The sequence below is a fragment of the Macrotis lagotis genome, chromosome 5 (genome assembly GCF_037893015.1).
Source record: "Macrotis lagotis isolate mMagLag1 chromosome 5, bilby.v1.9.chrom.fasta, whole genome shotgun sequence".
In the NCBI taxonomy this organism is placed as follows: domain Eukaryota; kingdom Metazoa; phylum Chordata; class Mammalia; order Peramelemorphia; family Peramelidae; genus Macrotis; species Macrotis lagotis.
The window spans coordinates 86,709,021-86,853,199 of record NC_133662.1 but is presented as its reverse complement, the minus strand read 5'-3'; the positions used below and the strand labels follow the sequence as shown (position 1 = coordinate 86,853,199).

Here is a 144,179-nt window from a genome sequence, read left to right as displayed (position 1 = left end):
TTTTCAAAAAGATTCTGAGACTGTCTTGGCAAATAGACTCCCAAGTATTTTATATTTTCTGAGGTTACTTTGAATGGGATTTCTCTTTCTAGCTCTTCCTGCTGTATGTTGGTGGATATATATAGAAAAATTGAGGGTTTATGAGGGTTTATTTTATAACCTGCAACTTTGCTAAAATTGCTAATTGTTTCCAGTAGTTTTTTGGATGATTTCTTGGGATTCTCTAGGTAGACCATCATGTATTCTGCAAAGAGTGAGAATTTTGTCTCTTCCTTCCCAATTCTAATACCTTCAATTTCTTTTTCTTCTCTAATTGCTGACACTAACATTTCTAATACAATATTGAATAGTAGTAGTGATAATGGGCACCCTTGTTTCACCCCTGATCTTATTGGGAATGCCTCTAGCCTCTCCCCATTGAATATAATGCATGTTGATGGTTTCAGATAGATACTGCTAATTATTTTAAGGAACAGCCCCTTTATTCCTACAGTCTCTAGTGTTTTTAATAGGAATGGATGTTGTATTTTGTCAAAAGCTTTTTCAGCATCTATTCATATGATCATATGGTTTCTGTTAGGTTTGTTGTTGATATAATTGAGTATACTGACAGTTGTCCTAATATTGAACCAAACCTACATTCCTGGAATAAATGCTACTTGATCATAATTTATTATCCTGGTGATAACGTGATGTAATCATTTTGTTAAGATTTTATTTAAGATTTTTGCATCTATATCCATCAGGGTAATAGGTCTATAAGTTTTCTATCTCTGTTTTAACTCTTCCTGGCTTAGGTAACAGCACCATATTGGTTTCATAGAAAGAGTTAAGCAGAGTTCCATATTTCCCTATTGTTCTTTAAATGTTTGGTAGAATTCACTTGTGAATCCATCAGGCACTGGAGATTTTTTTTACAGAGTTCAATGATGGCTTGTCGAATTTCTTTTTCTGAGATAGGGTTGTTTAAGTATTTAATTTCTTCTTCATTTAACCTGGGGTACTTATATTTTTGTAAATATTCATCCATTTTACTTAGATTATCAAATTTATTGGAATAGAATTGGGCAAAATAATTTCAAATTATTACTTTAATTTCCTCCTCATTGGTGGTGAGTTCACCTTTTTTCATTTATGATACTAGAAATTTGGTTTTCTTCTTTCTTTTTTTAATCAAACTGAACAAATATTTATCAACTATATTTGGTTTTTCATAATACCAACTTTTGGTTTTATTTATTAATTCAATAGTTTTTTTTGCTTTTGCTTTTATTAATTTCTCCTTTGATTTTTAGTATTTTTAATTTGGTATTTAATTGGGGATTTTTTATTTGTCCTTTCTCTATTTTTTAGTTGCATGTTTAGTTCATTTATTTCCTCTTTCTGCAATTTATTCATGTAAGCATTTAGAGCTATTATATATACCCTGAGAGTCACTTTGAATGAGTCCCATAGGTTTTGGTATGTTGTTTCATTGTTATCATTATCTAGGATAAAATGGATAATGCTTTCTATAATTTGTTTTTTGGTCCACTCATTTTTTAAAATGAGCTTATTCAGTTTCCAATTTGCTCTGGGTCTATATCTCCTTGGCCCAGTATTGCATATGACTTTCATTGCATTGTGATCTGAGAAAGATGTATTCACTATTTCTGCCTTTCTGCAGTTGAACATTAGGGTTTTATGTCCGATTACATGGTGAATTTTTGTGTAAGTTCCATGTACTGCAGAGAAAAGGGGATATTCCTTTCTATCCCCATTCAGTTTCCTCCATAAGTCTACCATAACTAATTTCTCTAACAATCTTTTTGCCTCCTTAACTTCTTTCTTGTTTATTTTATGATTCAATTTATCTAGATCTGAGAGCTGGAGGTTGAGGTCTCCCACTAGTAGAGTTTTGCTGTCTATGTTTTCCTGTAGTTCTTTCAGCTTCTCCTCTAAGAATTTGGGTACTGTCCCACTGGGTGCATATAGATATATATATATATATATATATATATATAGATATAGATATAGATATAGATATAGATATAGATATAGATATAGATATAGATATAGATATAGATAGATAGATAGATATAGATATATAGAGAGAGATATATATGTATGTATATATATATATATATATATATATATATATATATATATATATTCAGTATTGAAATGATTTTGTTGTCTACGGTACCTTTTAGGAGGATAAAGTTTCCTTCCTTATCTCTTTTAACACCATCTATTTTTGCTGCTGCTTTTTCTGAGATAAGTATTGCTATTCCTGCTTTTTTTACTTCAGCTGAAGCAAAATATATTTTGCTCTAACCTTTTACCTTTACTCTCTATGTATCTCTCTGCTTCAAATGAGATTCTTGTAAGCAGCATATTGTAAGATTCTGGTTTTTAGTCCAGTCTGGTATTTGCTTAGATTTTAAAGAAGAGTTCATCCCATTTACATTCAATGTTTACTAATTCTTTAATGCCCTCCATGCTATCTTCCCTCTGTTTGTATTTTCCCCCTTTCCCCCCCTTTATCCAAATTCCCCAGTATTTTGTTTCTGAATAACACCCCCTTCAGTGTGTTTGCCCACCTATATCACTGCTCCCCTTTCTTTCCCCTTTCCCTTTTTCCTTCCCTTTCTTTTATTTCCCCTTTTTCCCCCACTCCCCATCCCTTTCTCCATCTCCCACTCCATTTTTCCCCTTTTAATACTTGAAAGGTTAGATGTTTTATAAGTTAACTGAGTATGTATAGGTTGACTTTAAGCCAAGTCTGATGAGAAGAACATTGAGGTGTTTTCCATCTGCTGCCTTCTTCCCCTCTACTACCAGAGGATTTTTGTACCTCTTAGTGTAATGAGATTTTATCCCATTCAGTCCCCTCCCTCCTCCAGTCTCTTTCCTGTCCCCCCTTTTTAAGGAGGTAGTGTTTTTTAGATCATTCTATCTAAGTCATAGAACATTCTGAGTGTCTGTCCCTTCTAGTTCAGTATATTCTATCGAATACAGTCAAAATTCCTGAGAGTTACTGGAGTCTTTCTCCCAAGTGGGTTAAAGTCAGTTATATCTCTTTAGATAGCAGTCTCATGGATAGGTCCTGAATGCCCATCATTTCTGGCTAGATATATTCTCTCTGTTAGAGTTACAATTCTCAAGATTTATGAGAATCTTTTTGCCCCCCCCCCCCCATGCTGGGATATAGCTAGTTTCAAATTACTGGACAGCTTTTATTTCCTTTTACCGCCCCCCCCCCCCCTTTTTTACCTTTTCATCTCTCTCTTGAACCTGCTCTTTGCAGTCCAAATTTTCGGTTCAGCTCTTGTCTTTTCATCAGAAATTTTTGGAATTCTTCCATTTTGTTAAATATGCATGCTTTTCCCTGGAAGAGAAGGCTCAGCTTTGCAGGAAAGTAGATTCTTGGCTGCATTCCAAGCTCCCTTGCTCTTTGAAATATCTTGTTCCAGGCCCTTTGATCCCTTAATGTTGATGCAGCCAAGTCCTGCATGATCCTTGCTGTGGCTCCTTAATATTTAAATTGTTTCTTTCTGGCTGCTTGCAGGATTTTCTATTTTATCTGATAGTTCTGGAGTTTGGCCACAACATTCCTTGGTGTTTTCATTTTAGGGCATTTTTCCATCACTAGATCCTGTAATATTAAGTCCAGGCTTTTTTTCTCTTCAGTTTTTTCAGGAAGTCCTATAATTTCCTCTTTGCCCTTCCTTGATCTATTCTCAAAGTCAGTGGTTTTGTTAATGAAGCATTTTAAATTTTCTTCCGTTTTTTCTATTTTTTGATTTTGTTTAACCGACTCTTGCTGTCTCATGGAGTCATGAGTTTCTGTAGACTCCATTCTTTTTTTGGGGGGGGAGTTTTCTTCATTAACCTTTTGCAACTCCTTTTGCAATTTGTCAATTCTATTTTGAAAGAACTTACCATTTGACCAGTTGAAGTTTTGAGAGAATTAATTTCTTTTTGCATTTGCCCAACTGAGGATCTGAGAGATTTATTCTCATTTTTTATTGGTCCACTTGATCATTTGAAAGATTTATTCTCATATTGTAATTGTCCAGTAGATGATCTGAGAGATTTATTCTCCTTTAGTATTTGTCCATTTGTACTTTCTAACGTTTTGTTTACTTGTTGTAATGAATTAATTGTCTCTCCCAAATTTTTAAACTCCTTCCTTATTTCTTCAAGGAAGTCTTTCTGTGCTGAAGACCAGCCTTGGGTGAATACCAGCAAGTGAGTCTGGGCTCTGAGGGAGACACAGCCTGGGATCAGCCAGATTAACAGCTGAATTGGAACTGGGAGTCTGAGGGCACAAGAGGCAGAACTGCTGGATCAGAGGTAGGGCTGGAGGAAAGGGGCTTGGGTCCACAGGGAAGCAGAGGTGCTGGTGTTGGTGCTGTACCCCTGGAGCTTGGGGACCAGGCTGGGGGGAAGAGTTCTGGTGCAGGAGAACAGCTGACACCATCCCTAGGCTTCTGGGGTCTGAGAAGCTCTGAGGGCACACCTCCATTGCTCAGAGGCCTCTCCTCAAACAATGGCAAATTAGTTCTTCCTCAGGCCCAGGTGTGTGAGCAGAAGAACCAGCCTAGCTGAGGAATCACCTCAGGCCAGGGAAAAGAACACAATTGATTGAAGGCAAAATAATTCAATAGTTCCAATTCCTGCCTTCGGGCAAAGGGAGAAGGCCTCCCAACCAAGGTCACAGATACCACAGAAAGGGCAACCATCACCTCCTACTGGCCAGCCAGAGAAACTGCACTCAGTAAAGCCTTAAGAGATCTCAAGCCCAGGTGAACCAGCCTCCCCCCCACTCAAGGTCTTAGCATAATGAAGAAGGGTCAGTGGAAAGGTGGATCCATAGAAAAATTCCTGGAAGGGAAAGACCCCAACTCAGAGACACCTGGAACCTCTGAGGAGAAAACAATCAGGTCTCCAGCACAAAAAGACTTCCTTGAAGAAATAAACTAGGAGCTTAAAAATTTGGGAAAGACAATTAATACCTTAGAAAGTACAATTGGACAAACACAAAAGGAGAATAAATCTCTCAGATCATCAATTGGACAATTACAAAATGAGAATAATTCTCTCAGATGCTCAAATGTGCAAATGCAAAAAGAAATTAATTCTCTCAAAACCTCAATTGGTCAAATGGAAAGCTCTTTCAAAAGTAGAATTGACCAATTGGAAAAGGAGTTGCAAAAGGTTAATGAAGAAAACTCCTCCCCACAAAAAAGAATGGAGTCTACAGAAACTAATGACTCCATGAGCCAGCAAGAGTCAGTTAAATAAAATCAAAAAATAGAAAAAAAATAGAAGCAAATATAAAATACCTCATCAACAAAACCACTGACCACGAGAATAGATCGAGAAGGGGCAACCTGAAAATCATAGGACTTCCTGAAAACATTGAAGAGAAAAAAAAAGCCTGGACTTAATATTACAGGATCTACTGATGGAAAACTGCCCTGATATCATGGAATTGGAGGGCAAATTAGTTATTGAAAGAGTACACCAATCCCCACCAGAAAAAGATCCTAAAATGAAAACACCAAGGAAAGTTGTGGCCAAACTCCAGAACTATCAGATAAAAGAGAAAATCCTGAAAACAGCCAGAAAGAAACAATTTAAATATCAAGGAGCCACAGTAAGGAACATGCAGGACCTGGATGCATCAACTTTAAGGGATCGAAGGGCCTGGAACGAGATATTTTGAAGAGAACAGGAGCTTGGAATGCAGCCAAGAATCTACTTTCCTGCAAAGCTAAGCCTCCTCTTCTAGGGAAAAAGATGGACATTTAACGAAATGGAAGAATTCCAAAAATTTCTGATGAAAAGACCAGAGCTCAACAGAAAATTAAGACATCAAACAGGAGGTTTAAGAGACACATGAAAAGGTTAAAAAAAAGGGGGAGTGTTAAAATGAAAAAAAAAATGCAATCAGTAAGTTGAAACTGACTATACCCCAGCATGGGGGCAGGGGGAAGAGACTCTCATAAATCCTGAGAAATATATCTCTAACAGAGAGAATATACCTAGCCAGAAATGATGGACATCCATGACCTACCCATGAGACTGCTATCTAATGGGATGTAACTGGCTTTAACCCTACTTGGGAGAAAGACTCTAACAACCCTCAGGAATCTTGACTCTATTCAATAGAATATACTGAACTAGAAGGGACCTAGATAGAATGATCTAAAAAAAATACACTACATCCCCAAAAAGGGGGACAAGAAAGAGACGGAAGGAGGGAGGGGATTGAATGGGACAAATCTCATTACACTAAGAGGTACAAAAAACCTATAGTAATAGAGGGGAAGAAGGGAGCAGAGGAGAAACACCTGAATTTTGTTCTCATCAGACTTGGCTAAAAGTCAACCTACAAATACTCAGTTAAGTTATAAAACATCTAACCTTTCAAGTATTAAAAGGGGAAAAGGGGAGTGGGGAAGGAGAAAGGGAAGGGGAGGGGTGGAAATAAGGGGAAATAACAATAGGAAGGAAAGGGAAAAGGGAAAAAGGGAAAGGGGAAAGAAAGGGGAGGATGTGATATAGGAGGGCAAACACAGTGAAGGGGTGGAATTCAAAAACAAAATACTAGGGAATATGGATAAATGGGGGTAAAGGGGGAAAAATACAAACAGAGGGAAGATAGCACAGAGGGCAATAAAGAATTAGTAATCATAACCTTGAATGTGAAAGGGATGAACTCTCCCTTAAAATGTAAGCAAATAGCAGAGTGGATTAAAAAACAGAATCCTACAATATGCTGCTTGCCAGAAACTCATTTGAAGCAGAGAGATACATATAGAGTAAAGGCAAAAGGTTGGAGCAAAATACATTTTGCCTCAGCTGAAGTAAAAAAAGCAGGGGTAGTAATCCTTATCTCAGACAAAGCAGCAGCAAAAATAAATAGCATTAAAAGTGATAAGGAAGGAAACTTTATCCTCCTAAAAGGTACCATAGACAATAAAATCATTTCAATACTGACTATATATATATATATATATGTACCAAGTGGGACAGCACCCAAATTCTTAGAAGAGAAGCTGAAAGAATTACAGGAAGACATAGACAGCAAATCTCTACTAGTGGGAGACCTCAACCTCCAGCTCTCAGATCTAGATATATCAAATCATAAAACAAACAAGAAAGAAATTAGGGAGGTAAATAGATTGTTAGAAAAATTACATACAGTAGACTTATGGATGAAACTGAATGTGGATAGAAAGGAATGTCCCTTTTTCTCTGCAGTACATGGAACTCATACAAAAACTTGACCATGTACTAGGACCTAAAAACCTAATGATCAACTGCAGAAAGGCAAAAATAGTGAACACATCTTTCTCAGATCACAGTGCAATAAAAGTCATATGCAATACTGGGCCAAGGAGATATAGACCCATAACAAATTGGAAACTGAATAACCTCATTTTAATAAATGAGTGGACCAAAAACCAAATTATAGAAGGAATTAACTATTTTATCCTAGATAATGATAATAATGAAACAACATACCAAAACCAATGGGATTCATTCAAAGCAACTCTCAGGGGATATATTATAGCTCTAAATGCTTATATGAATAAATTGGAGAAAGAGGAAATCAATGAACTAAACATGCAACTAAAAAAATTAGAGAAAGAACAAATCAAAAATCTCCAATCAAATACCAAATTAGAAATTCTAAAAATTAAAGGAGAAATTAATAAAATCAAAAGCAAAAAAAACTATTGAATTAATAAATAAAATAAAAAGTGGGTATTATGAAAAAACCAATAAAATTGATAAATCTCTGGTCAATTTGATTAAAAAAAAGAAAGAAGAAAGCCAAATTGCTAGTATTATAATGAAAAAGGTGAACTCACCACCAATGAGGAGGAAATTAAAGTAATAATTCAAAATTATTTTTCCCAAATTTATGCCAATAAATTTGTTAATCTAAGTGAAATGGATGAATATTTACAAAAATATAACTTGCCCAGGTTAAATGAAGAAGAGATTAAATACCTAAACAACCCTATCTCAGAAAAAGAAATTCAACAAGCTATTATTGAATTCCCTAAAAAAAATCTCTAGGGCCAGATGGATTCACAAGTGAATTCTACCAAACGTTTAAGGAACAATTGGTTCCAATCCTATATAAACTCTTTGGGAAAATAGGGAAAGATGGAACTCTGCCTAACTCTTTCTATGAGACCAACATGGTACTGTTACCTAAACCAGGAAGAGTTAAAACAGAGAAAGAAAGTTATAGACCTATTTCCCTGATGAATATAGAAGCAAAAATCCTAAATAAAATCTTAGCAAAACGACTACAATAAGTTATCACTAGGATAATATGTTATAATCAAGTAGGATTTATTCCAGGAACGCAGGGATGGTTCAATATTAGGAAAACTGTTAGTATACTCAATTATATCAACAGCAAACCTATCAGAAATCATATGATCATATCAATAGATGCTGAAAAAGCTTTTGACAAAATACAGCATCCATTCCTATTAAAAACACTATAGAGTGTAGGAATAAATGGACTGTTCCTTAAAATAATTAGCAGTATCTATCTGAAACCATCAACAAGCATTATATTCAATGGGGAGAGGCTAGAGGCATTTCCAATATGACCAGGTGTGAAACAAGGGTGCCCATTATCATCACTACTATTCAATATTGTATTGGAAATGTTAGCATCAGCAATTAGAGAAGAAAAAGAAATTGAAGGAATTAGAATTGGGAAGGAAGAGACAAAAGTCTCACTCTTCGCAGATGACATGATAGTCTACCGAGAGAATCCCAAGAAATCATCTAAAAAACTACTGGAAACAATTAGCAATTTTAGCAAAGTTGCAGGTTATAAAATAAACCATCATAAATCCTCAACTTTTCTATATATGTCTAGCAAGAAACAGCAGGAAGAGCTAGAAAGAGAAATCCCATTCAAAGTAACCTCAGACAGTGTAAAATATTTGGGAGTCTATTTGCCAAGACAGACTCTGAATCTTTTTGAAAACAATTATAAAATACTTCTCACACAAATTAAATCAGATTTAAATAACTGGGCAAATATCTACTGCTGATGGACAGGGAGAGCTAATATAATAAAAATGACAATTCTTCCAAAACTAAACTATCTGTTTAGTGCCCTATCAATCAAAATTCCAAAATATTACTTTAATGACTTAGAAAAAATTGTAAGTAAATTCATGTGGAGAAATAAAAAGTCAAGAATTCCCAGGAGCTTAATGAAAAAAATGCAAAAGAAGGTGGCTTAGCCCTACCCGATCTAAAATTATATTATAAAGCATCAGTCATCAAAACTGTTTGGTATTGGCTAAGAAATAGAGTGGTAGACCAGTGGAATAGACTAAGTGTAAAAGCAGGAGAGGATTATAGTAATTTGATGTTTGATAAACCCAAAAAGTCAGGCCATTGGGATAAAAACTCCCTCTTTGTTTAAAAACTGCTGGGAAAATTGGAAGTTAGCATGGAAGAAACTTAGATTAGACCAATACCACACACCCTTTACCAAGATAAGATCCAAATGGTTACAGGACATAGACATAAAAAAATAATACTATAAGCAAATTAGAAGTTCAATGACTAGTCTATCTGTCAGATCTATGGAAAGGGGTACAGTTTATGGCGAGGGAAGAGTTGGAGAACATCACTAAAAACCAATTAGATGGTTTCAATTAAATTAAATTAAAAAGCTTTTGCACAGATAAAACCAACGTAATCAAGATCAAAAGAAAAGTAGTAAATTGGGAAACAATCTTTACAACTAATGATTCTGACAAAGGACTCCTTTCTAAAATATATAGAGAACTGACTCATATTTTTAAAATAAAAAGAGATTCCCCAATTGACAAATGGTCAAAGGCTATGCAAAGGCAATTTACAGATGAGGAGATCAAAGTAATTCATAGCCATATGAAAAAATGCTCTAAATAATTAATTTTTATTGAAATGCAAATTAAAGCTTCTCCAGGGTACCACCTCCTACCTCTCAGATTGGCCAGTAAGACCAGGAAGGATAATGATCATTGTTGGAAGGGATGTGGGAAATCTGGGACACTATTGCACTGTTGGTGGAGCTGTGAACTCATCCAACCCTTCTGGAGAGCTATTTGGAACTATGCCCAATGGGCAACAAAAATGTGCATACCCTTTGACCCAGCAATACCACTACTGGGTCTATACCCTGAAGAGATGAGGAAACAGGGTAAAAACATTACTTGTACAAAAAATATTTATAGCAGCCCTGTTTGTGGTGGCAAAGAATTGGAAATCCAGTAAATGTCCTTCAGTTGGGGAATGGCTTAGCAAACCGTGGTTTATGTATGTCATGAACACTACTGTTCTATTAGAAAACAGGAGGGACGTGATTTCAGGGAAACCTGGAGGGATTTGCATGAACTGATGCTGAGTGAGATGAGCAGAACTAGAAAAACACTATACACCCAAACAACAACATGGGAGTGATGTTCAACCTTGAAGGACTCACTCATTCCATCAGTGCAACAATTGGGAACAATTTTGGGCTGTCTGCAAAGGAGAGTACCATCTGTATCCAAATAAGGAGCTGTAGAGTTTGAACAAAGTACAAGGACTATTCCCTTTAATTTGGAAAAAAAAACAGATATCTTATTGTCTGATCTTGTTAGCTCTGAGAATTCTTTTCTCTTTAAGGATATGATTTCTCTCTCATCATGCCTAAATTGGATCAAGGTAAAACATGGAAACAAAGTAAGGACTGATGGAGTGCTATCTGTTGGGTGGGGGTGGGGGAGGGAAGCAAGATTGGGGGAAAATTGTAAAACTCAAATAATATCTTTAATGAAAAAAATATAAATCAAAATAAATAAATCAAAAAACGACAGCAATCTTTTACCTTCTGTGTGATTGAGAAGGTTCTCAGAAGGCATGTTGCTTTTTAAATTTAATACAGTGAGATAGGGATGAATTATAGCACAAATTTAAAAAAAAATCATTGCCACAAGTAACTTTTCTAAATTGTAGTTTTGATAAACAACTTAGAAAGACACACGAATTTGATCGATGTGATGGCCATCCATGTATCCAGAGGACATGCTAGCCATCTCCTGACAGAGAAGGGAACATTCAATGTGAAGAATGAGAAATATATTTCTAGACACGATCGTGTGGGGATTGATTTTGCTTAATGATGCATGTTTGTTACAAGGGTTTAGATTTCTTTCTTTTTCATATTTGCACCAAAAACTGAGTTTTCCACAGGCCTATTGGAAATTATAGGAAGAGCTCATTTAGTTTGTTGAGTCTGTAGACTTTCATTTTCAGTTTTTAGAACTGGGGATGGGGGAAATGGGGGAAGAGAGAATTTCAATCCTTATCGATTTTTTAAAGTGTTGTTCTGATCACGTCATTTCCCTTCAAATATAAACTCTTCTACTGACATCGAATGTCCTTCACAAACGTACTGATCTTCTTAGCCTTGACTCCTTTCCACATGACCACCATCCAACACAACTAGCCCTCCTGTTGTTCCTCAAACATAAAACTCCATACTCCCATTACCCAAAACAGTCTCCTTTCTCAGTTCTATTTCTTAGTTCCTCTGGCTTCCGGAAAGACTCAGTTCAACCATTTAATTAATGTTGAATGAGTGAGTGTTGATGGAATCTCATCTGCAGACCGACTTCCTGGTTCTCCCAGCTAATAATGCTTCCCTGCTCAGATTCCCTTATTTCTACTCTGTATGTAGTTAACACACACACACACACACACACACACACACACACACACACACACACATATATATATATATCTGCATGCTTATGATGTCTCCTCCAATAAAGTGAATCAAGTGTGAACTTCTTGAGGGAAGGAATTGTTTCTGTATTTCTTTGTATCACCAATGCTTATCCCAGGGCCTGGGACATAGTAAAAACTTAATAAACACCTATAAGTTTTTTGGACATGAAAAAAAAAGAATAGCCATCTCCTACTCCTTCATTGAGTAGTTTGAATTGAGAGCTCATCTTACAATTTTTCTAACAGGAAGCAGATTTTTTCCCTTCCCTTTCACTGGGAAGTCAGTTTATAATGACTTTATGGAGGGTATGTTGGAGGTTCAGAGAAATTGTCTTACTCTGGGAATTATGAACCTTTCTGCAAGACCACTATCCTCTTAAAATCTCCAAAATACATCAAGACTTGAACTGCCAATTGGTCATTTTGTAGAAGGGGGTAATAGACTGAATGTAAATAAAAAAGTCTAACAATAGCTTCAAGAAACTGCTTGTAGAAGGCAGAGGATTTCAATCTCAAAGTCACATTTAGATGAAGTAGAGAAATCAGCTGATCAATTTATTCAATAATGATTATCCTTTTTGCAACAAATGTAATTTTATTTCTTAGTTCATCTTCCAAAAATTTAAAGGTGATGGCTAAGCATTACTGTCTTTTCATCTTACATGTTCAACAGGTTTCTAAGAGGGTGAAGATGAAATAGAGACTGTGTACAATTTCTCAGGAAACCCTTTTTGATGGAGTTAGAAAAGAGATTTTTTTTCTCCCTTTAGCTGTTAGTATACAAGTACCATCAAATCTATATGTCACTAAGAATCTTCTTATATTACAGCCCCACTGCCTCCTTCTATGATTATTTGCTGCTTTTATTGATTTTTTTGCTTCTGAAGTTATAGCCAGTTCTAAACTCAACAATGTGGGTCTTTTATTTTTTTCATGAGTATAACAGTTTAAAAATATCTGTGATAATATTATCCTTTGGGTCTATAAATTCTCCTGTGTTCCTTGGTAATAATGAGAACATTCTACTTTCAAATTATTATCTTAACTTTAATCTCACTTTCTAAGCTTTCTTTTAAGCCTTTGTTCCACCATTCCTATTGTTTTGAACTATTGATTTAAAAAATTCAAAACAGATATAAAAATGTAATTACTCCTGTCATATACTTCAACTTTTTTCCAATCATAAAATAAACAGAAACAGAATTGTCCCTTTCTTTTACTTGTCAATGTTACAGGATAGTCAAGATACAATTTACTAATATTTCAGATACATACACAGTGTTTGCATTTTTTGCATTTTAGTGTAAAAATTGGTCAAATTACCTAGCTTTTTGTTCCAAGTCAAGGATTCTCTGGAATTTCTTTTTTTGTCAGCAAATGCACAGAATCTTCTTTCCAGTTAAGGTACTAATAACCATTTTGTCAGAACACTGGATTTGTTTATTCCCATACATTTCCCAGTTGCTGAAGTTTAGACAAAATACTTTATCAGATGTCAGAACTGGCACTTATGGTCATTATCGTTGTGTTCCTTATAATTCCGTAAAGTGCTCACTAAATCTGAGGTTAGGCCTATTTCCTTTTGAATGTTTTCTCTCTATTATCATATACAGTGTATTTCCACAGGATTGTATGACTATAAGTGTCAGACATCATCCATACTTGATAGACATTTATTTTCTTCATGAGATTTTTGTCCTTAAAACTAAATGCATTTTTTTTCTTTTGGAAGTGATTTTGATTAATACAATAGGTTAATGTGTAATAGAAGATCAGTTAATAAGGGTCAGACCTTAGAAAATATTTAAAAGTTGCTCTTTTTTATAGAGTATACCCAAATATTTCTTTCTTGCCTGGACCCAATCAAACAAGTGGATAAACTTTTAATTTTTGTCTTTTGTATTTGTTTTTTCTGTTATGTTTTGTTTTTTTACTTTATCTTAGGTGAACGGACATGTGGAAATGGAATTAGAAAAGTGAGAATTTTGTGATCTCCAAAAGGTCAGAATAGCTATCTTTCTTATTCCTAGAAAACAGTTTAAGTGGAAGAGTACCCTGAAACTTTAGCTACTCCAAAGGAAGTATCTGTGAAGAGTATGGAATACTGGTAACTTAGGGATATTACTGGCTTCAAGTAAATAGTGAAAGGTTGGCTATGTTCACTGGCATAGCACTTATCCTTGTAGCTGAACAATGAGCTTTATCCAAAAGGAAATTCATGAAACTCCATGAAGAAGAAAATTACTCCTAGACCCAGGAGTCTTGAGAAATTATTTGATTACATGGTTCTCAAAATGTTATTGATTTTAGGCATGAGATTTTTCTTTATTGGAATACTGTATGCACAAAAAGACAGTGCCACAAATTTGTGGGGTTGTCTTATAATCATTATGTTGTTATATTTACTCAGTAAATCAATTTTGGAAAGAAAATATAATGCTATTTTATCAATAATTAGAAATATATCAGATGAAGCTTGAGGACTAAACCCTTATGAATTTTCATACAACCCTGACAATACTTAGACTCAGGTGGTTAAAGACCAATTCACCTAAGAGTGGAGAGAAGGAAACCAGAGTTAGACTACGTATAAACCTAATAATATAACAATGAACCTTTGTTTTAATTTTGGGCATCATGGTTATGGTAAACCTGTGGTTATTATTTACTGCTTGTCCTTTTAAAATTCAATGTTAACTCCAGCAGTAGAAAAAGGAACGCATTCAATTATCCCATTTTTAGTTATTTTATCATTGGCATTGTATTTTATTTTTCAGTTAATAAAACTTACTTTAGCTTCTTCCCTTCTCCCCCACCCTATCTTTTATGGTTAACAAAATAAAAAAGAAAAACTTTTATATACAAGTATGTGTTATTATATAGTCAAACAAAATAATTTTTTTTTTAGTTTTGGCAAGGCAATGGGGTTAAGTGGTTTGCCCAAGGCCACACAGCTGGGTAATTATTAAGTTTCTGAGGCCAGATTTGAACCCAGGTACTGCTGACTCCAGGGCCAGTGCTCTATCTTCTGTGCCACCTAGATGCCCCTCAAAATAAATTCTTTCATTAGCGATATCCAAAAAAAATCTGTCAATCTACACTCTGAGTCTCTTTCTCTTATGGGATGTTAGATGATAGATGGTATATTTTCTCATAGGTCATCTAGAAGCATAGTTGATCATTGCATTATCAGGAAATATTAAACGTTTTAAAACTATTTGTACTCACAGTTGTGCTGTCTTTATTGTCTAAATTATTCTAGTTATATTTAGTTTATGCTACATCCTTTCATGGAAGTATTCTAATGATTCTCTGAAACTCTCCATTTCATCACTTTATACAATGTAAAGAATATGAAATTACATGTATACATGTTAATTTATTTACTTTTTTTCTTAATTGATGGGCAGTCCCTTGATTTCTGATTCTTCACCACTGCAATAAATTATTAAAAGCATGTTTATTTTTATTGAAAAGTTTTGGTTGAACCTCTTTTCCCATTTTTTGAAATAACTTATGTATTTTACATGCTCTGATTCACTGATAGAATTTACTTGAAAATTCTGGTGCTGTTGCATACACGTGATCTTTGGAAATTCAATTAAGCTTTATTAATTTATATATTACTTTATTGAAGTTCTTTCCTTTTAATCCATATATTTTACATTTCATATATATATATTCACTCATTTCCTTTAGATTATCAATTGTACTATCTAATAATGAGATGAATAGTTTATAATAAGTTTTTCATTAATTTATTATAAATCTGTCTTTCCAATTTTGTCATTGGAAATTTGAATTTCTTCTTTGTTCTAAAAATCAAAGTAGTCAATTGTGTGCTTAGAACAATCATATATATGTGTGTGTGTGTGTGTGTGTGTGTGTGTATAGATAGATATAAATTTATTTTTTCTTACAAATTTGATCTACTTTTTTCAGGATGTATAGTTCAGTTTTTAACTCAGGTTTAAAAATGTATTTTTTCTAAGTTTCTTTTTTAATTTACTGCCCAGTTACTTAAATTATTGTACTTTTTGTTTTTTCCTTTAATTGAATGTGTTTACCTATTAATTGCATGCTTCTTCCCTTCCAATGCTTTTATTATCTTCAAAAATTTGCCTTTTAATGCTTTATTTTTTTGAAATACAAAGTATTTAGGATTGCTAATTAGTTTCCAATAATTTTTAATCATTTCTTAAGTGATCCTTTATTGAATAATTTTTATTTCTAATTCTAATAATTTTTTGAGATTTTATGATCAATTTTTGCAAATGGGAATACCAAGTTGAAAAATATTATTTCTCTTACCATACAAAATTCAACAGAGAAATATGATATCTATTCTTTCTTAATTTATTTTTATGCCCTTACCTTCTTTCTGATTAGTTTTTATTTAACTTTGTCTAGGTCTAAAAGTTGTCAAGGAATTTCCTCCAATATAATTGCACTGTTTCATTGTCTCTAAAACTCACTTAAAATTTCAGTACTATATGCAAATTCTATGACAGTCACTGTGTATTGTTATTATTTAGCTTTAATATCAATTTATTTGTATAGTTTCCTTATTTCTTTCAATTAAATCTATTTTTTGCTATTACTTTGTCTGAGATTCTGATTATTACCTCTGCTGTTTTGATATCAGCTGCAGTGAAGTATTTTTATCCAACCCCTTATTTTGACTTTGTTAAACTTTTCTCACATAAGTTTTTTGTAAACACATTGTTAGCTTCTTTCTATCTCATTCTTTTATCATCTTATATTTTTGTTATTTCAATTAAATATCTTAATTTATATGTCATATAAATCTTTATGTTATATCTTTAATTATATATTACTTACAGTAGATTTAGGAATAAATTGTATAGGATCTTTAATTATTATATCCTCACATAAAATTCTCACATCTGATTTCTTCTCTTTCATTATAAAATAAAGTTACATTAGTGAGAAGTATCCTCAGTGCCACTGCTCTAGATTTAATTCACTTTTCGTCTAATCCATGACCTTTCTATTTCCCTTGCCCTCTACTCAATTACATGTTGTTAGCTGTCTATGTCTTCCTGTAACTCATTTAATTTCTCTCTAACAATTTGGATGCTAAACCACTTGACACATATCTGTTGAGTATTGAGATTACTTAAATGTCTATGTTACTAGTTTTTTTGTTGATTATATGTCAACTACATCAACTGATATGTAGTTGATGTAGAATAAACTAAAAAACTAGTTGAAACAATAACTAACAAAAATGAAGGGTATAAAATAAATCCACATACATCATTAGCATTTCTATATACTATAAACAGAACCTAAAAGGAAAAGTCAGAAAGAAAAATGTCATTTAAAATAACAACAGATTGAGAGAGGTAGTATTCAGAAGCAAAACACTGGTGAGGAAGGATGGGGGAAAGGAAGGGGGAAATGTACAAACAGAAAAGAGATGGCATGGGGGGTAGTAAAGAATTTAGTCATTTTAACTGTCAAAGTGAATAGGATGAACTCTCTCATTAAACAGAAGCAGATAGTAGAGTGGATTAAAAATAGAATCCTACAATATGCTGCTTACAAGAAACACATTTGAGCAGAGAGTAAAGGTAAAAGACTAGAGCAGAATATATTTTGCTTCAGCTGAAGTGAAAAAAGAAGGGGTGGCAATCCTTATTGCAGATAAAACAATTGAAAAAATCGATCTCATTAAAAGAGATAAGGAAGAAAACTACATCCTTCTAAAAGGTAGCATATACAATACAGTAATCTCAATATTTAACAGATATGTGCCAAATGGTTTAGCATCCAAATTGTTAGAGAGAAATTAAATGAGTTACAGGAAGACATAGATAGCAAAACTCTACATTGGGGGACCATGACCTCCATCTCTCAGAATTAGATAAATCTAACATAAAATAAACAAGAAAGAAGTTAAGGAGGTAAAAAAAAAATACAAAGTTAGATATGATATACCTCTGGAGAAAACTGATTGGGCCTAGAAAGGAATATGTATTCCATGACACCTACACAAAAAATGACCATGTATTAAAGCATCAAAACCTTATAATCAAATGCAGAAAGGCATGATACAATAAAAATCATGTGCCATAAAGGTCCACGGAGAGACAAACCTAAAATTAATTGGGTCAAACAATATCATAGGAATGGTTAATAATTTCATACAAGTGAGTAACAATACAGAGGTAATATGGAGAAAGAAGAGATCCATGAAATGGGCATGCTACTAAAAACATCCAGAGAAAGAACAAACAACAAAATAGATAACCCTTTAGTTAATTTGGTTTAAGAAGAAAAAGAAAGAAGAAAACCATGTTACCAATATCAAAAAAGGAAAAGAATATTTAATTCAACATCAGTGAGGAGGAAATTAAAGTAATAATTTGGAATTATTTTGCCAAACTGTATGTCAGATGAATATTTAATAATATATAAATTTCCCAGGTTAAAAGAAGAGGAAAATAAATATTTAAATAATTCCATCTCAGAAAAAGAAATTGAACAAAATATCAATGAAATTCTTCAGAAAAAAATTTCTAGGGCCAGATGAATTCAAAAGTGAATTCTACCAAACATTCAAGGAACAATTATTTACAATTCTATGTAAACAAATTTGAAAAACTAGGTGAAGGAATTCTGCCAAATTCATTCTACTACAAAATCATGGTACTGAAACTTAAGCCAAGGAAGAGTCAAAATGGAGAAAGAAAGTTATAGATCAATTTCTCTAATAAATATATATGAAAAATTTTAAATACAATATTTACAAAGTTATTACAGCTTGTTATAACTAGTATAATACACTATGATCAATGAGAATTTATACCAAGAATACAGGGTTGGTCCAATATTAGCAAAATTATCAGAATAATTGACCTTATGAATAACAAACCTAACAGAAATCATATGATTATCTCAATAGATGCTGAAAAATCATTTGACAAAATACAGCATTCATTCCTATTAAAAACACTTTAGAACATAGGAATAAATGAATTGTTACTTAAAACTATAAGCAGTATCTATCTGACATCATCAACAGGCATTATATGTAATGGATAAAAGCCAAAAACATTCCCAGTAAGATCAGTGGTAGAACAAGGATGTCCATTATCACCACCACCACTATTCAATTTTGTTTTAGAATTCTTAACTTTAGCAATAAGAGAAGAAAAAGAAATTGAAGGAATTTGAATAGGCAATGAAAAAACAAAACTCTCTCTGTGCCAATAAGATGATGGAATACTTAGAGAACCCTAGAAAATTATCCCAAAATCTTCTTGAAACAATTGCAGGATATAAAATAAGCTCACATAAATCATCAGCAAATCTATCTATTACTAACAAGAAACAGTAGTAAGAGACAGAAAGAGAAATTCCACATAAAGGAATTGTAGATAACATAAAATGTTTGGGAATCTACCAATCAAGACAAATTTGGAAACTATATGAAAACAAACAAATCACATTTTTCAAACAAATAAAATCAGATCAAATAGCTTGAAAAATGTCAATTGTTCATGGATGTGCAGAGCTAAAATAATAAAAATGGCAATTCTATCTAAATGAAATTACTTATTCAAAGCCACACCAATCAAACTTCCAAAAATTACTGTATTAAGATAAAAAATGAGTAATTAAATTCATAAGGAGTAACAAAAGGTCAAGGTAATTTTAAAAAATGTAAAGGAAGGTGACCCAGCCATATTAGACCTAAAATTATATTATAAAGTTTCAGTCAGCAAAACTATCTGATACTGCCTAAGAAACAGAGTGGTGATCAGTGGAATAGATTAGATTAGAAATAATAGCAAATGATGTAGTGTTTGCTATTTGATAAAGACAAAGATTCTAACTCTTGGGATAAGAATTCACTCTTTGATTTAAAACTGCTAGGAAAACAGGAAACTAGTATGTATGGCAGAAACTAGGCATGGACCAACATTTCACATCCTCTACAAAGTCAAGATAGATATGGGTAATAGATTTAGACATAAAAGGTGATATCATTAGCCAGATAAGTGAAAAAGGAATAGCTTACATGTCAGATCTATGGAAAAGGCCATAGAAGAGATAGAAAATATTATAAAATGCAAAATGGATAATTTTGATTACATTAAATTGAAAAAAAAGTTTTGCACAAATAAAACCAATCCAATAATGATTAAAAGGAAGGCAAGAAATTGGGAACTACTTTTTACAATGAACATTTCTAACAAAGCACTCATTTCTAAAATACATGGAGAACTGAGTCAAATTAATAAGAATGCAAGTCATGGGCAGCTAGGTGGTACAGTGGCTAGAGAACTGGCCCTTCAGTCAGAAGGACATGAGTTCAAATCTGACCTCAGAAACTTAATGATTGCCTAGCTGAGTGGCCTTGGGATAGTCACTTAACCCCATCACCTTAAATAAATTAAAGAAAAAAACCAAAAATATACAAGTCATTCCTCAATTGATAAATGGTTGGTTCTCAGATGAAGAAATTATAACTAAATAAAATCATATGAAAAAAATTGTGTAAATGTAAATCTTAATATTGATTAGAGAAATGCAAATTAAAACAAGTCTGTGGTACCACCTCACATCTGTCACATTGGCCAATGTGAATAAAAGGGTAAAAGATCAATGTTGGAAGGAATGTGGGAAAACAGCAATACTGGAGATGATCAATTATGATGGACTTGTTCATTTCAGCAGTACAATAATCAAATAATTTTAAAAGACTTGTGGTGGAAAAGACCATCGATACACAGAAAAAGAACTGTATAGCTTAAATGCAAATCAAAGATTACTATTTTCAATTTTAGAAGTTGTCTCATGTTTTATGTATTTTTATCTCAAATGTTTTTATTTGATTCTTCTTTCACAATATTATTAGTATGGATCTATGTTTAGCTTGGTTATATATGTATAGCCTATAATAGATTGCTTTTTTTCAGGGAGAAAATGAAGGGAAGGAAGAAGCAAACTATAAAACTCCAAACCTTACCAAAAATTATTGTTGAAAACTACAGTTGCATATAGCTGGAAAAACAAATAAATAGATTTTGAAATAAAAAAACCTATAGATTATTTACAATACTTGCGAGTCAACCTACCAAGTCAAATCCAGGGATTACACAAGTGTAATTACCAAATTATTTTCATATGAATTAAAACAGATGAGATTGACTTCCAGCCAAGATGGTGGAGAGAAGACAGGCACTGTATTAAGCATTTCCTGCATCCCCCCCAAAAAATAACATGAAAGAAACCTCTTAACAGAAACTCAATCAGCAAAACCCAGAAAAAGAAGCTAGAAGAAAAACACCTAGTAAAAAGATCAGTTTCAGGGGACCATGGGTGAACCAGAAGGGGAGACCAGAGGATGGGGGGGGGGGAAGCCAAGGAATAACATTATCCTCAGAGACCTTGGTGAGAGGCGTTAGCCTCAGAGACTGAGAGGTGGATCAAGAACCAACTTTATAATCTTTGGCCAGGGGGATGGGAGGTCTGCAGCCTGGAAATCATCCAGCTTGGTTCAGAACCTGAGCTCCATATTTTTGGAGCATTCTTCCAGGAACAAAAGGTAGCCACCTGCTCTATCCCCTAAAGCACACGTGTGAACTCAGGAGCCCACTCAGTTAAAAGGGATATTGGCTTCCAGTCCATAGTTCAAGATCAACTCAGACCCTGCAGCCCCTCCTCCTTCCCTTCCTCCCTCCAGGATTGGGAGGAGGCTTCAATCATTACAGAGAAAGTAACCAGCAGCCCAAACTGGCTAGCCATGGGAATTACTAAACCAAGTGAACAAAGCCTCTAGGATCTTCAAAAGCAAACTTCTGAGGTACCACCTCACATGTCTTAGACTGGTCAATATGACCAGAAAGGATAATGATCATTGTTGGAAGGGCTGTGGGAAATCTGGGACACTATTACGTTGTTGGTGGAGCTGTGAACTCATCCAAACTTTCTGGGGAGAAATTTGGAACTACGCCGAAAGGGCAACAAAAATATGCATACCCTTTGATCCAGAAATACCACTACTGGGTCTATATCCTGAAGGGATGATGAAAAAGGGCATCACTTGTACAAAAATATTCATAGAAGCCCTGTTTATGGTGGCAAAGAATTGGAAATCAAGTAAATGTCTTTCAATTGGGGAATGGCTTAGCAAACTGTAGTTTATGTATGTCATGGAACAGTATTGTTCTATTAGAAACCAGGAGGGATGGGATTTCAGGGAAGCCTGGAGTGATTTGCATGAACTGATACTGAGTGAGATGAGCAGTACCAGAAAAACACTGTATACCTTAACAACATGGGGGAGATGATCAACCTTGATGGACTCCGCTCATTCCATCAGTGCAACAATCAGGGACAATTTTCGGCTGTCTGCAATGGAGAATACCATCTGTATCCAGAGAAAAAACTGTGAAGTTTGAACAAAAACTATTTCCTTAAATTTAGAAAAAAACTGATATTTCATTGTCTGATCTTGATATCTCTTATATTTTGTTTCTTTCTTAAGGATATGATTTCTCTCTCATCACACTCAATTTGGATCAATGTATACCATGGAAACAAAACAAAGCAGGTGTGCATACACACACACACACACACACACACACACACACCAACCCTTCAGAATCTGATGAACACTTTATAAAATTTATCTCCTATGTATCTCTTTCACTTAATCCTAATTCCTCATACCAAAAATTATTAATCTGTAAATAGGTTTATCAAAATGTATATGTACAATGTTGACCCAACTATTCACTGCTGAGGGGAGTGGGGAGGGAAAGGAGGCTGGAAGGAAATTTTGTAACTTAAAAAATATACAGGTGCATATGGATGAAAATAAATACATTTATGAAAAAAGTAAAAAAGAAAACTTCATGCCAGCATCTTCAATGATGAACATATATGGCAGGGAGTACTTGGGAAAATGAAGTTGAAAACAGCAACAGCAGTGGTCACCTTCTATTGATGACTTGTTTATATCATGATTTCTCATCACAAACACTGTCTTCTATTTACATAAATGCAATAAAACTTCCTGGCTGCACTCTTATGGCAAACACTGACATCTATTAGATTATGAGAACCTAATGAGAACAGACAGACAGGATGCAAGAGTGACAAAGGTGGTGCAGAGTGCTGGACTGAAAACAGACATATCTTCTCTAAGCTAAATCTTCCCATTCAACCAAAGTGTTGGCCCCAAGGAAAAATGACTAACTTGGAGGGAAAACTAAGACTATTCACATTTGACAATAGTGCAGCAGAAAGAGAATGAGCAGCTTTCAGAGATCTCACATATAGTAGTGCATTTGCTTAGCTGGGCCAGAACACTCACAAATGTCAAGGCTGGTTTAATGAAAATGATAGGAAAATACAGAAGCTGGTAAATGAAAAATGAAAATTTCACAGGGTTTACTAGCAGGATAGTTGATCCATTTCTAAAAAGGCAGAATTTAATTCAATTAAAAATAAAGTACAACTGAAACTTTGATACAGGATTATTGGCTCAGTAAGAAGGCAGATAAAATTCAGTTTTATGCTGACAGTAGTAACAAACCAAAATGCTTGCCAAACCAAAATGATGCCCTGAAGACTATTTATGAGCCAAAGAACTACTCAATGATGGTGGATCCACATTGATTAACAATAGCTACATGATCCCAGGGAGATGGGCTGAGCTTTTCCATAGAGTTCTTAAAAGACCTTCATCAATCAATGCAGAAGCCATTGACCATTTAATTCAAGTTGAAGTCAATAAGTCCTTAGTTGAAGATCAAACTGAAGAATAGATTTTGAATGATTTTAGACTCTTTTCAAATGGCAAAGCACCTGGTACTGATCTATTCCAACTGAGATCTCAAAGGGGTTCATTCCTCATTCAAAAATTGAATGAAAATTTCCAGGTTCTATGGCATGAAGAGATTATGTCCCAAGAGTTCAAGGATGTTTCCATCATCCAATTATATAAAGGTAAAGGGAATAAATTGTCCTGTGATGTTCACAGGGATATTTCTCTTTTAGTTATTGTTGGTAAGATTCTTGTCAGAGTCCTTCTAAATAGGTTGATCCTTCACCTGGAAGATGGTCACCTCCCTGAGAGCCAGTGTGGCTTCAGAAAAGGGTCAAGGACCAGTTGACATGGTGTTTGCTGCATGACAACTCCAGAAAAATGCCAGGAAGAGAAGAGAGATCTGTATAAAACATTTGTAGATCCGAACAAGGCCACTGGTAATGCTAATCTTAAGTATTTATCAGAAATCATGTCAAAATTTGATTGCTCAGAGAAGTTCATCAGTATTGTACAACAATTTCATGACAGCATGCTTGCTCAGGTTCTGAATAGTGGCAGATACTCTTGAGATTTCCCAGTCACCAATGGCATAAAACAAGGATGTATACTTGCTCCCATGCTTTTTTCCCCCAAATAATAATCAACAGGTTTATTGTCCTAGAACTGAAATTGTCTACCAGTTCTTAGAGCTAAACTTCCAAAGCTACAGTCGGCAACTTTTCATCAGAGCCCAGGGAGAGGGGAAGAGGAGGCTGTGGGGAAGGGGAGAAGATGTAAAAGAGAAAGAAAGAGAAAGAGAAAGAGAGAGAGAGAGAGAGAGAGAGAGAGAGAGAGAGAGAGAGAGAGAGAGAGATGATTATTAAGGAAGGGTAGGGAACTTCCCCCCCCTCTTTTTATTCTCTCTGTAGATTACAAATTGAATCTGGTGATAATAGCAAGGTGAATGGGTTTATTTCTTGGGGTGGGTGGGGAGACACCAGGAAAGAGGAAGAAACACAAGAGAGACACAGGAGGAAAAAAACCAAAGCCTAGCTACAAAAAAAAGAAAGTCATTAAATCCCAAATAAGACATCTACATTTCCAGCAAATCAGAAATTCCAGGTGGAGCAGTAGGGGGTGGGGGGATAAGATGGAGATGGGGAAGTAAGGGTCAGGAAAGACAAGAGAATGGGGAAGAGGAACTGGACAGATAGGGAAAGGGGAGAGGGGAAAAGAGGAGTATGGAGGAATAGGGAATCTTTTAAAACTTTTTTTTGTAATTTTTTTTTTATTAAAAATGTTTCCTAAAAAATGCCACTTTACTTTTCTTTGCCTTGGTCATAAATATTCCTGTATGGAGGACCTGGAGCACCAGGGGGTAGAGATTAGGAGTGAAGGAGAGGGGTCTAATTCCAAGTTTCTCCACATCATCTCACTGGGGCAAATTCTTCCCAGGTGTTGGGCTCTGGGAGGGAGACTTATGATACCAAGGGAAGGAGAATAATAGATAGCAATGTGAAGGGCAATTTCTCATCCCTCACAGGAGATGATCTTTCAAATACAGTTAAACCTCTCCCAGGCCATCTTCTCCAAGAACCTACTAAAGGACTGCCCTTATCCCTTACTAAACCTTCAGTGCCCCAAGGTAGGAACCCTAGAAACAATAAAAGGTATAACTGTCACTCCCAGAGTGGCTCTAGGGTACCAGAGGCAGAAATGGAGACCAATCACCAATTATTTATTTCCCTACCTAAGCCCACTCCAGTTGTCAGACTTTCCCTGAATCAGCAGATCATCCCAGGGCATGGAGATGATAGATTAGGGGTGGAGGGCAGAGATTATTCTCTCAAGAAGCCCCTTTCCTCACATAATGTGCCCTCTTCCAAGACTTTGGGTAGCTTCCTTTCTATAACCCACCTTCCATCCTTTCCATTCCAAAACTCACATCCTAACTCACCAATCTTTCTAGGGATGGGGGTAGAGGTAGGGAAAGGCTGAGAAGGTCAGGAAGTTAACCAGTCCAGGAAAGCCCCAACTGACAGGAAAGCCCCAACCAACTCCCCACCGAAATAACAACCTTCAGAAACTAGCATCCTACCCAAAACTGGGTCGTCCCAAAATCAGAGCTGGGGGGCAATGAGAATAGCAGGGAAGGAGTTGAGACTCAGGAGAGGGGAACGGCACTCCACTGCCAAGTAGAAAAGGGTCAGAGAGAGTGGTGGGAGACAGTAGTGCCAGGCCCTGATCCCTTCCTTCCTTACCCAATGTGGGCTGGGCCCAAGGGAGAATGGGGAGGGGGTACTCAAAGAGAGAGAAAGAAAGAGCTGCCTATGTCAGGGTATCAGGGACAAGGGGCAGGAGAAGTGGGGGGGTTCCCAGTTTGCAGGCAATGACCAGTTTCCCCGATAGCACCCAGACAGCAGCAGGAACAGGGTAGGGGCTCCTCTGGAAACATTGTTGGCTACAGGCTCTCTTTGCGATCTCTAACACCCTGGGTAGGGCCTTCCTCCTTGGCAGCCTCTTCTTCTTCTTCCTCTTCCTCTTCTTCCTCCTCCTCCTCATCTTCCACTTCAGTCAAACCCTGGCCAGGGCCTGGCTCTGAGGGGGCACTGTTCTTCTCCCCCTTGGTGGGAAGGGCTCTTTCTCCCTCTAAGGCCAGCTCTTCTTTCTTATCCCTCTCCCCCTCGGGGTCCTGGGTTTCCTTAAGTCGTTTGGGGGAATCCTCCAGTGAGTCCCCTGGTCGCCTCTTCAGTGCTCCCTTCTCATTCTTTTCCTTTGAAGGTTCATCAATCACCAGCTTTCCCTCCTCATCACTGCTGCCGTCTGTGTTCCCCTTCTTCTCCCCAATCTCCCTCTGACACCTCTTGCTCGGCTCAGCATCTTCTGGACCGCCTTTTTTCTGGGATGGCTGGTAGCCAGAGGCCTTCACGGTAGGATTGTTCTCTATCTCCCACAGAGCCTCCCTGAAACCTTTCCTCTTGTTGGGTTTGCCAAACTTCGCCTTGGATACCTCATATGGGAAGAGGTCTTTGGGACCTAAGAATGTGGTCTCATGGGGCCCGAAAAACAAACAAACAAACAAACTTGGTACTTGTTGGCTGTTGACTTCACTGCAGCCTCTAGCATTTCGTGGATCTGGGCCAGCCAGTGAGGGTATCCTTTCATTTTGGCGAACACCAGGTCTCCGCATTTGTATTCCTTCTGTCTGTCGGAGCGGGACATCTTGGGGGTTCCAGTGGCTCCCCCAAACTCAATTCTGGAGCAGGAGGGGGGGCCTGGGGAAGAAGAGAGCTGAAGTTTGACTCCACTACTGTGAAGGGGGGACAGGGGGAGGTGCCGTGCGGGCCCCCTCCTCTTCCTTGTGTAATTCCCCCTGTCCTGAAACAGGTGCCCACCCCCCCAGCCCTGGCTCTCAAGGCTCAGCTCCCCATGCCTTCTCCTCCTTCTCCGCCTCCAACAAGGGGGTTCGGGCTGCTGAATGGGGGTCCTTAGCTCCCAGGAGGTGGGTGAGCGCTCATGCAGTTGTTTGTGTTTGAAATTCAGTTGCTCCCTCCTAGGAGGGAGGCCTCTTCCCCCAACTCCCTCCAGTCCCTACTCCACCTCCCTCCCATGCTTTTTAGAATAATGTTATCATCATGTTATCAAATGCACTCACTGAGGATGAACATGGCCTCAAGGTCAGTTATCACACTGATGGCAAATTCTTCAACTTGAAAAGACTGCAAAACTAGACCCAAGTAGAGGGAATATTGGTGCAGGATGTTCTGTTTGTGGATGACAGCGCACTCAATGCAGCCTCAGAAGTTGAGATGTAACAAAGTATGGATCGAATCTCTGCTGTTTTTGCTAATTTTGGCCTAACAATTAACAACAAGAAGACACAAGCATTCCATCAACCAGCACCACATCATCCATATGTGAACCATTGATTGCAGTAAATGGAGAAATTTTGAGTACATATGGACTATTTTTGCCTGATCTGTGGTAAAGCATTTCAATGTTGTTTTGGTCTGATCAGCCACAGTCACTCACACTGTAATTTGTCTAAAACATAATGATGTCATTTTCGTCTTCTTTGATAAAGAAGGACAAGAATCAACCGGTGAACTTAGTGACTGCTCAGGTAGAGGATTTAGAAGCTTTTAGTTTTATAGCAGTCTGTTATTCATTGAAATTTCATTGTTCCCTTCCTAATCTGAGTTTTACAAATTCTTGAACTAGCTTTGGGTTTTGAATAACACAATAGTGAGTTTGTTTTTGACTGGATCCTCAGAAGATTGATGCTAGTATGACCATTAGTTTAGTGGAATGATATCTTATTCAGAGTAACAGAACTCTAGATTTCCATTTTGGTTTGAATTCTCAATTTTGGCAGTTCCCACATGGGATTCAAACTAGAATGAGGTCTGAATCTGAGCCTTCTCTAACCCCAGGATCAGATTCTATTTGTCCCAATATACCGCTATTGGATTCAGATTCCCATCTTTGTCCCCAGGATATCTGAAAATCATCTCTGTAGTACAAATTACAGCTGCCATTTGGAATATGTTCCACCTCCTGGATAATGTCAGTATTTGGTATTGGATATGGATCCTCTGATTCAGCCTCCATGCTGGAAGGCTCAGTAAGTTTCCCTCCTGGCTAGATCTTGTCCCCAATGGCAATAGATTTCGGCACTTATAGAATTTGTGCATGTCTATTTTGGAAGGTTATAGGCATAGAGGTTTATAGAAAAAAAATGAATTGACAACTGTAGAAATGTCTAGAGCATGAATAGCCTGACTCAAGAAATAAAAGATCACATGATTTGCACAAGTAGCCAAAAATTGATACATATCAAGTCCCATGAAAACACATCATTTGTGATTTGTCACCATACAAATTGTAGGAAGTGAAGACTTCCTGCATTCTTCTCCTCAGAGAATCTCCAACCCACTAAAATTTTGGACTCCAGCCCTGATTGATAGATAGGTGAGCTTTTGACATTTTCTTTTGGATAATCAAGCCTACATGAATAATTTCAAATCCCTGAAATATTATGTTCCCATCCTAAAACTCTTTGCAGTACTCCTTTGTGATTTTCCTCCTATAGAAAACATTCTTTGATGGAAAGGGCTATATTGTTTTCTTGTATTTGTATTCCTAATACTTAGCAGAGGGCTTGTATACTTATACACTGAAAACAATTTTTTTAAAAAGATTAGTTCTATATCAATTTATCTATCCATTGATCTAATGATATATTGATCTTTTCCCCTCTGTCACTATTTCTCTGGATGCCTTTGTCTCTGACTCTATTTCTGATTTTCTCACTTTATCTTCTCTCTCTCTCTCTGTCTTTTTCTCTCTCTCAGAATAATCAAAACTTGATTATATAGTGCCTTGAAAATAGTAAGCACTTTATATTTTTTTATTAAATTGAATTGAAGTAGGAAAATACTTTTATGGTATGATTTTTATAAGTACAGATTTTATATAAATATAAAAATATATAAATGCATTATATATAGAGAGATAGAGAGATAGATATTTTTATATATAGATAGATATATGTGTATACATATGTCTCCTTCCCCAAATTATTTTCCTGGCATTATAAATACCATGATTAAATTATCCAGTGTTTGGGAAATGAAGACAGAATGTTAAATGGAGTTGGTTGCAGCAAATGATAAATGGTAGCTTAAGTAGAAGTGAAAATATAACTCAAAAAGGTAATGCATGATTGAAAAAAAGAAGTAAGTCAATCATGAAGTCAGAGAAAGTATGATAGCAAAACACAATTGCTTCACTGAGAGAAACAAGTTGATAGAGGATGCCATTAGTATGTTGTTTAAATCCTGCACAGAAGATTGGTAGAAGGACAAGGGCTAGAAGAGGTTTTTTTTATTGTCTGATCCTATCTAATTCTTTGTGATCCCATTTTGGCTTTTCTTTGTAAAGATACTGGACTGGTTTGCCATTTCCTTCTCTAACTCATTTTTACAAATGAGAAACTAAGACAAGTGAAGTCAAGTGACTTTCCCAGGCTTAGACAATTAGTATCTAAGTCAGATTTGGAATTGGACTCATGAAGATGAATCTTCCTGATTCCAAGTCCAGTGCTTTAGCTATTGTACCACTTAGCTGCAAGAAATGAAAAACTTGAATAAGTAGGTATTAATGGATTGTACTATTTCAGAAATGCCCCTATCATTGATATTATAGCTAAATTAAGCTATTTAAATAACAAATGAATTTCACCAAAATTGTCCCAATGTTATCATTTGACTTTGAAATATAAAGTCCCAGCATCTCAGAATAATTAAAATTTCAGGTCACCCAAAGACAATGAATGGAATGACTCAAAGAAAACTTAGGTGGATATCATATTAACCTTGATGTCTTATGTCAAGGAATAAGAGGTAGACAATCAAAGAGGAACTAATTTTCATGACATATTAAAAGAATGAGAGTTAATCCATGTATGGTAAGTAGAGCAGATTTTCTCATGAGGTTGATAAACTTTGCCCCAAAATTACATATCTTCTGAACGCATAGATAAGTTACTCAATGCATCAGTGGAGAGAGTCTCTATATCAGGGACAACTATCAAAGCATTCTATGAATTTCGGGCAAACTGGATGAATTATTATTAATTGTGTTTCATTTAAAATAATTGAAGTGACTTCTGGCCAAGATGGCCAAGAGAAGACTGATACTGTGGTAAGTGCTACAGTTTCCCCTCAAAAAAAAAAAAAACATGAGAGAAACCTTTTACCAGAAATTTGATCAACAAAACCCAGAAAGAATAGCTAGGAGAACATCTACCAAGAAGGTTTGTCTTAGGGGACCATGGGTGAACTGGGAGACTAGAGCAGAGGATCAGAGCAGGGGCAGCAGCTAGGGAAACACAGAGGGCCAGCCCCAGTCATAGAGACTTCAGTGAGTGGCAAGTGCTAGATCTAACTTAAGCTGTGGAGTCTTTGCCTGGGAGGAGAGGAGCTACAGGAGGGTGAGTTCCAGCACAAAATCTAAGAGCACGCCTGGAGAACAATCAGTTGGATCTGGGATCTAAGCTCCATACTTTCAGCAGAGCCCTTTGCCCAGAAGAAACAATTAATAATGCCTCCCTCCCCCAGGGCACAGCCCAGTGTTCAAGGTCAACCCAGACCCTGCTGCTGAGGATCTCATACACTCAATTGAAAGGAAATCACGCCCCCTACTGGCTGGCCCTTGAATTACTAAGCCAAGTGAACAAAGTCTCTAGGATCTACAAAAGCAAACATCTAAGAGGCAACAGAAGATCCTAGAAAGATGAAAAAGGCCAGAGTTTGAAGGGGGACCTATGGAAAAATATTTAAAAGTGACAGACTCTAACCCAGAGAGATCAAGCACTGCTGAGGAGAATATGAATTGGTCTACACTCCAGAAAGACTTCCTTGAAGAAATCAGGAAGGAGTTTAAAAATCAATTGGAAAAATTGGGAAAAGGAACTCATGAGAAAATTAACATGTTGCAAGAGAAAATTAACATTTCACAACAAGAAAACAAATCCTTGGAAAATACAATTGGACAAATAAAAAATGAGACTAACTCTCACAGTACTCCAATTGGGAAAATGCAAAAATAAAATGATACTCTCAAAACTACACGTAGGCAAATGGAAAACTCCCTCAAAAATAGAATCGACAATTGGAAAAGGAGTTGCAAAAGTTAAATGAAGAAAATTCTCTAAATAAAGGAATGGGATCTGTGTAAATTAATAACTTCACGAGACAACAAGATTCAGTTAAAACCAAAAAGGTTAAAAAAATAGAAGAAAATATAAAATACCTCATCAGCAAAACCACTGATCATGAGAACTGATCGAGAAGGGACAACCTGAGAATTTTAGAATTTCCTGAAAACAATGAACAGAAAAAAGCCTAGACTTAATGTTACAGGTTATAGTGATGGAAAACTGCCCTGATATCATGGAACCAGAGGGCAAAATAGTTATTGAAAGATTACATTGATCCCCTCCAGGAAAGAGATCCTGAAATGAAAACACCAAGGAATGTTGTGGCCAAATGCCAGAGCTGTCAGATAAAAGAGAAAGTCCTGCAGGTAGCCAGAAAGAAAAAAAAAATGTAGATACCAAGGAACCACAGTAAGGATTAATCAAGACCTGGCTGCATCAACATTAAGGGATTGAAGGACCTGGAATGAGCTATTCCAAAGAGCAAGGGAGCTTGGAATGAAGCCAAGAATCCACTATCTGCCAAAGATGAGCATTCTCTTCCAGGGAGAAATATGGACATTTAAAGAACTGGGAGATGTCAAACATTTCCTGATGAAAAAAAAACAGCTAAATAGAAAATTTGGACATCAAACAGGAGTCTCAAGAGACACATGAAAAGGAAAAAAAAGGTAAAGAAAAAAACTGCTATCCAATAAAATGGAACTGGTTAAATCCCTACCTTAGATAAAGACTCTAATAACTCAAGAGAATTGTAAATCTATTAGAGAGAATATACTTAGCTAGAAGTGATGGACACTCATAGCTTTTTTTGTGAGTCAGAATAATTTAAAAAACAATAGTTCATTAAAAAGGTGGACAGAAAGGAGAAAGTAAGATGGAGGGAGACTAAATGGGGTACATCTCATCAAATCAAGAGTTACAAAACACCTTTTGTAATTGAGGGGAAGAAGGGAAGAGTTGAGAAGCACCTGAGTCTTCATCTCAAAGGACTTGGCTTAAAGTTAACATAGACACACTTAATTAAATTAAGAAACTTACCTTACTTTTCAAAAATTAAATGGAGAAAAGGAGGGGGGGACAAGGAGGGGAGAGAAAATGGAGAAGTAACAGAAGGAAGGGAAGAAGGGGAAAATGGAAAGGGAACAAAGGAGAGGGGGTAGATATAAGAGGGCAAACACACTGAAGGTGGAGATATTTAGAAACAAAAAATTGGAGAATATGAATAAAGGCAAAAAAGGGAAAAATTACAAACAGAGATAAGATAGCATGGAGGGCAATAAAGAAATAGTAATTACAACTTTGAATGTGAATGGCAACATAAAACATAAACAAATAATAGAGTGGATTAAAACCAGAATCCTACAATATGCTGCTTACAAGAAACTCATTTGAAGCAGAGAGATACATATAGAGTAAAAGTAAAAGGTTGGAGCAAAATATATTTTGCTTCCGCTGAAGTGAGAAAAGCAGAGGTAGTAATCTACAAAAATAGACAGCATTAATAGAGATAAGGAAGGAAACCATATATCCTTCTAAAAGGTATCATAGACAATAAAGAAATTTCAACACTAAATAATTATCCACCCAATGGCAGAGCATCCAAATTCTTAGAGAAGTTGAAAGACGAAGATACAAACAACAGGACTCTACTAGTGGGAGACCTCAAATTCCCAATCTCAAATTTAGACAAATCAAACCATAAAAGAAACAAAAAAAAGGAAGTTAACGAGATACATATATTGTTAGAAAATGTAGATATTCTAGACCTTTGGAGGAAATTGAATGGGGATAAAAAAGGAATACACTTTTTTTCTAGCAGGACATGTCACATACACAAAAATTGACCATGTACCAGGACATAAAAACCTAATGATGAATTGCAGAAAGGCAGAAATAGTGAATACATTTTTCTTAGATAATAATGCAATAAAATCTATGCAATACTGGGCCAGGGAGGTATAGACAGAACAAATTGGCAACTAAATAGCCTCATTTTAAAAACATGAGTGGATCAAGCAACAAATTACAGAAAGATTTAATTATTTCATCCTAGATATGACAATAATGAAAAAATAAACTAAAACCTAAGGGATACACTCAAGGTGGCTGCTAGTGAATATATTATATCTTTAAATGCTTACGTACATAGATTAGAGAAAGAAGAAATCAGTGAACTAAATATGCAAGAAAAATAATTTGAGGAAGAACAAATTAAAAACACCCAATTAAATATAAAATTAGAAATTCTAAAAATTAAAGGAGAAATAATCAAATTGAAAGCAAGAAAACTATTGTACTAATAAATAAAACCAAGAGCTGGTTTTACGAAAAAATTATTAAAATCAATAAACCTCTGGTCAATTTTATTAAAAAAAAGAAAGAAGTAAATCAAATTACTACTATCATAAATGAAAAAGGTGAACTCACCACCAGTGAGGATGAAATTAAAGTAATAATTCGGGATTATTTTGCCCAACTATACACCAATAAATTTGACAATCTAAGTGAAGTCGATGAATATTAACTAAAATATAAATTGCCCAGATTAAATGAAGAGGAAATTAAAAACCTAAACAACCCCATCTCAGAAAAAGAAGTTGAACAAGCCATTTATTGAACTCCCTAAAAAAAAAATATCCAGGGTCAGATGGATTCACATGTGAATTCTATCAAACATTTAAGGAACAATCAATTCCAATTCTGTATAAACTCTTTGGAAAAATAGGTGAAGATGGAAATCTGCCTAACTTTCAATGCCACCAATATGGTGCTGATATCTAAACCTGGAAAAGTTAAGACAGAGAAAGAAAATTATAGACATATCTCCCTGATGAATAAACATGCAAAAAGTCTTAAATAAAATCTTAGCACAATGATTACAACAAGTTATCGCTAGGATAAAACATACGATCAAGTAGGATTTATCCCAGGAATGCAGGGTTGGTTCAATATTAGGAAAACTGCTATTATAATTAATTATAGCCATCACATGTCTATGAGAGATCATATGATGATATCAATAGATGTTGAAAATGATTTTGAACAAAATACAACACTCATTCCTACTAAAAACACTAGAGATTGTAGGAATAAATGGATTGTTCCTCAGAATAATAAGCAGTATTTATATGAAACCATCAATGAGCATTATATGCAATGGAGTTAGTCTAGAAGCATTCCCAATAAGATCAGGGGTGCAAACAAGGATGCCCATTACAACCACTACTATTCAATAGTGTATTAGAAATGTTAGCCTCAGCAGTAAGAGAAAAAAAAGAAATCGAAGGAATTAGAAGAGGGAAGGAGGAGAAACAATTCTCACTCTTTTCAGATGACATGTTGTTATATCTAGAGAAACCCAAAAAGTCATCTACAAAACTACTAGCAATAATTAGCAACTTTAGCAAATTTGCAGGATATAAAAGAAACCCTCATAAATTTTCAACATTTCCATGCATGACTAGTAATATATGGTAGAAAGAGCTAGAAAGAGAAATCCCATTCAAAGTAACCTCAGGCAAAATAAAGTACCTGGGAGTTTACCTGCTAAGGCAGACTCAAAGACTTTTTGAAAACAATTACAAAACACTTTTCACACAAATAAAATAAGATTTAAATACCTGGGCAAACATCAACTGTCCTTGGATAGATTGAGCTAATATAATAAAAAAGAAAATTCTACCAAAACTAAACTACTTGTTTAGTGACCCACCGTTCAAAATTCCAAAAAATTACTTTAATGAGTTAGAAAAGGTTGTAAGTAAATTCATATGGAGTAATAAAAAATCAAGAATTTCCAGGGATTCAATGAAAAAAGAGCAAAAGAAGGTGGCTTATCCTTACCAGATTTAACATTATATTATGAAGCATCAGTCATAAAAAATGTCTGGTATTGCCTAACATCAGGGATCAGTGGAATACAGCAGGTACAATAGCAGGAAATTATTAGTAATCTGTTCTTTGATAAACCCAAAGAGTCCAGCTATTGGGATAAAAATTCTGTTTTCTATAAAAACTGTTGTGAAAATTGGAATTTAATATGGAAGAAAATTAGATTATACTGACAACTCACACTCTATACCAAGATAAGATCCAAATGGATACAGGATTTAGACATAAAATATAATATTATAAGCAAACTAAAAGGTCAAGGCATAGTTTACCTGTCAACTCTATGGAAAGGGAAGCAGTTTACAAGCAAGAAAGAGAGGGAGAACATCATTAAAACAAACTAGATAATTTTGATTACATTTAATTAAAAGTATTTGCACAAACAAAACCATTATAACCAAGATCAAAAGAAATGTAGTAGGAGTTCCGGCCAAGATAGAGGAGAGAAGACCAGCACAGTTCTAAAGTCTCCTGATCACATCCCCATCTATCACATGAAACAAACATCTTAAAAGAAATCCAATCCACAAAACCCAGAAAGAAAAGGCAGGAGAAAGAACATCTACTTCAGGATTTGTCTGCAGCAGCAGCATTAGCCGAATTTGGCTGGGTAAGTCTGGTCTCAGAGGGAGGATCAGCCCCGGATCAGCCAGATTAACAGGTGAATTGGAACTGGGAATCTGGGGGCCCAAGAGCCAGACCTGCTGCATCAGAGGTGGGGCTAGACAGCAGGGGCTTGAGTCTACCAGGGAAGAGAGGCGCTGGTGTTGCTGCTGTCCCCAGGGAGCTTGCAGACAGGGCTGGAGGGAGAGTTCTGGAGCAGGAGAGCTGCAGACACCATCACTGGACTCCTCTGCTCTGAGGAACTCAGAGTCCCATTACAGCTCAGACCTCTTCCCTGAACAAACAAATGCAAACTACTTCTGCTTCAGGTCCCGGTTTGTGAGCAGAAGAACCAGCACAGCTGAGGAATGACCTCAGGCCAGGGTAAAGAGCACCATTTATTGAAGGCAAAAGAATTCAATAGCTCCAACTCCTCCCTTCAAGCAAAGTAAGAAGGCCTCAATCAAGGTCACAGAAACTCCAGAGAAACCAACCAACACCTCCTATTGGGCAGCCAGAGAAACTGCACTCAGTGAGCAAAGCCTTTAGCAATCCCAAGCCCCTGTAAACCAGCCCCTCATCAACCCCAGGTCTTAGCAAAATGAAGAAGGGTCAGCGGAAAGGTGGATCCATAGAAAAATTCTTGGAAGGGAAAGACCCTAACTCAGAGAGACCTGGAACCTCTGAGGAGAATACGATCTGGTCTTCAGCACAGAAAAAAACTTCATTGAAGAAATAAGGAAGGAGCTTAAAAATTTGAGAGAGACAATTAATACCTTGCCACAAGAAAACAAAACCTTAGAAAGTACAATTGGACGAGTACAAAATGAGAATAATTCTCTCAGATCCTCAAATGCGCAAATGCAAAAAGAAAATAATTCTCTCAAAACCTCAATTGGTCAAATGGAAAGCTTTTTCAAAAGTAGAATTGACTGATTGGAAAAGGAGTTGCAAATGGTTAATGAAGAAAACCCCCCCAAAAAAAGAATGGAGTCTACAGAAACAAATGACTCCATGAGACAGCAAGAGTCAGTTAAACAAAATCAAAAAATAGAAAAAATAGAAGAAAATTTAAAATACTTCATCAACAAAACTACTGACCTCAAGAATAGATCGAGAAGGGGCAACCTGAAAATTATAGGACTTCCTGAAAAAATTGAAGAGAAAAAAAGCCTGGACTTAATATTGCAGGATCTAGTGATGGAAAACTGCCCTGATATCATGGAATCAGAGGGCAAAGTAGTTATTGAAAGAGTACATCGATCCCCACCAGAAAAAGATCCTAAAATGAAAAGACCAAGGAGTGTTGTGGCCAAACTCCAGAACAATCAGATAAAAAAGAAAATCCTGTAAGCAGCCAGAAAGAAACAATTTAAATATCAAGGAGCCACAGTAAGGATCACGCAGGACTTGGCTGCATCAACATTAAGGGATTTAAGGGCCTGGAATGAGATATTTTGAAGAAGAAGGGAGCTTGGAATGCAGCCAAGAATCCACTATCCTGCAAAGCTGAGCCTTCCCTTCCAGGGAAAAAGATGGATATTTAACGAAATGGAAGAGTTCCAAAAATTTCTGATGAAAAGACAAGAACTAAACAGAAAATTTGGACATCAAACAGGAGGTTCAAGAAACACATGAAAAGGTAAAACAAAAGGGGGGGTGGTAAAAGGGAAAAAAATGCTATCCAGTAAGTTGAAACTGGCTATATCACAGCATGGGGGGAAAAGATTCTCATAAATCTTGAGAATTGTAACTCTAACAGAGAGAATATACCTAGGCAGAAATGATGGACATTCATGATCTATCCATGAGACTGCTATATAAAGAGATGTAACTGACTTTAACCCCACTTGGGAGAAAGACTCTAATAACTCTCAGGAATTTTGACTCTATTCGATAGAATATACTGAACTACAAGGGACAGACACTCAGAATTTTCTATGACTTAGAATGATCTAAAAAAAACCACTACCTCCTTAAAAAGTGGGGGCAGGAAAGAGACTGGAGGAGGGAGGGGATTGAATTGGGTAAATCTCATTACACCAAGAGGTACAAAAAACCCAATGGTAATAGAGGGAAAGAAGGGAGCAGATGAGAAACACCTGAATGTTCTTCTCATCAGACTTGGCTTAAAGTCAACCTACACATACTCAGTTTACTTATAAAACATCTAACCTTCACAAGGACTAAAAGGGTAAAAGGGGAGTGGGGGACAGAGAAATGGAAGGGGAGTGGGGGAAAAGGGGGAAATAACAAAATGAAGGGAAGGGAAAAGAGAAAAAGGGAAAGGGGAAAGAAAGGGGAGGGGTGATATAGGTGGGCAAACACAATGAAGGGTGTGCTATTCAGAAACAAAATACTGGGGAATATGGATAAAGTGGGGGAAGGGGGAAAAATGCAAACAGAAGGAAGATAGTATGGAGGGCAATAAAGAATTAGTAATCATAATCTTGAATGTGAATAGGATAAACTCTCCCTTAAAACATAAGCAAATAGCAGAGTGGATTAAAAACCAGAATCCTACAATATGCTGCTTACAAGAAACTCATTTGAAGCAGAGAGATATATATAAAGGTAAAAGGTTGGAGCAAAATATATTTTGCTTCAGCTGAAGTAAAAAAAGCAGGGGTAGCAATCCTTATTTCAGAAAAAGCAGCAGCAAAAATAAATAGCATTAAAAGAGATAAGGAAGGAAACTTTATACTCCTAAAAGCTACCATAGATAATAAAGTCATTTCAATACTGAATATATATGCACCCATTGGGACAGCACCCAAATTATTAGAGGAGAAGCTGAAAGAACTACAGGAAAACATAGACAGCAAAACTCTACTAGTGGGAGACCTCAACCTCCAGCTCTCAGATCTAGATAAATTGAATCATAAAATAAACAAGAAAGAAGTTAAGGAGGTAAAAAGTTTGTTAGAAAAATTAGATATGGTAGACTTATGAAGGAAACTGAATGGCGATAGAAAGGAATATACATTTTTCTCTGGAGTACATGGAACTTATACAAAAATTGACCATGTACTAGGACATAAAAACCTAATGATCAACTGCAGAAAGGCAGAAATAGTGAACAAATCTTTCTCAGATCACAATGCAATAAAAGTCATATGAAATACTGTGCCAAGGAGATACAGACCCAAAACAAATTGGAAACTGAATAACCTAATTTTAAAAAATGAGTGGACCAAAAAATAAATTATAGAATGAATTAACCATTTTATCCTAGATAATGATAATACTGAAACAGCATACTAAAACCTTTGAGATTCATTCAAAGCATCTCTCAGGTGATATATTATAGCTCTAAATTCTTACATGAATAAATTGGAGAAAGAGGAAATCAATGAACTAAACATGCAACTAAGAAATTAGATAGAGAAAAAATTAAAAATGCCCAATTAAATACCAAATTAGAAATTCTAAAAATTAAAGGAGAGATTTATATAATCGAAAGCAAAAAACCTATTGAATTAATAAATAAAACCAAAAGTTGGTATAATGAAAAAAACCAATAAAATTGATAAATCTCTGGTCAATTTGATTAAAAAATAGAAAGAAGAAAAACAAATTGCTCGTATCTAAAATAAAAAAGGTGAAGTCACCACCAATGAAGAAGAAATTCAAGTAATAATTCAAAATTATTTTGCCCAACTCTGTGCCAAAAATTTGATAATCTAAGTGAAATGGATGAATATTTACAAAAATATAACTTGCCCAGGTTAAATGAAGAAGAGATTAAATACCTAAAGAACTCTATCTCAGAAAAAGAAACTCAACAAGCCCTCATAGAACTCCCTAAAAATATCTCCAGGGCCTGTGGATTCACAAGTGAATCCTACTAAACATTTAAGGAACAATTGGTTCCAATTCTATATAAATTCTTTGGAAAAGTAGGAAAATATGGAACTCTGCCTAACTCTTCCTATGAAACCAATGTGGTGCTGTTACCTAAAGCAGGAAGTGTCAAAACAGAGATAGGAAAATTATAGACCTATTTCCCTGATTAATATAGATGCAAAAATCTTAAATAAAATCTTAGCAAAACGATTACAACAAGTTATCACCATGATAATAAATTATGATCAAGTAGGATTTAATCCAGGAATGCAGGGTTGGTTCAATATTAGGAAAACTGTTAGTATCCTCAGTTATATCAACAACAAATCTATCAGAAATCATATGATCATATCAATAGATGCTGAAAAAGCTTTTGACAAAATACAGCATCCATTATGATTAAAAACACTAGAGAGTGTAGGAATAAATGGACTGTTCCTTAAAATAATTAGCAGTATCTATCTGAAACCATCAACAAGCATTATATTCAATGAGGAGAGGCTAGATGCATTTCCAATAAGATCAGGGGTGAAACAAGGGTGCCCATTATCATCACTACTATTCAATATTGTATTGGAAATGTTAGCATCAGCAATTAGAGAAGAAAAAGAAATTGAAGGAATTAGAATTGGGAAGGAAGAGACAAAACTCTCACTCTTTGCAGATGACATGATGGTCTACCTAGAGAATCCAAAAAAATCATCCAATAAGGTACTGGAAACAATTAGCAATTTTAGCAAAGTTGCAGGTTATAAAATAAACCTTCATAAATCCTCAACTTTTCTATATGTCTAGAAAGATACAGCAGGAAGAGCTAGAAAGAGAAATCCCATTCAAAGTAACCTCAGACTATATCAAATACTTGGGAGTCTATTTGCCAAGACAGTCTCAGAATCTTTTTGAAAACAATTATAAAACACTTCGCACACAAATTAAATCAGATTTAAATAACTGGGCAAATAGCAACTGCTCATGGATAGGTACAGCGAATATCATAAAAATGACAATTCTACCAAAACTATACTGTTTATTGCCCTACCAATCAAAATTCCAAAAAATTACATTAATGAGTTAGAAAAAAATTGTAAGTAAATTCATATGGAGAAATAAAAAGTCAATAATTGCAAGGAGCTTAATGAAAAAAAAGTGCAAAAGAAGGTGGCTTAGCCCTACCTGATGTAAATTTATATTAAAAATCATCAGTCTTTGGTACTGGCTAAGAAATAGTGGTGGACCAGTGGAATAGACTAGGTGTAAAAGCAGGAGATGATTATAGTAATCTGCTGTTCGAAAACACCAAAGTGTCCATCCATTGGGATAAAAACTCCCTCTTTCCAAAACCTGCTGCAATAATTGGAAGTTAGTATGGAAGAAACGTAGATTAGACCAACACCTCACACCCTTTACCAAGATAAGATCCAAATGGTTACAGGACATAGACATAAAAAACAATACTATAAGCAAACTAGAAGGTCAAGGACTAGTCTACCTGTCAGATCTATGGAAAGGGGAGCAGTTTATGACTAAGGAAGAGTTGGAGAACATCACAAAAAATCAATTAGATGATTTCTATTACATTAAATTAAAAAGCTTTTGCACAGATTAAACCACTGTAACCAAGATCAAAAACATGTAGTAAATTGGGAAACCATCTTTACAACTAATGATTTTGACAAAGGACTCATTTCTAAAATATACAGAGAACTGAGTCATATTTTTAAAAAGAAAAGTCATTTCCCAGTTGACAAATGGTCAAAGGATATGCAAAGGCAATTTATAGATGAGGAGATCAAAGCAATCCATAGCCATATGAAAAATTGCTCTAAATAATTAATTTTTATTGAAATGCAAATTAAAGCTTCTCCGAGGTACCACCTCACACCTCTCAGATTGGCCAATATGACCAGAAAGGATAATGATCATTGTTGGAAGGGATGTGGGAAATCTGGGACACTTTTACACTGTTGGTGGAGCTGTGAACTCATCCAACCCTTCTGGAGAGCTATTTGGAACTATGCTCAAAGGCAACAAAAATGTGCTTACCCTTTGACCCAGCAATACCACTACTGGGTCTGTATCCTGAAGAGATGCAGAAAAGGGGTAAGACATTACTTGTACAAATATATTTATAGCAGCCCTGTTTATGGTGGCAAAGAATTGGAAATCAAGTAAATGTACTTCAATTGGGGAATGACTTAGCAAACTGTGGTATATGTATGTCATGGAATACTATTGTTCTATTAGAAATGAGGAGGGATGGGATATCAGGAAAGCCTGGAGGGATTTTCATGAACTGATGCTGAGTGAGATGAGCAGAACAAGAAAAACACTGTACACCCTAATAGCAACATGGAAGTGATGATCAAACTTGAAGGACTTGCTCATTCCATCAGTGCAACAATCGGGAACAATTTTGGTCTGTCTGCAAAGGAGAGTGCCATCTGTATCCAGTTAAGTAGCTGTGGAGTTTGAACAAAGTTCAAGGGCTATTCCCTTTAATTTAGAAAAAAACAGATATCTTATTGGCTGACCTTGTTACCTCTTAGAATTCTTGTCTCTTCTCTAAGGATATGATTTCTCTCTCATCACACCCAATTTAGATCAAGGTGCAACATGGAAACAAAGTAAAGACTGACAGATTGTTTTCCATGGTGGGGTGGGGGGAGGAAAGTAAGTTTGGGGGGAAATTGTAAAACTCAAATAATATATTTAATAAAAATTAGTAAAAAAGATAAAAAAGAAATAAATTAGTTAAAAAATGTAGTCAACTGGGAAATGATTTTTGCAACTGTTATTTCTGACAAAGAACTCATTTCTAAAATATACAGAGAACTGAGTCATATTTTTCAAGAAAAATCCATTCCCCAATTGACAAAAGGTCAAAAGATAGGAAAAGGCAATTTACAGATGAGGAAATCAAAGCAATCCATATTCATATGACAAATTGCTCTAAATCATTACTTATTAGAGAAATGCAAATTAAAGCATGTATGAGATACCACCTCACACCTCTCAGACTGGCCAATAAGACCAGAAAGGTCAATGATCAATGTTGGAAGGGATGCAGGAAATCTGGGATACTAATACATTGTTGGTGGAGCTCTGAACTGATCCAGCCTTTCTGGAGATGAATCTGGAATTATGCCCATAGGGCAATAGAAATATGCATACCCTTTGATCCAGTAATACCACTACTGGGTCTATACCCTGAAGAGATTATGAAAAAGTGTAAAAACATCACTTGTACAAAAATATTCATAGAAGCCCTGTCTGTGGTGGAAAAGAATTGGAAATTGAGTGAATGTCTATCCACTAGCATGTGTCTTAATTAACTGTGGTATATGTATGTCCTGGAATACTAGTGTTCTATTAGAAACCAGGAGGGATGGGAATTCAGGGAAGCCTGGAAGGATTTGCATGAACTGATACTGAGCGAGATGAACAGAACAAGAAAAATATTGTACACTCTGGTAGCAACATAGGGATGATGATAAACCTTGATGGACTTGCTCATTCCATCAGTGCAACAAGGAGGGACAATTTTGGGCTATCTGCAATGGAGAATACCATCTGTATCCAGAGAAAGAATTATGGACTTTGAACAAAGACCAAAGACTATTACCTTCAAATTAGGGGGGAAAGTTATCTTATTATATAATTTTATAATCTCATACTTTATTTTTCTTCCTTAAGGATATCATTTCTATGTCATCACATTCAACTGAGATCAATGTATACCTTGGAAACAATGTAAAGTCTAATAGAATGCCTTCTTTGGGGGGTGCGGGGAGGGAAGCAAGAGTGGGGGGGGGAAATTGTAAAACTCAAAATTAATAAAATATTTCTAAAGAAAAAAATAATTTAAGCATATATAAGACATTACATTAACAATAATAGACTTTTCCTTCATATTTCTTTTTTAAAATTTTTCCAAGGCAGTAGCATCAAGTGACTTGCCCGAGTCCCACAAGTAGGAAATCATTAAATGTCTGTGGCTAGATTTGTACTCAGGGTCTCCTGACTCCAGGGCCTGTGCTCTATCCACTATGCTACCTACCTGCCCCATTCCTTTATATTTCATTCCAATAACTAGAGAAAGAATCAACTAATAAATATTTTTATATTTACTTTATAAAAATATTAGTGCCTACTATGTTCCAGATACTACAAGATGGTAGTATTCTTGATCTTCCTAAATGCTTTATTAAATTGATAGATGAACTATAACTATCCTGGCTTTAGTAGTGAGGAAACAGAAATAGAGACCTGAAGAATGTTGAATAGTTAGCACAATGTGGATCTAGGAAGTATAATCAAGTTCTCCAGGTTCTTATCCTAAGGTTCTTCTGACTATTTGTTCCTATTTTAGGCAGCAATATCTTTAATAGCTCTTCTGCTTAGTATATTGGAATGATCCTTGTCCAAACAATCCCTTGGTTTTTCCTAGTTTTTTTTCCATTTCCAAGAAAAAAAGCCTAGCTCCCTTTTACAAGAGTGTTCCCTCCCTTAGAGAAAATTTGTACATGATCTCTATTTTTATGGAGATAGTTTCCCCCATCCTGAAAATGAATATTTACTATTCCTAAATTTGCTTCTTCTTTTCATTAGTGTCTTCCTCTTGTTATCAGTACTGATACTCCTTCCATACTGTGATACTGTTTTTTGAATGATTCATTTTCTCCATTTTTTCCATTTTTTTCCTTTTTCTTTTTTTTCTTACATTTGTCCCATTTCCTATTCCCTTTTCCCCAAATTTGTCAGTTATTGCCCAAACGTGTAATCCTAGAATATTTCATTTCCTTGGTTACAGAGAACCAGGAGAATCTCCTTGATAGAAATGAGTGCAGGGTATTCCAGTCACACTTCTACAAACCTGTTTTTCCCCTGGGAAGGGGCTGAATTTGAGCTCATTATTTCTAAAAGTTATCTCTTTTTAATCTACAAATGTTTTAAATAGACAAGCTTCTGCTATGGGAATTTGGTGATGGGCCCTGCTTGCTGAAGAGTCAGGTCCCTTCCCTTTGATGCTTTATCTAATTTCTCATCAATGGGATGTTATGCTTTCACTAGAGTAAATTGGAGAATAATAACAAAATAGATAGGCTTCCTTTTAACTATTGCTAATATTTGATTCTTCAAACATTTCTCTCTCTGAGTGTAATCATAGTATGTTTGTTTAAATTTGTTTATTCAAAAAGATATAAGAAAGGGGGGAAATATGGTAGAAAGGACAGAACTGTTTAAAATGGGAGACTGCAAATTAAACTGTGAAGCTTGGAGCTCTTTTCTTTCCTGGGTGTTTAAGCTTTCTTATTATCCTGATTATCAGCTACAAGCACTAATTATAAAGACCTTACATTGCATACAATTTTTAATTTGCTCTTGCCTTGAGTCATTCTCCATTTTCAGTCTCTTTCTTATGCAAACTCCTTTCTACTTGTACCTTGGCTAATAGATTGAAGATTCTTAATATGTCAAGGAAAAAATTATGGGCATCAACTTACATTACGTTTCAAAGAGTAGGGAGAAAAATATCAATGTAAAAAGAGAAACTATGATGTCCTCAAAATCATTTTTTATTTCTCTGATACTTTGTTCTCTTTGGGTATTGGAGCGATGGAAATAAATTAAAAAATCCTAATGTTATATATGAATTAGTGAAATCAATCAACATGCCTTTATTAAGCAATATTCTATGCCAAACTCTGTTAGGTACTGAGTAGGAAAGAGAAAGGAAACAAGAATTTATTAAACTCTTCACTGTGCCAGACACTGTTAAAATTTTTACAAAATAGGAACAATTTGTGATGTTAAAGAGATTTCATGCTTTTGGTGGAGGAAATTTATACATATATAAGCAAATCCAAAGTACAGATACTCTAAATTCAATGCAGTTTGGAAGGCAGGAGAGAGGTTCTAGTAGTTGGGAACATTATAAGATAATAAACTGATTAATGAAGCACCTGTATTTTAAAGGAATATATTTATATTGTGTTAGGGAGAAGACAAAAGCACCGACTTTTGAGTTTCTTCCAGGGATAGGCTGCAATGAATGAGAGGGCTTAACAAGCTGGGTCTGGAATCCTAGCTTGCCAGGCCAGTGGTAGTAGCAAATAATCAAACAAGAGTCGAAGTGGAAGTAGATTCCTTGTGAACAACATTTGAACATGGGTCAATCTGTCCTGAGAGATCAATGAATTCCATTCTGAAGGGATGGGTAATGACTTGTGCTGCATATGCATCTTAGTACTTTGCTGATACTTGAGAAAGAGAAACACAAGAAATTTTGAGAGGAAAGGCCAAACTGATGATTAGTTCATTGAGAAATAGGTTAGGCTTTATCTGGTTATAGCAAGTAAAGGTCAAGAGACTCTCTCACAGTAGCCAGATCATCTCCAATAGTCCTATTTCTTATAAATCAGGACAAGGGGTAGAATGATTCTGGTAAAGGCAAGTTAGAAGGATACCTTATACAGCATGTCCCTCACTGTAATAAACATAATTGTGCAACTCATGCACCAATCACTTGGTTGTTTGATGTGGTCCCCTATATCAAAGGACTACTACTACTAGTAGTAGTACTTTTGCCTATCTGTTAGAAAACTTTGAGGTTTTTTTTTTTTTGGTCTCTTTCCTTCTGTAACAGAAAACAGTATTTCTATTATAAGTCCACAATTGCCTCTTAGGTTTTCTTAGAAAATTTTTCTTCTTATATGTGTAGATAAATTTGTAGAAGTCTACAATAGCAAAATAAAAGGAAAACCTTAAAACTATACATCTATGCCCATCAATTTTGGAATGCCTACACAAGTTATGGTACATGAATACTATGGAATACTATAGTTCTATAAGAAACCATAAATGGACAAATCTAGAGAAGCATGTAATGACTTAAGGGATCTGATGCTGAGCGCAGGGAACAATGTACACATCAATAATAACATTATGAGACGAACATGGAAGCATCTCCTCTCAGCAGTCCAGAGAGCTAGGACAAATGTATTTGACTGGTTATGGCGTATCTTATGCCTATCCAGAGGAAAAAAACAAAACAAAACAAAATACACAAAAAACAACCCTTCTGAATCTAATAAACACTTTATAAAAATTATCTCTTATGTATCCCTTCCCATTAATCTTAATGCCTCATGCCAAAAATTATTAATATGTAAACATAATGATCTAAATATGCATGTAAAATGCTAACCTGACTGTTCCCTCCTGAGGGGAGGGGAGTGGGAAGGGATAGTCGAAGGAAATTTTGTTACTTGGAAATATGCATGTTCATATGGATGAAAATAAATAAATATAGTATAAGTCCAAAAGTTATTAGTGGAGAAGTTAAATCTCCAATTAGAAAGCAAAAGGAGCTAAGGTCTCAGAATTTCTAGCTTTCTGTTCACTGACTAACCATTTTCCTGCTGTTTCTTCAAACTTTTCCTTCTTGCATCCTAGGTAAAGTTCTCAAGCTCAGATCCAAGTCATTTGATACATTCTAGGAACCTACTTCAAACTGCAATCTGGAGGTGGCTAGGTGGTACAATAGTTAGAGTACTGGCCCTGGAGTCAGGAGTACCTGAGTTCAAATCCCACCTTAGACACTTAATAATTACCTAGCTGTGTGGCCTTGGGCAAGCCACTTAACCCCATTTGCCTTGCAAAAAAAAAAAAACCCTAAAAAACCCCTGCAATCTGACTTCTTCAAGAAATCAGTTCCAAAATATTTTCTTTAAGTTTTAAACTATTTACTTATTAATATCATTCTATAACATGCTTCTCTGTGTGTCAGTGTTTCCTGATTCTTGGAAGTGCTACTTCACCCATGAATGGTTACTCTCTTTTCTAGACTGCAAATCATAACAATAAACCCAAAGCTTAAAAAGCATGAGCAAAAAAAGGCCTAATACTTAGAGCAATGCAAAAATGAAACTGATTAACTGGGAGTATGGTAGATTTCACCTTCTCATGGGTTTTCTAAAATTAGCTTAATGAGACTTTTTAGGAGATACTATAGTATGACTTCTTGTCCTATATGGTCACAGAGCTCTCTTAAATTGGCATATAATTCCTAGTCTTTGAGATGTAGCGATCAAAGATCCTTGATATTTGAATACATCTCCCCATAGAGGGGCCTCTCTTAGCTATTCTTTTTAAGGACCAAAAAATGTACTTCTTTCCCCCGCTTTTGAAAGATTTGCCTAATTCTTATTGGACTTCCTTTCCTGTTTCTAGTATGAACATCCTTAAGTTTTTGCAAATTTCACAAGTTGTATGTTCTGTGTTCATTCCTTTCCCTGTTTATTTCAAATAATTTTAGGCACTTCCCCAGATTAGAGGAAATAGCTTTGTACTTAAAAGGATGTGAATTCAAATCTAAAAAGAAGGGGGGCGGCTAGGTGGCACAGTAAATAGAGCACCAGCCTTGGAATCAGGAGTACCTGGGTTCAAATCTGACCTCAGACACTTAATAATTACCTAGCCGTGTGGCCTTGGGCAAGCCACTTAACCCCATTGCCTTGAAAAAAATCTAAAAAAAATGATGTAAATTCTAGCTTTGTGACTATGAATAAATCATCTAATCTCCTGCATCTTAAGTTTCCTAATATATAGAACTGGAATATTTTAATATTTGACCAGTCTTCAAGGTACCAGGCCAAAACTAAAAGAAGGATTAAAAACATCCAACCAAGAAAAAAAATCTAACTGAGGAAATGTCAGAATTCTTTTAAAAAATCCAATTTGATAATGGGCAACTTAAATTGTGTGGCAGGGGAGAACAAAGAAATCTTGATCATTTATAAAGGAAAGTGCCTGTATGATTTCCTGCTTACAGTAAATGCTAAAGTCTCACCCTCATTTTCTAACAAAATATATACAATTTAAAAATTCCTTTTCTTTTCTTTTTGTTTTCTTCAATTCCTTTGAGGGATCCACAAACTGGATAATCTCTAGCATGTGTCAGCTCTTAATCTTAGTCTCACCTCAACCCTGGAATTTATTCATTGAAAGTAGCCAGCCTCTATGTCTGAGACCTCTCACTGGGGACTTGATGGCTTCTCTCAGAATCTCTACATTTATATTTACATCTACATATTTTTATCTAAAATATACATCAACAACAATAATAATTTGTTGGTTAATAGATCAATTTGCAGTAAAAAAAATCCCTTCAGTAATCAGAATTTGTGAGCAAATTATTCTTTGGGAAGGTTCTGATAATATTTAATCTTAACTATTTAGTAGACACCAGTTTCCCTTTCATTTATGTCAAAATATTTGAGAGATTTATGCTCCAGTTATAGTTATGAGCAATTTCTTAATTATAAGGAAAATTTATAATTCTTGAAGATATTGTTACAAATGCTCTTGTACCCTAAATACTTGTACTATTGAAATATAACAGAATGGAGTTTTAATTTGATATAAAATGTGAACTATACAGTAATTTCCAGATTCATTTTTCTAGGGAAGATTATTAGAATATAACACAGAATGTTGAAGTTCTAGTCCTGGTTCTAAAACTGATGGACTTTGTGTCCTTGAAAATTTCATAAAATTGCTCTGAGCTTCAGTTTCTTCACCTATAAAATGAGGGGTTAGATTAGGTGATCCCTACAATCCCTTCCATCTCTAACTCTTTGAGACATGACTCTAATAAGAGACATAAATATTTACCTATGATATATTTTCAGATAATTGTTTCCTTAATATATCAAGTAAATGTTATAGTAAGATTAACGACATTTCTAATATCTGTGGGTCCTCCATTTCTTCTAATTAACTGTAAGATACAAAGTCAACAAAATGCCCTTCACAAGAATAGATACTGATTAACCTAGAAAAGAATATTGCCTGTTATTTAATAATTTTCTGTTCACCTGAAGAAATGATTTCATATCTAGAATTATTTTGTATATATGTGTATATGTATGTATATGTGCGTATACACCAATATATAGAAGTATATATACAAATATATAGAAACGAAGTCACATAGACACACATATAGATATATGAACATTGAAATTAAGATTTCAATGACATTTAATTGAGAAAAAGATTTAAACTTAGGAAACTGACATTTAACTGCGTAAAATGTAGTTTTGCTTTGAGTTAAATAAATTTTAAAGTTTATGCTTCATTTATTTATTTGTGTATGCAAAAGGAAAGAAGAGAGAGACAGAGACAGAGACAAACAACAGAGATGGTAGTGGTGGAGGAGGTGGTAGAGAAGGAGGGAAGAGAAGAGGATGACAATGAGGAAGAAGAGAAAAGTTTGCGGGAAGAAAAGAGGATAATACAAACCTAATATGTATCATAATTTGTCCTTTCAAAGGGAGAAAATCTGAAGAAAAAGTCCTTTTAACTTTAAGATGGCTTCATCCAGCTTAATTTTATCCCAGATGGTAAGCGAGATTAAGTCATTATGCGACATTAGCATTTCATCATCCCAACTTTTTAACCTGCTGAAGAAACATTGTGTTATATGTTTTGAAATTAGCTATTAGCTTCCAAGAAAGTACCCAAGGCATAAGCAGACTTTTTTTCCCCAGTATGTGCAAATGCGCAGGTGCAGTTGTCTTCAAACACAGTATGACAACATTTAAACATGCCACAAAAAGTCTGCCTAGTTGATTTATGAAAGGAACAAATGCACAAGGTAGTTATCCATGTAATCCTATTAAAGCAGATTTTGCAAGGAAAAGTCCACATGCTCAGGGATTTTTGGATTCTGATCAGGGTAAGCCATGCAGCAGTTCTGTTGTTCAATCTCCCCAAAGCAGGAAACACTTATGGCAGTAAGAAATGAAATGCTACAAATCCAGGGAAGCATCAAGCCTGGTTAATTCCTAAGGCATCAATTTTAATCACTGACATAGAGTTTCTTCTGTTTCCTCAGCTAATCTTACTTTTCTCTTTCTTCAGTTTTTTTCACCTTCACAAGAGGATTTGAAGTTTTTTAAAGAATGAAATCAATTAAAGCACAACTGATGTTTATAAGCAATTTAATCCTAAGTAGAAGTCACTGAGAAGACGAGGAAGTATCTCACCCTCATTTTCTGACAAAGTATATACAATTTAAAAATTCCTTTTCTTTTCTTTTTGTATTCTTCAGTTCCTTTGAGGGATTTTCAGGAAACTAGTTGTCTGCAAGTAAAACTGTGGATTACAAGTCCCTGGGCAATTTTCTACTCACTATTTCCATGTGGAAGCTCTACAAGATGTCAATACAAGTCATAGGCTTTACTTCAATCTCATATATGTACTTCAAAATACAAATCTTAGGAAGCAAAGTATAACTGACAGCATAAATTTGTTTTGGCCTATATATTCAGGAGTTTTTTCTTTTTTTTCTTTTTATTTCTTTTTGATGTAACTTCATTCAAATTTGAATTCTATCTTTTATCAATAGAATTTCCATATGGGAGTGGGTAAATATAAACTTACTTAAACTTTTTTCTTTTTTTGTTATTTTTAAAATATTTTATTTATTAATTTTGAATTTTACAATTTTTCCCCTAATCTAGCTTTGCTGACCCCCCCCAAGAAGGCAGTCTATAACTTTACATTGTTTCCATGGTATATATTGATCTAAGTAGGATGTGATGAGAGAGAAATCATATCCTTAAGGAAGAAACATAAAGTATAAGAGATAGCAAAATTACATAATAATATAACATTTTAAAATTAAAGGTAAAAGTCTTTGGTTGTTCAAACTCCACAATTCTTTCATTCTTTCTCTGGATACAATTAGTATTCTTCAACACAGATAGCCCAAAATTGTGCCCAACGTTTGCACTGATGGAATAGGCAAGTACATTAAGGTTGACCATCACCCCCATGTTGCTCTTAGGGTATACAAAGTTTTTATGGTTCTACTCATCTTGCTGAGCATCAGTTCATGAAGATCCTTACAGACTTCCCTGAATTCCATCCCTCCTGGTTTATAATAGAACAATAGTGTTCCATCACATATAAATACCATGGTTTTTTAAGCCATTCCACAATGGATAGACATTCACTCAATTTCCAATTCTTTGCCACCACAAACAGGGTTGCTATGAATATTTTTTACAAGTGATGATTTTACCCTTTTTCTTAACCTCTTAAGGGTATAGAACCAGTAATGGTATTGCTAGATCAAAGGGTATGCACATTTTTGTTGCCTTTGGGCATAATTCCAAATTGCTCTCCAGAAGTGTTGGATGAGTTCACAGCTTCAGCAACAATATATCAGTGTCCTGGATAACCCACATTCCTTCCAACATTGATCATTATCCTTTCTGGTCATATTGGCCAGTCTGAGAGGCATGAGGTGGTACCTCATACATGCTCTAATTTGCATTTCTCTAATAGTTAATGATTTAGAACAATTTTTTTCATATGACTATGGATCACTTTGATTTCCTCATATGTAAATTACTTTTGCATACCCTTTGACCATTTGTCAGTTGGGGAATGGCTTGTTTTTTTCAAAATTTGACTCAGTTCTCTGGATATTTTAGAAATGAGTCCTTTGTCAAAAATAATAGTTGTTAAAATCATTTCTCAATTGACTACATTTCTTTTGGTTACAGTGGTTTTGTCTATGCAAAAGCTTTTTAATTTAATGTAGTCAAAATTGTCTAGTTTATTTTTAATGAAGTTCTCCATCATTTCCTTGGTCATAAACTACTTCCCTTTCCATAGATCCAACATGTAAAGTATTCCTTGATCTCCCAGTTTGATTATAATATTGTTTTTTATATGTCTAAATCCTATATACATTTTGAACTTATCTTGGTATAGGGTGTGAGGGGATGGTATAATCTAAGTTTCTGCCATACTAACTTCCAATTTTCCCAATAGTTTTTTATCAAAGAAAGTGTGCTTATCCCAATAGCTGTACTCTTTGGGTTTATCAGACAGCAGATTACTATAATCAATTCATGCTATTGTACCTAGTCTATTCCACTGATCCACCACTCTATTTCTTATCTAATACCAGCCAGTTTTGATGACTGATGCTGTTTTTTGATTAGTAGGGCACTAAACAAGTAGTTTAATTTTGCCAGAATTGTCATTTTTATTATGTTAGCTCAGCCTATCCATGAGCAGTTGATATTTGCCCAGTTATTTAAATCTTATTTTATTTGTGTGAGAAGTGTTTTGTAGTTGTTTTCATAGAGTTTCTGAGTATGCCTTGGCAGGTAGACTTAAGTATTTTACATTGTCTGAGGTTACTTTGAGTTATTAAAGTCTTTCTCCCAGATAGGGATATAGCCAATTTCATCTTATTGGATAGTAGATTTTTCTTTTTTTTTAAACCACCTCCCCTCTTTTTTTAACCTTTTCATGTGTTTTTTGCATCTGTTTAAAGTCCAAATTTTCTATTAAGCTCTGGTCTTTTCATCAGGAAAAGTTGGAAGTCTCCTATTTCATTAAATGACCATCTTTTGCCCTGGAAGAGAAGGCTCAATTTGTCAGATAATGAATTATTGTTTGTCTTCCAGGATCCCTTGTTTTTTTGGGAATATCACATTCCAGGGCCTTTGATCCCTTAATGTTGATGCAGCCAGGTCCTCTGAAATCATTACTGAGGCTCCTTGGTATCTACATTTTTTCTTGCTGGCTGCTTGCAAGATTTTCTCTTTTATCTGATAGGTTTGGAATTTGGCTATAATATTCCTTGGTGTTTTCATTTTGGGATCCCTTTCTGAATGGAATCGATATATTGTTTCAGTAACTATTTTACCCTCTGGTTCTATGATATTAGGGTACTTTTCCATCACTAAATCCTGTAATATTAAGTCCAGGCTTTTTTTTTTTTATCTTCAATGTTTCCAGGAAGACTGATAATTCTTAGGTTATCTTGAGGTCAGTGGTTTTGTTGATGAAGTATTTTATATTTTCTTCTATTTTTAATTTTTTTTTGTTTTGTTTAACAGCCTCTTGTTGTCTCATGAAGTCATTAGTTTCCACAGACTCCATTCTTTTTTTTAGAGAAGAATTTTTTCATTTGCCTTTAGCAACTCCTTTTCCAATTGGACAATTCTATTTTTGAAAGCTTTATCCATTTGACCAATTGAGGTTTAGAGAGAATTATTTTCTTTTTTGCATCTGTCCAAATGTATTTTCCAAGGATTTGTTTTCTTGTTGCAAGAAACAGTCTTTCCCAAATCTTCCAATTGGTTTTTAAACTCACTCCTGATTTCTTCAAGGAAGTCTTTCCATGCTGGAGACCAAATCATATTCTCCTCAGAGGTTCTAGGTAACTCTGAGTTAGGGTCTTTTCCTTCTTAGAATTTTTCTATGGACCCTCTTTATGCTGGCCTTTCTTCATTTTCCTAAGATTCTGTGTTGGGGGAGGGTCTCTTTGGCAGAGATTTGGTGTTGAGATTCCCAGGGGTTTTACTCACTGGGTTTAGTAACTCCAAGTGGGCCAATCAGTAGGGGGTGCTGGTTGCTTTCTTTGGAGTGGCTGTGACCTTGATTCGAGGCCCTCTCCCCTGGCCTGGAGGGGGTGGTTGAAGCTACTGAATACTTTTATCTTTGAGCAATGGTGGGCTATTCCCTGGGGCAAGATAATTACTTTCCCTATTCACAGCTGAGGGAACTTTGCTGCTCACATCTGGGTTGTGTTTGTTCTGGGAAGAGACTTCAGCTGAAATGAAGGTATGGACTCTGAGTTCCTCCAAACAAGAGGAGCCCAGGGATTGATGTCTGCAACTCTACCACACTGGAACTCACCCTCTAGTCCTTTCTATAAGCCTCAGAGTGTAAATGCAGCAGCCAATGCCTCTGCTCCCCAGTTGGATCACACATCTGATCAGGCTAGTCCTGCTCTCATGGTCTCATCCATCCTGTGCTACCAGCAGAGTCTGCTTTTTCTGTGAAGGTCACCCACTGTCTGGGAAGATAAACCTTGAGACAGATGTTTTTCCTCCTAGCTTCTCTTTCTGTGTTTTGTCAATTGGATTTCTGCTAAGAGGTTTGTTTTATATTACATATGAGGGAAGATCAGGAGACCTTAACATAGTTCCTGTCTTCTTTCTGCCATCTTGGTCAGAAGTCTTACTTAAACTTCTACTCTAAATTTATCAATTAAATGTGTTAGTTCATTGGATTCTGTGCCTTTGATAAGTCTCCAAAAACATTTTTTGAGATATTTCTTATATATATCAAGTTAGCTAGCTATTGTTCTCCAAATTATTATACACTTGATTAGTTTGAATTTGGGGGAGGAGTTGATTATTTTTTGCTATCAGTGCTTCATATTTTGTAAGGTACTTCATTTTTTTTATTTTATTTTTGTCCAGTTATATATAAAAAAGTTTTCAACATTTATTTTTGTAAGATTTTGAGCTCAACATTTTTCTGCCTCTTTTTCTTTACCCCTATCTATGTCAGTGAGTAATCTCATATAGGTTATACATGAGGTTTTGAGATTTTTTCTATATTATGTTTAAGATTTTTCTATATTATGAAAGAAAATCATAATTAAGTGGGAAAAAAGAAAGAAAAAAAATTTAAAGTGCTCTTTATTCAGATTCCAAAGTTTTCCCTGGAGGAGGATGACATTTTCCCTCACAAGTCTTTTATAATTGTCTTTGATCATTGAACTACTGAGAGGAGCTAAGTCTGTCTACAGAGATCATCACTCGATGTTGCTGCTAATGTGAGCAATATACTCCTGGTTATATTCACTTCACTCAGCATCAGTTTGTGTCTTTCAATGTTTTTCTGAAATCTTGAAATCAAAAGGTTAAAAGATTTCTTACAGAACAATATTATTCATTGACATTCATGTAGGATAATTTATTCAGTCATCTCCCAATAATGAGCATTCCCTCAATTTCCAATTCTTTGTCAAGACCAAGAGTTGTCATAAATATTATTCTATATTTGTTTTTTTCCTTTTTCTTATGATCTAATTGGAATACAGACCTAGTAGTGGTATTGCTAGATCAAAGGATATGTTCAGGTCTATATCACTTTTGGCATAGTTCCATATTACTTTCCAGAATAGTTGAATCAATTTACAATTCCACCATTAATTCATTAGCATCCTAGTTTTCTCACATTCCCTCTAACATTGATCATTTTCCTTTGTTTTTTATATTAGTCAATCTGATAGGTGTGAGGTAGTATCTCAGAGTGGCATTAATTTGTATTTCTCTAATCAATAATGACTTAGAACATTTGTTAATGTTATAAAGTTATGCATACCTTTCATTTCTTCTTTAATTTCTGAAAACTATCTGTTCATCTCTTTTGACCATTTATCACTTGGGGAATACTTGGATTCTTATTAATTTTGACACAGTTCTCTTTATGTTTTGTTGTTTCATTTCAAGATCTAAAGAATTGCTGGAAATTATCCAAAGAATGTCATTTAAATAATTAAGAACTGGAAAGAAGGATACCATGACCATAACTTACAAATACTGAATTTGCTGCTCATACTTTGAAACATTTCATATAAGGCAAAGGATAGAATCTTAACATGCGGCATTAGACATTTTTCATCGCATTGGCAATGTTCTATTAGTCGATTCTATGTGAACAATGATACAAAGGCTTATCTTTATCTTGATTTTTTTTCCTGACAAGGGGATATATTAGAGTCCTGTACAAAATACTGGTGGGGATATTTTCTATATTCAGAAGATCTTCTAAATCTAAACTAAACAGATATTTTATGAATATCAGTATGTTTCAGATATTAGCAATGATGTATCTTTGCTTATTTTACTCAAAATAGAAATAGAATGTATGAGAAAGAAACAGAAACAGGTAGACAAAGAGAGCTTAAGATAAATACAAAAAAATAAAAGAAGTGGAAAGACAAAAGAAAAGAGAGAAGAAGAAGAAGAAGAAGAAGAAGATGATGATGATGATGATGATGATGATGATGATGATGATCTATGTTTATGTTCACATACTTTCTGGAAAATTTTAGCTCAAAAATACACATGATAATGAACTAACTTCTTTGCATGAGGAAATGAAAATCTACTAAAATATCTTAGCAATATTAACATGAAAAACATGGAAACAAAATTAACAAAAGCACTAGAAATCATTTTTTTCTTTCCAGAAATATTAGTGAGTCATTCTGATGCTTATCTTAAAACCTCTGGAACCCATATCATATTTGAGCCTCAAGTATTCTATCCAGACTGGCAGATAGCTTGCCATTCCCAAAAGTTAAATTTATTTATTTATTTATTTTTAAATTTTAAATCAAAAGTCACACATATCTCATTGTTTTATTCTTCAAAGAAATTTAGAATCTAGTTAGAGGAAACATCGTATAATCACTATACTTCTAACATTGTAATAAAAATATCCAGTTTCAAATTCTGCCTCTATCATTTTACAGCTCTCTGTATCCAACTTTCCTAGCCTTCCCAATAAGTCATAATCTTTGTTTTGCAAACTCTGTTGATACAGTTCCTATCCTAGGGCATACTCTATAATGACAAACATCATAGATCATTGATGTATGCATTTAATTTTGTTATGGCTAAAATTTGGGAACTCTTCAGCACACCAAAATTAATAGTCTCCCATCTTCACTATTTCCCAATATAGAGTCTCCTCTGTAATACTTAGAAATGTTCAGAACTTCCCTATTCTTCTCTTGATTCTGGAATTCTTTAAGTAAATTCACCAGAACAATATTCATGCTGCTTCCACTCTTGACACTCATTCCTTAAGCCCTTGCAATCTCCCTTTTGTCCTCAAAATGCTCCTGATATTTTTTTCCTAGAAAAGGATATTAGTACTTTGTTGAACATCAAATCCTATAAAATTTATTTTTCTTGTCTTTATTCTTCTTGAAATTTCCATATAATTGGACATTGAAGATATCATTTCACTTGGATGCTTTATCCTACCTTGTATTCTACAATATTATTTTTATGGCATGTTTATGTGTGTGTGTGCGTGTGTGTGTGTGTGTGTGTGTGTGTGTGTCTGTGTGTGCTTTGTTTTGTTTCAATTTTCCTCCAAATTCCTTAATGTGGGTACAGTCAAACCTCTGATCATTATTATCCTGTCTTGAGCTTCTTGTTGTCTTCCTTTTCTTTCCCTCTTTCTCCTCTCTTCTTTTCTTCCCTTCTTAACTTGTTTACTTCTAATGTTTTCATATATTCAATTATTACCCTTATTCATTTGTCTCTCAAATGTTTAAATCTAGTTCTCTTTGTTCCACTGACCTCTAGATCCACATAACCATCTAGTAGTCAATTTCATGATATTCTCCAGTGAAAATCCAAACTATATGTAAGGAAAATTATTTCATTTTCCCCACCTATTCTAGCTCCCTTAACATTATCTTCCTCCTCATTTTTCTTCAATCAGTGAGGGTAAAAACCCAGAATTATTTTTTGACTCTTCAATGTCCATCATTCCCCACAGCAAGTTAGCAGCTAAATATTATGAGAAAAGAATGCTTCTTTGTATATTTGTCTCTTGATCTTAGAATGCTATTTAGTGTATAGTAGGAGGAGACAGTCAAGTTGGCAGACAGAAACCAAAGAGTTGCCTGAGCTCTCCTCAGTTTCCCAAAGAAATTATGTTAAATCAAGCCTCTAAAAATCAAGCCCATTAAAAAAAGATAGAACAGAGCAATTTCTAGCTTAAGATACCTTGCAAGAGCTTCAGGAAAAAGTTTATTTCATTTGGGTGGTTAGGTAATGCATTGAGCCTAGGTGGAAAGCAAAGAAGCCAGTAGAAAGCTCAAAGCCACAGCATAGATCAGCAACCAAGGACCCTTGATTTCAACATATCAGGTTAAAGACATAGTGGACCAACTCTGAGCCCTCCAGCACCAGAAAGAAAGGCCAATTGCAGACCCTAGAAACCTTGTTCTAGGAAAATCAAACCCAGGACAGTAGATAAGCCACTACTAACTGAGGCTTCAGCAGTTTCCAAAATTTTTGTTATTAATTAAGAAATAGGGTAATTGATCAGTGGCATTTGATAGGTTCACAAGGCAGAGTGGTAAATAATGCTACTAATCTACTATTCAATAAACCCCAAAGTTCCAGCTTCTGACAAAAGCTCACACACGATTTGATAAAAACTGCTAAGAAAACAAATAAAAATTATAAAAGCAAGATTAGAAGGAATGCAGATAGGTTGGAAACAATTTTTTTCAGCCAGCATGTCTGATAAAGGCCTCATTCCTAAAATGTATAGAGAACTGATGCAAATTTGTAACAAATATAAATCATTCTCTAATGGAGGAATAGTCAAAGGGTATGAATAGGCAAGTTTCAACTAACAAAAGTTATATCAAAAATTCTGTAAGTCATTAGTAACGAAAAATGTAAATTAAAATAATTCTAAGGTACCAACTTACACTTATATGATTGGCTAATATGACAGAAAAGGAAAATGGTCAATGCTGTAGGAGATATGGGAAAACTGGGATATTAATGCATTGTTGGTAGAGATTCAAGTATTCTGGAGAGGAATTTAGAACTATGGTCAAAGGGCAAATAATATCTTTGATTCAGCAATACTATGACTAGACCTATATACCAAAGAGTTCATAAAAAGGCATGGAAAGACCCTCTTACATGAATATTTTAGCAGCTTTTTTGCATTGTCAAGTAATTTAAAATTTAGGGAATTCCCACCAATAGAGAAATGACTGAAAAATTGTGGTATATAAATGCAAAGGAATACCATTTCTCTTTAAAATATAATGAGCAAGCAGATTTCAGAAAACTCTGGAAGAACTTACATGAGTTTTCATTACCCAGTTGATAAATGGTCAAAAGGTATGAATAGGGGGAGGCTAGGTGGCACAGTGGATAAAGCACTGGCCCTGGAGTCAGGAGTATCTGGGTTCAAATCTGGTCTCAGACACTTAATAATTACCTAGCTGTGTGGCCTTGGGCAAGCCACTTAACCCCGTTTACCTTGCAAAAAAAAGGTACGAATAGACAGTTTTCAAATGTTATATATTAACAATATATATTATATGTTAAAGTTATATATAATCATATGAAAAATGTTCCAAATCACTATTGCTTAGAAAAATGCAAATTCAATGAGGTATCAATACCAACAATGAGGTATCATCTCATACTCTCAGATTGGCCAAGATGAGAAAAAGGGAAAATGATCAATGCTGGAGAGGTTGTGGGAGGACTTGGACATTGATGTATTGGTGGTGTAGCTGTGAACAGGTCTCTACATTCTGTAGAGAAATATGGAACTGTGTCCAAAGAACAATAAAACTGTTCATACCCTTTGACCCAGAAATTCCCTTTCTAGTTCTATATCCAGAAGAAATCATAAAAAATGGGAAAAGTCCTATAAGTTCCAAAATATTCATAGCAGCATATTTTGTAGTGGCAAAGAATTGGAAATTGAGAGGAAACTCATCAATTGGAGAATGGCTAAACAAGTTATGGTACATGAATACTGTGGAATACCATTGTTCTATAAGAAACCATAAATGGTTGGACACTAGAAAATCATGGAATGACTTAAAGCATGTGATGCTGAAGTGAAGGGAACAGAACCAAGAGAATAATGTACACATTAACAACAACATTGTGAGATGATCAACCTTAATGGAAGCAGCTCCTCTCACCATGTCAGAGAGCTAGAATAACCATATTAGACTGGCTATGGACAAAACTATCCCCATTCAAGACAAGTAGAACAAAATTAAACAAAACAATGCAAAAAAGGAAAAACAACCCTTCAGAATCTGATGAACACTTTATAAAAAATATCTTTTATGTATTTCTTTCTCTTTATCCTTATTCTTCATGCTGAAAATGACTAAGATTAAACATTTTATCCAAAATATTTATGTACATTGCTAATCTGACTGTTCACCACTGAGGGGAGGGGGATGGGAAGGGAAAGTGGAAGGAAATTTTGTACCTTAAAATATATATGTTCATAAGGATGAAAATAAATAAATAATTTTTTGAAAAAAAAGATGTACCTAACCTGATGCTTAAGGAAGTGAGAAGAACCAAGAGAACATTATAGACACTAACAGCAACACTATGCTCTACCAGATCTAAAACTACACTATAAAATGACAGTCATCAAAACTGCCTGGTACTGCTTAAGAAATAGAGTAATGGATCAGTGGATTAGCATAGGTTTAAAAGAAACTGCAATAAATGTCTACAGTAATCCACTATTTGATAAACCCAAAGGCATCAGACTTTGGATTTAAAATGCACTATTTGACAAAAATTGTTGGGAAAACTGGAAATAGTATGGCAAAGACTGGGCATAGATCCACATCTCATATCCTATACCAAAATAAAATCAAAATGGATACAGCATTTAGACATAAAGAGAGATACTAAAGATAAATTAATAGAACAAAAGTACTCTATCTGATCTATGGAAAAGGGGATAAATTTATGACCAACTAAGAGTTAGAGCAGATTATATACTATAAAATAAATGATTTTGTCTATATGAAATTAAAAAGTTTTTGCACTCATAAAATCAATTGAAGGGATGCCCATAAATTTGGGATTGGCAAAACAAATTATGGTATATGAATACTCTGGAATACTTTTGTTCTATAAGAGACCATAAATGGTTGGACTCTAGAGAAGCATGGAATGATTTAACAAGATCTGATGCTGAGTGAAGGGAGTAGAATCAAGAGAAGTATGCAGACATCAACAACATTATGAGATGAACAACCTCAATGAAAGCAGCTCCTCTCAACAGTCCAGAGAGCTAGGACAGTTGTATCTGACTCATTAGGGACTATATTATCCACAACCAGAGGAAAAAACACCCAGAAAAAAAAAAACCTTCCAAGCCTGAACACTTTATAAAAATTATCTCTAATGTATCACTTTCCCTTAATCCTAATTCCTCATGCCCAAAATTACTAATCTGTAAACGTTTAACAAAATATGTATATAAAATGCTATTCTGACTGTTCTCTGCTAAGAGGAGAAAGTTGGAAAGGGAGAGGGGTGGGAAGAGAGAGGAGTGGGAAGGTAGGGTGGATGGAAATTTTGTAATTTGGAAATATGCTTGTATATATGGATGAAATTAAGTAAATATATTTAAAAAACATCAACACTGTGTGATGACTGACAATTCAAAAATATTATCCTATTACTCAGTGGTAATAATAAATGTCCTGTAGATATCCCAATGAGGAATAACAAGAAGGCAAAAGTCAACTGTATTCTATGGTTTAATGATAGAAAAACAAGGTATAAGAAGCCTAGAAATGTCAGGAGAGGGTCAAGTTGAATGCTAACATGATAATTTTATTTTTGATCCTAAGATGGCAAGGGATCACTGAAATTTTATGAATAAGTATATCATCCATAAGTGGAATATCAATTACACAAATGGAGAAGTTTTGAGTATTGCAGATAAATTCACTTATCTTGGCAGTATTCTTTCCAGGAAGGTACACATTGCCAGAGTTTAACTCAGTATTTGGGATGCTCTGAAAGAAGGTTTAGGAGAGATGACACATTAGACTTACTACCAAATTTAAAGTCAACAGAGGTATTATACTGACCTCATCGCTATATGTCTGTGAAACCTGGCCAGTCTATCAGCACCATGTCAGGAAACTGAATTGCTTCCATTAATTATCATGGGAAGATTCTGAAGATCATCTGCAGGAGAAGATAGCAGACACAGGGGTTTTCTCAAGTAAATTGCCTAATATTCCAACATTACTACAGAGATGTAACTATGATAGGCTGGTCAATCTGTTAGAATGCCAAACGTGCACAACCCAAAAGGAATGTTCTCTGTTAGGGTGGCTAGGTGGCACACTGGAGTCAGGGGTACCTGAATTCAAATCCAGCCTCAGACACTTAATAATTACCTAGCGGTGTGACCTTGGACAAGCCACTTAACCATAATGCCTTGCAAAAAAACCTAAAAAAAGAATATTCTATATAGAACTCCCATAGGGCAAGTGCTCACAAGGGAGTCAGAAGAAGTGATACTGGGACACTCTGAAGGTTTCTCTTAAGAATTTGGGAATTTATTTTGTAGCATGTGAAACACTGATACAGGACATCCCAGCATGGTGTTTACTCATCAATGAGGGTGTTGTGCTCTATGAGAAGGGCAGGATCAAAGCAGTTCAGAGAAAATGTGACATACATAAATTCAGAATACCCACCCCAAGTATTGACATAGACCATTTGGGCCCAACTTGTGGTAGATTATTCTGATTTCTTATTGGTCTGATCAACTACATTTGGACTTTCTATAATTTTTCTAAAACATAGTGATGTCATTTTGGTCTTTGTTGATAATTAAGGAGAAGAACCAAAATTGCAGAATGGATTGTAAATGGGGAGATTACCTAGAAAACTATTGCCTTGATAATAACTCATCCCATTGTGTTATCAGTGTTAGAAAAGAGAAGAGTGAATATTTGAAAGAGATGCTGAAGATTAAAAAAAGACAGAACTTGTTAGTTGATCATATATTGGTGGTGAGATAGAAAGAGGAGATGACACCTAAATTCTGAACCAGCAAAATCTGGAGGATGTTTATGCCCATGACATAATAGGGAAGTGTATACTGGGTTGGCACTTGGGATAAAGATAATAAATTTTGCACATGAGCTGGATACATATTCCATAGGGAAAGTTTGCTATGGTTACAGGCGGTTGGAGATAAGAATAAGGAAGTTTAGCCAGATTAGTAGACCTGAGAAACATTTGCATTAATTAAATCTATAGAAATTTGATATTATAACTAATAAAATAATAGAGTGGGAGAAGAGAAGATCTCCCAGGATAGAGTCCTAGAGAAAATTTCTATATGAAAATCCATCAAAGGAGATAGTCAATTAGTTAGGGGGAGAACAAAGATAGAGTAGAAACTTAGAAGAGAGTTTCAAAGGGAAAAGAATAAAAAAAGTATAAAAACAGTTAATGGTGGTATGTCCAACACATTATAATTAAATACTTAATCATATAGTTAAGGAGTTTATTCAGTTCATGTAAGACTATAAATGTATATATACATATATATATATGTATGTATATGTACATATATTCATGTAGATATATGAATGAATAGATAAATAGAAAATGTATGATTGAATGAATATGTCTGTCACATCATGAAAGCATAAGACATAATTAAAGCCCAAGAAATCAATTGGTAATTCTTAGCAAATCAAGAAAATGTGAGGAGGTCAGATGTGATGGCCAGATTCCCACTGGAAAACTCGGAAAACTCTTTAAAAGGACTTGGATGGAGACCACACTAAATTGTTTAAACAATGACTCTGATCAAAGTTTAGCATCAAAACCCCCTTAATAACTGAGTGAAATAACTATAAAGATCCATGAGAAGGGTCTGTGACACCGAAGTTCAAAAGAGCACACAGCAAAGCTGGGATCATGCCAGAGCAAACTAGCTCCAGTCATTCAAGTACAACTCCACAGGGGTGTCTGATCCCTGGGGATGCCTCGATTCATGGCAGCAGGGGCAGTTTCCAGATCTTTCAGCCCAGGAATTGTCAAGGATAATTAGGAAGGTCAGCAATAAAACTCTGCCACATCAGAGTGAGGGTGGACGCAGGCCAGGACAGACCTCAGTGCAGACTGGACCTCAGAGGACCAGAAGCCACCAGGCAAATATTACTAGAGAGCTCACTGTGGTTTCACCCAGATCTAGGTTGCAGTATGGGGCCCTAATTTCAGGAAAAGGAGAAGAAACCCAGCAGAACGTATTGCCTTCAGTAGAGCAGGGTCTCTCTGGGGCAGAAAGAAGGGCTTGCAATCATCCATAGACCAGAGCACAGTCCAGGAGAGCCAAGACCTTGAAGGAAATGAGAACTTGCAGGTTCCTGGGGTTGTGTCCCTGAAAATAGCTGCAAAACCTTCAAAAGCAAGGAACAAATGCATCCACCACTCTGGAAACAGAGTTAAAATCACGTCAAAGACTGGGAAAATGAGCAAACAGCAGATAAAAAAATCTAACCACAGACAATTAATTTGGTCCTTTGGAGAATCAAAAATATACACTTAGAATAAAACAGAGATTCTGAATCCAAAAATGCCGAGAAAAATATGAATTGTTCTCAGGATATGAATGAGCTCAAACAAGATTTTGAAAAATCAATTAAGGGAGGTAGAGGAAAAATTGGGAAGAGAATTGAAAATGATGTGGGAAAATCATGAAAACCAAGTTAGCAGCTTGGTGAAGGAAATATAAAAAATACTGAAGAAAACAATATTAAAAGAAAAAAAAAATCAAGCTTGAGTCAAATGGAAAAATGAGTCCAAAAGGCCAATGAGGGGAAGAAAGTCTCAAAAAGCAGAATTAGCCAGATGGAAAAGAGAGGTACAGAAGCTCTCTAAAGAAAATATTTCCTTAAAATGTAGAATAGAGCTAAGGGAATTTGATGATTTTTGAGAAATCAAGAAAAATGAAGCAGGGGTGGCTAGGTGGCATAGTGGATAAAGCACTGGCCCTGGAGTCAGGAGTACCTGAGTTCAAATCCAGCCTCAGACACTTAATAATTACCTAGCTGTGTGGCCTTGGGCAAGCCACTTAACCCCATTTGGCTTGCAAAAACCTAAAAAAAAAAAAGAAAAATAAAGCAAAACCAAAAGAATGAAAAACAAAAATAAAACTTGAAATATCTCATTGGCAAAAGCAAATTACTTGGAAAATACCTCCAGGAGAGATAATTTAAATATTATTGGACTACCTGAAAGTCATGGTAAAAAAAAACAACTTAGACTTTATTTTCTAAGAAATAATACAGGAAAACTTCGCCGATATCCTCGAAGCAGAGGGTAAAATAGAAACTGAAAGAATGGAGAAAATATTTCAAGGAGTCAGAAAGAAAGAATTCAAATATTGTGAAGCTGCAGGCAGGGTAACACAAGATTTAGCAGTTTCTACACAAAGGGCTCATTTGACTTTGCCTATGATATTCCAGAAGGCAAAAAAGCTTGGATAACAACCAAGAGTTAACTACCTATTGAAATTGAATATCCTCTTTCAGGGGAAAAGAGGATATTCAGTGAAATAGGGGACTTTCAAAGTTTCCTGAAGAAATGATTAAAGGTGAACAAAAGGTTGACTTAATGAAGCAGAGAGGTTGAACAGGAAGGGCAAATTATGAGGAATTTAATAACATTGAACAGTCTGCATTCCTGCATGGGAAAATGATACTGATAACTCATATGAACATTCTCATTTATCAAGGCAGTTAGAAGAAGCATATATAGATGAGCATTGTAAGTTGAATTTGTAGGTAAAATGTATTTAAAAAGATTGATTTAATGGGTGAGAAATGAATGCACTAGGAGAAAGGGAAAGAAGAGGTAGAATGGGATAAGTTATTTCACAGAAAAGAGACAAGAGGGGCAGCTAGGAGGAACAGTGAATAGAGCACCGGCCCTGGAGTCAGGAGTACCTGAGTTCAAATCCAGCCTCAGACACAATAATTATCTAGCTGTGTGACCTTGGGCAGGCCACTTAACCACAATGCCTTGCAAAAAAAAGAAAAGAGTCAAGAAAAAGCTTTTGCAGTAGACTCTCATCAGAAGTGACTTCAGAGAGGGCAAACATACATACTCAATTGGGCATAAAAATCTATCTTAACCTAGAGGAAAATAGGAAAGCAATGGGAAAGGGGACAAGGGAAGGAGAAGGGGGTTGCACATGTTAGAAGATAAGGGAGATCTTGGGAGAGGGTAGCCAGCTACAACACACATTTGAGGAGGGACAGGGTGAAAGGGGAGAGAGAGAGAATTGACTAATTGAGGGTAGGAGAATAGGACAGAGGAAAATACAGGTAGTAGTAGCAACTGTGGGAAAAATGTTGAAGCAGTTTTTCTGATGGACTTATGATAAAGAATCTACACATCCCAAAGTTAGAGCTGATGGTGTCTTAATATAGACTAAAGCACATATTTTTTTCTCACTTTATTTATTTTTTTTAGGTTTTTGCAAGGCAAACGGGGTTAAGTGGCTTGCCCAAGGCCACACAGCTAGATAATTATTAAGTGTCTGAGACCAGATTTGAATGCAGGTACTCCTGACTCCAGGGTTGGTGCTTTATCCACTATGGCACCTAGCTGCCCCTCACTTTATTTTTCTTGAGTTTTTTCTTACTTTCTGGGGAGGAGGCATGACAATTGTAGTAATGTTTTTCATGGCTACATATTTTTAACCCATACAAAGTAACTTGCTTTCTCAAGGTGGGGAGTGAGGTGGGAGTAAGGGAGAGAATTTGGAACTTAGGGTTTTAGAAGTAAATGTTAAAACTTGCTTTTACATGTAATTGGGGTAGAAAAATTAAAAATGGAATAACACCTCTCATCAAAAAAAAAGAAAAAGATCTTAATGAGAGATACCCTGGATAGTTAGGTTTGAATACATTTTGATCTGTACCTCAGGAGGATATACAAAAATCAATTATTGTAGACCCGTTAGAAGATCAAAATATGTTTTGTATATACTTTCAGTGCATCATAGTCTAAGAGCTTGAAGAGAGACCTTAGATGCCCCTTTGTCTAAACACATTTAATAGTTGTAAAAACTGAGGTTCAGAAAGCTACTGTATATATATATATATATATATATATATATATATATATATGTATATATATATATATATATACATATATATATACTGGGAAGACTTTGGTTTTCTTTGATTAAACTAAATGTCTTAAATTATTACATATTCTTAGATAATGGAAGATGCTAATACAGAGTAAACTTCCACTGAACAAAATTTAAGGCTTTGCATTTAAACATCACAGGAGAGAAACCTGAAAACTAGTCATTGCTGATGCTAGTAATAGTTAGAGGGTATAATGAAATTAAAATGTGATTAGACTTTTTGCTGTTATTGGATTTTTAACTGTGAATAACTATATCTAATGGGAGTCAATTACCCATCTATTAGAAATAGACCAAAAAAGAGTTATCCTCCCTTTGTGTATAAAAATGGATGAGTGTCTCTCAAAAAGCTCCATGGATTGATTGCCTAGTCTTTTCATAACAAAAGTAAAAGTTATAACTTTTCATTGCTTTTTTTCTGATAATGAGGCAGTAACCCCAAACTGAAATTTCTCAGAGTAACAGGTGTTTTCTTCTTAAATCACTTCTTAAGGCTCCCCTCCCCACCACACACATATACACACACACACAAACACACACACACACACACAAACACAATTTAAACAAATAAACTTCCTTCAAAAAATAATTTGTTAAGATCTCTAGGTAAGCATTTAAAATGAAAGTTTCTTTAATTATAATCTGTGCATCATTAATGCTAATAAATCCTATAGGCAGTTTTTACATTACTCTACTATGGAGGCAAAGATTAGGAATGTGTAGAATATTCACTGAAAGTCAAGAGTTTCAGAGGAAGGTATTTAGGACTTTACTTTGCTCCTTTTTGTATGCACACTGTTTAACACTTTACTTGAAATATAAAGGGCACTTAAAAGTTTGTTGAATGATTGAATATAATATATGAAAAGCAGATATTTTACATATCATACACATACATGTATGCATGTGTGTATATGTGTATTTGTCTATGATAATGCTTTCCCTTTCTTCTTTAAGAGGACCACGACATCAGGATGTGATGCCATAACATGATTTGAGTGAGGAGCTGCTATGCTAAGTCACCAGCCAGAGATGGTCCTGAATGACATATACAGACATTCACATATATAAACATTTGGAAATTTAAGTACTGGTGAATTAATGGATATGACTTTATATATAATTTAGTTTCTTGGATGCAATAGTAATTTGCATAAATATATACATATACATATATACATATACACATACATATACATATATAAATGTATAAAATTTAATTTAAGAAAGATTATTTTTCATTATGAACAAATAGCAGAATTTTCATAAATCCTGAAATTCTTTTTTGTGGGCATTTTGTTTTATCTTAGTTTTGTTCTGGCAAGTGAGAAGGAACATGGCCCATTGGGCTTTTGCTACTATAAATGGTTGAGAACCCCTCACTTAAAGACAATCAAAACTTAAGTGACTACCAGAAAATGATGTGAGATCAACATAAAATAGAGGATACCCTAACACAAATATTTTAAGGCATTTGTTTTCTAGGTGTAAAATAAAGAATCTAATTAATTTTATTTTAACAATAAATAGTAAAATAAATTAAAAGGGTAACCTGTGTTTGCTCCATAATTTACAATAGTACCAAAAGCATCTATTAAACAGTTGCTATGTGATGGTCTGCCTTTGCACTATAAGTACAAAAGTGAAAATATGCCTATCCTCAAGAATATATATGTGTGTGTATGCTTTCTTTTTTCCTTTAAAATATCCCCCTTATTTCCCTAAAACAAACCTTCTATCTTAATTTATACAAGGTTTGCAAGAATGTGTCCAATAAACAACACAGAATGTATGATTTCAGAGTTAGAACAACAATTTGAATATTCATTTGAAACTCAGGTTAATGAACATTACATCAGAATTGGAATATATTCCTGCTTCTAAATTAATATTGGAAATAATTAAAATTTAATAGTGAAATATGTCAGTTATTTGCTAAGCTCTTTACAATGATAATCCGATTCGATTCCTACAACAACCCAGGGAGATCGGTGCCCTTATTATTTCCCTTGTACAGATGAGAAAACAAGCAAAGAGAAGTCAAGTGACTTGCCAGGGTCACACAGCTAATAAGTGTCTGAGGTTGGATTTGAATTTAGCTTTTCTTAAGTGCAGTAGTCTATCTGCTGAACCATCTAGATTCCACATTCCTTGTTTAAATCAGAGTAAGTACCAAAAGTAATTGTTATGTGTCACTAGTAAAAATAACTCTGAACACATGAATGAAGAGATATATCTATCAAAGACATCAGATATACCTTCATGAACTTATTAAGAAATGGACTACTCTCTGACCTAGTGTTTGATATCATTTAAATCTATAGGCCGAACAGAAACTAAGTGATCAGGATACGAAGAGTTCACCACAGTATAGTGGAAATAATATTGATTCTAATGTCAAAGAACCTATGTCCAAATTTTACCTGTGAAACAACTGTGGACAGACTCCCTGGAGCTAAGTTTCTTCCTTTAAAAATTGAGGAGATTAAACTAAAAGATCTCCTAGATATTTACAAGAACCAGATCTATGATCTTATCCAACTGAGGGGGTAGAGAAAAAAGGAATGGTCTGAAACTTTATGACTCATAATCCTTACTGTAGGTCTATGCCTGAGAAATTGTCTGTCTTCTGTATCTTGCCTATTGGTCTTTTGTAACCAAAGTGGTTTTTATTCACATCATCACTAGTACTGTCTTTTGAAACCACTACTGTCACTCCAGTTTTCTAGATACCTCACAAGTTAGGATTCATCACTCTGAATTCGGTTTTATAGAGAATGATCTTTTACCAATGTGACTACATCCCATTGTTATTACACCCTTTCAAAGTGAACTATTATCTGTTGCCAACTGCTTCCAACTCAACTGAATTTTCACCGGGCACAAAAATTCTTAGCAAAAACTCTGAGTACAGATAGTTCCATACATCAAAATAGTGATTTTTCACTCGAAGCTACAGTTTTTTTCTGCCTGGTGAGTTGTTAGGGTTCTGGAGTCATTATTGTTGCCAATCTTTTGGCCAGGAACCTTTTCAAACATAATACAATTCCTTTCTAAATTATTAGGAGCATGTATTTCATTGGAATAACCATTTTAAACCACTTCCATATTGTGAAGAATCAAAGTAAAACATTTGTAAGAACACAGATACAAATAAGGATGTTCTATCAGGCTTTTCAATTTAGACATGACTGATTCCATGAAACTTAATCTCTATAAAATTCTCAAGTTTGAACTCCCATACCAAAAATAAGTGGATTTTGTAAATAAAACTGGGAAAAAATATCCTGTGTTGTTATATCTCCTTTCCACTAGGAAAGGATTAGATGCATTTTCGACACTTTTCATAATCAAGCTTCACAACAGCCCCACAACAGATGTGACAGGTATGATGCCTTCTATTGACCTGACAATGAAAGTTAAATAATTCACTCAAAGTCTCACAGTAAAAAATGACAGCCAGTCAAGGTGTCTGACCTGTAGTTTTGTAAGCTTCTTACTTCTCTCATGGTGCCAGTTTCATTTAGTATATTCTCCCTTATAAATTCACTTGTAAATATTTATGACTAATTCATTCAAAGTAGCATTGTATCTTTTCTTGAGACCTTTTGCATTATTTTCAAAAGATGTGTAAAGCAAAGGACCAGAGCTTGGCATAACTGAAAAACCCTACATTTTAGCCATATTGGATTGTAACTCTTATGAATTTTTTCTAGCACAGATCATAAGATTTTTCAATTACATTCAAGTTTTAAGTTTGAATAACAAATGGAAAAGCATGAACTATGAGTTCTCTGTGATAAAACAATTATTAACTTAGAGCCATTACTTGAACATAGACTATAAATATCTATTCTTTAAGAAGTCACATTTCCTCAATTGTAAACTATTCTTCATTCATAATTTTCAAGTGAGATGGGCATTTTGCTTTGTAATTGATTTACTGAAATTTCAAAAATAAAAAGACAATGAAACTTGGAACATACATTTTCTTTTTTATATATATAAATCTTTTATTTGTTTTCCAATTATATAAAATAGTAGTTTCTAACTACCGCTTTTTAAAAGGTTTGAATTTTACAACTTTTCCCCCACACTGTGTCCCCCACACACACAGAAGGCAGTCTGATAATTTTTACACTGCTTCCATGCTATGTATTTAACAAAATTAATAGTGTTGAGAGAAAAATAATATCCTTGAGGAAAAAATAAAATACTAGAAATAGCAAAATTATGTAGTACATAAGACAACATTTTTTTAAAATTGAAGGTCATAGTCTATGGTCTTTGTTAAAACTCAACAATTCTTTCTCTGGATACAGATGGTATTCTCTGTCACAGATACCTTAAAACTGTCCCTAATTATTGTACTGATGGAATGAGCAAGTCCATTAAGGTTGATCATAACCCCGTGTTGCTGTTACAGTGTACAGTGTTCTTCTGGTTCTGTTCATCTCTATTAGCTTTAGTTCAATGCAAATCTTTTCAGGCTTCTCTGAAATCCCATCCCTCATGGTTTCTTAACAGTAGTGTTCTATAAAGAACATATACGACCATTTGTTCAGCCATTCCCCAATTGATGGACATTCACTTAATTTCCAATTCTTTGCTACCACCATCAGAGCTGATATGAATCTTTTTGTACAAGTGACATTTCTATCCTTTTTCATGATCTCTTAGGGATATAGACCCAGTGATAGTATTCCTGGATCAAAGAGTATGCACATTTTCATTGCCCTTTGGGTGTAATTCCAAATTGCTCTTCAGAAAGGTTAGATCAGCTCACAGATCCAACAACAATAATTGTCCCAGATTTCCCACATCCTTTTTTAACATTGATCGTTTTCCTTTCTGATCATATTGGCCAATCTGAGAGATGTGAGGTAATTTGAATTTCTCTAGTCAGTAAAGATTTAGAACATTTTTATGTAACTATGGATAGCTATGATTTCCTCATCTGTAAATTGCCTTTGCATATCCTTTGACCATTTGTCAATTGGGAAATGTCTTGCATTTTTTTATTAATTTGACTCAGTTCTCTATTTTATTTTAGAAATGAGTCCTTTGTCAGAAATGTTAATTGTAAAAATAATTTCCCAGTTTACTACATTTCTTTAGATTTTGGTTACAGTGGTTTTGTTTGTACAAAAGCTTTTTAATATGATCAAAATTATCTAGTTTGTTTTTAATGATGTTCTCCATCTTTTCCTTAGGGTCATGCAACATATATTTTCTTTTGGAAAGAAGATTTCCTCAGTTGTGAAGTTAGTCATCACTCCTATGGTATTCACATGTTCTCTTTTGTCTCTCATTTTTCCTCCTCTTTGGCTCTCACATATGAATATGCATGTGCACACAAATACAGTCAGGCAACTACTTATCCATTGTCACTCTGACAATCTGATTTCATTAAGTTTATTTTTCTAAGTTCAAGGTCCACCTCTCTTTCTTCTATATTTATGAACCCACTATGTAAGTTGGAGCCTATCACTAAAATCATTATACTAATGCTAGAGAAGTCATAATTACTCATTCCCTAAACATGAGACTCTGGAATTTATCATCTACTAGAAATGTAAAACAATACCAGAAAATATCTAAAAACACAAGCAACAAAATCTTTAAAATTTGGCAAGTATAATACCAACTGCAAAGGCCTGAAAAGCTAGATTGTCCTTTGGGATTATATTGGTGACTATTCTGCCCCTTTAAGGCAAATTTTAAAGTAATTTGAATTTACAGTAATTTAAGTCCAAAAATTCAATGGTTTTCAATGCTCAATATAGTAGAAAGAAGCACTATTCTGCCAACTTTTGGAGCACTGGAAACAGTATAGACTTATGTAACTTGATATCTGCTGAATTGAGCCTGATTAAAAAATAAATTGAAATATCTCTTTACTTCCACAGTGGGATTTTTAAATTTGAATATACACCACATTTACCTAATTGTTCTATGACAAAGATAAACTTTTTTTCCTATATTAATTAATATAAATTATTAAGAGAATTTATGTATTCTTATTTTCAACCATTTAAGCATCAACATATTAATAACATTTTCAATTCAGAGAATGTTTGTATACACAGCTACCTCAACCCTTCTATGCTCTAAGAGGATTTCACTTTAATCTAAGAAAACTTCTCAAAGATTAACTAGACACATGATTCTTTTCCTCAATATGGACTAGGATAATAGTTATTATCTTTATCATCATCAGTTAATCAACAATACACATGGTATTTTAAAAATATAAAATATGAGAGACACTTAAGCAGACAAGAACACATAAAAGGGGTAATATGTGTAGTTCTTGATTAAAAATATATAATCTTTGCATAGTAGAAAGTATACACACAAAACAATTATGAATTAATAATACTATATATACAGAAGTACTAAAAATGTTTTATGTCTATTTTGTGACAAGAAATTGAGCCTGTGATTTCACTTATTAATAGACATAACTCCCCAGTAAATCAATTTCTTTTAACAATTTAGGGTAGCATCTTCACTGTCACGTACTCATAATAGAGAAAAGTTAAATGACTTTTTAGTATGGTCTAGATGTTCTTTGAAGTTAGTTGATAAGTGTTTTTTAAGGGATGTCTATATGCCAGACACTATAATGAGCACTTTGTCACAAATAAAATAAAAACAAGAATTGTTCCTATGCTTAAGCAGCTCACATTGTAAGGGGGGGAATCCCCACTTAATTGTGATTCCTTATGCTTCTGATGAGTAACACATAAAGCATTATATCATGAATGAGTCAAAATGAGGAAACAAAACTCTGCAATAGCAAAGCCTGGACTGCATAGGCAATATCTTGGCTAACTGCAAGTGGGGGATCAGATGTCAGTCACAGCATATAAAGCTTGGGTCTATACTCCCTACCCTAGAATTAGAGTTCAAACATTTCAAGATGAGCAAAAAAACTAAAAGAGAATTCGTAGTAGAAAACTACTATGCAGATAAATATGATAACAATGCCACACTGGAAGAAGAAAACAGTGATTACCCACAGGGAGAGTCTCAAAAGAGTTAATGAATTTGGAGCAGCTAGGTGGAGCAGCCAGCCCTGGAGTCTTTTGTACCTGAGTTCAAATCTGGCCTCAGACACTTAATAATTACCTAGATGTGGGACCTTGGGCAAGTCACTAAACCCCATTGCCTTAAAGAAAAAAACAAAATAAAATAAACAAGAGTTTTTGAATTAGACTCAAATCCACAAGCTCATAGAAGAGATTAAAAAGAATTTAAAAACAAGAGAGGAAGAAGAAAAAATGAAAAAAAAAAGAAATGAGAGTCACACAGGAAAATTATGAAAAATGGACAAAGAAATTAGCTCCTTTAAAAGTAAAAATAAGCAATTGGATAAAGAATGTAACTCTTTGGGGAGGCTAGGCGGTGCAGTGCATAGAGCACTGGCCCTGGAATCAGGAGTACCTGAGTTCAAATCTGACCTCAGACACAATAATTACCTAGCTATGTGGCCTTGGGCAAGCCACTTAACCCCATTGCCTTGAAAAAACCTTAAAAAAATACAACTCTTCAAAAAGTAAAATTGACCAATTGGAAAAGGAAAAACACAAGTTAATTGAAGAAAATAAAACTCCAAAAATTTGAATTAATTAAATAAAAATCCAATCAATCTATGAGACTACAAAATTCCATCAAAGTCAAAATACTTAAAAAAATTGAAGAACATGTAAAGTATATTTTAGAAAAACAAAACAAACTGCAGATAATTTCCAAATTGTTGGACTACCAGAAAGCCTGGAACAAAAACCAAAAAAGAAAAAAAACTAAATCCCCCCAAACCCCAAATATCATGCAGAAAATTATCAGGGAAAACTGTCCAAATCTACTAGAGCAAGAAGACAAATAACTATTAGAAGAATACACAGAATTCCTCCAGACAGAGACCCCAGGATAAAAACTCTAATGGCTATCATAGTCAAATTCTAGAATTCTTGAATCAAGTAGAAAATATTATAAGCAACAAAATAGAAACAATTGAAATACGAAGGAAATACAAACTTACACAGGACTTATCAGCTTCAACAGGAGGATATGGAATACCATATATTGGAGGGCAAAGGACCTGGGATTAGAACCAAGAATTTAATATCTTCCAAAATTCAGCATATATTATTGGGGAAAAGATGGATATTCAACAAAATTGAGGACTTCCAAAATATCCTGATTAAAAGATCAGAATTGAACAGAGAAATAAATCACCAAATATATCACTCAAGAAATGAATAAAAAGGTAAATGAAAAGAGGAAGAAAAACAAAAAGAAACAAAATAAAACTAATGATAGTCAAGACCATCCAATATTATACAACACTATAAGGGAAGATAGGATACATGTAGCTCTTGAGAACTGCATTTCTCCTAGGATAGTTAAAGGGTTGCATATAATTGAAGAGATTGGATTTAAAGGTTATGGGTATGGTTGATTCTTGTCTTTTCATTCAAGAGGAACAAGATGATTATATTTGAGACAAAAAGCCCAAATGAAAAGTAGAACTGTTTACTATAAACTTAAGTTTTTCTTTTCCAGTTTCCTTTGACTTACTTTAATTCTGCTTTGGTCACAAAGTTTAGGATTTTTTCTGATATGGTATGCAGTCCTGTGCCAGTGTTTCCCAAACATTACAATCAATTGTAAAGATTTTAAGAGATAACTTTAAGAGAGTACTTAGAGCACTTTGGGACTCTAAATCAGAAGTGACTTTAGAGGCAGAGGGTGAGAATCTACTTGATGGGTTGGAGTTTATCCATATTTCAAGTAACAACAGTTTAAGAGCCCTGGTTGAGAAGCTAAACGGGGAGGGGGAGCATGGGAGAGAGTATGATTGGGGAGAGGGTACAAATGGTTGATGAAATTATTTGACTTTGGATGATATTTTGTCTCCTAAGGATTGTGGGTTCTTGGAGAGTAATTGAAAAGGAGTTAAGGCATAAAATAATTATAATTTAAGTGATTAATGGCTCTTGAGAAGTGGATTTCTAGTAAGAAAGAAGAGGGGGTTGGTATTAGTGACTATGAGGCAATGCTTCTAATAAAACAATCAATCAGTCAACCTGTCATTGTACTTTGAGCTTATAAAGTAAACAAGCAATCAATTAATCAACTATGTGAAGAGGCCCAAAGATGTTAGAGGGAAAGAAGAGAGGGTGTGAACAATGAGTAAATTCTATTCAATAAGTTTGACTCAGAGAGGGAATAATATATATGCCCACTTGAATTAAAAAAAAAACTATCCTGATCTACAAGGAAGTGGGAGGGAATGGAAACAAAAGGGAAGAAGGGACTTTTAAATGGAAAGGAAAAGATGCAAATGGAAAAAAAACCCCTGTAATTTAAATTTTAAAAGAAAAGTTAAAGGGTAGATTTCAAGAGTAAAAACTTTGGTGAGGAGGAATGAGAGGAAAGAGAAAAATACAAATGGTAAAAATACAGCATGGAGGGACATATAGAATTAGTAATCTTAACTGTAAATTTGAATGGGATGACCTCTCCCATAAAATGGAAGCAGATAGCAGAATGGATTAAAAACCATAATCCTACAAAATGTTGTTGATAAGAAGCACATCTGAAGCAGAGACATATCCATATATTGAAAGTAAAAGACTTTGCAAAATATATTAGTTTCAGCAGAAGTAAAAAAAAAATCAGGGGTGGCATACCTGATATCATATAAAGAAAAGAAAAATCGGATCTTATTAAAAGGTAAAGGAAGAGAGCTATATCTTCTTAAAAGGTATCATAGGCAATGAAGAAATATCCTTATTAAACATGGATGCACCTAGTGGCATAGTCTAAAGATTCCTAGAGTAAAAACTGAGTGAATTGCAAGGAGACACAGACAGCAAAACTTTAATAATGGTGGACCTCAAACTTAAAAATCCAACCACAAAATAAATAAGAAGGAAATTAAGAAGATGAATAAAATCTTAGAAACTTAGATATGCTAGATCTCTGGTGGAAATTTAATGGGGAAAGAAAAGAGTTTAGCTTTTTCTCTGCACTACAAGGCACCTATAACAAAACTGACTATTACCAAGGCATAAAAACCTTATAATCAAATGCAGAAAGGCAGAAATAATAAATGTACATTTTTAAGATCATGATGCAATAAAAATTCATACAATAAAGGGTCAGGGAAAGATAATAAAATAACAAATCGTAAAAAGAATTAATGAGTTCATCCAAGACAGTGACAATGATGAGACAACATACCAAAACTCATAGGATACAGTCAAAGCAGTTGTAAAGGAATATATTATATAGCTAAATGTTTATATGAAGAAAATAGAAAAAAGAGGAAATCAATGAACTGAGCATTCAAAAAATAGTTAGAAAACAGCAAATTAAAAAATCTCCAATTAAATACAAAATTAGAAATTATGAAAATTAAAGGAAAAATTAATAAAATCAAAAGCAGAAAACTATTGAACTAATCTATAAAGCCAATATTGGTTTTATGAAAAAAATAATAAAATAGACAAGCCTTTGGTTAATCTGATTTTTAAAAAAATAAATAAATTACTAGTATCCCAAATGAAAAAGTTAAATTCACCACCAATGAGGAGGAAATTAAAGTAATAATTCAAAGCTATTTTGTCTAACTATATCAATAAATTTGATAACTAAGTAAAATGTATGAATATTTACAAAATCATAAATAGCTGAAGTAAAAAGAAGAGGAAATTAAATACCTAAAAAATCAACAAGCCATCAATGGAATCTCTTAGACAAAATCTTCAGGGACAGATGAATTTACATCCTTTCAAACATTCAAGGAAAAATTGGTTCCAATTTTATTTAAACCAATTTTATTCATTTTTTATTTTTACAAATACATGTTATGAAACTTTTTCCCCATCCATTCAAAGGCATATGTATATTTTAAGTTAAAAAATTTCCTTCCTTTCCCTTCACACTGCCCTCCCCTCAGTGCCAGTCAGGTTAAAATTGTACATACATATTTGTGATAAACTTGTTAACAAATTAGTCATTTTTCAGAATGGGAAATTAGGATTAAGGGAAAGAGATACATAAGAGATGTTGTTATATAGTGTTATTCAGATTATGAAGAGGTTTTTTTTAAATTTTGTGTTGTTTTTATTCCTCTGGATGAGGATGGCATTGCCCATAGCTAGTCTAATACAGTTGCCCTAGCTCTCTGAACTGTTGAGAGAAGCTGCTTCCACAAAAGTTGATCATTTCGCATTGTTGTTGGTAATGTGTACATTGTTCTCCCAGATTATAGAAACTATTTGGAAAAAATATGTGAAGAAAGAACTCTGTCTAATTCTTTCTATGGCAACAATATTGTGTTGATAACTAAAACTGGAAGAGTCCAAAGAGAGAAAGAAAATTATAGCCCAATTTCCCTAATGAATATGGATGCAAAAATTTTAAATAAAATATTAGCAAAGCAATTACAACAAGTTATCACTAAAATAATACTTTGTGACCAAGTGGGACTTATTCTAGGAATGCAGGGGTGATTCAATATTAGGAAAACTATCGGCATAATTGAGTATATCAATAACAAACCTAACAGAAATAATGATTATTTCAATAAATACTGAAAAACACTTTTGGCTAAATATAGTACATATTACTACTAAAAACTCTAGGGAATGTAGGAATAAATGGATTGTTCTTCAAAATGATAGGCAGTGGCTATGTGAAACCCTCAACAAGTATTGTATACAATGGGGCTAAGTTGAAAGCATTCCCAATAAGATCAGCGGTAAAAACACAGATTCTAGTTATCTCTACTAATATTCAATACTGTATTAGAAATTTTAGATTTAGCAATAAGAGAGGGAAAAAAAGAAACTGAAGGAATTAGAATTAAAAATACCTAGAGAACCCTAACAAATCATCTAAAAAACTTCTGAAAATAATTAGCAGTTTCAGCAAAGTTACAGGATATAAAATAAACCCACATAAATCCTCAACATTTCTATATATTACTAGAGAGAGAGAGAGAGAGAGAGAGAGAGAGAGAGAGCTGTTTTGTTGAATTCTATGCAAAAAATTTGATAACTTGAGTGAAATAAATGAATATTTAAAAAATACAACCTGCCCAGATTAACACATGGGGAAATAAAATAAATAACCCCATTTCACAACAAGAAATTAAAGAAATCATTAATAAACTCCATTAAAAAAAGCCTCCAGATCTAGGTGAATTTACAAGTGCATTCCATCAATTATTTAAGTAAAAAAAATTAATTCTTATTCCACATAAAGAATATAAAAATGAGTTGAAAGTATTCTACAAAATTCCTTTTATGTCACCAATATATTGCTGATACCTAAGTCAGGAAGAACCAAAACAAAGAAAGTTATAGATCTATCTCTGTAATGAACATTGATGCAAAATCTTAAATAAAATTTTATCAAATATTACAGCTTGTTATTCCTAGGATAATATACTATGATCAGGTAGGATTTATGTCAGGTAGGGAGAGATGGTTCAATATTAGGAAAATATTCAACATAATTGAACATAGCAATAAGAAAACCATATGATTTTTTCAATAGATGTTGAAAAAGCTTTTGATAAAATTTAACATCCATTCCTATTAAAATATTAGAAAGCATAGAAATAAATGAACTTTTCCTCAAAATAGTAAGCAGTATCTATCTAAATTCATCAACAAACATTAAATGTATTGGGGATAAACTAAGAGCATTTCCAATAAGAGCAGAGTGAAACAAGGTTGACCATTATCACCATTACTATTCAATATAGTATTAGAAATGTTAGTTTTAGCAATAAGTGAAGAAAAATTGAACGAATCAGTATTATCAATGAGTAAGCAAGCCTTTCACTCTTTGCAGGCGATATGATGGTATATGTAGAGAACCTGAGAAATTTATCTAAAAAACTACTTGAAACAATTTACAAATAAACCCACATAAATATCAACATTTCTATATATGAACAAGGAAGCCCAAGAGCAAGTGGTAGAAAGAGATATTTCATTTAAATAACTGCAGACAACATTAAATACTTGGAAAAATATCTCCCAGACAAACCCAGAAATTGTATGAATACAATTACAAAGCACTTCTCATTCAAATAAAGTCAGATATAAAAAATGGTAAAAATGCCAATTGCTCATGTTTAGGTTGAGTTAATATAGTCAAAATGGCAATTTTACCCAAATTAAATTACTTATTCAGTGCCATATGAATCAAACTACCTAATAACTATTTTACTGAGCTAGGAAAAATAGTAACAGAATTTACCTAGAGCAACAAAAGTTCAAGAATATCAAGGGAACTGATGGGAAAAAAATATAAAAGGTGATCTAGCTCTACCAGATCTAAAACTGTACTATAAAGCAGCGGTCATCTAAACTGCCTGGTATTGGTTAAGAAATAGAGTAATGGGATCAGCTACGTGGCACAGTGAACAAAATCATAGGCCCTGGAGTCAGAAGGACCTAAGTTCAAATCCAGCCTCAGACACTTAATTAGGTAATTACCTAGCTGCATGATCTTGGGCAAACTACTTAACGCCATTGCCTTGCAACAACTTTAAAAAACAAAGAAACAAATAAATAATTGCATCAAATTTATAAGGTTATAATTCATTCCCCAAGTGATTAATGGTCAAAGGATATGAACAAGATTGTTTTCAAATGAAGATATTAAAGTTATATATAACCATAAGAAAAAATTCTCCAAATTATTACTGATTTGAGAAATGCAAATTAAAACAACTATCAGGTTCTACCTCACACCTATCAGATTGGCTAAGATGATAAAAAGACAAAACGATTACATTGAAGAGGTTGTGGGAGGATTGGGATAATAATGCATTGTTGATGGAGTTGTGAACAGATCTAACTATTCTGGAGAGCAGTACGGAACTATGCCCAAAGAGCCATAACTCTGATCATACCTTTTCACCCAGCAATTCCAATACTAGGCCTATATACAGAAAAATTATAAAAAAATAAGAAAGTTCCAAGTGTTCCAAAATAGTCATAGCAGCTCTTTTTTGTAGAGGCAAATAACTAGAAATTGAAGGAATGACAATCAATTGGGGAAATTACTTAACAAATTATGTTATAGGAATATTATGGAATACTATTGTTCTATAAGAAACCATGAATGATCAGATTCTAGAGAAGCATGAAATGAATTTCAAGAACTGGTGCTGAATGAAGGGAGCAGAACCAAGGGAACATTGTACATATTAACAATAACATTGTGAGTTGTTCAGCCTTGATGGATTCATCTCCCCTCAGCAATTCAGAGAGCTAGGACAACCCTAGGAGCCTGGCTTGGACAATGCTATACCCACCTAGAGGAAGAAAAACAAAACAAAATAAAACAACAAAAAAAACCCCTACATAATCTGAATTACATTCACTTTTTACAAATTTCTCTCATGTATTTCTTTCCCATAACCTTGTTTTTTTCTTTTCCTTTAATCCTAATTCTTCATTCCAAAATTGACTAATCTGTAAACATGCTAAAAACAAATGTTTGTACAATATTCACCTGACTGTTCACTGCTGAGGGTAAGGGATGTGGGAATGGAGTATGGAAAGAAACTATGTAACTTAAACATATGCATATACATGTGGATGAATGTTGAAAAACGTTTATATTATATAATTGAAAAAAATCAATTGGAAAAATGTACAAAAATTTCTTCAAAGAAAATTCTACTCACCATTGGTGCATGGAATATAGGCACACTCATAGACAACACAAGATCCATTTACTTACAAAAACAATCAGTTGTTTTTGCAAGAGAGCTCAGTAGCTTTCAAATCCAAAGAGCAGCCCTGAGTCTGGCAAATGAAGGTCAGATTATTGAAGTTGGAGCAGGATACATGTTTTTCTCTCGTTTTTCCTCTTCATTTCACAATGAAGGGGAATGTGATGAAGCTGAAAATGATTTTATGATTAAAAATAATCTAGCCAACAAAGTTGTATTCTACCAAGAGGAGTGAACAATAGACTTGTGACAATTCTATCACCTCTTGCAGGAAGGTGCAATACCAACATCATCATTGTCTTTGTACCTACAATGACAAAATCTGTTGAAAACAAAGAACAAATTTATGAATATCTGAAGATCCTAATCATCAGTATACCAATAGAGGACAAGCTTATAATTCTGGGTTACTTTAATGATAAAATAGACTCAAACTATCAGACATGGAGGGAGTTCTTGGGAGGAGTAAAGTTGGAAACAGCAACAGCAATGGTCACTTGCTACTGAAGATTTAGGATCTCATGACCTCATCAAAAACACTGTCTTCCATTTATCTAAATGCAAACAATGGCATCTAATAGAGATTGTCTTTTAATAATGATTATAAGGAGAAGAGACAGACAGATAGAATCTCAGAGTAAGGAGAAGAGACATACAGAATGCCAGGGTGACTAAAGGCAATATTTGGTGCACAGTATTGGAGTGATCACAGAGACATCCTCTAGAAGTTAAATATTTACTTCAATCAAAGTAGTTGACGCAAGGCAAAACGCCTACTCAAAGAATTAATGTCATAGGATTCCTCTGAATGGAAACAGTGTGTTGCTAACTTGGAGGGAAAATTGAATCAACACAGTTAACAGTGAAGCAGAAAAGTAATAGCAGGGAGATTAGTTTGGCTCAAGAGAGAAATGAAATATGCACACATAGGTGGGGGTGCTAGCAGGGCAACTAGCAGAGTCATTTATTCACAGTATCAGACAGTTCTTTATAGCAGAAACCCACAAAACAATGAAGTATCTCAAAATTGTGTAGGATATAATCTAACAGGATGTAATCTAGCAAGATGAAACCTAGGTCAAGAAGTTCTGATAGAAGACTATCAGCAAATGAGGTCACAGATGATGCAGTTGTATTATCACAGCAGAGTTCCATGGAAAGCTTTCAGCTCGACAGTCACCTAAGACTGGGTTTTTAGTCAGAACTGACCTTTAACCCAAACTTACCAGAGCAGTTCTCAACAGAAAAGGAGTGGGCAGCTTTCAGAGATATGCTGTACAGCTCTACATTTGCACATCTGAGTCAGAACACTCATAAAATCAAGACTGGTTTGATGAAACTAATGGGGAAATACAGAAGCTGTTAAAAAATAAACAAGAAGTCCATAGGGTTGACCAGCAGGATAGTTCATCCACTTTTTAGATGGCAACATTTAATTCCATCAGAGGTAAAAATCCAAACAGAACTTAGAGATATTCAGGATTCTTGGCTCAGTAAGAAGGCACACAAAATACAGTTTTAAACTGATAATAACAGTTAAAGCACTATTATGAAGCCTTGAAAACAATTTATGGTTCAAAGCCATATTGTGCATCTCAACTACTCAGTGCTGATGGAGCCCCATTGATTAGTGATAGTTACATGATCCTAGAGAGATGGAATAAACACTTCCATAGTGTTCTTAACAGACCATCATCATTCAAAGCAAAAGTCATTTAATCACTAGCTGAAGTTCCAATTGAAGGAAAGGTTTGGCAAAGTACTTGGTACTGATTCTATTGCAGTTGAGATTTACAAGGTAGGGGTCCATTATTCAAACAAAAGCTGACTAAAATTTTCCAGATTATATGACATAAAGAATTCAATGATGCCTCTACTATCTATCTTTATACAAGTATAAGGGATAGATTGTCCTGTGATAATTCCAAATGTGTTTCCCTCTTAGTCATTACTGGCAAGACTCTTGCCAGAATCTTTCTTAACAGGTTGACCCTTCAGTTAGAAGATGGTCACCTACCTGAGATCCAGTGAGGCTTTCTGAAAGGGTGGAGTAGCAGTCTGTAAGGTGTTGCTGCCTAACAATTCCAGGAAATTGCCAGGAGCAGATTAGAAATGTGTATTCAACATTTACTATCATTCATATGGGCTTTTGGAAAATTATGTCAAAATTTGGTGGCCCAGAGAAGTTCATCAGTATTCTACGTTAATCTCTTGATGACATGTTTGTCCAGGTTCTGGATAGCGGACAATGTTGTCATGATTTCCCAGTTACTGATGCAATAAAATAAGGTTGTGTCCTTGCTCCCATACTTTTGAGCATGGTATTTTCAGCCATGTTATCAGACACCTTCACTGAGGATGAACATGGCATCAAGGTTAATGTCACACTGATGGTAAATTCTACAACTTAAGAAGGCTATAATCCAAGACCAAAGTAGATGGAATATAGATGTATAATTTCCTATTTGCAAATGTTTGTGCACTTAAAGTAGCTTCTGAAACTGAGATGCAAGATAACATGGATTGATTCTCTGCTGTTCATGCTAATTTTGGCATAGTAATCAACATAAAGAAAATACACAATATCCATATGTGGAACCATCAGTTACAGCAAATGGAGAAGTTTTGAATACTATAGATAAGTTCATTTAAATTGATAGCATACTTTCTAGAGAGGCACAGATATTGATAATGACATTAACACAGGCATTGCCAAAGCTGGTTCAGTATTTAGGAGACTTGGAAAGAAAATTTGGGAAAGAAGAGGTAGTAAACTGACTACCAAACTGAAGATCTGACCCTCATTGACTGTTTGCAGTCTGCCAGCACCATGCCAGGAAATTGAACTGTTTCCATTTAAATTGGAAGAGCTTTGGAATTGTTTATGCAGCATGGAAGACAACTGGCACAGGCCCACATAAAAGGTGTTGTGTTCTATAAGTAAAACAAATGGAAGCAACTCAAAGAAAATGTGAGATGTGTAAGTATAGAATACCCACCCCAGGTGTTTTCATAGATTATTTCTTCTTGATCTATGGGAGAGCTAATATTGATCTGATCAGTCATAGTTGGATATACTGCAGCATGTCTTTAACATAATGATGCCATTTTGATTTTCTTTGATAATGAAGGACAAGAACCAACCAAAAACATGCAATATATTGAATTGTATATGTGTATATTATACATAAAATGGCTATATTATTTAATAAATTTATATAATATGATACATGTAATATATAAATATTATACAGTATATTACAAAGGTATTTTGTATGTATGTATATATAAATACATATATTCATACACTAATGTGTATGTATAATATATGAGTTTATATTTTGTATACACACAAATAGGTATATCCTCCTTCCCTCACTTTATTTTCTGTAGGTTGGCTTTTCTACCTGCTAAGTTGCCTATTAGAAAAAAAAGCTCAACTGTGCTCAGAAGACAGGTGAGATTTGGAAAGAAAACAACATTCTCCTCAAGGGCATCTAATTATTTCTCTGAAAAGTGAACTTTAAATTCTTTCTGGAACAAATATAAAAACCTTCGTTGTAATTGTTCTTACTGAAGAGGATAAGGAAAATATGCAGATGTATGCTGGTAAGATTTCATATTTTATAATAGTTTGCACTCATATAGCACCTTAACTTCTGCACAGAGCTTTACATATATAAATACATTTATTTTAGGCAGGGATGGGGGATTGATTTCATTCATAAAGAGAAGTTTTGGATAAAGAACTTCCATCATGAAATTTGACATTTTCTCTGCACAAGAGGAAACTGTAATTGAGAGATGAGAGATAAGCTGGAGGGTCACTTAACTAACTGTACTAAATATCTGAAGTCAAGATTCAAATTCAGGTCTTACTGACTTCAATACTAGAATTCCATCTCTGATGATATTCTAACTTTTCCTGGGAAATAAATGCTTTATTGAAATTTAGCAATGAATAAAGATACTGAGGACAGTTGGCTCAGAGGACAGAGTGCCAGCCCTGGAATTAGGAAGATCTGAATACAAATGTGACCACAGGTAATCATTAATTGTGTGACCTTGTACAAGTCATCGAACACTATTTCTCTAAGTTCATCATTTGTAAAATGAGCTGGATAAGGAAATAGCAAATGACTCCTGTATCTTTGTCAAGAAATTCCCAAATGTAGTCACCATTTAGTGCCTTGGAGCAACTCAACTGTAGTACAAAAAGTAATAATGAACATTAGGTGAAAAGGTAATTGCCTCCAGAATGCTGCTATTTGAAGGGTATGCCTGTTTATTGTGCAACTCTTTGTCAAAAGTAGAAATAACTCACTCTAACTCTATCCTCCAAGTATTGTTTCACCATGATGATCCCAGGAGGCTTCACCAATCCCTACAAGGGATATAATTTTTCATTATTTATTATCCACAACAAGATTGTCTTTTGAAACATGACAAGATCTATGTTGAGGGAAGGGAGTAGAGTCAAGAGAACAATCAACAACATTATGAGATGAACAACCTTGATGGAAGGAACTCCTCTTGACAGTCTAGAGAGCTAGGACAAGTGTAGTAGACTAGTAATGGTCTATATTATCCTCAATCAGAGGAAGAAAAACAAAACAAAACACAGAAAAAACCCTATGAAATCTGATGAATATTTTATAAAAATTATTTCTTATGTGTCTCTTTCCCTTAATCCTAATTCCTCATGCCAAAAATTACTAATTTGCAAATATATTTAATAAAATTTGTATGTAAAATGCTAGCCTGACTGTTCCCTACTGAGGGGAGAGGGGTGGGAAGGAAGGGTGGAGGGAAATTTTGTAACTTGGAAATATGTATGTACAAATGGATGAAAATAATTTTAAAAAACTACAAAAAAAGACCTACTTCATGAAATCAATTGCTTTTTTGGAACCTCTTGTTGCTCCTCCCAACAGGCTCTGAAACATTGTCCTTGAACCGAATTTGTTCTTGGCACACTGAGAAAATCAACAATGAGAATGAGTGGGAGGGGCAGCTAGGAGGCAGTGGATAGAGCAACCTGCCCCGGAGTCAGAGGTACATGAGTTCAAATCAGGCCTCAGACACTTAATAATTACCTAGCTGTGTGGCCTTGGGCAGGCCACTTAACCCCACTTGCCTTGCAATAAAAAAAAAAAAAACAAACCTAAAAAGAAGATAATAAGTGGGAGAAGGAACAGAGAAGCTTACTTAGCTAGAATCTGGGGAACTTTGAGGTTCAAATCAGCTTAAGACTGAAAACCTTAAATCATTATGCACATGCTAGCATTACCAGCAGAAGCCTACAATCATCATGTTTCTAGACTGGTGATGAGTTTATTTCCTATGTCTTCTGCATTCCTGCTAAGCTCAAACAGTATTTATAAAACAATACAAGAGTGTACTAGTAAATATCAACAATTGGGCTCTGCAGAAAAAAATGCAATCACATACACACTTTTAAATTTAATCTACTTGGTGAAATTTTCTTAAATCTAGAGCTGCGAACTCATCCAACCCTTCTGGAGAGCTATTGGAATCTATGTCCAAAGGGCAACAACAATGTGCATACCCTTTGATCCAGAAATACCACTACTGGGTCTATTCCCTGAAGAGATAATGAAAAGGGTAAAAACATCACTTGTACAAAAATATTCATATCAGCTCTGTTTGTGGTGGCAAATAATTAGAAATCAAGTAAATATCCTTTAATTGGGGAATGGCTTAGCAAATTGTGGTATATTTATATCATGGAACACTATTGTTCTATTAGAAACCAGGAGATGATGGGAATTCAGGGAAGCCTGGAGGTATTTGCATGAACTTATGCTGAGTGAGATCAGCAGAACCAGAAAATACTTTACACCCTAACAGCAACATGGGGTGATGATCAACCATGATAGACTTGCTTATTCCATTATTGCAACCATCAGGAGCAATTTGGGGCTGTCTGCAATGGAGAATACTATCTGTATCCAGATAAAGAACCATGGAGTTTGAACAAAGTTCAAAGACTTATATGAACTGATGCAAAGTGAAGTGGGCTCAACTAAGAGAAAAATATACATAGTCAACAGTATCATACTTAATTAACTGAATGATTTAGGTATTCCAATCAATTCTGAAGGAATTGGTTTGAAAAAAATAGTATCCACCCACAAAGAAAGAAAGGAGAGAGGAGAAAGTGTTCTTGTTCACTCAGCTTTTATATGATCAGTTATAAAAATATTTTGATCAAAAAATGAAACATTTATGGCCAGATGTAGTCTCTTGATCACTTATCCACTGTCACCCAGACTACTTTCATTCTTTCAACAGCACCAACTTTCAGTCAATCAGAATTGTTAATTAATTTGCCTGACTTTAAAATAGATATTTAAAAAATGATTCTTGGCTGACTAAAAATGACCTCATATGAGAATTGGTATATTAGCCAAACCATTTAGGAAATGAAGGATTCTAAAAAATGTTGATGAAAAAGAAGTACTTTCTAGGAATGGAGACCAAATTCATTGGCCAGGAGATGGGAAAATCTTATAGGAGAAAAGTAATATGGTTCAATCAAAAAGTATATGAAGAAGGATACTATTTAATACTGTTGGGAAAAAAATAGTTTGGAACCAGTTTGCTTGGGTTTTAAATGATGAAGCGGGAATGGTGATACATAAGTTTAAGGGGGAAAAAGGATTGGATAAATTATTTCAAAGGACATACTTTATCTAGACTAGATATCAATAAATTGAAAAAAGTGGAAGAAATTGAAGATGGGACAAAATCAACAAATGTGTCAGTTATGACTATCATGCTTAATTCTGTATGCTACTCATTATAATTTCACAGGGAAAAAAGTCAAATGCTGATTTTCTATCTTTTAACCTAAATGGATCTCAGCTGCCTCAAATTTGTTAAAACTATCTTATCTTTGTCATTCTTTCTAAGTGCAACTTGTGATTTGGTCCAATCTATTGAATATCCAGAGTTGTCACAGTTGAAACTACAGAAAATAGAAGATTCAAGAAGACTGACCATGCAGATGATATGGCCTTGCTGATGAATGTCATGTTTTTCTGATGCCAGACAAGGAAAAAAAAACTCACTCCAGTTGCTGCCAGCAATGACTCTTATAGATGAAGAATGAGATCTATTGCTAAATATAAGTGCTTCTATTAAAAAGTAACATGGCAACTCAAACAATCCAGGTATATCATGATCGCAATTTTATTACACTTAGCTCAAAAAAATCTCCAATAAAATTCTCTATGATGAAAACAAAGAGCTTAGAATTTAAACAGGCACCAAATATTTCCAAAACTGTTGGAGATGATGAACTTGAAAATTAACTGGACAATATGGTTTCTGAAAGGAAGATATAAAGAAAGGAAAAAAAACATTTCCTGGAAAAATTGTGCTTGTCTTAATATTTATGAATAGGTTTAAAAGGGAAACACATAGTAAGAGACATCACTGTTCCAAAACAGTCATCCTAAAGGAGTTAATGATAAGCTCACTCTAAATTAATGTTTCACCATGGTTACACTACACTACTTCCATATTTCAGCCAACAATGTTGACATAATAAATTAAAAGTCCTCATTCCAATCAACAACACTTTCTAGGTTAGAATTCTAATACCTTGACTTCTTTAAACAAATGGAATGCTCTCCCACACTCCCGGTGCCACCCTGCAATATTAATATCTAGGTTAAACTAGTCCTCCCTATTTATTGCCTTCAGATCAGAGACTGTAAATTGAAAGGTTGCTACAAGAGCAAGTTGTGATTGAATTCTGCATGTTTGGGGGGAAAATAGTTGGAAAAAAACAGTATTTTAAACAAAATAGAAAGACATTAAACTTTAGTAATGTTTAATATACAGATTTTACATCAATAGTCTCACTTGGCCTATGCCAAACAGTCTTGTATTATGTATGGTACATGATTAATTTGAAGGAAGAATGAGTGTCCCCCAACATAGAGGGGATGATAGAGGCATCATCAAACAACATTTTTGAAAATACTGAAGTATGTTCAAACACTTTGCTTGTACTTCTAGGCCAATTTCTTGGTGGCCCCTTTCCTACAAGATTTTAGATCTTTTCTGAGGGGACTTAACTAATTCCACTCCTAGGCTTTCTTCCATGTCCAGCTTCCTCAACTGTCTTAGCTGACAAATGTCTCATGTAGCATAATATACCTGAATAGATACAAAAAGTTTCAATTTATTACCCGAACATTTTCTCAGAGGCTGCATTTCCTTTTCCTCTGCCTGACTACTGATTGAATTTAACCTTTTTTTATCTTGAAATATAGTTACATTGATACTGCCATAAGTATTTTGTTCTATCAGTCTTTTCTCTTATGACACGTCATTATCCCCTTAACTTTCTTAACTTATGAAATTAAAATATTCTTCCTTGATCATGCCTTCCATTTATATTTACTTCCTCAAAGGAAACATAAGCTCCTTTAGGGAAAGGTTTGTTTTTCCTTTTGTATTTGATTTGTCACAACTTTGCAAAATATTTGGTACAAAGTAATTACTTAATAAGTGCTAATGTATTCACTCACTAAAATTAGTAGCAGTGATTCCATTTTAGTATCAGTTATTAAAGAAAATAAAACATTGACCATGTTACTCTCCTTACTCAAAATTCCTATTACTATTAACTTTATTATCCAAGAAAAATCTTCATTTTAACCTTCAAAGCCCTTATAAACATAATGCCCTCTGGCAACATTTCCAGGCTTCTTATACATTTTTTCTCTTTCCCTCTCCCAAATACTCTATGATTTAATAATATTTAATAACATTAATAACATTAATAACATTTCTCTACTTTCTTTTTTTGCTCTGTTCAGTATAATTTCATTTATTTTTTAATCTTATTATATAAATATTTCATTTGTTTTCTAGTTTTATACATTAGTAGTTTCTACTTATCATCCCATCCCTTCTCCCACTCCCCACAAAGAAGGAAATCTGACAATCTTTATATCATTTTCATGCTATACATTGATCAAAATTGAATGTGTTGAGAGAGAAAAAAACGAGGAAGAATGCTTGAGGAAGAAATCAAATATTAGAGATAGTAAAATTATTTGGTACATAAGACAACTTTTTGTTAAAAATTGAAGCTAGGACAACTCTATTTGACTGGTTATGGACTATATTATCCCCAACCAGAGGAAGAAAAACAAAACAAAATAAAACAGAAAGAAAAAACAAACAGCCCTTCTGCATATGATGAACATTTTATAAAAATTACTTCTTATGAATCTCTTTCCCTTAATCCTAATTATTCAGGCCAAAAAATTACTTATTTGTGAATATGTTGAACAAAGTATGTATGTAAAATGCTAACCTGACTGTTCCCTGCTGAAAAGCATGGGGGGGGGAGTGGAGGGAAATTTTGCAACTTGGAAATATGCATGCACAAATGGACAAAAATAATTAAATAAATTTTAAAATAAAATTAATATAGTCAAAATAATTCATTTTGCTGTTAATAATGTGCTCTAAATCTTGTTTGATCATACATTTATCCCATTTTGATATATCTGATAGAATATTTCTTGGTTTAATTTATCTGAGTCACACATATAGCTAAAACCTGTACACATTTTGACCTTATTTTGTTAAAGGGTTTGTCTGCCAAAGTATATTCCAATTTCCCAACAGTTTTTATTGAAGAATGAGTTCTTATCCCAGAAGCTGGACTCTTTGGGTTTATTAAACAGCAGATTGCTATAATCATTTCCTGCTGTCTCTTTTTCACCTAGTCTATTCTACTGATCTCTCACTTTATTTCTTTAGCCAGTAACAGAAGGTTCTGATGACTGATGCTTTATAATCTAATTTTAGATCTGGTAAGGCTAAGCCATCTTGTTTTGTACTTTTTTCCCCATTAAATCCCTTGATAATTCTTCTCTTTTTGTTTCTCCATATGAATTTAGCTGCAATTTTTTCTAGCTCATTTAAGTAATTTTTTGGAAGTTTGATTGGTATGGCACTAGATAATTAATTTAACTTAGGGAGAATTGTCAGTGTTATTATATTAGCATAGACTATCCTGAGCAGTTAATATTTGCCCTCTTATTTAAATCTGAATTTATCTGTGTGAAAAATGTTTTATAGTTATTTTAATAGAGTTTCTGAGTCTGCCTTGGCAGAATGTTTTATATTATCTTAAGTTGTTTTAATTGGGATTGTTCATTCTAGCTCGTGCTGCTGTATCTTCTTAGTAATATTTAGAAATGTGGAGTATTTATTTTATATCCTGTGACTTTGCTAAAGTTGCTAACTGTTTTTAGCAGTTTTTAGATGAAGTTTTTTACCATTCATTAGCTATACTATCATGTCTTTTGCAAAGACTGAGAGTTTTGTTTATTCATTCCCAATTCTAATTCCTTCAATTTCTTACTCTGTTCTTATTGTTGAAACTAAAATTTCTAATACAATACTGAATAGTAGTGGTGATAAGGGACATCCTTGTTCTACCCTTGATCTTCTTGGGAATGCCTTTAGCTTATACCCATTGTGTATAATGCTTAATGATGATTTCAGACAGATATAGCTTATCATTCTAAGTAGTACAATCCATTTATTCAGTGTTTTTAGTAGGAATGTGTGCTGTACTTTATCAAAGGCTTTTTCAGTATCTAATGAGATAATCATATGATTTCTATTAGGTTTGTTATTAATATAGTCAATTATACTGACAGTATTCCTAATTTTTCAACCAACCCTGCATTTCTAGAATAAATCCTGCTTGGTCATAGTGTATTGTGACAACTTGCTGTAATTGCTTTGCTAAGAATTTATTTAAGATTTTTGCATCCATAGTCATTAGGGAAATTGATATATAATTTTCTTTCTCAGTTTTGACTCTTCCTGGTTTAGGGATCAGCACCATATTAGTGTCATAGAAGGAGTTAGGCAGAGTTCCCTCTTCACCAGTTTCCAGAGAGTTTATATAGAATTTGGCTTGTTGCATTTCTTTTTCTGAGATAGGGTTATTTAGGTATTTAATTTCCTCTTCATTTAACCTGAACAACTAATATTTTTGTAACTATTCATCTATTTCAATTAGATTATCAAATTTATTGCCATACAGTTGGGCAAAATAGTTCTGAATTATTACTTTAATTTCCTCTTCATTGGTGATACATTAATGTTTTTTAATTTATAATACTAGTAATTTGGTTTACTTCTTTCTTTTTTTAATCAATAAACCAAAGGTTTATCTTTTTTTGTTTTTTCATATAACTGACTCTTGGTTTTATTTTTTAGTTCAATATTTTTCTTACTGTTGATTTTATTAATTTCTCCTTTATTTTAAGAATTTTAAGAATTTCTAATTTGGTATTTAATTGGGGTATTGATTTTTCACTAATTTTTAGTTGCATGTTTATTTAATTAATTTCCTCTTTATTTTATTCATGTAAGCATTTAGAAATAAAATATGTCCCCTAATAACTGGTTTAATTGTCTCTCATAAGTTTTTGTATGTTATCTTGTTCTTTAGTTTCCAATAAGTTTTAGGTCTATTTCACCGTGGTACATTATCGCACATGATTTTTATTGCATTATGGTTTGAGAAGGAAGTATTCACTATTTCTGCCTTTCTGCAATTGATTATGAGGTTTTTATGCCCTATTTTTGTGTGGTACCATGTACTGTAGAAAAAAGGCATATTCCTTTCTATCCCTATTCAATTTTTCTCCAAAGGTCTATCATGTCTAGGTTTACCTCATTAACTTGCTTCTTGTTCAATTTATGGTTAGATTTATCTAATTCTGAGAGAGGGAGGTTCAGTTCTCCCACCAGTAAAGTTTTGCTATCTATGTCTTCCTTTAAATCATTTAGCTTCTCCTCCAAGAATTTGTATGCTAAACTGCTTGGTGCATACATATTTAGTATTGAAATTGCTTAATTGTCTATGTTACCTTTTTTAGAGGATATAGTTTCCTTCCTTATGAGATTTATTTTTGCAGCTCTTTTGACTGATACAGTACATATACAGAAAATAGGCTGCCAATTTTACCAACTCATCAGGAATGAGGCTCTACACCAGTTATCACTGTGAATCTCTTAGGCTTGATCTTAGACTCTAGCATGTTATGTTTAATAATTTAGAGATAATCAAGACAAGAAGGACTGAACTATTAAAGGAAAAAAGATTTTGATTTAAAAAAACAACTAATAGCAGTTGTAGAAAAGTAGAGTTTGCATTCAGCAACAATGGGTAGTCTTTTTAACTCAGCTGCTTAGAGTGCAATGTTGGAGAAAATTCTGTTATGTGCTGTCCCACTCTCCTCAAATTTTCTTGATAAAATTCTAACTATCATGTTTTGTTTCCCTCAATTTAATTCATTTACCTTCAATCTAAATCAATATAATACAATACAGTAAGATACAACACAATGTAATACACTGCAATAGAATGAAATTCAACAAGTATTTATGTATGACACTATACTCTAGGGAAGTGATCCAATAGATCAATCGTTCAACAGTGAAGTGATCATCAAGCATTTATTAGGTGCCTAGTATGAGATAAGCACTATATTGATATCTGAGAAGACATAAGAAACATTAAAAAATATATTTGCTTCCAAGGATTTCACAGTCCATAGTCAAATGGAAGAGGCAAACAGCATGCAAAATCAGAAGAAAAGAAAGACAAAAATCACTATGTACAAAGTCTCTATAAATTCATATGTGTAAAATTGAAATGAAAGAACCCACACTTTCAAGGAATTTGAATACTATTAGGAGGGAAAGGGGAAAAAACAGTAGAGAAAGTGCATTTTGTTTTCCTAAGAAGCCCCTTTTGCTTTTCCCTTTCCCATTCTCTTTATTCTGTGTTCTCTCAAATTTTCTCCATAGCCATATCTCTTGAGCAAACTGCTTCACTATATGGGTTTCAAATAGTTAAAATGCTTTTAAAATACATATAGAGTAACAAAAAATATCCTAAAATAAACCCAAGCAATATATATTTTTAATTTTTATATTTATTTTCAACTATTTGTACCTGCATATTTCCAAGTTGAAAATTTCCCTCCATTCTCCCTTGCAACCCCCTTCCCCTCAGCAGGGAACAGTCAGGTTACCATTTTACATACATATTTTGTTAAAAATATTTGAAAATTAGAAATTTTTGGCAGGAGGAATTAGGATTAAGAGAAAAACATACATAAGAGATAAATTTTATAAAGTGTTCATCAGATTCAGAAGGACTGGAGGTTTTTTTTTTGACTGTGCTTTGTTTTGTTTTGTTTTTCTTCCTCTGGTTAGTGATTTTTGTTTTATTTTTTTTCTTCCTCTGGTTGGGGATAATATAGTTCATAACCAGTCATATACAGTTGACCTAGCTCTCTGGACTGTCCAGAAGAGCTGCTACACCCAAGAAATATTATGATTGTTCTAATCCTGGAAGGGTATGTACATGGTTTGTCTGTGGGGAAGGGAGGTTGGGAGTGTGGGGGGAGGTGGGAAATATAAGGATAAAAGAATTTGTCATCAACTATATATTGAATTGAATAGAAAATGTTTCAAAAATCAATTTGCTTTCTGGCCATGACTTCTTACCTTTGTTCTGATGACTTCCATGCACTCAAGAATAAAGGTTTTATCAGGTTTTCCCCATTATATTCCTTTAAAAGAGAAAGAAGGTGTGGGGAGTCACTGGACAATTAATTGAAAATGACTGATTTCCCCTTCTTTGGGGCTTAGATGTTTTCATCCCCCCCCCTCAGCTTTGCAAATTTAGATACATTTTAATTGTTTCTTTCCACTTCTGAAATCTAATGAATAATTATAATTTTGAATGCAAAATTCAAAAATTTTAGAAAGCAAAAAAATTTAAATTAAACTTGTTTTAACATTATGCAAATCTTTCCATTTTTAAAGTTAATTTATCTTCCAAGATTTTAGTTTTCAACAGAATGCAAGACAATGAGTAACATTGTACTATTAACTGGCAAATAACTTAAATTTGTGCAAATCAACCTGAGTCTTCACTAATAAATCTTACTTATGCCTTCCCTTTACTGCCTTAATGAAACCACCATTGAGACCATTTCATATTTTCTTTGTAAAATCAAAGAAAAAATATCGAGTTATTTCTGTGATTTATAATTAATTATGAAAATGTTATTAGTCTATCTCAGAAGACATCATTTTGTTAACTGGGGAAAATAGGTTATTAAATAGGATTTCCCATTCATTATATGTACTATACATACACATTTACACACCCTCCCTACACAGGCACAGGAAATTTATTCTGCATTCTTTATACTGTCTAAATATTTTGAATTACTATGAAATTTACTGCTGTCCTTCTTATTGCCCTTATGCAGTTTCCTCATATAGCTGAGTTGATTGTCCAATTTTCTTGGTCTGTGTTCGCAGGCTTCAGGAGAACATTAAGATAAATCTTAGAATTAAAGAATGTTTCTGGGTTAGATTAAACTGGTACTGTCCAGAGTCTTGTCTGTTGCCTATCTTCCTTCTTGTTGTTTAATTTTTAAGAATATAATTGCATATGTACAAAATATTTGATAATGGTGGTGGGACAGAAAGTAGATGAAATAAAAGTTTAGAAAAATCTATGAGTCACTAAAGGCTCAAGGGCAGGTCCATGAAATAGGAGTGTTGTTAAAACAACTTTGGGATATTTATTAAAACTATATTATTAGTTCCTTAGTTGGAACATTCTCCCTTTTCTTCTTTGATTTTATAAATTCTAATAAATTATTATGGGATCAATGGTTCTATTCTTTCAGCTCATACTTGACATCTTCCCTCAACAGATCAAGCACAGCTTTGAATTCATAGAGGTGGCTATGGAAAAAGAAAGGCATGAGTTTAATTCCTTTCTATAGTATTGGGTGATGCTGGAAACATCATTTATTCTTTCATTGTCCCCAGAAAATTTATTGAGAATGTGGATAATAGTGAAATTGCCTATTTGTGTCAGTGTAGAGAATCTCCATATTAGGTGTTCTTCACAGTTCTTCACCTTACCACTTCAAAACTGAAACCAAACTATATAAATTCCTGTTTGCCTTTGCAAACTGTACTGTAATCATCAGAATTATCATGTATTTTTTCCTCTAGAAGAGCTTAGCAATATGCTGAGCATGAATAAATATGTTTTAGAAGCCTGAAGAATATTTGTAGAATTGAACCATTTAGGAATATTAACTTCTCTGGTGGTATCATATTTCACTTTAGGATAATATTTTTTCTTTACTATTTTCCTTTTTATGTATCTCTTGAGTCTTCTATTTGGAGACCAAATTTTCACACTTTCATCAAGAAAGTATGAAAGTCTCCCTTTTTGTTTAATGCTCATCTTTTCCCCTGAAAGACTATGCTCAATTTTACTGGGTAGTTGATACTTGCTTGTAATTCAAGCTCCTTTGCTTTCTGGAATATCATATTTCAGTCCATCTGATCCCCTAAGGTTGCAGCTGTCAAATCCCATGTAATCCTGACTGTGAGGTAGACCTTTTCCCAGATATCTTAATTTGGACAGTTGCTGGACAATTGCTGCATTTTATCATTTTATGGGTTCTGTTCCTCCAAAATCTGTTTAGAGGCACAATTTAATGCTCTTTCTGAGGTATGCTGGGAGGAGTTCAGGGGAGTTCTGGCTTCTCTCAGCCAGTCATCTTTCTAATACCTCTATATATAGATTACCTGTAATATATTCTTATGGAAATATTGCCATATTGATATTAAGGGGGCTATGTTAAGTAAAGTTCAGTGCCACTCTATTTTTACCACAAATCTATGGTGTGCTAGCCTTTTGTTAACTGTTTACCAAAATCAAAGAAGAACTTCAGAAAATTGGCTTTAGAATTATCTTCATGATCACAGACTTTATTGATGTCTATAATTTTAATGGTTTTCCCTTTTGTGAATTTCTGCATATCTTTGGTGCTTTCTTATTCCTATATTATAGCTACAATCTCTGGTTTTTGGAAATAGTTTAAAGACATTTGAGCTAAATTTCCAAGATTCTTGGTAAATATTCTATATGCTATCAGATCTTGTTAAATAAAGTTATACCTTCCACATTACAAGAAGTAATGGCATAGTGGACACATTATTTAAAAAAATATGAATAAAAATTTTATACCTCTATTCATCCACTGTGACACTACTTGCAAGCCTCTATGAGGAAAGAGATTAGAAGTGAATGGAAAGTACTATTCTTGAGGAGTGAGGAGGTAATTATTTTGTTGGCATAACAACAGCAACAACAATAATGATGATGATTATAAGGACAATGACAATGATGATGTATTTACAAGGACTAGATGAGTAACTTCACAAAATTTGTCAAACTTAATGACCACTACATATGTCCAGACTGTTTGTAGATAGATAAATGATACTACCAGAAGAAAGCAATCAACACTAGTAAGGTTTGTGAAGTCTCAAATACAGTATTAATTTCAGACACTTAAGAACTAACACTATGAGTAATTCATTTAACCTCTTTATCTCAGTTTATTTTCAACTCTCAACTGAGTTGATTAAAAAAAGCCCCTTGAATTGCAGGGTTGTTGTGAGAATCAAATGAAGCAACAAATTTTGCAAAGAAAAACTTATCAATATGTCTGAAACACTCCTCCTCCTCCTCCTCCTTGCATATAACAACTTTTCTTATAAACCTATTTTGTCATTGATATATTTTAGATATATCTTATTGCTTATTTCAACTAAGCATACCAATACAGTCAAATCAGTCAGACAAGAAATGACTTCTTCAGAACATCCAGATCTTTCCTCTTTGGAAAAAAAGCCTCATCTCACTTATTTAGCATCAGTACTCTTAAGATAACTCCCCCCTCCACCCCGTACTGCTATAGGGAGGAAAGGGAATCATCAAGTAATTGTAACAGAGGAAGAGAATATGAACTGCACACATAATATGATCAAAAATGATAAGTGGACAACCAGAATGTTTCTTTGCTATACATATCACAATTTAGGGAGAATATAAGAAAGGTTTTCAGCACAATAGTTTCAACTATGAAGTCAACTTTTGAGGAAACATGTACAAACATGAACAGGATAAATTAGCATAATAGGTTGCAATCAATATTACTGAAGAGAACTTTCAAATTAATGAAATCACAAATCTACCTGAATATTTGAATATATTCTACAAACTCAGGAGAAATTTATATATTATTTCTTGAAGAGTGAATTTATTTAACTTTTGTGTGCTTGTAACTCATTCGTTGTTGTAATAATGCCTTAAATATTTGAGTTTTGTTGAAAATTAACCTTTTTTCATTTATGATTAATTTTATTTTTTGCTGCATGTCTTTTTCAGTTAAAGTTTGAGCTTCTTTTCCTCTTGGGGGTAAATAAATTTGATTTCTTGTGAGTAAAATAATCCTGTTATTTGAATTAATGTTGTGTTTTATTTGAATATCTTTCTCCAGACTTGTAGCATTTTTTTTTTGAAACGGCAGTATTTACCATGATGAACCTTGGAATTTCAAAATATTTAGTCCATATGTCTCACTTTGTCTTTCAAAATTTCTTAAATTTAATTGATAACTGTATTGTTGTCTTTACTAAACATCTAGGAACTTTGTTTCTCTCAGGTGTGATATTTAGGTTTTTTTCCAATTGATAATATTCTTATGCAAAACCTAGAATCCTGAAATCATATCTTCATAATCAGTTCCTTTAACTAGTATAAATTGATTTTTTTTTCAAAATTCTGTCCTTTGATTTTTTTAACCCATTTTTACTTCTACTTTTATATTTTTGCTTTGCAAATCTTTTTCAGTATATCAGATTCTATGCCTTGGAGATATTATTCATTCTCTCATAAATTCTTCATGACATATATATATATGCATATATATTTACACACATACATATATTGCTTAAGATTTCAGATTTCTGACTGTATTTCATTTCAAACATTTCTTTTAAATCTTCCCTTTTTTTCTGTGACCTTGAACAAGTCACTTAACCTCAATGCCTTGCAGAAAAAGAACACAAAATCTTCCCTTTTATGAATCATGCAAACAATTATTTTGTGTTTCTTTTTTTCCTCCCTTTTGTGTGGAATTAAGGAATTTTCTTTTAATTGGGAGGGTTGGATTTATTTTCTTTATGATGGACTATTTCATAGTATTTGCTTTTTTTAAAATTTTATTCATTCATTCTTCAATCTATCTTTAAGAGCCTGTCTGTTGGTCTACATGTTGTGTTATGTTTCTACTAAAGCATTCTACCATAGTTTACTAATTTTAAAACCTTTCTCTCACATATCCAGTTGCTTTCTCAGTTTTGTTTCCTCACTCTTATTTTTCCCTACACTACTTTATAGATTGCAAAGACAGTTAGTTGTCAGTGTCTACACGGGGCGGGGGGTGGGCATATGAGGAAGGCAGCATAAATAATCCCAGATCAGCGGTGATTTCAGTTGTGTTTCTAGTTATATTTCCTTGAGGAACAGGTCTTTTCCCTATTATCATTCTTTCTCTTCTACTAAAATCTGCACAAGTGTGCACCCTTCTCCCTCCTCTTTTCCTTCCCTTTAAGGTTGCTTTTCCTTTCCATTATAACATTGAGCAGAAACAATATTTTCTTCCACTTTTCCAATGAGGGAAAGTTCAGCTTACATCTTTCCTGAGAATATAAAAAGTCCAAACTTCAAAGGAGAGAAAAATACTTCAGAATCATGTTCAGATTAAAGTCTTATCTCTGACACATAGTGGTGTATGAGTGTGTATGTATCTGCACATATATATATATATATATATATATATATGTGCATTTGTATTTAATACATATATTCATAATTTATAATAATAATAGTAGTAGTCTATATAGATCTCTTAGAGTCAATGGACAGTGTAGAAGTTGGAATTAGGAGAATCATCTCAGCCCCTAAGTGAAATCATCTATGAATACAAGTTATGTATATAGATACAAAATTTTAGAGCTAAAAGAAACTATCATAGGTTCATCTAAGTCAAACCATGTCCAAGAAAAGATTCTATTTATAATCCATATGAATAGTGATCATCTAGCCTTTGTTATGTGCCAAAGAAAATAAAGGGATCAATCAACTTGGAGTAAGGAAAATCTGAATTTGAAACCTGTCTCATTGGTATCCCTGTGTCTAGTACAGTTCATTATATACAACTGATGTTCTGCAATGAGGATGTGTGGTATCAATAATGATGCTGCATTACTGGCATTTTACAATGATTTGTTATTTAAAAAATATAAATATTATCATTTAATTTACATAAAACACTGTGAAATGGGTAGCTAGTACAAATAGTATAAGGAATGTATCATTCAAAATTCCCTAACAATTAATTTAGAATGAATGAGACAGTTTGTAAATTGTGAAGGAAGAACTTAAAGTTTACTACTTCTGAATAATCTCATAATTTTTCCCAATATCAAACACTAAATATAAATATTAAGGTAATCTTATATAGTCAATATAGGGTCAACTTTCAGTTCTACATTGATGTATTTTGGTTTTGTGCCCATGGGCAAATCTCTTGACTTCTCTTTTCTTTAGACAATACTGAGTTAAATAGTAATTATGGTAATTTTGACTCCAGAAGTTTCTAATCTAATGAGATCACATATGTAATACTTTCCTCTTTTCTTTCTCTAAACATAACCAAACAGAAACAAAAATATTAGCATCATGAATGTCTATTTTATATGTGACTACCATATGCTAAATATCGTGGTAAAGCCTGTGAAAACAAAGATAAAAACAGTTTCTCAGAGGTTTCTTCTCTCTACCACTTAGCAAACCATAAAATATTTCAAGACAGTTATTATACCATATCTCATTTCTTGCATTGATCAGTTAGGAAGTATTTGAATGAGTGCCTACAATGAATTATATTGCTTTGGAAAAAAACATAAAGAAAAATCATTTTTTTTCTTGCAAAGATCTAGTATTACAAGATGAGACAATAAGAACATAAAATGTATAAAGCAAAATTGTAAATATATATAAATATATGTATGTATGCACATAAAATTGAAATACAAGTTATTGGGAGGGAGAGAAATAGCAACTGGGGGATCAGTAGATTTTCTATTTTTATAGAAGATGGAGTCTGGTTACTAACTCAAATAAAGAATGGATCTTTATAATGTAAAGGTAATCAGAATGAATTCCAAATATAGGACATGGTCTCTGTATATCATAGATATGCATATGGGAGATGATGTGGTATTGAAGAAGAGAGAAATGACCTGTTAGTCTGGTTGGAATCATACAATAAGAAGAATAATGTTTGCTGAAGTTAGAAAGGCAAGTTTGTAGACAGATTATATAGGACTTTAATAGCTATTCAGAAAATAGAGTTTGTTTAATAGAGGGGTTACATAGTCAGATATCTTCTTAAACAAAATGATTTTGGAAGCTGTGTAAAGAATAGAATAGTAGAGGCAGGAAGACACTAAGGAATTATTTTGTTAGTATACACACACACACATACACACATACACACACACACACACACATATATATATGAACTGTATAGTTACATATGTATGTGCATTTATATATAATAATATATGTGTGTTTATCTATCTTTCTATCCATCTATCTATGTCTCTATAGGCAAAATATGATGAAGGTCAGAAACAAGGAGACATATATATATATATATATATATATATACATATACAGATATATACATATATATTTAGAGAGAGAGAGAGAGAGAGAGAGAGAGAAGGGTTCAGAAGTGATGGGTGCTAAAGGTATGTGAGGAGAGAAAGTAAGGAGTCCATGATAAAAGTGAGATAACAAATTTGATGAACTGGAAGGATGGCAGTTTTTTGGCAGTTTTTCTCAGCAAAAAATGGGAAGTTTGAAATAATGGAAAGTTTAGGGAGAAAAATAATATGGTAAATTCAGTTATATGATATCTCAAGGACATACACTTGAATGGCTTTCAATAACCAAATAACCATCAATAACTAAATGATAAAATGTGAATTTCCTTTAAGGGAGAAACTAAGGCTAGGTATCCATCTGAGAGTCAGAATTTTATTGGAAACAAAAAAAAGAGTGGCAACTTGTTTCTAGTTTGTTTTTCGATAGCTTTTCCTAAGGTTAATGAAAAGAGGTGTCTAATTTTCAAATTCAAATACCTAAATGTTATAACATTACTTCAGTGTCCCTTTTGAGATATGAGGCAAGTTATACACAGAATAATTTCTTATAGATAAGACTAACAAAAAAAATATTATTCCTTAGCTGAAAAAAATTAAAATAACCAGTTGGATAATTCTAACTGTGATTAATTGAGAGGATTATATCCTTGGAAGTATAAGAAACTGCATCTATCTCCTGTAGATATGACCAAGAACCTATAATTACATCAGTATATTTTTGCCTTTTTTTAGGGATCATCACAGCATGAAAGAAAGGCAACTAGAGTGGGAAATATAGTATTCATAACATAATTCAGAAAAGCTAATCATACAGATGAATTAACTGATCATCAAAGCTCCTTTTAGAATATTTTTTCTCACTCTTCTTACAATTCTGTGGTCCTCAGAAGCCAAAGGGAGAAAATGTGACTTATTAATCAAATGGTATTCATGGAAAGCACCTATCCTTATGATCAAAAGAAGAGCATTTAAAACATAAACTCCAAATAACCTTAGAACAAAGACGTCAACCAATCATGAAGCATTCCTCCCTCATTATAAAAATATCTTTGGAGTTAATGACAGCAAAATATTTCAAGAAAGGGTTCTTTAAAATATGTATACATAAAATAATATCAGTATATAATGTTAAAAACTCTATTCCAGGATGAAAACAATATGCAATTTTAATCATCTATTTCAAAAAAATTTTCTTAGCAAAGGTCATTACCAGGTTTTAATACCCATGCTATTAGACGTTCAGTGTCCATGTTCTAAGCAGACTAAATATTGACAGAATCAAAATTGAAATATTGGTGTATGGCAAAAAAAAAATGGTTCTCAGACTGATATTAAGCATCATGCAATGAATGTAGAAGATCGACTCAAAGATATTTAAATTAATTTCTGATGACCATAGAACTTTAATTCTGATTTAAATAAATGGACCAGATACTCAAAGAGAATAAGCAATTTTCCCAAAGTCACAGAAATAAACCATAATTTGTAGTTATTAGTTTTTTTTTTTAAATTTAGCTCTTCCACTTCTCTCAGAATCAATTATAACTCCTAAACTTGTAATGCTTTTATCTGGTCCTGACTTCTCTCACAAAAACTTGAAATCTCTTTCCAACTATACATCCATCTAGAAAGCCTAACGTCTCCTTAAATTCATTATAAAACCTAATTTCTCACTTTAATGTTTCACTTCTCTTCCGTGACTGTTTCTATTCTTGACAGCGCAATAATCTCAACCACTTATTCTTTAAACATCTCTTATTATCTATTACTTAAATTCTAACTTACCTCCCTCTTATTATTAGTTTACAAGTCATATTCTACCTTCAAAATATCTCTCATGAAAATCTTCCTAGTATAAAGAGTTTGATTTTCAAATCATTTTCATAAAATCCTTCAATGTTTCCTTATTGCCTCTAAGATAAATTTCAAACTTCCTATTGGATGAATCCAAATTATCCAGATCTGAATTCTCTAAAACTACAAGTTTCAGAGTATTCATTGATTGGCTTTAGTAGATTAACTTCACTTACTGGGAGTTTCCTGTACCAATAAAAACATGGAACCTGTTAAAGAAAATTGATTAATGTTAGAGGAGCTACTACAAAGCTAATGGTAGATCAGTGTAGACATCGCTGTTTCTTATTGGTATTTTGCTACATCAAGCTTAGGTCACCCCCTAAAAGGTAAAGCAACCCCTTGTAGCTATAATCATCTTCAACACAAAGATTACATAGATATAACTAACACCTACATACTGAATAATCCTTACAATTGCTGTCATATAATTTATTTATATGAATATTGTGTATATGTCTATCCTACACAAGGATGATGGGATTATGTTCAATCAGTATAAAAAGTTGTAATATATCTATATCTATATCTATATATGTTATATGTAATATGACCAAGATTTTTAGGAATCCAAATGTAATACACTGTGACAGCTCTCTCTCTCTCTCTCTCTCTCTCTCTCTCTCTCTCTCTCTCTCTCTCTCTGTCTCAATAGAATTGAAGCACTGCTGTCTGGAGCCAATGCCTTTGGGGCTTGAAACTGCTAACCACAAAGAGGCATCCCATTGTGTAGTAGCTGATCATAGCTCAGAGGTCCTGACCCAATAGAAAGATATATGAAAGAATCTCAGTGGGTTCAGTATTTTCTTATGCTCCTATCTTATGGCTCTGAGACCTCCTAGGGTCTTTCATAGCTCTTGAAGTAAGACTTGGAATCAAACCTCTGTTAAGTCTACTGACATGTTGATTGTAGGTTTTATCATAGCCATTACAATTGAGAGAGCTATTCCATGATATAAAGCAAAAGAACATTGAGCTATGATATGACTTGGCTATTACAGGAATCACTGGATAGTTCAATATTTTTTATGACTCAAAGTGGTTCTTGTGAGGAAAGAGGAATATGTTTCTCCCTCTTCAAGGTTACGTGCCTTTAGAATGTTTTGGAGAGCAATGCTTTCATTCTATACAACTCTCTTTTCAAATGCTGTTTTCTCCATAACACAGTCTTCTCTATCCTTTAAGTTTCAGCACAACCCTATTATCATAGATTCACTGACTACTCTGGTTAATTCTGATTTCTTTCCTCTCAACAATCCTTTTTTGTAATAAGGCAATATGACATATAATATTGTTTCATATGATATCATCCTTCAGTCCTTTGTATGTGAGAGAGAGAGAGAGACAGACAGACAGACTGATAGACAAACAAACATGCAGGCAGAGTGTTTTCTTTGTTTTCTTAACTGTATTATAACACTGAGACGACCACTCTGAGTGAAAAATATCCCTGTGCCTTAGTCCAACAAGATATTGTAATTGAGAAACGAGGATGGAAGCTTATTAAAGAGATGAAATCCCTCAGTTATAGGATTATAATGTTAAGAATGAGATATTTTAGACAAGGGGGTTAATATGATATAGATAATTGATGAAATACATTCATTAGCTTCAAAGTTTTCTGTTCATTCTTCGAATTCTTTTTTGTCTACTAAGCAGCTGGCCCTTCATGTAGCTGTTGCTGCCAAAGAGTTTTTTTTCCCTTCATGGCAAAGGAATACGTTAATTGTTTTTGATATGTGGATCATATGATTATTCTCACCGTAAGAATATTTGGGTCACATTATAGCAAATGGTTTGTTTCTGGTTTTGGCAATGATGCAAAAGGAAGATGTTAATCAATGAGATCAAGAGAAGCTGAGGCAAAGTAACTAACAGATAGCATCTAAAAGAAGTCATACTTCTTTATTATCAACCAAAATCCAGGAAGGAAGATGATAAGCAGATTTATGCAAATAAAATTAAATAGCTTAGAAGACTTTCTTGTTGTTGTTTAAACAAAACAACTAATTAAAATGTATTTCCCTTTTTCCCTCAGATAACTGGCTCTGTTATCGATTAGGGATATGTGAATCGTAACTTGTTTTATTGATTCATTCATTTTGATAAATTATAAATAATTTAGAGAGCAGTTACCATTCCATTAATTTATCACTTGAAAAGAAGTAAACACTTGTTCAGCCTCATTGGTTATAGAAATGAGATTTTTTTTCTAGGGAGGAAATGTGATAGAGGGGGGAAAAAAGTATAAGAATTGGGAATTAAAGCTCCATGGCCAGATTCTCATTTAATTCATTATAAGAACTTGAGTAAATTACTGAATAATAATATACAGAGCAATAAGAAATGCCCAAATTAGGAAATGATCTCTATGTCAATTTTTATAAAACATTAAGAATTTTCTGATAAAATTGAAGAGGGAAAGGTAAAACAATAGCTGACGTATTTATAACATTTAAATTTTCCCTAATACATACCCCTAAGTTGGTGCTAACACTATTTGTCTAATTTTTAGATGAATAAATTAAGTTTCAGAAAGTGCCTTGCCCATGATCTCCAGCAAGTAAAAGGGAGAATAGGAATTTGAATCTTGATGTAGTGAACTCTGTCAATCACTATGCTATTATGTCTCTCCACAATATTATTTTTAAATACCAAATTTAAAAGGGAGAATTTTTAAATTTATACTTTTAAAACAAAGTTATCACAAAGACTGGACATGATTTTGCCATTCTGAAAAAATGAACAAATATAATGACTAGATCCTCCTGACTCTGAGACTAGTACACTAAGTCATACTGCCTTTCACTAAGATTAAATGTTATAGAGATCTGGCCTTAGTCCCTAGAAGATCTGGACTCAATCAGAACTTCTGAAAATAATGTTTCATGAACTTTAGCAAGTCATTTTATCTCCCACTACCAACCTGAGCAGTATCTAAGTTGCATAGAATGCACTGACCTGTATCCCAGCATCCTCACTTGAGAAAATCCAAAACTGGGCAGCTAGGTGGTACAGTAGATAGAGACCCTGCCTTGGAATCAGGAGGACCTGAGTTCAAATCCAACCTCAAACACTTAATGATTGCCTAGCTGTGAAACCTTGGGCAAATCCTGCAGTCACATTCCCTTAAATAAATAATTTTTTTAAAAGAGAGAAGTTCCAAAACCAATGGAATTATGGAAATTTAAAAAATTCTGATGTTATTAATAAATATGATTAAATTACCCAGAAATTCTGTCTCTCTAAAACCATTTTAAATTTACACAATTAAAATACAATTCCATATTCTTCCAGCAGGAGCCCCAAACATTAGTGTGACTCCTAAAAAGAGGATAAAACACTTATGAGTCCCTCAAAAACTGAATGAGGTCCCTGTCTTTTGTTTTGAGGATTGCTTCAGTTGAGGATGGAACATTAGCCTTTTCCTCTCCAATACTCAGTTGTATATGGTGATTCAAGTTCAATTTTGAGAATCTTGATTCCAATGAAAGAAAATTGTCTTTTCTCAAACTCATTGAGTTTTGATCTTTAACAAATCTTAACTTAGCATTCTGAGAATGGTATTGCTTTTAAGTAAATTAACCCACAAGTATTTAGTTTCCCTCCCCCAAAAAGGATCATTTTAATGTACTCAATTTATTGACTAATACAAATAAATCATGGAATAAGGAATCTGTTTTTAGACACTAAAAATAATACAACTAAAAATGATCACTATACATTAATAAAATTAACAGGATTACAAGGTTTCAGTAACATAACTGTTAACTATAGCTACAATTGTCTAGAATGATAATATTTAGTCTTCAGAACATTACTATAATTATTTGGTTTATATTTAGCCCATTTGGCTAGTTCCAATTAAACTGTTAAACTTGGATCATATTTTCTGATGCAGAAATTATCCTTCCTGCTAAGATTACCATTCTGTTGTTCCAATTCCTCTTATTAGGGCAAAGACTTATGGTAACTTTGAACATGAAAAATTATCACCAGGTCTGGAAATATCTACCATGAGATATATATGAAAAAAGAAAAAGAAAAAAGAACACAAAAAAAAGAAGTGAAAATAAGCATTATTTACTTACATACAAAGAGAAGATGGGAAATAGGGCAATCTTTGGGTAGAGAATGGGATAGTCTTACTTTATAGTTATCTAGCAGGGAAAGAAAGAGAGGGATAGAGAGGGGTAGAGTGCCATTGTATCACTTTTTTTATATCCAATTCATCTTAAGTTCCTATAACTCATCAGTAAACTAAGGATACTCTTCATTTCCTCTTAGAAAACCTTCTGGGGCAGCTAGGTGGTGAAGTGGATAAAACACTGGTCCTGGAGTCAGGAGTACCTGGCTTCAAATCCAGTCTCAGACACTTAATTATTACCTAGCTGTGTGGACTTGGGCAAGCCACTTAACGCCATTTGCCTTGCAAAAACCTAAAAAAAATAATCCTTCTGCAATAAGTCATAAATGCTCAGAATTTAGATTCTTAAAATTTCTAAATGGTCACCTAGAAAAGAAATGGATAATAATGAGTATATGTTCATGTATATATACATATATATATACATACATATATAATATGTACATAATTTATGTTACATATAAACATAAGAAATCAAGATGAAGAAAACTTTTTCAAATGAAGAAATACAAACTATCAACAAAAATATTTCATTGTACTGATAATAAGAGGAAAAAAAAGTTGAAACAGGCTAGAACTTCCACTTCATATCCGTTAAAGTAATATAGATGCTAAAAAAAAGGTCATGATCAATAATGAGGGAGAGGATTCATTGAAGAGTGTCACAATGGGGCAGCTAGGTGGCGCAATGGATGGAGTACTGGCCCTGGAGTCAGGAGTACCTGAGTTCAAATCCAGCCTCAGACAATTAATAATTACCTAGCTGTGTGGCCTTCAGCAAGCCACTTAACCAACCCCATTTGCCTTGCAAAATCCTTAAAAAAAGTGTCACAATAACGAACTATTGGTGGAATTACTACAACTTAGGTGAAAAACTTTTGAATTTTCTAAGAGGAATCACAAAATTATTTATAAGACTTGACAATGTAATCCCTCTATTGACCATATGCTTAATATGCATATCATAATATCCTTAAGGATAATATAAAAAATCACATCAATATCCTTTGAATAATAGTCAAAAACTATATTATTGTACTGAAATTACTATTGCTCTGTACAAATGAAAAAAAGAGGACTTCATAGAAACAGAAGAAGATGGGCATGAATTGACTCAGAGATAAATAAGTCAAACCAAAAGAGCACTACATAAACTTTCAGTGTCTCTGAGGATACACTGACATTGCTTGATTCTATGGAGATATTTAACTTTCTCACTCCTTAAAATCATATAGCAGTTGAGCATTTCAAGGTCTGAACATTGAACAATGATTTTGTGGTACTTTAATTTGTGTCCCATACAGAAACAAGTAAATGATATGCTACCCCAGTAAAATACCCAGATTGGGTCTCTTAAGTTACATATTTCTGAGTGATAAGATATAACTCAAGTGAGGGCTAGAAAAGGATAGGGTATTTGTTTGCCCAGGTATTATGCTAATTCCATTCAGATAAGGATGATTTGAACTTTTACCTTGGTCCCCAGAAGCACTGTCTCGTCTGCCTTTCCTTTATGAGTAGTCAGTTCCTTAATTTGAAAGGTTCAGCAGTTCACTAGTGTGGTTATCTCAATATTCACCACAAGAAACTGGTTTACTGAGGCAATAGTCAGAGTAGGATCATTACAAGAAAAACTTTGCACCAGAGACAATAACCACCAAAACAAAATTTACAGAGCAGCTATTTAACTGGACAGTGAAAAACTAAAGATAAATATAAAATGTCTGATTGGTAGTATTATAAAAATTACGTTGTAAAAAGTCTTGAATTTTAGATTCTTTAGTTAATTTTTCTAAATATCATTAAACATTAATTCTATTAATTATGTACACTGTGTTTATATTTAACATTTCTTTTGTGCATAGGAATAAATTGTTTATCTCATATCCTAATTTCATTTAACATTAAGAATCGTCTCCTTTTGAGAGTTCCAAATGTGAGTCATAACCTAAATGATAACTAAAATTGTTCCTGAGAAGCAAATGTCAATGAATATGAGAAATGTAAGTTTTTTTTTTCAGAAGCAGGCTTCCCAGGATTGAATCTATTTCCATTGCACGACTATATACTGGGACAGAAGGGATGAAGTACAAACCTTTTTGTATTTATCTGAATGTATCCTAATGTTGGACATCAGTGGAATGGAATATTTAAAAACTGCATGAAATAATATATATAAAATATAGAGAATCTGAAAAAGTTATATGAATTAATGAAAAATGAAGTAGAACTAGGAAAAACACAACTGCTACAATATAAATAGAAAGAATGAAAAACAATAACAGAAAGGAAACTTTATTGTTGTGAAATTATAACTAAACTTTGCCCCCAAGGATTATATAGGAGAGTGAACCTCCCTTCTTTATGAGGTAGGGTACTATGTGAGTGAAACACTGATATAGGGGTTAATTTGTGGAACTTTTCTTTTTTCCCTTTTGTTATTCATTATAGAGAATCATCTTCTAGAATATGAAGTAAAGATATATTTGGAAATTAAGACAGGAAGAATTCATTCTGTTACTAATCCAGGACCAAGAAATGTAATGAAATTATTTTATCAGGCCTTCTATTTGTTTTCTGGAATTCTGCTAGTTCCAAGATTCAAACATTCTTCCTCCCAAAGTTCACTTTTGAAATTGGATATTAGAATTGTTCTTGGCATGGATAGGACTAGAGGCAATCAATATTTTTTTCAATCTGCACTCCCAGTGAACACAACTGAGCAAAAGGGATATGAGTAAAGCATTTTCTAATCTGCGAACAATGGAAACATCAAGCAGTGATGCTAGATCTATGTCTCCACTGATATCCTGAGAGAGCTATTTAATTCTGCAGCTAGCCATGTGTAATTCGAATGTTACACATTAACAAATGAATGGGTAGTCCATCACCTTGGCTTCCTGTCAAGATTTGCTCTCCTGATGCCTTTGGGTATGGCAGAGAGAACATAAGTCCCTTCATGGCAAGGTCTCAAGAAATTATAGACTTAAATGTGAACTGATGAGGACAGTCATGAAATAAGGAAATAAATTGTCTCATAGCAAACAATATGCATTTGAATTGCATAGAACATTTAAGATCTTTTATTTAGATGCCTCTAAAATTACAGATTTTTAGATAGTCCATTGAGTGTCTATTTTGTAGTTCATTTATTTTATTTGAAATCAGTTCACATTTTATAATGGATAAATAAATAAAAATACTAAATTCTAATGTGAATTTTTTCTGTTACATGCATTTTTTTGTGATGGATCTTATATGAGGTGGTTAAACTGAACTCTGAGACCTCAAAATACCTGAATTTACAAGTTGTAAATATAGAAATGAAAGGACAATTAAATGTCATCATTCATGTATGTTATTAAAATATGCATTTATATAACAAAGATGGAAATTAAGCTCCTGCTTTGAAATGATATGAAATGGTCTATTCTCAGCATACATCTAAGATAGAGCAGCTTGTTATACCAGAAAAATTCTTACCATTCCAATATTAAGAAAATGTTACCTAGCATCAGAGGTTTGGCAATCAGGATGACTTTTTGTTTATAGAGAGGGAGGATATTTTTAAGGCAAATGTTCATAGAATTTTAGTTCAAGAGCAGAAAATGTTGTCTCTGTTCTTGGCTATAGTTTGCTCTATACTTAGGTATCTTTCTTGGAGAGAGAAAAGGTATCCTGTACATATGAAAAAGAATGCAACAAAGTAATATCAACAATTTGGATCACCACTGCCAAGTCATTCCATCAATCAGTACCCTTTCAAGTCCCACTCCAACCAGGATTGACAGCTAAGGTGGTTGGGGCAAGTTTATACTGATGAATCTTGCTATCTCATAGTCTATGCAGAGACCTGTGGACAGGTACTCAGACAAAGGTTACAGATTTCTTACTGGGAGTAGAAAACTCTCTTCCAGACACCCTTTGTTAAGCTTGTCGTTTTCTTCTATCTGTTGTTCATAGTAAAAACAAATATTCTGAAACATAAAGAACAATGAGTTCATATTTGAATACTTAACTGGAGGGGGGAAATCTGGAAATACTCAAATTGGTGATTTTTTTTCCTTTTACACTTGAAATACACTGTAGTCTAATTTCAGTAATTGCTGTTTGTTTTATGGGAATTTTGTGGAAGAACAATATGTATAGCTTGCGGATTTCACACTACCATGGAAATAAGTAATGCCAGATAAGCAAGGCTGAAAAAATAATTAAGATGCCTCGCTTGTGCTATTAAGGAAGAAATATAACCCTTCTCATCAGTTAATATTTATGGAGAAGCAAAGATGTGCCAGGGACTATACACTGAATAGAAAACAACCTAATGGTCCAAAATAAGAATCTGTCCCAGGCTACTCTGTGTCTCTCCCCAAATTAGATGTTTTCAAGCAGAGTCTAGGTCACTATTTCTCAGGGATGTTGGAGGGGAGATGTCTATGGAGATGAACCAAATGGCCTCTGAGGTCTCTCAAAGCTCTGAGGATGACTAGATTCTCAAGTTGTATTTGCTTAGCTTGTTCTGAAGGTCAGATGCCAGTAGAAGAGTGGAGCTTAGCAGGGAAAAGAGCTGGAACTGTTATATAATGCAGTGAAATGGGGATAGTATGAATATTTTTTAACATCATTTAAAGTATAGAAACTAAAATAGAGTTAGAAGCACATTGCGGAATGTGTTTCATATAACCAATTTTACTTCTGCATCAAACAAGAAAAGGGAGGACTAGAAGAATAACAAAAAGACAGGTTATTATTTTTATTTCTTTCTCTTCAAAACTGAGTACAAACATCCCAAAATCACAGAAAAGGGTATGATCACATGGTCATAGTATTTATAGCTAGAAAAAACTTTAGGAACGGGATTCAAATCTCTCATTTGCTAATGATTGTTTTTCCAAAACTTTTTAAATTAATTATTTTAATTCTTATAATAACCCTATTTAATAGATGCTACTGTTATCTCCATTTTTCAGATGAGGAAACAGATTCAGTAGCTGGTCCAGGAACCAAAGGTAGGATATAGGATTTGAACCCATGTCTTTTCACTCTGATTCCAGAGCTTTTGTCATTTCAACAGGTTGACTCATTAGTTTATGATATAATATGATTGAAGAAAAATTTATATTGAATTAGGTAACATAATAATTGTGAGATAATAAACTACACAGATAAATATAATACCTTTCAAAGAGTATGGGGATAAGGTGGGACAAAAGTCTATTTTCCTTAATGGAACTTTTCAAGGAGCATAGGATGAACATATCAGAGACAATTTAAGTAATCTTAACTTTGGTAGGCTCCCAATTTGTTCTAAGGGTAACTAGGTAGTATAGTGTATAAAGGACTGGCCTTGGAATCAGAAGGACAGGAGTTCAAATCTGATCTCAGACACGTCTCCTACTAGCTGTGTGACTTGGGCAAGTCACATAACCCTGAATGCCTACTATGCAGGGTCATCTCCAGTTGTTCTGATTCATATCTGATTCTGGAGGAGAAAGTGAGATTGTTGATTAAGTTCAGTCCCCCTTCACTCAAATCATGTACTTGTCATAGCATCGCCTTCCTGATATTGTGTTCTTCAGAAGTAAAGGACAAACATTATTAATTGGTTCTAAATTTTTCTGGTATTTTTCCTGTTTGCTTGTTTCATGGAATTGATATCAGAAATAGTATAAAGCATATCATCAAACTGATTTTGAAATAAGAGGTCATTGAATATCTTGTTAAATAGTCATGTAAATCAGCAGAAAACAATGCTGGAAGTGAGAGGGCTTTTGTTTGTTTGTTTTTCTTTGCTAGTTCAATCTATGTTCTGATTCTTTGTTATTTACTTAGTATTTATTTGTATTAGGCTGAAGAATAATATTTCCTGACTGTATATGGAATCCAGGAAAGATAGAGACTGATGCCTTCAGTGCCAGAAAACAGTTTGTATAGGATTTATCAAGCATAAAAGGCATGCTTGTTTAGAATGGATTATCAACTGCATCCTCTCCTGACTTTCATTCATCCTTTCTTATTTCTTACAAAACTATGAGTAGGAAGGAGGTTATTTTTCCAAATCTTTAGGCAATTCAAGCATGTCATTTCTTTATCTGAATGCCAGCTTTAATCACCTTCTTCTTAAAACATAATTTCAAAGATTTAGAAATCAGGTTAAATTAAACATCTTTTCATAAGACATCCAAGGAGGAAAAAAGGTGTTATCAGGGTACAATAGTCCACACTTTTAGTTCCTATTATTGAAAAATATGAAGGCTGATTGATCATATGAATGTAATAGCTCTAAGATACATCATGGCTAAAACTAAACTGGGGAGTAGGGGACCACCACACTTCCAAGAACCAGGTCAAAAATGTAGTAGATCAAAGTTTCTATGCAATTCAGCACTAGTATTGGATTATTCTACCTTTACAATCTGGCCGAGATAAGGAGACTATCAAAAAAGGAGGGGATACTAAATTAATGCTAACAAAAAATAAACATCCATTAAGCATTTATAGTGTTCTAAGTACTAACCTAAGTCCCAGGAAAATAAAGGAAAAATTAAATACAGGCATTTTGCCCTGAAAATGCCTTTCCACATTTAAGTAGAAAGAAAAAAAATCATACTTCAAAAACACATACAGAGTAAGTAGAAAGTGATATTAGAGAAAAAAGAACCAATAATAGAAAGCAGAAGTGATGGCAATACTAGAAAAAGTCTCCTATGGAAGGTAGCATCTTAATTGTCTTTATTTTTTATTGTCTTTTGCAAGGCAATGGGGTTAAGTGACTTGTTCAAGGTCACACAACTAAGCAGTTATTAAATGTCTGAGGTGAGATTTAAACCCAGGTCCTCTGGACTCCAAGGTTGGTCCTCTATCCACTACTCTACCTAGCTGACCCTTGAGCTAAGTCTTTAGTTTGGAGGATATTTTTTTGTTTTTTGTGCAAGGTAATGGGGTTAAATGGCTTGCCCAAGGTGACACAGCTAGGTAATTATTAAGTGTCTGAGGCTGGATTTGAACTCAGGTACTCCCGACTCCAGGGACAGTGCTCTATCCAGTGTGCCACCTAGCCGCCCCTTGAGCTATGGACATCAGAGATTCTAAGAGGTAGCTTTGAATAGGGAGAATATTTGAGGATGGGGAGCAGTTAAAACAGAAACAAAAATAAAATAGATATAGATATGTTGGTATGAATGTGTGTGCATATATGTTTATATGTGTATATAAATATAATTCCATATAATATATTTGCTATCTAGTATGCTTATTTCTATAAATTTTATATAAATGTATATTATATATACATAATTATGTAAATTGCATATATGCATAAGTTATTGTTCAGTTTACGTTCCCATTTGAATTTTCTTGGAAAAAATACTGGAGTAGTTGCTTTTTCTTTCTCCACATCATTTTGTAGATGAAGAACTGAAGTTAAGCAGGGTTAAATGGCTTACCCAGCATCACAAAGTTATTACATATTTGTGATCAGATTTGAATTCAGGAAAATAAGTCTTCTTGCCCTCAGATACAACAATTTATACCTTGTAAATGGATAGATAGGTAGATAGGCAGATAGGCAGATGGATAGATAGATAGATAGTTGATAGATAGATAGATAGATAGATAGATAGATAGATAGATAGATAGATAATGCGTATGTGCATGCATATGTGTATGTGGAAGTTTATATCAGTATATGACTAATTCCTAATTTGTTTCTTACTCCTTAAACTGTCATAGTATTACTCCTATTATTAAAATCATCTTAGAAGTCTTTTCCAAATGATAAAGCCTAATTCACCATGCCAAATCTAGACTAGTTATTTACAAGGCTATTTCTTTTTTTCATATGTACCCATCTTTCTGCTCAATACTAATTTACCTGGTCTAATGTTCAATGGGCTGCTTCTTCTTATTTTTCTGTCATTATCCTTATATATATACTATATCTCCTCAAGAGAAGGAAATTCATTAAGGTCATGTACTGTTTCATTTAAATCCTTCTATTACCAGGATCTAGTACATAGAAAGCACTTAATATGAACTATCTTTCATACATGTATGTACATTATATTCATTTGTGTTTAATAAGACATTGATTTATATTACTATTTCTTTTTTTGTTTTCATTTATCTATTGATTTATTTTTATTTTTGTACAAATGAAGTTTTTTTATACATTACTAAAATATTCTTGTTTAAGAGTAAACATAATAACCCCTCCCCCCCAAAAATAGACCTACATGAGCAATAAAGGAAAGGAAAGCGAAAAATAAAAATTGATAATAATATTAATATTAATAATAATAGTAAAAAGGGGCAGCCAGGTTGCACAGTGGATGGAGTACCAGTGCTGGAACCAGGATCACCTGAACCCAAATCTGGCCCCAAGCACCCCAAAATCACCCAGCTGTGTTACCCTGGGCAAGTCACCCCAACCTCATTGGCCTGCAAACTGCCCCCCCAAAAACAAAACAAAACAAAATAATAATAATGATAATGATAATAATAATAATAATTATTATTATTATTACTGTTATTATTATTATTATTATTATTATTATTATTATTATTATTATTATTACAGTAGGGGCAGCTATGTGGCACAGTGGATGGTCAGATACACCTGAGTCCAAATCCAACTTCAGACACCCAACAATCACCTAGCTGTGCAGCCCTGCGCAAGTCACCCAACTCCATTTGCCTTGCAACCCCCTGCCAAAATAATAATAACAATAATAAATGTGCTTTAGTCTGTTTTCCAACACTTCCAGCTCTGTTGTGGGTACATCACATTCTTTATGATAAGTCCATCACAAAAGCTACTTCCATATTTTTTCACTGTTGCTATTGCGAATCTCAACTTCCTCCGTTCGTACTTCCACACTACCATATACTATATTGTCTCTCTCTCCTTTCACTCTGTCGCTCTTCTTAAATGTGCTGTAGGGTAGCTGAGTGATGTAGCAGACAGATCCCCGGCCCTGGGGCCAAGAGGCCCCGAGCCCACATAGCACCCCTTAGGCCCAGCATCCACCCAGCCCTATGGACCCAGACAGGCCATCCAATCCTAGCCCTTTGGAAGAAGTAAAAAATAAAATGTGCTATATCTGACCACTCTCTCCCCACAATCCACCCTCTCCTCCATCATTCACATCCCCCTTCCCCCTCCCCATTCTCCCTTTCTTACTTTAGATGTCTATACCCCATTGAGTATATGTACTGTTTCCTCTCCTAACCACCTCTGATGAGATCAAATGTTCACTCATTCCCCCTTGCCTTCCCCCCTTCCATATCATTGCAATAGCTCGTTGTAATAAAAAAAATCTTATTATATGAAATATCATAGCCTGTTTCACCTCCCCTTTCTCTTACTCCCATTACATTTCCCTTTTAGCCATTGACTCCATTTTTACACTACATTAATTCTTCAAATTCAGCTCTCTCCTGTGGTTCATCTATAAAAGCTCCTTCTACCTGGTCTATTAAATGAGAAGATCCATATGAGTATTATCAGTATGAATTTTATATGCAGGAATACATGCAGTTCATCATCATGAGTCCTGTATTTGAAGATCAAACTTTCTGTTCAGCTCTAGCCATTTCAACAGGAACATTTGAAATTCCCCTGGTTCACTGAAAAGTCAATCTTTTTCCCTGGAAGAGGATGTTCCGTTTTACTGGGTAGTTGATTCTCGGTTGCATTCCAAGCTCTTTTGTCTTTCAGAATGTTATATTACAAGCCCTACAAACTTTTAATGTAGTTGTTGCTAAGTCCTTTGTGATTCTGACTGCAGCTCCACGATATTTGAATTGTGGACTTCTGGTTGATTGTAATATTTTCTCTTTGACTTGGGAGTTCTGGAACTTGGCTATTATATGTCTGGGGGTTGGTTTTTCTAGATCCCTTTCTGGGGGAGGTTTGTGGATTCTCTCAATTTCTATTTTGCCCTCTGCTTCTAGGAAATCTGGGCAATTGTCCTGTAGGAATTTTTTTTAAATGATGTCAAGGCTTTTTTCATGATCATGACTTTCAGGTATCCCAATAATTTTTAAATTATCTTTCCTGAATCTGTTTTCCAGATCAGTTGTTTTTCACTGAGATGTTTCATATTTTCTTCTAATTTTTCATTCTTTTGCTATTGAAGTATTGTGTCTTGATTTCTCATAAAGTCAGCAGCTTCCCTCAGTTCCATTCTACATCTGAAGATTTGTTTTCCTTAGAGAGCTTTCTTATTTATTTTTCCATCTGGCCAATTCTGCTTTTTAAAGCATTCTTCCCCTCAATAACTTTTTGAACTGTATTATCCATTTGAAATATATTGGTTTTTAACATGTTATTTTCTTCAGCATTTTTTTGTATCTCCCTGACTAAACTGCTGACTTATTTTTCATGTTTTTCCTGATCACTCTCATTTCTTCTCCCAATTTTTCTTCTATCTCCCTCACTTGATTTTCAAAATCTTTTTTTGAGCTCTGTCATAGCGTGAATCTAATTTCCATTTTTTTTGGCATCTTTAGATGCAGGAGATTGTACTTCTGCAGCTTCAGATTGAGTATTTTGATCCTTCTTGGCATCATAGACAATGTATTTCTCAATGGTGTTCCTCTTTTTTTTCTCTGTTCACTCATTTCCCCAGCCTGTACCTGGTTTTGTGGTGCATCCTGAGCTTTTGTATATTATTGAGACACACCCCCCCCTACACACACACACACACACACACAAAGATCTCAGTGTGTAAGGCTCTGTCTTCTCTCCTGCTCTGTGAATGATCACAAGTGTACCCCTCTGCCACGGGGCTGAGGTGGGGGACCCTGCTGTTCTATGGGGGCACCTAGACTGTGATTAGGATATGAATGTGATCAGAGTCCCCGAGTCTGGTTCTAGGGACAGAGGACAGACCTCAGAAGCCTCTCTCTAGTCCCCTACCTAGGCTCAGCACTCAAGCCTGGGGGCTCCTGCTTACAGTCTCTGCCTGCTTCCAGTTCCTGGTTCTGGGCTGCTGTGGCCAGGCTTGCAAACTGAGTGCCCTGAGGGTTGGGTTGCTGGCTCCACAGAGCCCCACCCCCAAGCTGATCTTTCAAGTTTTGCCCCGTGCTCACCAGGATGTTGGTCAGGAACTGCCATGAGCCAAGGCTCCCCTGCACCCTGGGGCTGCCTCAGGGAGGCTGAAGTTCTTTTACTCGGGAAGGCCACCCCTCTAACCCCATGGAGTGGAGCCTTTCCACTATTTTCCAGGTTACCTAGGGCTTGAGAATTGCTATACTGGATCTGTCTGTGGGTTCTGTCTCTTGGAAATTTAGTTAAAATCCTTATTTCATAGGTTTGGAAATGTTAGGAAGAGAGAGCACCTAAAAGAAGATCTTCTCCTATGGCCATCTTGGCTCTACCCCCCATAAGAAAACATTTTAAAACTCATGTATACTATGAAAAGTGAATAACTAATATTCTTTTATTCATTTGTCTTTATAATGTCATATATGAACATTTTTATGGATATTATTTTTGTGTATATATACGCATGTACACAGATAAATATAAACATTTGCCCATTGATAAATGTTATGCACACACATATCCATGTATATATTATTTCTATATGTAAATGTGCACATTTTTATACATGTCCATATATATATGTATATATATATATTCATAAAAATAATTTGAAGTTGGGGAAAGAGCTGAACATATTTATTGGAGTCAAAAACACTGTGAGGAAATTCCTATTTGAAATAAAGGTAAGCAATTGCTCTGAAGTTTACATTTCAAGTGAGTTGCTCATAACACTGTTACATTTAGTGACTATGCTAGAGTGATTAAGGCAGTATGTATCAGACAGAGAACATGAATGTGAATGCCGGTCTTCCTTACCACAGGACCAATTTCCTAACTGCACGAAGAGTTTAACTTTCTCAATCTAAATTTCTCTATACATGTATAGTTAATTAGTGAACTCTATTCCAGGATGAAATGTCAGAGTAGAACTTTACTAAGAGATAAGAACATGCAAAGGCTTTAATTATATGCCAAAGATCCTATTTCACTTGACCAAACGGAGAAAATGTGGGAAATAGGAGACATTAAAGAGTAAAGCAATGGCATAACAAAAATAATATATTACTATATGGAGATAACTTTATCAGAGAGATATCTGTCTAATAAATGCAGTATCTACATGATTTGCTCTTGCTATCCCAAAAGTATAAGAAGTTTAAGGAGTTATTTATTTTAATTTATTTGATACTAAATTAGTTTGTCTTCAAAAACCAAATAGGGCAGAGTGAATCATCAGAACAAAATGAAAATTTAATGGTTGAATGAATGACAAAAACTTGATGAAGTATCTGAGTAAAAGAATATGGTAGTCTTATGAGAAATTTTAAGTGAGAAAGTTTGAGTGATATTTCAAGTTTTTCTTTTTGGTTATTGCCAAGAAAACCTTAGGCAACTGAGGGACTCAAGGGACTTAATGACATGAGATGTTAGGCCATTACTTTCTGTTTTGTTTTGTTTTGTTTTTGTTTTTTTAAGGCTTTTTTTGCAAGGCAAATGGGGTTAAGTGGCTTGCCCAAGGCCACACAGCTAGGTAATTATTAAGTGTCTGAGACTGGATTTGAACCCAGGTACTCCTGACTCCAAGGCCAGTGCTTTATCCACTATGCCACCTAGCAGCCCCAGGCCATTACTTTCTGACCTAAAACAGAGCATATATCCATTAACACCAGGAGCATTCCTTAAAGTTATTTGTTTGACCAATGTAACAGGGACACCTAAATTCCTATGCCTAAAGATTGATGCTAAGGAAGAAAGTGCAATGTGCAGGAAAACTCTTGAGTAGGGAAAAGAATTGAGAGAATCTATAACGTTATTATGAAATGATTAGTACATGGGAATAAATTAAAATGCAACAAGTTTTTTTTTTCTGCATTGATCCATTTAAGGTAGGAATAAAGTAGATAAGACTAAAGAAACTAACTAGGAAATTCTCCAATCCAAGAGAGACTAAACTGGAATAACTTCAAAGGGGAAACTCAGTGGCACAGTGGATAGAGTGCCAGACCAGAAGGCAGAATTATTCATCTTCCTGAGTTCAAATTTGACTTCAGACCCTTAGTACTTCTTTGACACTAGGAAAGCCACTTAATTTGCCTCAGTTTTCTCATCTGAAAAATATTCTGGAAAAAAATGGCAAACACTGTTTTAGTATCTTTGCCAAGAAAATCCTAAATGGGGTTACAAAGGGTTAGACACCAGTGAAAAGCAACTGAATAACAACAACCACAACAAAAGTTCAGCATTCAATCATCTCTGACTCAACAAGATTTCTTGAATTAACTTTGTCCAAATCTTGTTTCTATAGTTCTATTTGTTAGTCAGATTATTCTCATAGACATGAGCTTCCTTTAAACCAATTTCAAGACCTCTTAACTTGAAATCTTTGGATTCTAAGTAAATTTATTCTAGAAAGTCATGGCTAGAGAATGACAACCAGGATTTTGATTCTGGGCACAGGCCTTGGGAAAGGGAACACTTTGGAAATTAGTGCCAGAACTTGAATTTTCACATGCAAACCAGTTGATTCATTAGTTGCCACCATAAAATTAGGACTTGATTTGCATTGATATTGAAATCTGCATACAACTTTCACTATAAATATTGAAAGAATGTATTATTTCTAAGAAATATTACATGCTAATTTTCTGCTTGACTCTTTCTTAAAATGAGTTTGATGGAAAGGAAAACAATAATCATGAAGCTCTTAAATACTGATAATTGTCCCTATTTATAAAAGTCTTCTCTATGATCTATATCTTTCAAAATACCTTTCAAAAATCAAATCTTAATATTTCACCTTAACCCTATTCTGATTTCAATTATCTCCTGGTTTCCAGATAATTATGTAAACTTTTTCCTGCTTTGCTCACTGTCTTTCCCTTCATACTAACTCTTGGTCTTTTTGTTGAATCCTTTAAGAAGAAAGCTGAAGACCCTTCAAAGACACAGACTTTCCAGATCATCAATACATTAATATTTTATGAGCTACACCTTCACTCCCACTTGGGCATACACAGTGGAAATTATATTCTTGAGATCACCATCATGCATGTGTTCCTCTTCCAGGACTGGAAATCCTGAAATCCCTCTATGTGACCACAACTTCTTATATCCTTCATGTTCTCTCTATAGCTCACTCTTCATATCCTTCCAGATCTTCATTTATCTAACTCTTTTAAAATATATTATTCTTCCTCATTTCTTAGTTAGCCTTTAATTACTGATTGGGTATTGCCTCAGACAGATTGAGAGCGAGGAAGGTCTTTATCTTAAAAAAGCCAGTCTTCCACTGCATCTGGAGCCATCACCAGTCATCCTGACCTATATTTTACTACTGGATTCCAATGATAATTGGAGGAGAGTGATGCTGATGATCCCTGCCTCACTTAAATCTAACTCATTTGCAAGTCAAGACATCATCCTCCTGATGGCATTGACATACTTTGAGAATGAAGGATGAACCAATCACAATTCATCTTCGAAGCATTCAAAAGTCACTCTATTTATCTTAACTTCCTACTACATATCTCCTGCACTGGTTGCTTTCCTCTTTTTTTTTTTTTAAAAAAGCAATATCACTTTTCTTTTTTATTTGTTTTTAGTTTTTTCTTTTTTGTGTTTTTTCATTTTGTTCTAATTTTTCTTTTACAAAATGACTATTATAAAAAGATGTTAAACATGATTGTACATGTTAATCCTATATTGAAGTTCTTGCTGTCTTGGAGAGGTGGGAAAGAAGGGAAGGAGGGGTACATTTTTACAATAATAAATGTTGAAAACTATCTGTACATCTAATTGAAAAAATAAAATATTAAGATAAAAACTATAGTCATATAATATATTTCACTCCCATCAAAGCCTTGACATCTTTTCTTTTTGCAATTTATCTCTTTCATTATGTTCTCTGCTATGTCACAGGGCTAAGAGAGGAACCATGGCACAGTTGGTAGAGAGCAGAACTTGGAAGGAGAAAGAGTTGGTTTCAAGCTCTGACTATGAGACATGCTTGGCTGTATGACTTTAATTTCTCATTGCTCTAATTCTTTAAATTGGTGAGTTGTGAAAGTGGAAATTTGAACTGATAAATAAATATCCTCATTGGTCATAATTTACATCAATTAAATACCAAATTTATTCCATACTCCTACACTTTACTAAAGATACAAAATAAAAAGTAAAATATCTTCATGTTTGATCTTCTATCACACTTTCCAAAGCATCTGCTCTATAGTCTTTAGCCCTTCAGCTGATTACATTATTATTCCCCGTCTCCCTCTTAGCAATGGATCTCACCTTGTCAAGTCTGAAAAAAAATTGAATTCATTTTTATCGAGCTTGATTTCAACTATAGTTTTCTCCCAAATTTAGGTTTTGAAGTCCTTCACAGATTATCTTTTTAGAATTAATTCACAGTACTTGCCCCCATTCTCATTGTATTTTGTAGTCAAAAGGTTTCTCCATCTCAAAGTTTTTATCTTTGAGCAGGTCCCATGCCTTCTCCATAATCTCTGACTTTGCATAACACATCAGTTTGCATCTTGTGAGTACTGAGTAAATACATATTGGGGTGAATCCCCAATCAATCTTGAAAATCTACTATTACAAAACATATTTATATTTATTTAAAAGAAATTATACTAATTATACTAATATGTAATTATGGAATAATAGAAATGAAACATAACATTAAAATCAAAGAATAACATAATTTGAATTTTGTATGCAGGGATGTGCTGGAATTAGTTCCTATGGGACTTCAAAAGTCAATTGAAAAATTTTTAGTGTAAGCATTCATGCCACAGAATTCAGCAAGAGCTACAAATAAAGGCTTGATTAAAAAGGTTTTTTAATTGCTTAAATTGTAAAAAGTGATGGAGAAAATATTAATGATGTAGATTAAAGTTAAATTATACTGTGAGAACATTTACTTTATTTGTTTATTTTTGGAGAACTTGTTATGTTGAACATTTACCAGCACACTACTAGTTCGAAATAACCATAGCAATTACCTACTCTAACTCCAAAACAAACAAACAAATAAACAAACAGACATGATAAGATGCCAGTTATATGGCCATATTGCTTCTGATTGAGAAACTAAAAATGGGAAATCTATAATATTTCAAGACAAACCATTTTATTTGCTGATACCTCTAATTGTTAGGGCATTTCCCCCTGACATCAAGCCTAAATTTGACACTCTAAACTTCCATATATCTTGTTGCCTGAAAAGCTGAAGCTGACTGGCAAATTCTCTGCATTTGTACATCAGTGTCTATAAAAAATTCTATTATTCCTACTTGTGTCTTCAGAATTTTATCCTTGATTATTTTTGTCCACCTGACTCCAACTTGCCCTATAATAGTGTAGTTCATGAAATCTTTCCTCATCTGTTAGTGCTTGATATAGGATTTCAGATAAATCGCTAAACCTTGCTATTTTATTTGTAAAATAAAAACCTGGACAAAATTATACCTTTGACATTTATCTATTCCTTATCTAACATGTTATATCCTTAATGAATGATATTTTTTTTTAATTTTGTAAATTGTAGGAGAGTGAAGGACAAACTTAGCCCTAGAAATATGTAAGGGCAAAACTTCTTGACTAAGCTTGGTTCTCCTAAATCTTATTCCTCATTCTCCTAATTTTTTATACTTTGTTGGCTTAAAGATGAACCATGTGACAGTCATACAAATGTATACAACCTGAAAAATTAAGGAAAGTCACAATTCCCTGAAGGGGAAGTATAGTCCCTTATCTTATTTCTCAGAATCTTGATCTTCTTTCAAGAGTTAGCTCAATCATCACCCATCTCACTGAAGTTTTTCTTGATTCCTGAGAATTTAATTTTTTCCCTCTTCCATTTTCCTTTCATGGAACTTATACATGCAGTGTCTTTTCAGTAAAATATAAGCTGCTTGAAGTCAATGGCTTGCCATTTCTAGGCTTAAGTGATCAGGAAAGATAAACTATTTTGCATAAAACCTTTGGTTGTCTTTGCAAAGGTTCATTTTTATCTTTTAAAAATAAATTCTGGGGGCGGCTAGGTGGCATAGTGGATAAAGCACCAGCCTTGGAGTCAGGAGTACCTGCGTTCAAATCCGGTTTCAGACACTTAATAATTACCTAGCTTTGTGGCCTTGGGCAAGCCACTTAACCCCATTTGCCTTGTGAAAAACCTATAATATATATATATATATATATATATATATATATATATATATATATATATATATATGAAATAGAATAAATAAATAAATTCTGCAAGAAGAGTAAAGATATATAATACCAATGACATAATGAGTACCTTAATTCAAAACATTTTGTTGCAGAAAAAAATTCTTATAAACATATTAAATAAACACTCATAGCATTTCTATGGGGTAAAAACTATAGACTTTGTCTACTGTACATACTTTTCCCTATGCTTTTCTTTGTTGTTGCTTTGTTCAGTAGACTTGCATAATAAAGAACTTCTAAATTTATTCCTCTTCTGTCTTTTGGTTTTGTCATTCATTATTGATGCATACTTCCCATGGTTTTTTTCCCACTGTCTATGTTTATATATGATTCACAAAGAGATTTGTGTTAAAGCTCTATCAAAGTAATAGTCATATTCCATTTGTCTATGATGAACTGCCTTGAACAGCTATTAGTCTTTTAAATATTTTGAGCTTCATGATATCTACTTAGAATCTTTCTCATTATTTACTGTTCATTTATAATACATTTCATACAAATTCAGTTATTTTAATAATATTTAGATCTGGACAGAAACAAGATTTATAATGACATGAAAAGTTGAAGTCCATTTTTGACTGTGTTTTTAATGACAATGTTTTTTGATTTTTTTTTTGCCAAGATTCATTCACTGAGAGAGAGAGACAGAGACAGATACAGAGAGGAAACAAAAAAGACAAGAAAAGAGACTGAACAACACAAACAGAGGAGGATAGAAAGGAGAGGAAAACAAAAGGGAATAAATTATAAGAAAATATATGTTAGAAGAGAAAATAAACAACATAGTTTTATTAATTAAGGTTTATTGATTTACTAATGAAGACTTTTTTTAATTGAAGCAATGTTTATCTCTAGATAAAAATATATTTCCCAGTTTTTCATATCTTGACTCTATATTTTGAAGACAACAAATATTTAAGTTATATTTATTCTATTTGGTGTCAACTGAGAAAGTAGAATAGAGGTAGAATTAGGAACAGGAGGAAGAAGAGGATAAGATTTCATATACAATCATAAGTTGTACAAGTACTTTTTCCATAACAAAATTACAGGCTTAGAAGCCACTTCTACAATAATCATAATAACTATTGCCACATTTCCTCATGTACAAGATGCACCATTTTTCAAAAAGAATTTGGTGTCTAAAAACTTTTTTATTTTAATTTCCTGCTTTTTTCATGCTTGTTGATTTTGCACTCATTGTTTTGCATTTGTTCTAGTATATTAGGTTATGTTCTGCCATGTTCTGCCCAGAAATGGCTCAGAAAATATTTTCATACAGTGCTGAATTCAAGTTCAAAGTGATTCACTTTGCAAAAGTGAATGGAAATCATGCTGCTGAATATCAGATTGGTCCTCCTCCAACTGAGAAAACAATCCAAGACTGGCTACAAGAGGAAGAAACCCTACTGAAAACATCATGCTAGAAGAAGGCCATGAGAGAGAAGTCAACCAAATGACCCAAGTTAGAAAGTTGAAGAGATGGATTGAAGAGCAAAGAGACAACAGAATTCCTGTGTCCACAAAGATGGTTCAGCATGAGGCAAGACAAATTGCTGATGAAAAAGAAGTGACTGATTTCTTTTTTTTTTTTGAAGTGACTGATTTCTTTTTTTCTAAAGTGACTGATTTCAATGGAGGACACAATTGGTACTTCAGGCTCATGGAACATAATGGACCAAGCATGTGCCCATGTACCAGACTTGCCCAGGGAGTGCCTGTTGTCAACCACAGACCAAAGCACAGGCAGGAGAGCAGTCAGACACTCTCCTAAGACAGTGATTTGTTATCAAACATAGATGAGGATGAGCTAATGGATGCGAGTTTTGACAGTTATGAGGAGTTGTATGAATTTTATGATGAATAAAACCTGAGTTCAATAACTTTATATAATACAATTTTTTAAAAATTTCAGGCCCCCAAATTAAGGTGTGTCATATATGGGTAAATATGGTAATACTTTTGCGGCTGCTACCATCAACAGAATCACTATTACTGGTACCTCCATTGAGATTTAGGAATGTTTCATAACATGATCATGATCATACAAATAAACAGTTATGATTATGATTCAGCAAAACATTTTTTTCCTCAGGTGACTACTGGACACATATTCCAACAACATAGAAACAACAAAATTTAGCTCCTAGTTATTAAGAATAATAAATCAAAATGAAGAACCATCATGTTTTAATTTTTCCCCCTTGCTACCATGGCTGAACTCCTCCCTGTCCTGACCCTTTGTATATTCTTCCCCATACTGCAAAATAACATCTTTTCCAGAAATTGCCTCTAATTTTATCTGTTGACTGTCAGCTATCTATCCATCCATCTATCTAGTTATCTAACTATCTAGCTATCTATCAACTATCTAGCACCGAAGAGGGTGTTATTGTTGGGGCCTCCAAATAAATTTCTCTCAAATTGCTCTCAAAATACACATTTCATGTTGGATGTCACAAAACACTTTTTCAGCCTCTATCAGACCTCAAAATTGTGCACATTGACTGTAAATAAGTCACTTCCATCATCTGGATTTCATTTGTCTTGTTTGTGAAATGAGTAAGTTAAATTAGATGATCTCTAAAAATGCTTACATTTTAACTATAAAAATCTGTTCATTCTTAAAGCACTGACTGTTAAGGAATCTCTAAATTAGTTGGGGAGACAACATTGAGAAGCAATAAATAATTAGGCATTTATCATCTAATCATTTCACTCATTTTATACTTGAACCAAATAAGGTCCAAGAGTATAATGTGTCCTGCTCAAAGTTCCACTGATATAGCAAATGGCAAAGGCAAAATATGAAACTAATACCCATGTTTTCATATCCAGCACACACCCCATTGCATGACTCCCCCATTTGTCAAATTAGGGCAGATCCATATTTTGGGGGGTGGAGGGAAATGACTGAGTTGCTGAATGAACACTGACACTTAGACAAGAAGAGGGGTAAGAAAAGGAAACTATTTACAGAAGATAATAACTTGAGTGTCAGAGAATTTTTTACCTCAGTAATACCCTTCATACCTCACTGTCCCTCACTCCAATCATCTTACTTGCCAAATATTTATATTTGTGCCTTCATGATATCTCCAAACATTTTCCTCTATACCTAGACTATCCCCTTACTATAGGACCCTCATCACTTCTCACCTAGACTATTGTAATGACCTTTTCAATTGTCTCCCTGCTTCCAATCTCTCCCCTCTTCAATCCATCCTCCATTTAGTTATCAAAGTGACACCCCTAAATCTCATCTAATAACAATAAACTACAAAGATTCTAGGATGTGATATAAGCTACAATTTTAGAGTCTATAAATTCTATCATTCCAGCTCCATTATACATTACTCTCATCTTTATATCCTTAAGTTTCTCCCAAATAGACATTCTCTCTGTTCAGGCATCATTGAACTTGTGTTCCCTGGAAATGAATTCAATTCCATCTCTACTATTTACTAAATGTTTTCTTTATACCTTCCTTTTATGTTCTATAAAATGGAGTTGAGAAAGGGGCCTCCAAGCTACTTTCCAGCCCTATATATGATTCTATATGAAGAACAAGGGATCAAGAATGAAACCTTAACTTTCCTTACCAAATTTGGTAGATCAAATAAAGACCACAAAGGAGATAAAGACAATCTAAGAAGGAAATCGAGTATAGTGAAGACTCACTTTATATTCCTCTTGTTTTCTTTTTCCATTAATGAATTATCACATGCTTATTTATTTTTAATTCTTTGAACTAAATGCATTTATTTAGCTTAGTACTGTAATACTAAAATACTTATTCACTTTGTATTCTACACATTTAATAGTATCATTGATTTTAATGGAAGGAGAACACAATTTGACTGATGAACAGCTCAAAACTGGCAACTCTTCATTTTGTTAGCATTCTCCTTCAATTTCTCTTTGTCTTATATGTAATATTTATAAACCTTAAGATCCACAAAGCAGCTAAGCCAATTCAACTGCATTTTTTAATACACGACTCCTTCTTTTTTACCCTTGGGAGCTTTGTGAAGTATCTAACATCATGAATTAGCCCATTGTATGCTTCATAAATAAGAAGATAATCTAACTAGAATTTTGAAACAAAAAGAATGTTTTTTTTAGAATGTCCCCAAACACCACACTAAAGAATGTATGTGAGGAGGAATTTCTATCCCCCCCAAAATTGAGAATTATGCAATATTAGTTTCTCTGAGCTGTTTGAAACAGGTCAGGCATATTTATTAGATGATCGGTTTCTTGGGCAAAGATTCAAGGGCTTGGATTTTGGTTCAAGGTTTCAAAATAGTGGAATTGTTATATTAAATTTGAATGCTTCAGAGAAAACCATTTGACTATAACATATAATGGTAGACAAAGCAATTTGTGAAGTTTTTAAGGGGATCCTCCTCAAATTAGGGTGTAGTATTTTTTAGAATAAAGGGTAATATGGAAACTAGCATACCATTTCATAAGGAACATAGAGCTTTAGGTGCCCATACTTTACAGAAAAGCTGTATCCTTTAATGGTGATTTACAACAATGATGAAATGGGTACTATCATTATTTTCATATTTTAGATAAGGAAACTGAAGCATTTCACTAAATTGCCCATGATCAAATTTCTAATAACTGTCTAAAGCAGAATTTTAATAAAGATCTTGCTGACTTCAAATCTTTTACTCTATACATTGGTATTGTCCTTAACTTCAAGTATTTTCTCTCTACTTGCACACCTCAATAATCTATCAGTGCATAATCTACCTCTACTTGAGGTGCTTCAAGGAGGAATATCTATTGAGGTACGCTTTTGACAATCCCAATTATTAGGAAAATTGTTAGCCACACTTCTTTTTCATTGACCCTTATTTTGTCTCCTTTGTTACTTTTTTTCACTCCACTGGGTTCTGCCCTTTTAGATCAAATAAAATATGCTATGAAATCTTTTTCAATTATTTGAATGCATAATATTATGCATCCCTTAAATCTTTTATCTAGGATGAAAATTCTGAGTTTCGTTAATTTTTTATAGAAACTCAATACCATATTAGTAAGCTTCTTTTGGATATTATCAGGTTTACCAATATTAATAGCTAGAATAAAAACTAGATATAATACACCAAATGAGGTCAAATAAGGGTAGAGTATAGAAACACCATAATATCATCTTTCCTTGAAACTTTAATTCTCTTAATGTTGTCCAAGAGTGAATTATGAAGCCGACTTATACTGAGTTGAATAAATTTCCTATTTTCAGACAAATTTTAGTCATACCAAGCCATCCCATACCTTGCTTATGAATTTTTTTGCATTTTTGCATAATCCTTCATGTTTAGCAATAGTGATTGTCATCTATTTAGAGAAATCAATGTTCTAGTCTTGATTTGAAGAATATCTTGTTAGGATTAATAATGGAAAGTAAATTCTTTATAAATGAAGAGGTCCTCTGAATATTCTTTGCATATTTCATTGTATTGATACTGAGGCACAGACCTAAGCATACCAAACATGTATTTCAAAATTTACCGTCACTCATTATTGCTATAATTATATATAATCTTAGTAGACTGACATATATCCCTTTCCATAATATGAGCCTTTTTCAAATTCTAGATTACATAATTTTACTCTTTCATTCTCTCAATGTTCCAAATGAGGTATTAGTGTTTTCTAAACTCAATAGCATCAGGACATCCAGCCAAGATGGCTGAGAGAAGACAGGCAGAGTTCTAAAGTCTCCTGATTTTTCCCCATCTATGATATGAAACAAACCTCTTAACAGAAATCCGATGCACAAAACCCAGAAAGAAAAGCCAGGAGAAAGAATATATACATCAGGATTTGTTTTCCTTAGTCCTGGGTGAGTTTGGGTGCAGAGGGCAGATCAGCTGCAGATCAGCTGCACATCAGCCTGATTAGCTGCGGGGTTGGAGTCCTGGGAGCCTGAGGGCAGGACATGCTTGATCAGTGGGGCTAGAGCCTAGTCGACTCCTGGGGCTTGTATCAACTAGGGAGAAGAGACATTGGTGTTGCCACTAAATGTCTGGACCTTGCCAACAGGGTTGGGGGGACAGTTCCGGTGCAGGAAAGATGCAGACACCATCCCTGGGCTCCTCTGATCCAGAGGAACTCCGAGTCCATGCCTCCATTGCACCTGAGGCCTCTTCCCAGAACAAACACAATTACAGACTACTTCTGCCACAGGCACAGGGGTGTGAGCAGCAGAACTAGCTCAGCTGAGGGTGACCTCACCCAAGGGTAGAGTCAACGATTGAAGACAAAAGTATTTAACAGCTTAGATCACTCCCTCTAGGCTAAGGGAGAAGGCCTCAATCAAGATTACAGACACTCCAAAGAAAGCAAACAGCACTCCCTACTGGTCAGTAAGAGAAATTGCATACAGTGAGCAAATTTTCAGGCAACCCCTACTGGCCAGCTGGAGATACTGCACTCAGTGAGTAAAGTCTCTAGGGATTCCAACACCAAACCCCTGTGAACCAGCCCCTCCCCAACTCGAAGTCTTGGCAAAATGAAGAAAGGTCAGCGGAAAGGTGGATCCATAGAAAAATTCTTGGAAGAAAAAGACCCTAGGTCAGAGAGACCTAGAACCTCTGAAAAGAATATGATCTGTTCTCCAGCACAGAAAGACTTCCTTGGAGAAATAAGGAAGGACTTTTAAAATCAATTGGAAAATTTGGGAAAGTGCAACAAGAAAATAAATTAATGGAAAATACAACTGGAAAAATACAAAATAAGAATAACTCTCTCAGATCATCAATTTGACAAATACAATATGAGAATAATTCTCTCATATCCTCAATTGGGCAAATGGAAAGCTCTTTCAAAAAGTAGAATTGATAAATTGGAAAAGGAGTTGCAAAAGGTAAATGAAAACAACTCTTCTCTAAAAAAAGAATGGGATCTGTGGAAACTAGTGACTTGATGAGACAGCAAGAGCCTGTTAGACAAAACAAAAATTAGAAAAAAATAGAAGAAAATATAAAATGCCTCATGAACAAAACCACTGACCTCGAGAACAGATTGAGGAGGGGCAACCTGAAAATTATTGGACTTCTTGAAATCATTGTAGAGAACAAAAGCTTGGATTTAATATCACAGGACCTAGTGATGGAAAATTGCCCTGATAACATGGAACCAGAGGGCAAAGTAGTTATTGAAAGAATACATTGATCCCCTCTGGAAAGAGAATCTAAAATAAAAACACCGAGGAATGTTGTGGCCAAATTTCAGAACTATCAGATAAAAGAGAAAATACTGCAAGTAGTCAGAAAGACACAATTTAAGTACCAAGGAGCCACAGTAAGGATTACACAGGACCTGGATGCATCAACATTAAGGGATTGAAGGGACTGGAACAATATATTCCGAAGAGCAAATGAGCTTGGAATGCAGCCAAGAATCAACTATCCAGCAAAGTTGAGCCTTCTTTTTTCAGGGGACAAGATGGATATTTAACAAAATGGAAGAATTCTAAAAATTCCTGATGAAAAGACAAGAGCTAAATAGAAAATCTGGACATCCAGCAGGAGGTTCAAGAGACACATGAAAAGGTAAATAAAGGGGGGGGGGGGTAAAGAAAAAACAGCTGCTATCCAAAAAGGTGAAACTGGCTATATCTCAGCATAGGAAAAAGGTTCTCATAACTCTTGAGAATTATAACTCTAACAGAGAGAATATACCTAGCCAGAAGTGAGGGACACTGATGACTGCAATCCAATGGGATGAAACTAGCTATAACACTACTTGGGAGAAAGACTCTAATAACTCTCAAGAACTGTAACTCTATTAGACAGAATATAGTTAGCTAAAAGTGATGGATATTCAGAATTTTCTATGATTCATATAGAATGATTTAAAATCACCTCCTCCTTAAAAAGGGGGACAGGAAGGAGATGGGAGGAGGGAGGGAATTGAATGGCGTAAATCTCATTACACCAAGAGGTACAAAATGCTTATGGTAATAGAGGGGGAAAAAGGGAGGAGATGAGAAACACCTGAATCTTCTCATCAGCCTTGGCTTAAAGTTAATTTACACACATACTCAGTTAACTTAAAAGAATCTAACCTTTCAAGTATTAAAAGGGGAAAAGGGGAGGGGGGATAGAGAAAGGAAGGAGGAGAAAAAAAGGGAAAATAACAGAAGTAAAGGAAGGGAAAAGGGAATAAGGTAAAGGGGGAAAAGGGGATGGGTGGATATAGGAAGGCAAACACGCTGAAGGGGGTGGTATTCAAAAACAAAATAGTGGGGAATATGGATAAAGGGGGGAAGGGGTAAAATACAAACAGAGGGAGGATAGCATGGAGGCCAATAAAGAGTTAGTAATTATAGCTTTGAATGTGAATGGAATGAACTCTGCCTTAAAATGTAAGCAAATAGCAGAGTGGATTAAAAAACAGAATCCTACAATATACTGCATACAGGAAATTCATTTGAAGCAGAGAGATACATATAGAGTAAAGGTAAAAGGTTGCAGCAAAATATATTTTGCTTCAGCTGAAGTGAAAAAAGCAAGGGTAGCAATTCTTATCTCAGAAAAAGCAGTTGCAAAATTAGATAGCATTAAAAGAGATAAGGAAGGAAATTATATCCTCCTAAATGGTACCATAGACAATAAAGAGATTTCAATACTTAATATATATCAACCCAATGGGATAGCATCCAAATTCTTAGAGGAGAAGCTGAAAGAACTACAGCAAGACATAGACAGCAAAACTCTACTAGTGGGAGACCTCAACTACTCACTTTCAGATTTAGATAAATCAAAAATAAACAAGAAAGAATTTAAGGACGTAAATAGATTGTTAGAAAAACAAAATACAATTGACTTATCAAGGAAACTGAATGGTGATAGAAAGGAATATACCTTTTTCTCTGCAGTACATGGCACTTATACAAAAATTGGCCATGTGCTAGGGCATAAAAACTTAATGATCAACTGCAGAAGGCAGAAATTGTAAATGCACCTTTCTCAGAATACAATGCAATAAAAGTTATATGCAATATTGGGTCAGGAAGTTATAGAACCAGAGCAAATTGAATACTGAATAACCTCATTTTAAAGAATGAAGGGAGCACTTGGGCAGCTAGGTGGTATAGTGGATAAAGCACCGGCCTTGGAGTCAGGAGTGCCTTGGTTCAAATCCAGTCTCAGACACTTAATAATTACCTAGCTGTGTGGCCTTGGGCAAGCCACTTAATCCCATTTGCCTTGCAAAAAAAACAACTCAAAAACCTAAAAGAAAAAAGAATGAAGGGACCAAAGAACAAATTATAGAAATAATTAATTATTTTAACCTAGAAAATGAAAATAATGAAGCAACATACCAAAACTTATGGGATTCACTCCAAGCAGCTGTCAGGGGATACATTATATCTTTAAATGCTTACATGAATAAATTAGAGAAAGAGGAAATCAATGAACTAAATACAAAACTAAAAAATTTAGAGAAAGAAAAATTTTAAATCCCGAATTAAATACCAAATTAGAAATTCTAAAATTTAAAGGAGAAATTAATAAAAGCAAAAGCAAAAAAACTATTGAATAAATAAATAAAACCAAAAGTTAATTTTATGAAAAAATCAATAAAATTGATAAACCTCTGGTTAATTTGATTAAAAAAAGAAAGAAGAAAACCAAATTGTTAGCATCTTAAATGAAAAAGGTGAACTCACCACCATGAGGAGGAAATTAAAGTAATAATTCGGTATTATTTTGCTCAGTTCTCTGCCAATAAATTTGACAATCTAAGTGAAATGGATGAATATTTACAAAAATATAAGTTGCCCAGGTTAAATGAAGAGGAGATTCAATACCTAAACAACACTATCTCAGAAAAAGAAATTCAACAAGCCATCATTGAACTCCCTAAGAAAATACCTCCAGGGCCTGATGGATTCACAAATGAATTCCGTGAAACATTTAAGGAACAATTGGATCTAATTCTATATAAACTCTTTGGAAAAATAAGGGAAGACAGAACTCTGCCTAACTCTTTCTATGAAACCAATATGGTGCTGGTACCTAAACCAGAAAGAGTTAAAGCAGAGAAAGAAAATTATAGACCTATCTCCTGATGAATATAGACGCAAAAATCTTAAATAAAATCTTAGCAAAACGATTAGAAGTTATCACTAGGATAAGACATTTTGGCCAAGTAGGATTCATCACAGGAATGCAGGGTTGGTTCAATATTAGGAAAAATGTTACTATAATCAAGTAAACCTACCAGAAATTGTATGATCATATCAATAGATGGTGAAAAAAGCTTTTGACAGAATACAGCACCCATTACTACTAAAAACACTAGAGAATGTAGGAATAAATGGACTGTTCCTTAGAATAATAAGCAGTATCTATCTGAAACCATCAGCAAGTATTATATTCAATGGGGAGAGGCTAGAGACATTCCCAATAAGATCAGGGGTGAAAAATGATGCCCATTATCACCACTACTATTCAATATTGTATTAGAAATGTTAGCTTCAGCAATTAGAGAAGAAAAGTAAATTGAAGGAATTAGAATTTGGAAGGAACAATCAAAACTCTCACTCTTTGTGGATGAAATGATGGTATACCTAGAGAATCACAAGAAATCATCCAAAAAACTATTGGAAACAATTAGCAATTTTAGCAAAGTTGCAGGATATAAAATAAACACTCATAATTCCTCAACTTTGCTATATATGACTAGCAAGATATAATAGGAAGACCTAGAAAGAGAAATCCCATTCAAAGAAACCTCAAGGGGTGGCTAAGTGGTGCAGTGGATATAGCACCTGTCCTGAAGTCAGGAGTACCTGAGTTCAAATTTTGCCTCAGACACTTAATAGTTACCTAGCTGTGTGGCCTTGGGCAAGCCACTTAACCCCATTTGCCTTGCAATAACCTAAAAAACAAAACAAAACAAAATAACCTCAGACAATATAAGATACCTGGGAGTCTATTTGCCAAGGTAGACTCAGAAACTTTTTGAAAACAATTATAAAACACTTCTCACACAAATTAAATCAGATTTAAATACCTGGGCAAACATCAACTGCTCATGGATAGGTCAATCTAATATAATAAAAAAGACAATTCTACCAAAACTAAACTACCCGTTTAGTGCCCTACCAATCAAAATTCCAAAAAATTACTTTGATGAGTTAGAAAAAGTTGTAGGTAAATTCATATGGAGAAATAAAAAGACAAGAATTTGCAGGGATTTAATAAAAAAAAAGTACAAAACAAGGTGACTTAGCTCTACCTGATCTAAAATTATACTATAAAGCATCAGTCATCAAAACTGTCTGGTATTGGCTAAGAAATACAGTGGTGGACCAGTGGAATATACTAAGTGCAATAGCAGGAAATGATTATAGTAATCTGCTGTGTGATAAACCCAAAGAGTCCAGCTATTGGGATTAAAAACTCTCTCTTTCATAAAAACTGCTGGGAAAAATTGGAAGTTAGTATGGAAGAAACTTAGATTACACCACCTCACACCCTATACCAAGATAAGATACAAATGGATACAGGATTTAGACATAAAAAAACCAATAGTATAAACAAATTAGAAGATCAAGGACTAGTTTACCTGTCAGATGTATGTAATGGGGAGCAGTTTATGACTAAGGAAGAGATGGAGAACATCACCAAAAACAAACTAGATGATTTCGATTGCATTAAATTAAAAAGGTTTTGCACAGACAAAACCACAATAACCAAGATTAGAAGAAATGTAGCAAACTGGGAAACAATCTTTACAACTTAATGTTTCTGACAAAGGATTCATTTCAAAAAAAAAAAGAAAATTGAGTAATATATTTAAAGAAAAGCTATTCCGCAATTGACAAATGGTCAAAGGATATGCAAAGGCAATTTACAGATGAGGAGATAAAAGCAATCCATGATCATGTGAAAAAATTGCTATAAATTATTACTTATTGTAAAAATGCAAATTAAAGCTTCTCTGAGGTACTACCTCCCACCTCTCAGATTGGACAATATGACCAGAAAGGATAATGATCATTGTTGGAAGGGTTGTAGGAAATCTGGGACACTATTACATTATTGGTGGAGCTGTGCACTCATCCAAAATTTCTGGAGAGAAATTTGGAACTATGCACAAAGGGCAACAAAAATGTGCATACCCTTTGACCCAGCAATACCACTACTGGGTCTGTATCCTGAAGAGATGATGAATAAGTATAAAAACATCACTTGTACCAAAATATTCATAGCAGCCCTGCTTGTGGTGGCAGAGAATTGGAAATCAAGTAAATGTCTTACGATTGGGGAATGGCTTAGGAAACTGTGGTATATGTATGTCATGGAACACTATTGTTCTATTAGAAACTAGGAGGGATGGGAATTCAGGGAAGCCTGGAGGGATTTGCATGAACTGAATGAGATGAGCAGAATCAGAAAAATACTGTACACCCTAATAGCAACATGGGGGTAATGATTAACCTTGATGGACTCGCCCATTCCAAAGTGCAACAGTCAGGGAAAATTTGGGGCTCTCTGCAATGGAGAATACCATCTGGATCCAGAGAAACAACTGTGGAGTTTGAACAAAGACCAAGGACTATTACCTTAAATTTAGAAGAAAAAAAAAACCCTGATATTTTATTGCCTGTTATTGCTGTCTCTTATACTTTATGTTTCTTCCTTAAGGATATGATTTCTATCTCATCACACTCAGTAGTTTGGATCAATGTATACCATGGAAACAATGTAAAGACTGACAAATTGCCTTCTGTGGGGGTTGGCAGTAGGGAAGTAAGATTAGGGATAAAATTGTAAAACTCAAAATAGATAAACTCAATACCAACATCTATTTCCATTTCTATGAGGTACACTGATTCTGCCACTGGAATCATCTATTTTACGTATAGAATTATCTTCCTTCTGAGTTCATCTCAGTTTGACCTTCTCAAGAAAGATTTTCTCTGTTTCTTTGAATTATTAATGTTCTCCTCCTCCTCCTCCCCTCCTTTACCTCAGATTGTCTTTTATTTCCTTTTCTATGTATATTTATACTTCCTCAAAAGGAAATTTATTTTCTTATGACTATACCTTGGACATGATATTCAATGAAGTCTGTGGCAAAACAAGACTAAGATCTTTAGAAAGCAGCTGGACAAATAATTACAGTACTATTCTCTTTATTAAAGGTAGACTTGGATTTAAATCTTACCTTAGACTATTGTAGATGTCAAGACATAATTGAAAATGATGGGGATTCAAATCATTATTGATTAGAGAAATTCAAATTAAAATAACTATGGAATATCACCTCCTACCTATCAGATTGGTCAAGATGAGAAAAAGGGAATTTGAGCAGTGTTGGAGAAATTGTGGGAGGATTGGGACATTGATACATTGCTGGTGGATTTGTGAATGAATCCAACCATTCTGGAGAGCAATATGGAACTGTGCCCAAAGAAAAATAAAACTTCATATACTTTGACCCAGCAATTCCAGTTCAAGGACTATATCCAGAAGAAATCACAAAAATGGGAAACATTACACATATTCCAAAATATTCATAGCAGTTCTTTTTGTAGTGGCAAAGAATTGAAATTCAGAAGATGCCCATCAAATGGGGAAAGGTTACATAAGTTATGGTACATAACTGGACTCTAGAGAAGCATGGAATAAGTTACAACATCTGATGCTGAGGGAAAATAGCAGAACCAAGAGAACAATATATACATTCACAACAACATTGTGAGATGATCAACCATGATGGAAGTGGTTCTGCTCAGCAGGTCAGAGAGCTAGGTATTGGACTGGCTATAGACAATTCTATCCCATCAAGATGAAGAAAAACAAAACAGAAATAAAAACAATCTCTCAAAATCTGACAAACACTTTACCAAAATTATCTCTGATGTATCTCTTTCCCTTATTCCTAATTCCTCATCCCAAAAATGACTAATCTTTAAATATGTTTATCAAAAATATGTATGTACAATGTTAGGCACTGAGGGGAGGGGTTTGGGAAGGGAGGGTGGAAGGAAATTTTGTAACGTAAAAATATACATGATCATATGGATAAAAAAATAAAAATCCTACTCAAAATAAATAAATAAAATGATGGGGCAATCAATACTTGATGTCTTCCAAATTCACTTACAATTTTAAATAGATAATACTATGATCTATAAGCAACCAGAGCATTTACAAAGCTGCCCTTCCTGATTCCAATTAACTAAATGTGCTGTGCTATACTTGGGCATATTGACAAATGAACTTCTAGTTGCATCCTGACATAAGTCCTGGAAAGCATTGGTATTTTTCTCCTCTTCATACCATAAAACAGAAGCAGGGGTAGGAATGCTGAATTAGTTAAAATGGCAAATAGTTTTTCATTCCCTTCATTTCTTCTAGTCTCTCTTAAGGCAAGTAATTCTGGCCTTACATTCTCACAAAGGGGTGGGTAAACTGGTAATGCCTTTTTCCTTCTATTCCAGAAGTACTCCTATATAGAACAGGGACTCACCTAGGCACTCCTGTAACTAGAAGCCTTAACTGCCTGTCTCTGATTTGTGCTTTCTTTCCTGAGTAGGTGAGTGAGCATCATTCTAGAAATGAGCATGTCCATAGTTGGAGGATGACCTCATGAGTTTGAGAGATTAGGAGTCTATCCATAAAAAGTTAATTGGTTGCAAGGAAAGAGTTTTAGTAGACAAACACTTTCCTTAGATTAAGGAAAAGGAGGATTAATATCCTCAATCCAAAAATTACTAACTCTGTGACCTTGGATAAATCTCCTTCAATCTTTCCCCACTTGACAGTCTGCTATTCCTTAGATGAAAGTTTGTGAGATAAAGTTCATGACAAAAAATTTCTTGAGGTCATGAAAGTTGAGGTGAATATTTGTGATGCCTAGTCAGGCTCTCTCAAGAGCTGCCTTCCGGGTCTACTGTTTGCAGATTGAATGAAGTCTACCCATAGAAGTCTACATTTCACTTAGGTCAAACCTCAGCCCCTGTAGGTCCTGCATTTTCTGAGGTTCTCTCAAGTTGCCTTAGAAGTGCAACTATTTTAACCCTTTATTTTTGATATTCTATGTTCCTTTTGTGGCAATTTTCTCTCTGTGGAGGAAATCTGGAGAGTGTGGAAATTTCTGACCTACTCAGTTATCTTCCCAGATTTCTCAAAACTTTTAACTTTTCAGTGATCTTTTTAAATATACAATTAGGCAGTTGGACTTGATAGCTTCTATATTCCTTTCTAACTCTAAATTCCATGCTCTTGTGTCCTATAACCTTCCTGAAAATGTTTATCTACAAGGGAAGCACCAGAAGTCATTTATATAATGAAGAGAGGTGAAATGTGTTGCTGCCTATTCTGTAGTCCCTTGAATTTCTATGAAGCAGTCCTAGCATTTGTGATTTAACTTCCTGGAAGAACATAGTAATAATTTGGCTATTTATGTTTAAATCTTGCCAATGTAAGTGATAAGTGACTCAAATCTTGTGTATGTTTTGCAATTTTTTTTTGCTTTTAGGGAAATGCATACATATTTTTATCCTTTAGGTTGCTTTCTACTCTCCATTTAGGGATATTTACATAAGTTTAAAATATATTTTCCTAAATAAATAATTTTTTTCTCATAGATTCTAGATTGAAATTTATCAAGTCTGAAAAGGGGAGCCTATTCCCTATCCCATATTACTATAAAAGCTTTCTCAGAATTAAAACTTGTATAGATCATCTGACTGTGTCTGAAATAGAAGAGACCTTAATAGAGAATGACCCAGATAAATTTGTTTGTTTGTTCTAAAACTAATTAGACCCACCTATTTGTGGCACAAGTAGGTCTACTGATGGAGTTAGGGGCAGAGGCAGAGGAAAAAAGCAGTAGTTTTCAAAGGAGTGAATTATGAAGATTTAGTGGATAAACATCTACTACTGTTAATAATAATAACAATAACAATAACAATAGTAGTGACTGGAATTGCATACTACTTTAAAATTGACAAATGGCTTCTACCAAATTTTATCTCACTTCATATTCATAAATCTATCATATTATTGTTATTATTTTTTTCCTTATACAGATGAAGAAACAGACTGAGACAAATGGGACTTGACCAAGGCCAGTATGTACCTAAGGATGCAATTGAAATTGGAACTTCATTATTCCTTTATGAAGCTATGTTAATAGTTCAAATAAATCAGAATGTTTAAGATCATTGATGCTAATCTGAATACTAAATAGGAACCTCACAAGGCAAATAAGGTGCATTATTCAGAAGAGAAGATGAGAGGAGATGAGCAGCACCCAGAAAAAACAATCTACTCTATCATAATGAAATGTCAAAGTGAAAACCTGAAGGGATTAAATGAAAACTGAAATCAGACAATTTAGCAATTCCTTTGAGTAACTTCATCCATCTCAAACAAAAGTGGCCAAGAGAACTAATGAAAGTGGAGAAACATTTATGTATAGGTGGAATCTAAAGATTCCTAAAGCGCTCAAACTAAGTTTTGATGATGACTGAGACAGAAGATACTGTCATGTTAGGTACTGATGTGAGAAGTTGAAGTTTCAGTCTCAGAGCCTCAGTGCTTTCCCCATAAAGGAGACTTAGAAGCCTTTTGAACTTAGGCTTTCATATGAACCATTCAGAACTTTGAGGTAGTCCTGGGGCAAGCTTATAGCAAAGGGATATTACTCAAAATAATAATGTTAAGTGAAAATAGAAAATTCCAGAGTTTCCCTTTATTAGTATTTTGCAAAATAAAAGTAATGCAAGATGTTATATCCACTTCTGACCTCTTATAGCTCCTATGTAGACTTTCCATTTTAGAATTATAGCTATCTGATGATTTCTGAAAAAAATATTATTTTGAAAAACATCTTATATTGCACATTTCATTACTTTAACTCAGGAATGACTTTTTTCTTAGATACATTAACTAAGGCTATACATACATACATACATATATAATATATATATATAAAGATACTTTTAATTTCAATAGTCTCTCTTTCAAAAAATATTTGATAAATTACACTCCTATTTGTCAAATACATTATTCAGGAAAATTTATCTCTTGAAATTTCTGTGGTCTGATATTTAGTGAAATGGTAATGGAGATCTTCAAATGTCTTATGATATAAGCACAAAAAATGAATAAAGTAAATTTTCTAAAAAAAATTCTTAACATCTATGAAATGCATGTACAAAAATTTCCTTTTTCATATATCATTCTCCATAGCACAGTTTTTAAACTTAAATTTTGTTGTTTATCACATGTTTTTATTTATATTACATATTTTATATTACATATGTGTGTTGTCTCCCCTCATCATATGTAACATTCAAGAGAATAAGCATATTTATTTATTTGACCATTAAATAATTTATTTCTTTCTGCTTGTTTGGTTATTATCCCTGATTCTAGCTTCTAGAACAATTATTGGTAAACACTGGTTAATTAATCAATAATTTTGAATTAATTGACCCTTTCAATTTTTATTAAATATGAAGCAAAAGAAAAAAGGTTATCTTTTGTTCAAAAAAAAAGTAGAGGATGCAATCTTGAAAAACCAATCAAATTCATCTCCCCAAAGTCAAACTCCTTATTTCTATGAGATGAAAAAAACTTTTTTGAAAATATACTGAACAAAATCTCACTTTTAGAAAATTCAGTTCTTTATGTCATTTTGTCCTACTCTTTAGCCAAGCCAATTTATTCCAAGTTTGCCACAGAATCATATAATAAACGAACTTAAAAAGGACTCTCAAAATAATGCAATCCAATCTGCCATACTGAAGTAATTGAAGTGCTAAATGTGAATGTTACTTGTCCCAAGTTATATAGCATATAAGTGCTAGAGGCAAAACTAAAAAAAAAATCCTATGACTCCCAATTCAATGTTCTTTCCTCCAAACAATTCTTTCTTTCATTTGCTCTTAGGCCCAGATCCATTATATTTATGCAATACCATTATAATAATTAGCTTATTTTATGTCTAGGGATAATACGACTCCTGAGGTCTGTCCAACTGATTCCCTCTTCTTTTCTTTAGGGATTTTATTTTAGATAAGTTCTGTATTAAATCACAATTTCTCTGAGACCTCAGTAAGAAAAAATAGTGATATTTAGG

The 144,179-nt window shown here is 34.2% G+C and overlaps 1 pseudogene; it reads right to left on the bottom strand.

Annotated features, from left to right (window-relative positions):
• Nucleotides 1–25,957: 25,957 nt before the first annotated feature.
• On the bottom strand, nt 25,958–26,806 carry LOC141489791 (hepatoma-derived growth factor pseudogene; annotated as a pseudogene).
• Between the last annotated feature and the right edge of the window lie 117,373 nt (nt 26,807–144,179).